We start from the raw sequence: 111,008 nt of genomic DNA on the forward strand, positions 1-111,008 counted from the left end.
GGGGGTCTTTGATTATACTGTCTGTTTTTCTGATGCAGAGAGAAATATAGACAGTTTATTGAACCATGTAAAGTTCTTTAGGTGCTTCACAGTGTAGGTGGGGAGTTGTTGTTTTCCCAGCTGGAGTATGTAAGGGTCAAACTGAAAATAAAGCACTGGCCGTTCAGCACTGAGGTGAGATGATAATTCTTTGTCCTGCTGGGATTTTCTTCCCCCAGGTGTGCTAGAGGTTCAGCTGCTGCATATATTAACAAAACAGATGAACAGATTTTCTGATGTTAAGGAAGGGTTAGTGCAGGATTTGGTGCTGAATTAACCATTAGCCGCGCTGACAGATGTTCACTTGGCTCAACTGAGGCCTACTGCTGAATCAGGACCAGGGGCTGCTGATTAGTTCCCTCCATGTTCCAGGGGTAGGGACTGTAGGGGACCATCCAACAACATGCACGGTCTGCCTGGGATCACAGAGTGGTTGTGTAATCTCAACAAACACCTTCCACAAGCAACACACCTGAGGCCAGAGCTTATGTTGTAACCCTGTGATATAGATTATTCAAGTGGAAGTTTTGCTGATAACTGACTGTGCTGACACGGATATACATAGATTTCGTTAGAATTGTCTTCTGAGTAGTGAACAGGGTGGGTGTGGGGTGAGGATGAATGGGGAGGGGTGAATGGGAGGAGGGGTTGAGGGTGAAGGAGGAGATTTTGTGTTACCTGAAAGTAACAGGCAGCAGGTGAGAATTTCTTTGGCAGATGGAGGAGGGGCAGGTAGTGTTGAGGAAACAGGTAGGATGCAGAGGGAGACAGATTAGGAGAATGGGAAAGAAAATGGCAAATGAAATACAATGTTGAAAAATGCATGGTCATGCATTTTGGCAGTAGAAATAAATGTGTGGACTATTTTCTAAATGGGGAGAAAATACAGGAGTCTGCAATGCAGAGGGACTTGGGAGTCCTCATGCAGAACACCCTGAAGGTTAATTTGCAGGTGGAGTCGGTGGTGAGGAAGGCAAATGCCATGTTAGCATTCATTTCAAGAGGTCTAGAATACAAGGGCAAGGATGTGATGCTGAGGCTTCATAAGACACTGGTGAGGCCTCACCTTGAGTATTGTGAACAGCTTTGGGCTCCTCATCTTAGAAAAGATGTGCTGGCATTGGAGAGGGTCCAGAGAAGCTTCACAAGGATGATTCCAGGAATGAAAGGGTTATCATAGGGGAAATGTTTGATGGCTCTGGATCTGTACTCTCTGGAGTTCAGAGGGATGAGGGGGAATCTCCCCAAAACCTTTCGAATGTTGAAAGGCTTAGACAGAGTAGATGTGGAAAGGATGTTTCCCATGGTGGGGGAATCCAGGACAAGGTGGCACCACCTCAGGATAGAGGGGCGCCCTTTCAAAACAGAGATGCACAGAAATTTCTTTAGCCAAAGGGTGGTGAATTTGTGGAATTTGTTGCCATGTGCAGCTGTGGAGGCCAGGTTGTTGGGTGTATTTAAGGCTGAGATTAATAGGTTCTTTATTGGATATGGCATCAAAGGTTATGAGGAGAAGGCCGGGAACTGGGGTTGAGGAGGAGATTAAAAAAAGGATCAGCCATGATTGAATGGCAGAGCAGACTCGATGGGCCAGATGGCCTAATTCTGCTCCTATGTCTTATGTGGGGGAGATCTGGTGAAAATCTAGTTGGTCAGAAACCAACTATCCAACAGAAACACAATGAAGCCAATGTGAATTAATATGCAGCAAATTAATATAGTGCGTAATAGCCAGTGAAGTATTGATTTTCCTTCGATTGTCCAGACTCCTGGCAGTTACACCAGCTCTCAAAACCCTGCAGCTCTTTCAAGTGATGAAGGAAATTGTGGCCAATTAATTTCCTCAAAGTTTCAGCTATTAGTAACACAGGCCAAGAGTAAAACATAGTCCGGTCCACCTCATCACCATCCAACTGCCCTCTAAACACAATCCACAAGCATTTGACCGGAGTAACAACTGTAGAACTCAGACCAGGATTTTGCTCACTTTCTCAGATTTACTGAGTTAAGGAAGATAGATAAAGTATTTATGAGGAACATGAGTGAGAACTTCTTCACTCAGAGAGTGGTGAGAGTTTGGACAAGCAGCCAATGGAAATGGTTGATGTAAGGTCGATTTCAACATTTAAGAGAAGTTTGGATAGGAACATGGATGTGAGGGCTATGTTCCGGGTGCAGGTTGATGGGACTAGGCAGATTAATAGTTTAGCAAGAACTAAATGGGCCAAAGAGCCTGTTTCTGTGTTGTAGTGCTCTATAACTCTAAATGAACAACATTTGCTGAAGCTTTTCGATGATCATATCTGCACAACATGTGGTCTACTTCCTTTCTGGAGAAATCCATGTAGTGGAGATGTCCCTACCAGCTCCACATGGAACAGGGACTTCCCCTCGGCAACTGGGAGCCCACCCCACCAATTAATGTGGTTTGGCCGAGGCTGTGGTGATGGTTTATTGAATGACTGTCACTGGAACCTGATCAGGTCTAACAAAGACAATAACGTTTGTACTGAATAAAAACTTAGTATTAAGTTTAACCCCTTCCTGCACATTTCCCACCTTTCAGTCAGCAGTCTAACTCTGGACAAGGTGAGACATATCAAGGAGAGGTTTATACGGACATTGACAACAGCTTGAAACACTGACCATGTCTCTGATGAGCATAAATCCCTATTGAATTGGTCCTTTGGTTCCAGTTCCCAGGGGAGAAGAAGAGATGGTAGGATCCCCATCTCAAGCCTCACTTGGCTTCCTCTATATCCCTGAAGCACAATGATAGACATGGTACCTGAATGAGCTTGAGTCACTGAGTTCATCTCTCCGGCCTTTCTCAGTATTATCTACATCTGGGAAGCACGATGATAGGCATGCTACCTGACTCAGCTCTGGTCAGTGTGCTCACCTATTCAGCCCATCTTGGCATCTTCTATATCCATGAACCACAATGATAGGCACTGTATCTGAATCAGCTCAGGTCACTGAGTCAGATTAAACCTCAGCTCCGACACAGTGGTAGGTCTGAATGAGGTCATCTGTCCGAAACCCATGCCGAGGATGAGAGTTCATGCCCCAGGCGGGCACCTGGCACTGAGTTCTGATTGTCAGAGCATTACTTTCCTTTCTGGTGGGTGTAAAAATACCCATTTGTGGTCTGAAAAACCCTCAAAACAACTTTAGCTTATCACTCTGTGTGAGATCTTGCTGTGTACAAATGAGGCATTGTGTCACTTGCCTCCTGATGGCAACAGGGCCCTTAGGAAGCCCAGAGGTCAGGGTAGGGGTCCAGGTGAAGTAAACTGTAGTCTTTCCAGCTTGTTGAGAAGCTGCAGCTGAATCTGGAAGTGGGTGGGGCTTGGGGGCAGGAAAGGGGAGAGGGGGTTGTTCACTGAACTTAAGTCACAGTCTACTTATTAGAAACCTACAAACTACTTTAGAAACACAGACTCCTTGACGGGAAACAAAAGAGAATATGACCAGGCATCAAAGGAATATGACCAACCTCAACAGGATATGACCATGTCGGGTAGTGTAATTGGTGGAAATGTACATAATTCACAGCCACTGACATTGAGTTGGGCTTCATTTTAAGAGGCTGTTCTGAAGTGATGATGTAATTATGTAAAGTACTTTTACCACACTTTGCGCTCAGTGTTCAAAGTACAATAAATTATTTGTTACAGCTTTTCTTAAACATAAAACACCTCCATTGTTTTTATTTGTGAAAACCTACATTAGCGACCCCATGCTCTAGGATGATTCCAGAGCTATTGAACATGCTGGCCAACACAGTTGCTGTGAAACGGCCAGAGTTTGGGGAGCAAAATGCTGTCGATTGGTTTATACAGGCCTATACCCAAATCACGCTGCAAGAAATCCCCGTCAACAACACCAAGTATTTCTACGTAGTAGTGCTGCTCAGAAACTCTGCGGCTGCAAGACTGGTGATTCTGCTTATCACCCACCTGAACATGATAAATACCTATTGCTGTAAACTCATCTTTTACAGACTTCTAGACTATTGGAGTCTGAGCACGCCAAACAGTTGCTCTCTTTGCCCGGCTTCAGAAATGCTAGGCTGTCAGAACTAATGGACCACATGCTACCTGGGAAATAACCATCTTTGTCTTATTTTTAAAGAACTCTTCATGCTGCAAATATCTGATCAAGTTCACATAGCCCTCACTAATGCACCCATGATGGACTATAGGAAGCTTGCTAAAATGGCTGATAGTCTACACTCAGCCAGGTAGTGGTGCATCATTCCTCGTCCTTTCTCTACCTCAATAAACCCGGCCAGCAAGGCCCCCAACATAAGGATGACCACGGCTGTGAAACAGATGACTCCAGGCCTATATTTTTACTATTCATTTTGGTACGAACACTAGAAGATGCCAACCACCTTACAGCTTCGACAATGCCAGTATATCGGGCCATCAGAGATCTGTGAAAACTGTGGGTTCCAGCTGCCAGAGTCATTTACTATTCATTACTGACACTTTTTCTGGGTACTTCTTCCTGTGTGACATGGGTGTCCAAGAGAGTGTGCTGCCACCAACACCTATTGATGAGAAGGCAAAGAGCTATGAAACCTCACTGGAAGCCAACAACGGTAGCAGGATCCAGACTTACGGAACATGATAGGTGATGCTCTGCTTCAGTGGGCGATGTTACACATGGGACTTTGTCCTGGCTTAAGTGGCTAGACCTCTATTCGGTGCAGACTTCCTGCATGTTATGTACCCCTAGGGTTCATATTCTCTGTGGACAACCACTTTAAAATGTCGGGAGAATGAGTCTGGCTTTTGGACACTGTTTGTGCTGCTAATGAGAGAGAAGAAGAGGTGGGGGGGCAGCACCCAGAGCAGATGAGAGAGAGAGAGACACATAATTTAGTATTATGGCTTCTTCCCTGATTATTTACCTTTTCTACAAGGACACCCTTCTTTGCTTGTTAACATTCTTGCTGAAACAGCAAGGAGTGGCCCAGTTTGATGGACATGGACATGGTCAGTTGATGGAGGGCTGGTACCCCAGCAGGGGAGATAAAAGGCAGGTCTGCTGAGACACAGGTAGACATGCCACGAGACACTGAAGGAGCATTGTGCACCCACAGGAAGGTGGGGGTTCGGAGGATCGATTCAGGGGAATCGGTCAGAGGCTCACAGTGTGTGAAGGCAGACCGGTGGGGGCTTGTGTGTGTGTCCACCCTCGCCTGGGTGACAGGCTCACCACTGAAGAACGGTCTGGCCGGGAACGGAGGGGTCACAGTCGGTGATCACAAAGGCACAACAGAACAAGAAGACAACGGAAGGTTTGCCTGCTGCAACTGCTCAGCTCTCTCTCTCTCTCTCTCTCTCTCTCTCTCTCTCTCTCTCTCTCTCTCTCTCTCTCTCTCTCTCTCTCTCCCTCTCTCTCCCTCTCTCTCCTCTCTCTCTCTCTCTCTCTCTCTCTCTCTCTCTCTCTCTCTCTCTCTCTCTCTCTCTCTCTCTCTCTCTCCAACAGTACCACAGCAACTACCTCGACTTAAACTGAACTGAACTCTGCATCATCTTAAGACTATTCATTTACCCCTAGACTTTGATAGAGCTTGGTTTTGATTTATATTTCCACACTTCTGTATATATCATTGCTAACTTGTTTTATATGTATATTTGCATTTTATTGTATTGTATTACTTAGTTTACTAATAAACACTATTAGTTACAGTACCACCAGACTCCAACGTATCATTCCATTACTGCTGGTTTGGTAACGGTCATGGGGTATGTGACACTGCATGCCCAAGGACTATTAGTCAATCTTAAGAACTGTAGGCTTGTTGGTGTCAAGGACTTTGGAGCATTACCCAGTTCTACCAGTAAGTTCCCCACAACAACTTCATATCTCTCTAAACCTTTTCTGTCCATGTATCTGGTACAATTAGTCTTACAAACTAATTGTTTCCACCTCTACCTCTGTCCACTCATTGCACACTCCCACCATCCTCCGGGTGAAAAAAAACACTAATTCTTTCCCCTCTCTCCTTAAACCAATGCCCTCTGGATTTAGACCCCTTGCTATGGGAAGAGAACTGTGACCATTCACCTTAGCTACACTGCTCATGATTTTATGCACCTCTACAAGGTTACCCAGAGGAAACCTGCGCAGTCACAGAGAGAACATGCAAACTCCACATAGACAGCGCCAAAGGTGGGGATTAAACACTAGTCTCTGGCACTCTTAACATAAGACGCAAGATGGTGGCACGACGCAGTTTGCAGCGGCCTCTCTGGAGTTGATATCTGTTATTTGTCAAGCGGGGTGCCGTGTACAATCCTAATCTGATGAACAACGGATGTGGGAACATGGAGGAACATTTGGAAATCTCCAGGAAGGCCTTCTTCGTTGCTGCTGCTGTGAGGTCCGGGTCTCTGCTGGGAAGAACATGCCCCCAGTCCTCGGGGTCGCGTTACCAGTGGCCGGTGGCGGGGGCATCGTAATGCGCTTGGCAGAGGATGGTGCTCGGAGAGGCTGTGCCGGAGGGGATGGTTGGAGGCTCAGAGGTTCAACGGACTCGGAGTCCGCTGCGGTCGGGGCACTTTCACTGTGTGCTGTGTCTGCAAGGCTGGGTTCGACAGAGCTTTCATTGTATGCTGCGTCTGCGAGGCTGAGTCCGGCGGCGCCTTGGGGGTATTCCCTTCTGCTGCCTGCGTGGGATGATGAGGCTATCGAGACCCTGAGGACTTGTGGAAACTGCGTGATGGTTTCTTTTGAACTTATAGTCTTTTAACATCTTTGGACTATTTTTACTGTGCCCATGATCTGTTTTTTATCAATTATGGTATTGTTTGCACTGTTGTAACTACAAACGTATATGTTATCTCTAACTATATGTAACTATGTGGTTTTGCATAAGTCTTGTTGCTTTAGTTTTTGGTTTGTTGGGTGGTAGAGTTGGTCTCCTGACTTGGTGTGTCTGGGTAGTCTTGTTTTGTCTGGTGGATTTGGAGGTCCTTTCCGGGAAAAGCGCTAAGATGGTAGCGCGATATTAATAAGCAGCAGCCTCTCTGGACTCTAGATTTGGGGATTGCCAAATGTTATGTGGATTTTCTGGTGTAGTCTGTTTTGTCGTGTGCTTTTGTGATATCATTCTGGAGGAATGTTGTTTCATTTTTTAACTGCATTGCAGTTGTGGCTTCTAAATGACAATAAACCGAAATTCAATTCAAATTCAATTCTTGACAGAAGCATTCCCTGGACAATTGCCCAGGACAATATGGTGGGTATGTCAGTAGATCATAAACACAAGAGGTGCTGGAAACCCTATAGAGTTGAATAAACAGTTGACACTTCAGACTGTTACCCTTCATTCTGACTAGGTATATCGGAAATGATATGTCCACAGAGGCTGACCCCTTAAGAAGATGGGTAGACCACGAATAAGACGTTCTGACCTGACTACACCCAATCCTACAAACACTGTGCGTGTATGGCCTTTGTTTGCTGCAAAGATCTCTTCAAATCGGATGAAGTTACTCTTATTCTCATTGAAGAGTTTTATTCACAACAACCATATTGTCCTGTGAGACCTAAAATTCAAACCTTAACCCCACGTTCCTGGTTTCGTTACTGCCACATGTTGACCTATAGCAGCCCCGTCTGTATGGTACTTGTGTAGTTAGTCTTTAGCTACAGTCAACAGATACGAGAATATTAGCCTGGTTATTCCCACCTCTACACCTTTTAACAGGAAGGGCTGTGTGTGCTGTGAGTACAAGAAGAAATCAGCCTATTTACTGACGGCAGCTCAGGATAGATTCCTTCACCTTGGAAAGACCATACAACACCGTACCTATTCAGAACATGACAAAGCAATTTGGTTTCTTCTCAAAAGATCCAAGGAAATTCAATTCTGAGGCCTTAACTTCTGAAATGTAGTGCAGTGGTTAGCACGACACTATTACTGATCAAGATGTGAGGATCCTGCTGTTCCTGCAAGGAGTACCTCCCAGTGGAATGCGTGTGGCTTCCCCGGGTGCTCCAGTCTCCTCCCTCAGTCCAGAGACCTACCAGGTAGGTTAATTGGTCATTGCAAATTGTTCCGTGATTAGGGTTAAATTGGGATTGCTGGGGGTTATTCTGTGGTACCGCTCGAATGGCCAGAAGAGACTATTCTGTACTATATCACTAAATAACATTCTGAACCTTTAGCCATCCAAAGGTGTCCAATCATTTGGGGAAGTTGGTGACTTATTAATAACTCGAATCCCCTCCGTTAGACATGTGTTTGTCACAAATACACGAATGCCCTCCATTAGGTGTTCCTCAGGGATCAGTATTGGGACAGCTACTTTTCACATAGCCTGCCAGTGATCTGGATAATGAAACTGATGGCTTTGTGGCAAAGTTTGCGGATGATACAAATATAGATAGAGGGGTAGGAAGAAATCTGATTGCAGCAGGACTTGGGCAAATTGGAAGAATGGACAAAAAAGTGGCAGATGGAATACAGTGTTGGAACATGATTGATAATGCATTTTAGTAAAAGCAACAATAGTGTGGACTAGTATCTAAATAGTGAGAAAATTCAAAAACATCAGAGGTGCAGAGGGAGTTAGGAGTCCTCGTGCAAGACTCCCAGAAGGTTCATTTACAGGTTGCGTCTTTGGTAAAGAAGGCAAATGCAAATACATTTATTTCAAGGGGAATAGAATATAAAAGCAAAGAGATAATGCTGAGCCTTTATTAGACACTAAGTCAGGCTGCACTTGGAGTACTGTCAACCGTTTTGGGCCCCATATCTCAGAAAGGATGTGCTGTCATTGGAGAGAGTCCAGTGAAGGTTCATGAGGATTCTGGGAATGAAGGGGTTATCATATGAATAGCATTTGGCATCTTTGGGCCTGTACTCACCGGAATTCAGAAGAATTGGGGGGGGGGGGGGTTGATGGAGATCTCATTGAAACCTATCCAATGTTGAAAGGACTAGATAGGGTGAATGTGGAAGGGATGTTTCCTATGGTGGGAGTATCCAGAACTAGAGGACACAGCCTCAAAATTGAAGGGCGGCCATTTGGAACAGAGGTAAGGAGGATTTTTTTTTAGCCAGAGAGTAGTGAATCTGTGGAATGCTTTGCCACAGGCTGTGGTGGAGGCCAAAGTCCATGGGTATATTTAAGGCAGAAATTGATAGTTTCCAGATCGGTCAGGTCATCAATGTATATGGTAAGAAGGCATGTCTATGGGATTGAGTGGGATCCGGGATCAGCCATGATAGAATAGTGGAGCAGACTCGATGGGCTGAATGGCCTAATTCTGCTCCTATGTCTTATGGTCTTATGGTTAGACACAGGTTTGTTAAATGCATACGAATTCCCTCTGTTAGACACGGGTTTGTCACAAATGCACGAATCCGCTCTGGTAGACACAAATTTGCTCAGGCATTGAGTAATCGGTTGGATTAACCAGTATTAGATACACATTGGAATGGGATGAGATAAATACAATAACCCTATCAACACGGGTTAGGTTCTGGAAAGTATGTCTGATCAACATAGATCACTGTTCCAATGTTAATGTTCATTAAACAAACTCTGAGGATTTAAGAGGGATTTCATCAGAAAAGGAACAAAGGGACTATTTTTCTATCATCCATGTGCCGATCTAGGAGTTTTTTTTAATGGCCCTAATGTATCTGCCTTTACCTCTATCCCCAGCAGCACGTTCCACATATCTACGACTTTCTGTGTAAAACAAAATTCCCCTTTTTTCCCTCCAATCACCTTAAAATTATGCCCCCACATTTCTGCCTGCGAAAAAGTCACTGTCTGTCCACTGTATCAATGCCTATCACCTTGTACACCTCCCATCAAGTCACCTCTCATCAAGTCACCTCTCATCAAGTCACCTCCCATCAAGTCACTTCTCATCAAGTCACCTCCCATCAAGTCACCTCCCATCAAGTCACCTCTCATCCTCCTGTAAAGTCACTGTCTGTGTACTGTATCAATGCCTATCATCTTGTATACCTCCATCGTCACCTCTCATCCTCCTAAATTCAGATAAATCTGAAGCAGTCCTTGGTGTGTAGTCAGTTAATGCACGCAGAATCTTTTCTTTTACCTAAGATTGACTGAGCTCCCAGACCTATCTCTGTTCACAATGACCTTGGCGAGCCAGAGCAGTGAACAGAAAGCAACTCTCACTGATTCTCCTTCTGCAGCCTCTGTACAGCCTGTTTGAAAATCAAGGGTATCTTTAGGTCAGATCATCCCCAGTTTAAATTGAGCAATTTGAATCTAATTTTACTTTCACATGTATATCCGAAAATATCTTTAAAAGGAATTATTCTTTGCTGAGATGATACCTTTAATATAGATACATTGATATAAATATTCCACTTACGTCACTGTTGGGTGGATGATGGCTATGGGGAGTTTGTTTGCAGCAGAATACTAATGTGATAGAAACAACAAAAAAAAGCCACAGATCCGGCAAAGTAATTCATAACTGCAGACTTCTACGCCTCTGGTGGCTAAAGTTGTTTCATCTCCATGTGCCCTGTTGATTCTGAATCTCAGTCGATGTTTATAAAGCTTTTTTTTTGCAAATGTCTCTAAATTTAAAATGTGAAAAATAATGATGATAGAACCTCCCCTCAGACTGAGATCCTCAATCTACCATTGTGGCTGTTCCTAAAATAAAGATAATTATATTGCACATAATTAATTCATTAATCTGCATCATCACCTTCAGACTGGTCTAGTTTAAGAAAAGAATTAAAAATTGAATTCTGTTCATGTAAGATGCTAATCTTAACTAACTCATTAATCTTAACGAACCTACTTTCATGGACTCTTCATCTCATGTTCTTGATTTTTTTTGTACTTGCACAGTTTGCTGTCTTTTGCAGATGAATTGTTTGTCCATCCTGTTGCAGGAGGACCTTCACTGATTCTATTGTGTTTCATCATGAATGCCTGCAAGAAAATGAATCCCAGGGTTGTATATGGTACTTCAATAATAAATTGACTCTGGGCTTTTATAGGCCACAGCTGAATAATGGTTGCCAGGTACTGGGGTGGAGGCATCAAACACACATCACTTCTGCTCCTGCACCTTCTGCCAACGCCTCAGTCCCTGGATGTAGATCGAGAGATTTTTCCTAAGGACAAAGTGCTGGTTCTTAGTGAATTCACGGTGAGAGGGTACATGGAAGCAAGAATGGGCTCAGGTGACCTGAAGGGTAAAAGATTGTCTCTTCATCTGCTGCTTGGTCATAGATTGGCACTGTGCGCTCTGAGCCAATGTAAGGCTTCACCCTGTAAAACAGCAACGGAGCTAGAAGATGGGTGGGTGGGGAGGGTAGTGGATTGTAGAGGAGTGACTCAGGGACCAGACACCCTTCCCCACCTTCCAAAATTCAGAGAGGGATCAATAACTATCCCCCCCAATACAAATTTCACAGTAGGGGACCATGGCCAGCTGCAGATTGACTCTGGGCTGTAGAACATCCTAATGTCTCCAAAGTGGGAAAGAGGGAGACCCTGGGAATTACCCCTGGGAGGAACAATTTTTGGAACGCACTATAAACTTCATATTGACTGCATTAACTGTTTCAGATGGATTAGGTGGACAGGTAATCGTTTGCAGATAAACTAGCATGGGATGCTACTGCAACTCAGGGCAATGGAGTTAGGAGTTCAATTCCAACATCGTCTGTAAGAAAGTTTTTACATTCTTCCTGTGAGCTCGTGTTTCATATGGGAATTTTGTGTCAAAAGACACAAAAGACACCTATTAACCTATTAAGTAGGTTAATAGGTCATTGTAAATTGCCCTGTGATTAGGTTAGGGTTCAATCGGTGGCTACTGCAGCGCGGCTCAAGGGCCTGTTTCACGCTGTACAGTATTTCTAAATAAATAAAAAACAAATAACAAATATTAAAAACAATCTTTCATTTCCTATTTTCAATTACAAAACATGACAGTACTTCAGCATATTGAATGTTGGTATCTGATTGCAAGCAGAAACACACAGAATCAACATTCACACACACACATAATTACACTCTCTCACACACACACACACAATTACACTCTCTCTCACACACACACACAATTACACACTCTCTCTCTCACACACACACACATGCACACTCACACAAACTCGGTCATTGGTTATGCTGGCTTGAAGCAAGGATTAACTGAACTGCAGACCCATCAAGTCTCAGGGTGGATATGGCATTCAGTATAACAGAACTGTTATGGTTAAATTACTGAAAATGAATTGTGTTTTAATCAGAATTTTAACAAGGTTATTATAATATTTCTCATAGTATAAAACTAAATGCAATTATGGTAAATATTGAGCAACTAAACTGTGAAAATGATACATAGATGGAAAGAGAAGGGGGATTGTAAATGAAAGACGGTTACTGAGGGATGGGATATTGTAAATGAAAGAGGGTTACAGGGAAGGGGGATTGTAAATGAAAGGGGATTACTGAGGGAAGGGGATTGTAAATGAAAGACGGTTACTGAGGGATGGGATATTGTAAATGAAAGAGGGTTACTGGGGAGGGGGATTGTAAATGAAAGGGGATTACTGAGCGAGGTGGGCTTACTGAGGAGGGGGATTGTAAATGAAAGGGGAGGGTACAGACGGGGTTGTAAATGAACGAGGGTTACTGAGGGAGGGTTGTAAATGAAGGGGGGTGCTGAGGGAAGGGAGATTGTAAATGAAAGGGGGTTACTGAGGAAGGGGATTATGAATGAAAGGGGATGTTACTGGGGGGTTGTAAATGAAGGAGTGGGGTTTGCTGAGGGAGGGGAGATTGTAAGTGAAAGGGGGAAGGTGTACGCGAGAGATCGAAGGGAAAGCGTCTGAGGAGAAATGGTGAGATAGAATGAATGAGAAAAGGAGGGAAGTGTGAGAGAGAAAGGCGGAGCTGAGAGAGAAGGGAGTGAGGTGCTGAGGGTGGGACTGGTGATGACAGGTGGAGGGGCGAGATATCCAAGGCCGTGGACCAGCCTCCCCCCACCCCCCGCTGCTCCTCTGGTCCGGGCCAGTGCGGCTCCGCATTTTATCCGCAGTGAATCAACAGTTGGTGCAGTGCTCGCCAAATCCCACCTCCGCAACGAGGATTATTAACTCCTAAGGTGCCGACAGTTTCTCCGAAAACAGAGCCAGAGTCCCGGGCAACAACATCACGCATGGAAGAAGTCCCGTCACAAAGTCTAGCGATTCCCTTCAGTCGCAGTCACGCCCTGTTGCGGGATCACACCCTGAGAGCATATTTAAACTGTAACTCACTCTACGCATACTTCCCCCAGCCCCTGAACCGTCCCACTGCATCTCGTTCCCCACTGTCTCCCACCGGCACCCCATTGTCCACTACATCCTACTGTACACCACATCCCACTCCTCACGAAATCCCACTCCCCACTGTCTCCCACTGTCCACGACATCCCACTCCCCATTGTCTCCCACTGTCCACTGCATCCCACCCTCTCCCCATGGTCTCCCACTGTCCACGACATCCCACTCCTCACGGCATCCCACTCCCCATTGTCTCCCACTGTCCACTGCATCCCACCCTCTCCCCATGGTCTCCCACTGTCCACTGCATCCCACCCTCTCCCCATGGTCTCCCACTGTCCACGACATCCCACTGCCCACAACATCCTACTGTACACCACATCCCACTCCCCACTGTCTCCCACTGTCCACGTCATCCCACCCTCTCCCCATGGTCTCCCACTGTCCATGGCCTCACTCTGCCCACCACAATATCCCACTGCCAATGTCCAGAATATCCCACACCCCATGACACCCAACTCCACAAGGCCTCATATTTAATGCTAATCTCACATTATTCCCTCTAGTTGCTCTAACCTTTTCACTTCCATCATCGAATATTGCCACCACCATCCTCGGTCCTCTTCCCTCCCTCTCCCTCCTCTCTGCATTAGCTTCCATCCTCCCTTTTCACCATCTCCCTTGTTATCCTTCAGTACTGGTTGTAGTTGATGCCCAGGGGGCATCAGGGTTGGGTACAAAAATCCATCCAGCTGCTTCCTCGACTGATTGTCATGAAATGATGAAGGGAGAGAAGGAGAGAGGGGTTATCAGAGAGAGGGGGAGAAAGAGAGTGCTGGAGAGGGGGGCAGGGAGAGAGAGAGGGAGGAGGAGAGAGGGGAGCGAGAGTGGGGCAGAGAGAGAGATGGGAGAGAGGGGGCCGAGAGGGAGAGAGGGAGTGAGAGAGAGAGCAAGAGAGGCACAAAGAAAGGGAAGGAGGGAGAGAGAGCGAGGGATAGATAGAGAAAAAGAGAGGAGAGAGACAGAGCAAGGGTAGTACAAAGAGAAGGAAGCAGAATTTCGGGTAGGTGTCGAAAGGAATGGAGCCATCATTAATCACAGAAGAAAGTGAAGAAATGGCAGAAGCAGCAAAGCAAACTCACAGAGATGGGGAATGAGGGAGAGAAGACAGGCATTGAAGGGAAAGAGGAAAGAAACTTGCAAGTAGTGGGTAGAGAGGAGAGAGGAGAGATGGGGAGGAATAGAGATAAGGTGTAAGGACAACTTAGGGTGCAATCACAGCCTGGGCTGATCGATTGGACGGAACCATTTGTACCTCATCCCAGGCAGTGATGTTATCGCAAATCTGATAGGAAACAGCCCATTTATCTGCTGACTCACAGCCTGACCCCCTCCTCCTGCAGATGAAATCCTGTACTATTGCATCAGAACTCCACAGGACCACTTCAGTGTTACACTGAAGAGCCTTCAAAAGCTTGCTTCAAAAGTGTCATAACAAGCCTGGGTGAGAAAGTCCAATTCTGCACTGGAATCATCTCTACAAAACCAGCAAAGTGCAGCACAGGTCTTTAATTCATTCCAAAATAATGTTCCAGACAGGATCAAATAAAGCTCATCTGCCCTTCACAGAGTCTGTCAAACGGGTTTGACAGCAACACCACAGTAGCTGTGATGATATTGCAGCTCAGGCCATTTCGGAGTCAGAGTTCAATTCTGGCACCATTCTGTAAGGAGCCCCCGTGGAATGTGTGGGTTTCTTTGGGTGCTTCCATATTGTCCTACAGTCCAAAGGTGAACTCAATAGGTTAACTAGTCATTGTAAATTGTCCTGTAATTAAGTTAGTGTTGCTGGGCCAGTGCAGCTCAGACAGAGGGAAAGGACCACTTCATGTTGTATAGTGAAATGAAACAACACCATAGGCAGTGTGGGCCCCAGTACAACACCACAGTCAGGGTGGGCCCCAGCACAACACCACAGGCAGGATGGGCCCCAGCACAATACCACAGTCAGGGTGGGCCCCAGCACAACACCACAGGCAGGATGGGCCCCAGCACAATACCACAGTCAGGGTGGGCCCCAGCACAACACCACAGGCAGGATGGGCCCCAGCACAACACCACAGGGAAAGTGGGATTCAGGCTCTTGTATCTTGACATCTGCTCACACTACAGTGTTTTGAATTGGTTCATAGAAACATATAAATATACAGCACATTACAGGCCCTTCGGCCCACAATGTTGTGCCAACCATGTAACCTACACTAGAAGATGCCTAGAATTTCCTTACCGCATAACCCTCTATTTTTCCAAGTACAATGTACCTATGTAAGGGGTTTCTTCTTTTATGTTACTGCTAAGGCTAATAAAATGGCTTCTTTGTTATGTTAAAAGTAAAAATGCTTCTTTGTTATGTTAACTAGTGAGAAAGTGCTTTCTCTCGCAGCTTGTTTGGGTTATAATTACTGATAACGAGAATTGTATTCATTTGTTAACCAATTGGGATAGATATTATTCTTTCTTGTGGGTCTGTAAGCTAATGTTGCGTGGGCTTTTGGGGAGACGGCGCAAGGGTGTTAGAGAGAGAAGGTGCGATGCTGTAAGCTGGGCGACGGAATGGACCCGGAGCGAGGATCTGAGGCCAGGGTTTTCAGCGAGGAGAGGAGACGAGGACTGATTCGTGTGGAGCTTCTGGTCGACCACCATTGTTGGTCCCAGGCGGCGGGTCTAGGAGGTTGGAGGGGATCAAATGGTGGCAAGAAGACTTCGTTAACTGAGCTCTAACGGTTGTGCACGATGTGATTGAACTTTGATAAGTTTGGTGCCTTTTACTTTTCCTTTTATATTGTATCTCTATTAAATACATAGTTCCAGTAAGATCCAAAAAGTGTAATCATTTAATCGCATATGGTGTACTGTCTGTTATTTGGTGTGGTGGGGACATCACACAGTATGTACAGAAGCTGATTACCCAGTTTGGCGGGGCCAAAGGCTGCTCCCCCTAGGCAGAAGCGAGCTGAGCGAGCCTGAGGCTTACCAGGGGGCTACACCTATATAAGATTCTCTTTAAAGACCCTATTGTATCCCCCTCTACCACCGTCACTGGCAGTGCATTCCACACACCCACCACTCTCTGTGTGAACATCTTACCCCTGACATCCCCCCGTTCCTACTTCCAAGCACTTTAAAACTATGCCACCTTGTGTTAGTCATTTCAATCCTGGGAAAAAGCATCTGACTATCCACACAATCAATGCCTCTCATCATCTTATACACTTCTATCATGTCACCTCTCATCCTCCGTTGCTCCAAGGAAAAAAGGCCAAGATCATTCACCCTATTCTCAAAAGGCATGCTCCATAATACAGGCAACATCCTTGTAAATCTCCTCTGCACCCTTTCTGTAGTTTCCACATCCTCCCTGTAGTGAGGTGACCAGAACTGAGCACAGTACTCCAAGAGGGGTCTGACCAGAGTCCTATGTAGCTGCAACATTACCTCTCGGCTCTTAAACTCAATCCCACGGTTGATGAATGTTAACACACCATACGCTTTCTTAACAAAACTGTCAACCTGTGCAGCAACTTCGAGCGTCATATGTATATGGACCCCAAGATCTTGCTGATCCTCCACACTGCCAGGAGTCTTATCATTAATACTATATTCTGCCAACATATTTGACCTACTAAAATGAACCACTTCACACTTACCTGGGTTGAACTCCATCTGCTACTTCTCAGCCCAGTTTTGCATCCTTCGATGTCCCGCTGTAACCTCTGACAGCCCTCCACACTATCCACAACATCTCCAACTTTTGTGTCATCAGCAGACTTACTCACCCACCCTTCTACTTCCTCATCCAGGTCATTAATAAAAATCACAAAGAGAAGAGATCCCTGCAGAACACCACTGGTCACTGACCTCCATGCAGAATATGAGCCATCTTCAACCACCTTTTGCCTTCTGTTGGCAAGCCAGTTCTGGATCCACAAAGCAAGGTCTCCTTGGATCCCATGCCTCCTTACTTTCTGAATGAGACTTGCATGGGGAACTTTACCAAATGCCTTTCTGAAACCCATATACAATACATCCACTGTTCTACCATCATCAATGTGTTTTTTTACAACCTCAAAGAATTCAATAAGATTCATAAGACACAACCTGCCCTTGAAAAAGCTATGCTGACTGTCCCCAGTCAGATATTTCTCTCCAAATGCTCAGAAATCCTGCCTCTCAAAATCTCCAACTACTTGCCCACCACTGGTCAGACTCACAAGTCTATAATTTTCTGGGTTTTCTCTACTCCCTTTCTCGAACAAGGCAACCTTCCAATCCTCTGATACTTCTCCCATCCCTATTGTTGATGCAAAGATCATTGCCAGTGGTTCAGCAATCTCCACCTTCACTTCCCACAGTTGCCTAGAGTATATCTCGTCTGGTCCTGGCAACTTATCTAACTTAATACCTTTCAAAAGCTCCAGCACATCCTCTTTCTTACTGTCTATACACTCAAGTGTTTCAGTCCGCTGTAACTCATCCCCACAATTGCCAAGGTCCTATTCACTGGTGAATGCTGAAGCCAAGTATTCACTAAGAACCTCCGCTACCTCCTCCAGCTCCATGAACTTGTTTCTACTATCACACCTGATTGGTCCTATTCGCACACGGCTCTTCCTCTTGCTCTTCACATACTTGTAGAATGACTTGGAGTTTTCCTTAATCCTGCTCTCCAAGGCCTGCTCATGGCCCCTTCTAGCTCTCCTAATTTCATTCTTGAGCTCCTCTCTGGCACCCTTGTAATTTTCTAGAGCACTAACAGTACCTAGAATCTAAAACTTCTTGTAAGCTTTTCTTTTCTTTTTAACTAGATTTTCTACATCCTTTGTACATCCTTTGTATGATTCTTTTACCCTACCATCCTTTTCCTGCGTCAATGGAACAGACCTATGCAGAACACCTCTCAAATGCTCTCTGCTGTTCAGGATTTAAAGACAGAGAACAGTTACATGCAGTGGGGCGTGAGAATTAAGCAGAGAATTCATCAACATACTCATCTTTCTCCCATTTTTTGTATTTCACAAAGAGCTTCATCTCTTCAGGCAACGTTTGCATGATGAACTTGGTTTAAACTAATTGGGATTTTTATGTAGGTTTGTAAGGAAAGATTTAGTATAAAACTTGCATTGAAATCACACATTTTGTCATCTCAAGACTCCCCACACAAATCTACAAGGTGCTCAACAGTCAATGACTAATGTTTTCCCAATATGGCCATTCTTCGGGAGCAGGAATCAAAATGCCAGATACACCTGATGTTATCTTTCATTTAACGTGGCAGATGTGCAGATCAGCCTATTAGACCAATAAGATCCCACTGGCTGTGAGATATGAAGCCATAAGGACAGTAAACTATGTTGAGAAATGTCTTTGAATTAACATGCAAGTGTAGAAAAATGAGGCACTTGTTGGGAGTTCTGTCATGAAGAGCCTTACACAGGATGACAGGGTTGTTGGTGCTATGGGAAAAGCAGAGACCATAGGAGCAGGGTTAGGCCATTCTGCCCATTGGGCCTGCTCCACTATTCCATCATGGTGGATTTATTTTCCTTCTCAACCCCATTCTCTTGTCTTCTCTCCGTAACCTATGAAGCCTTGAATAATCAAGAACCTATCAACCTCTGCTTTAAATATACCCAATGACTTGGCCTCCACAGCCATCTGTGGCAACAAATACCACAGATTCACCACCATCTGACTAAATAAATTCATCTTTATCTCTGTCATTGTATTCTGAGGCTGTACCTTCTGGTCTAAGACTTCTCCCACTATAGGAAACATTCTCTCCACATCCACTCTATGTAGCCTTTCAATATTTGATAGGTTTCTGTGCCCTTCTTAAACAAAAGAACAGCACTGTCACTCTCCACCCTTCTGGGACCTTGCCTGGGGATAAAAGACGATATAGAAATGGAAATATTCCCTTCTTTCATGCAACCCTTATTTGTGCCTACAACAACATAGTCAGAATCAAAATTAGCTTTAATATCACCGGCATATACCACGTGATGTGTTGTTTTGCAGCAGCAGTACACTACAATACATAATAAAAACTTAAATTACAATAAGACGTATATTAAAAAAAGAAAATTAAATTAAGTCTTCATTCATTCATGATCTGCAACGATGTATGATGTGGACAATCATGTATTTTATCTGCCTTTAATCTGTAAACCTCTGATAAGCTCTTCAAAACTTTTGCTTGTCTATCCCTTGATATAACTCATGAATGTCATGTGCTTTTGACTGCTACTATTTCTTCCATCAGTTTTTCCCATCACTGCAAGATGTTTGAATTTCTCTTTTCTCAGTACGTCCTAGAAATTCCAGATGATGTCAGCTCTCTTCTTTTCTGGCTTTTCTCAATACATTCAGACTCAGATTCAGTTTATTGTCATTTAGAAACCACAAATGCAATGCAGTTAAAAAATGAGACAATGTTCCTCCAGAATATCACAAAAGCATATGACAAAACAGACTACACCAGAAAATCCACATAACGTTTGGCAATCCCCAATCCAGAGTCCGGAGAGGCTGCTGCATATTAATATCGCGCTACCGTCTTAGCGCGTTCCCCGGAAAGGAGCTCCAAATCCACCAGACAAAAACAAGACCAAAAACTAAAGCTACAAGACCTGCACAAAACTACATAGTTACAATATATAGTTACAACAGTGCAAACAATAGCATAATTGATTTTAAAAAACAGACCATAGGCACAGTAAAAATAGTCCAAAGATGTTAAAGGACTATAAGTTCAAAAGAAATCACCACACAGTTTCCACAAGTCCCCAGGGTCCCGACAGACTCACCATCCCACGCCGGCAGCAGAAGGGAATACCCCTGCTATGGACTTCCACGGCGCCGCCCGACTCAGCCTCGCAGATGCAGCACACACCGAAAGCGACCTGACCGCAGCGGACTCCAAGTCCGTCGAACCTCCAAGCTGACGACCATCCCCTCCGGCACAGCTTCTCCGAGCACCATCCTCTGCCGAGCGTTTTAAGACGGCCCTGCCAATGACCATCGGCAACGGCCATCGGCAACCCGAGGACTGAGGGCCTGATCTTCCCAGCAGAGTCCCAGACCTCACAGCAGCAGCAGCAACGAAGAAGGTCTTCCTGGAGATTTCCCAATGTTCCTCCGTGCTCCCACATCCATTTTCAATCGATTATGATTGCGCACAGCACCCCACTTCACAAATAACAGATAATCAGCTCTGGAGTGGCCGCTGCAAGCTGCGTCGCGCCACCATCTTGGAATTCAGGGGAATACATCCTCATTTGTTACTCTATCCTTCCATGATATTTTCGTCATTCTTCTCAAAAGCCACATTTCTGCAGCTTTGAGTCTTCCCTCATTTTATTTGATATTGTCCAACATTCACTTCTGTATGTTAGTGTGGAATGAACACACACTGCAATATCCATAGAAATTATGTTATTCTTAGGTATGTGGCTCAAACTCTCAGACGTGCATTTAGCAATCCCAGTCGTCCTCCTAATTTCAACATCAGCCTTACTGTCAGATATTATCGTGCTCCCTAAGTAATTGAACTTCCATGTTTGTTTCATTGTTTCCTTGCCCACTTTCAGCTCACACTTCTGCAGTTCTTTTTGTTTTGTGATGACTATAAATTCAGTCTTCTTGGAGTCGTGGTCCATCCTCTCTTTGCACTTTCTGCGACAACTCTCTCTAGTATTTCTTGGAGCTTCTCTTTAGAAGTAGTTATCAACACTGTGTCATTTGTGTACTATAGGTTGTTCAAATTGTATCCACCAATTATCAAGCCTGGATTATTGCTACTTTCGCTTAGAATTCTCCCGTTATAAAGGTTGCATATGTTCGGAGAGAGAACTCAACCCTGTGACTACCCTCTTAATCTGGATAAAATCACTTGTCTCATTTTCAACTAAATTAAGCAAGCGGTGCAAAAAGTGAGGATTCATGGGTTCATCGTCCATTCATAAACCTGATGGTGGAGGGGAAGAAGCTGTTCTTGAAATATTGAATGTGTCTTCAGCCCCCTGCACCTCCACCTTGATGGTAGCAATGAGAACAGGGCATGTCCTGCATGATGGGGGGGGGAGGCCTTTGTCACATTGTTCTTCCCCGATCAAGTCCTTCTTCAAGCCTTTGGCTCTGTCCTGATATCCTGCTGCTGACTCAATGCCAGCTGCAATGTAATGTTGTGATCACAGTGAGGGTGAGGGATTGTGTACCTGGAAAATTATGTTCTCCCTCTCGAATGTCTAGACCTGGTGCTCAGTTTTTTTTTGACTAAATGGGAGGTATCATAGACCAATAAACTAGGACCTCTGACAGCTGATGTTGTTACATTCTGTTTTTTGTCCCTGTTGTCAATTCTACCATTTCCCATCCCCCAAAGAGCTCCAAGTCTCCAGGAAGACAGATTGTCAACTGATATTAATGCTGGAGTCAGCACTGACTTTCATCTGAAACAACATGAGGAATTATCTCCAGTGATCTAGGATCATCCTTGCTGAACAATGTCATAGCATCTTCGAGACCTTCAGCCTAAATAGACAATGTCAACCTGATATTCTGCCTAGTACCATTGACATACACCTGGATCACAGCCCTCTGCACCCCTCTCATCCATGTATTTATCCAAACTTCTCTTGCTTAAATGCTTATATCAACTTAAATCACACCTGCATCCACCACTTCTGTTGGAAGCTCGTTCCACATTCTCACCTGTGAATGACAACTTACAATGACAAACTAACCTACTACCCAGTACAACTTTGGAAACCGGACAGTCGGAGGAAACCCATGCACACACAGAAAGAATGTACGAACTTTCGCCAGAACTGATCTCTGAACTCCAATGACCCAAGCTGCAATGGCATTGCACTAGCCGCTATGCTACCCTCTCTTCTCCTCTATCTGATCTCCCCTCATTCTCCTACACTCCAGTAGTTGGAAGCAGATCAAGCTGACAGGTCCACCCACCATATGCAAAAGAGAGAAAATAAAACTGTGAACATCTATTAATGAATGCTTACTGTAACAATATCAGTTTGACAAATAGTGATCACAGTCCACACCAACCTGTTCCTGGTAGAGCAAAGCAAATTAGGTTGAGCTATGTAGGCCACAATTCCTCTGCTGTCAGTGAAGGAATTGTAAACTCTCACAGCACTTATTCATTCAAACTTTGTGAGGAAGAGTTTTCAAACTAGTTCTTGCTAATTTTATGTGAAGAAAATAGTTTTGTTTCCACAGTAGATTTTACAGAGAGCATCAGCTGGGAACTGATTTGTGTATTCTCACTGGGAGAAACACAACTCAGCAACTTATATACAGACACGCATAGAAACATAGAAAATCTACAGCACAATACAGGCCTTTCGGCTCACAAAGTTATGCCCAACATGTCCGTACCTTAGATATTACTAGGCTTACCTATAGCCTTCTATTTTTCTAAGCTCTATGTACCTATCAAAAAGTCTCTTAAAAGACCCTATCGAATCCGCCTCCACCACCGTTGCCGGCAGCCCATTCCACGCACTCACCACTTTCTGCATAAAAAACTTACCCCGACATCTCCTCTGTACCTACTCCCAAGCACCTTAAACCTGTGTCCTCTTGCGGCAACCATCTCAGCCCTGGAAAAGGCCTCTGACTATCCACACGATCAATGCCCCTCATCATCTTATACACCTCCATCAGGTCACCTCTCATCCTCCGTCACTCCAAGGAGAAAAGGCCGAGTTCACTCAACCTATTCTCATAAGGCATGCTCCCCAATCCAGGCAACATCCTTGTAAATCTCCTCTGCACCCTTTCTATGGTTTCCACATCCTTCTTGTAGTGAGGCGACCAGAACTGAGCACAGTACTCCAAGTGGGGTCTGACCAGGGTCCTGTATTATCTCTCGACTCCTAAATTCAATTCCACAACTGATGAAGGCCAATATACCATACATCTTCTTAACCACTGAGTCAACCTGCGCAGCTGCTTTGAGTGTCCTATGGACTCGGACCACAAGATCCCTCTGATCCTCCAAACTGCCAAGAGCATTACCATTAATACTATATTCTGCCATCATATTTGACCTACCAAAATGAACCACTTCAAACTTATCTGGGTTGAATGCATAAAGGTTCTTTTTTATGTACTGGTTTTGCAAACTGTCCCAAGTGTTTCTCTGTAAGATATTAAAGGAAATTACATGCTCAGCAAGAAATAGAGGAGGCAGAACTGTTCACTGAAAGAGCCTGGGGAGCAGAGAAGTTTTTCATATGAAAGGATTCCTAGCACAAGGCAGATTAAATTGGAGCAGCAGATTTGTGGGGAGAGACCTTGGAGCAGCTTTAGAGATCTGCAGGGCTGGAGAAGTCACAGACCTGTACAGCACAGGAACAGGCTCTTCGACTCACCACTAATCCCATTTACCCTAATTAGGACCCTATCCTTCTATGCCTTACCAAACTGTGTCTGTCTAATTGCCTCTAAAACATAGTGACTGTAGCCGATTCCTCCACTCATCTGACAACGCATTTCCAATATCATCCTCCCTCTGTGTAAAAACATATCCTTCAGGTCCCCTTTAAATCTCATTCCTCCTACCTTCAGCCTACAGAAGGGTGAGAACAGATATATTACTCATCAGGAGAAGATTTGGATCAGTGATGGTTGGTCACCACCTGATGGTCTTAGATAATGGAAGGAGCTTGGTCTGACCTTGGGTACACTGAGGATGGAGTCCTTGTTCCATGTAGGAAGAGATGAACCTGTGGTCACCATGTGTGACACCATGTGTGGCTCGGGGCAGGCAGAGTTTGGGAGACAGAAGGGGTCTATGAAGAACCATGACAGGGTCCAAAGACAGTCATGTGGGCATCCTGGTTGGCAGGAGGAAGGTTCTGCTCACCCATCACTGGGAAGTAAGCGGCTGGCAGCTTCAAGAGAGGAGTTTGTAAAAGGATGCTGAGTGCCCCCTACACGAAGAATGAGATGGAGAGAAAGGGATGTGGAGTTCCCTCTCCTCAAACTGCAAATGAAATATAGCAGCTGGTATGCCTTCTTTATAACTGCTTCAATATGTTGGACTCAGGAAGATCTTCAGAGATGTCAATGGCTGGGAACTTGAAGCTGCTCACCTTTTCCACTGCTGGCCTCTCAATGAGGATTGATGTGTGTTCTCCCAACTTTCCCTTTGCTGAAATCCACATTCAATTTGCTAGTCTTCCTCTCACTGAGTGCACGGCTGTTGTTGCAACTCCACTCAGCCAACCGATCTATCTCACCCCCATCCTGTATACCTGTACAACTGAACACATGAAATGGACATGCACCCGGGGATTTGTTCCTTTTCCGATCAAGGCTGATGGTTTGCCTCAGCTCCACTTCCTCACCCTATTCCCATTTCCCTTGTTTCCATAAGACCATTTGACACAGGAGCAGAACTGGGCCATTCAGCCCATCGAGTCTTCCACCATTCCATCATGACTGATTTTTCATCCCTCTCAACCCCATTCTCCTACCTTCTCCCAAAATCTTTAATGCCCTGATTAATCAAGATCCTGTCAACCTCCTCTTTAAATATACTCAATGATTGGCCCTCTATGTGATTCCCTACATATCCAGAAATATCAGCCTCGGTTTGCAGCTGGTCAGTGGAGCCCTGTGCAAACGTTGTTGGTTTCAGTGAGAACACATCTCATCTCTGTAAACTTTAGAGAGCACAGATCTCATTTACTCAGCCTTTGGACACACAGCAAATTTCCACCCCAGGCACACCCACTATGGCTGGTATATCATAAAGCCACAAGACCATAAGACTTGGGAGCAGAATTAGGCCATTCAGCCCATAAAATCTGCTCCACCATTCCATCATGGCTAATTTATTCTCCCTCTCAACTCTATTTTCCTATTTTCTCTCTATAACTTTTGATGCCCTTACTAATCAAGAATCTATCAACTTCTGCTTTAAATATACCCAATAACTTGGCTTCCACAGCCATCTTTGGTAATGAATTCTACAGAATCACCACCTTCTAACTAAAGAGATGTCTCCTAATTTCTCTTCTAAAGGGACATCCCTCTATTCTGAAGCTGTGCCCTCTAGTCCTTTCTGAGGTAAGGAGATAACAGTCATGCATCTGTGATCTCAGCACAGAACTGTATAATTCCAATTAGGCACCCTAACCCTGTATCCACAACCTCTCTGAAGATCAATGTACATATATCTTCCTATCTGTTTGCTGCTCCTACCCCACAGGCCCCACAAAACATACACATTCACCAGAATCTTATCTTTGCATAATCACAGGCTGCAGGAACTCAGCAGGTCAGGCAGCATCTGTGAATGGGATTAGACAGTCAACATTTTGGACTGATACCCTTCATTAGGATTCCCCTCCATAGACACTGCCTGACCTGCCCTGTTCCTCCAGCATTTTCTGTGCGTTATTCTGGATTTCCAGCTTCTGCAGAATTGCTTGTGTTTAAAAATGTACTCTGCTGTCTGCTTCATGCACTGAAAGAGCCCTCACTTTCTTCCACATCTGCCATGTCTGCACTCACTGGCGATGCTGGCCCAAGCCTCCCTGACATCTTCTCCTACTCACCATCCCATCCCTGAAGTTTGGAAATGTGAAACTTGATCCTCTCAGGGAAAAGTTGATACAGATGGTAAACAGGACAGTGCAGCCAACCCTGTGGTACCCAAATTACAGCAAGTCTATCCTTGGAACTAAGGATATACAAGGAACTAAGTTACAACTCAGTCTCACACAGCCCAGACTTCACAAAGGTCCAGAGGGAAGTCAGAGAAAGAAAGAGGCTGGATCCAGATTTAATTGGGTGCAGAAGGAGGAATGAAAGTTTTAAAAAGGAACAGTGAATAATTATATTTTGAAGATTTGGCAGATGCTGGAAATCTTGAGCAACACATAGAAAATGCTGGAGGGACTCAGCAGGTTAGACGGCGTCTATGGAGGGGAATATTTTGGGCTGAGACCCTTCATCAAGAATGGAAAGAAAGAGGGCAGAAGCCAGGGCAGAAGGTGGGGGAAAGTGAGTGGGAGGGACACAAACTGGCCGACAATAAGTTAGTATCACAGTGAGATAGCAGCCAGTCTGATGGAACTCACATCAAAGGGAGGAGGAAAGCTTCACCAGGGTAGGTATACCTCAAAGGAACCCCACAACAGATCAGCAAAATTGAGTCATAAGAGATCTTGCAGATGCTGGAAATCAAAATAATTACTTTTGAATGTCTATTTCAACTCCCACTGAATATAATTTATTCATTGAAGGGTGAGCCCCCACAGCTCACTCCACCTGCTCTCAGGGCTGCAACATTCGAGTGAATTCACAAAATAATGTAAATGTTAGAGTCCCAGTGTGATTAACAACCTACCCAATCTTCTGTGGTGATTCGGCAATGTGGAGGACCAGAGGGATCTTGGGGTCTGAGTCCATAGGACACTCAAAGCTGCTGCACAGGTTGACTCTGTGGTTAAGAAGGCATACAGTGCATTGGCCTTCATCAATCAGTTCAGCACTGGAGTTAAACAACCCGCACTCAAGGATTGAGTTTAAGAGCCGAGAGGTGTTGTTACAGCTATATAGGGCCCTGGTCAGACCCCACTTGGAGTATTGTGTTCAGTTCTGGTCGCCTCACTACAGGAAGGATGTGGAAACCATAGAAAGGGTGCAGAGGAGATTGACAAGGATGTTTTCTGGATTGGGGAGCATGCCTTATGAGAATAGGTTGAGTGAACTCGGCCTTTTCTCCTTGGAGCAACAGCAAATGAGAGGTGACTTGACAGAGGTGTATAAGATGATGAGAGGCATTGATCATGTGGATAGTCAGAGGCTTTTTCCCAGGGTTGAAATGGCTAACACGAGAGGGAACAGTTTAAAGGTGCTTGGCAGTAGGTACAGTGGAGATGTCAGGGGTAAGTATTGTTACACAGAGAGTGGTGAGTGCATGGAATGGGCTGCCAGCAATGGTGATGGAGGCAGATATGACAGAGTCTTTTAAGAGACTCCTGGATAGGTACATGGAGCTTAGAAAAATAGAGGGCTATGGGTAAGCCTAGGTAATTTCTGAAGTACGTACATGTTCGGCACAGCTTTGTGGGCGGAAGGGCCTGTATTGTGCTGTAGGTTTTCTATGTTTCTATGTTTCTAATGGACTTCACAGAGCAACCTCGAACTGAGGACCGACACAGTCTCCCAGCACTGGAGTTAAACACCCGGCACCAGCTCTCTGCAGCTCTGAATATCCTTGTCATCTGCTCACCATAACAAGGGCCTTGAGCACTGTTCAGGGATCCAGGCTCTCTTATGTTCTTTTACCAGAGACGCCATCGCCAGCCTGTTCATTTGCATTCAACACTAAGGCAGCGGAACCTCTGTCTACAAATGCCAACCTGTAATGTTGACAGAAGAACGCTTAAGCCGCACATTCTCCTCTCTCCGCTCCACTCTCTCGGTTCTACCGATCCCTTCTTCGTCCCTCACGCTCCCTCGGCCCTCGCACTCCCTCAGTGTCGCTCCCTCGGCCCTCGCACTCTCTCAGTGCCTCTCCCTCAGTCCTCGTGGAGCAGACTGTGGCGGTGAATGGGTTAAAGGATTAACAAGAGAGCCGAAATTTACCCATGGATCTGCTCCGGAGAAGGCAAAGGGTTTGATGCTGCCCCCTGTATGAGCTACACTGGTGCAAGATGATAAAAAAAAGTTTCGCACCGCAAAACAGACTATTCGGCCCGTCTCGTCCATGCCGACTCTCCTGTGGTTCCGCACGAACTCCAGTTCCCATGCCTGGCCATTTCAGTGTTAGTCCAGATGTGTCTTAAACTTTGAGAGGGTTTCTGTCTCCCATTCCCACCCCTCGGGTTAACACGCCCAAAAGGAAAGCCTCAGCCCACACTCCTGCGGAAGGTTATTTTAAAATCATAGAATACATTGCATTTAATAAAGATGATCTAAGCGAGAACTGCTTAAAACTGTGCCGTTCAATGTCCGCGTTAAGATACAGTATTACGAGAAATTATTGCAGACCGGGAATAATTCACGCAAGGCATTCTACTTGTAGTGGTTTGTAAAGTAATCTATTATAAGTGATCATAACGATTTTTAAAAATTGACCTTGTTACGGACCGGCTCCACTCCACTGCAGATTTGTCTCAGCCTCAGCGGGCCTTCGAAACTCTCGCTGACCCAGTCACTAAAACACCGGCAGACCCTGTGCTTACTGTCCGCTGGGTTTAATCTGGGTCTCTCTCTCACACACACACACACACACACACACACACACACACACACACACACACACACACACACACACACACACACGCATATTCACACACACAAACACATGCACATACACGCGCACGCACTCACACACATACACACACACACATAAACACACTCACATACACTTATTCACACACACATATACACACACTCACTAGTCACTCTCTCAAACACTCGCGCGCACATTCACACATACACCCTTACAGACATACATACTCTCTCACACTCACACAGACACACATACGCATAGATGCACATACACTCGCACTCAGACACACACATACACACTTACACACACATATGCACATACACTCACACACACTCTTTCTCACAGACACACATTTACACACACTTACACACAAATGCTAACACACGCTCACACACACACAAAATTGTAGACACACTCGCACACTTGCACGCACACACTTCACACACGTGCACTTGCACAGGTGCACGCATACACACAGACACACACAGAGACACACTAAGGGTCAGGGCGATCATCCCGAGGAACAAGCGCACCAAGATTCACCAATTTCTCCATCAACAGAAAGTTGACCCTAGTGGGACTGGCCAACGGGTGTGACGGCGGATAAACTCCCACAGCTGGACGGGGATATTTCCGTATTTCCGGGTAAACTCCCCTAGCGGGGCAGGGATATTTCACTGACAATGTTCACGTTCAGACATTCACCGAATGTCAGCGGTTGGAGATCCCCTGCCATCCTGAATTGAACGGAGAAAACTCGTGCTATGGGAAGAACGGCTCTCCACCTGTGACGGCCCGGGGAGCTGTCCCGCGTTCTGAAGCTATCGGACTTTATTTGACAGTAAATCTGGCATATCAAAGTCGAAAACATCTGGAATTCCCCGCGGTCAGGCAGCGTCGGCGAAGAGAGAAACTGAGCCAGCAATCTATGTTCCGAAAAGTTAACTCTCTCTGCACAGACGCTGCCCGACCTGGTGAGAATTACCAGCTCCGGTTTTGCGCTCCCAGCATCAACAGTTTTGATATGTTTTGTGCTGAATATTCCCTTTTGGAGATCTCCCTCCACGATCGACCCGAACACTGGGGGCTTCAGTCATCTCTGGACCTGTACGACAATGGTCAGTATTACATAAGGAAACTAGTCTGGACAGCAAGCGCTGAGAGCAGCCGAAGGCTGAATGAACGTTGTGGAATTTTGCGATCATTGGGAGTCCTGCTTTTCACAAAGTTTTTTTTTGCTGTTTTCATCGAGATAACTATATTAAAGTTACAGCCCTCACGTAATACTAAAGGGTTGAGTGCGTCACGCCCTTTTCAATCCCCCTCCAGAACAGCAAGCAACCGCTGGGACAGCTCACTTTGCGCAAACCCCACCCCACCCCCACTCATGTCTCTATATAAGCCGAGGAACACGCCAGCTCTGCACTCGCGTGGACAGCCCGGGACAGAAACATGAGCTACAGCTGGCAGTCGCATTCCTACCGCACGGAGTCCGCCCGCAACATGGCTCGGCACCTGGGCTCCTCGCTGCCGGTGCCTCTGCCCCACAGCTGGGCCAGGGAAAGCGCTGTCTCTTTGTCCAAGCGCAGCGGCCGCGGCCTCAAGTCCTCGGCCATCCTGGAGCTCACCATGCCGGGTTCCTTCGGCGAGGGTAACAGGGCGGTCGGTTTGAACGAGAAGCAGCAGATGCAGGGTCTCAACGACCGTTTTGCCGGCTACATCGAGAAGGTGCGCCAGCTGGAACTGCAGAACCGGGGGCTGGAGGCGGAGATTGCGCAACTGAGACAGCGGCAGTTGTCGCCGTCGCGGCTGGCCGTTGCCTTCGAGCCCGAGCTCGGCGAGCTCCGCCGGCTGCTGCGGGACGTGGAGCGGCAGAAGGCTCAGCTCCAGCTGGAGAGGGAGCGGCTGGCAGAGGACCTCCACCTACTCAAGGGCAAGTGCGAGGACGAGGCGAGGCTCAGGGAGCAACTGGATGTAGGTGCCCAACTCCTCAGGAAGGAGGGCGAGGACGGTGAACGGCTGAAACTGCAGCTGGAAAAGAAGGAGCGGGCTCTAGCCGAAGAGATTACCCTCCGAAAGGCCACCCACCAGAACGATGTGGCTGAGCTCCTCTCGCAACTTCACGCGTCCCAGGTCACCGTGGAGCCCAAGGAGTTCGCCAAGGCCGACCTGACGGCGGCTCTGAGAGAGATCCGGGCGCAGATGGAGGGTTACACTAGCGCCAATCTTCAGCATACTGAGGAGTGGTTCCGCTGCCGGTTTGCGGAGCTTAGTGAAGCCGCCGAGATCAACAACGAAGCCCTGCAGAGCCGTCGGCAGGAGATCAGCGAATACCGCCGGCTGCTGCAGTCCAAGAGCATCGAGCTGGAGACTGTGCGCGGAACCAAGGAGTCCCTGGAGAAACAGCTGAGCGATATCGAGGAGAGACACGATGCCGAATTGATGCAGTACCAGGTGAGAGCGTCGGCCGCCTGCGCAATCTACACCCAGCCCTTCTCCGGCATTGAGCTAGTAACTTTTCCAATTACGTCTTTTGTCTTCCAGGACACTATCCATCAGTTGGAGAACGAGCTCAAAAGCGCAAAGTGGGAAATGTCCCATCATCTGAGGGAATATCAGGATCTGTTGAATGTCAAAATGGCCTTAGACGTGGAAATCGCCTCCTACAGGTGGGTATGACTGTAATCTACGGGTAGGTGTGACTAACCTACAGTTAAGTGAGGCTGTAACCTTTGGGTAGGTGTGACTATGACTTCCGGGTGGGGATACAGATAGGTGTGACTGTAGCCGCCGGCTGGACAACTGTATCAGGTAGGCTTGGTCTGTACCAGCTCAGGAGCGACGACGGGCAGATCGTACACCAACACCAAACGGTGAGAAAGGCGGCGCGCTTTCTGAAAAGGTCGAAGCGTACAGGGTGACCTATTACTCCGCCGATTTCTGCCTTATTTCTTAAGGTGATCTTCAAACCTGAAAAATTAATAAAAACCCGAGGGATTTATTTCTGTCCCTGGTTTAATCTGCTGTTCTCCGTCGGGATTCATTACAGGAGCAGTCTCCTCTACCTCTCACCTACAGCTGACCGAACTTCCAAACTCAACAGTCGGGTGCCCAGTTTCCAGTACAGCCGAACTGGCCCGAATACAGTCCCACGAGGAAAGGTGGATTTACGAAAGGGTTAAAGCTGTAGCAACGGAGATGTAGAGACAGCAGAGAACATTCTCCCCACAGGCGGTGCCCTTCTCTGGGATACACAGAGTCCCGTTACATTGCAATGTTTAACTGACCCGGAATCTGCGGTATACAGAACTCCCCGGCCCCGTGTAAATCGGGTAAATACAGATCCTCGCTCTCACCCCTCCAACGACCACGGTGGGGAGGGGGATCGCCTCGCGATGCAATAACCATTCTCACTAAGCGGACTCTCGGATCATAAAGATTAGCCGGTGCTCAAGTGATTAAAATTGCCAGAAACTGCGTTCACTGTCGCCAGTAATTTCACGCTGCCGTGGAGGTGGGGGTGGGGGGTCGATGATAAGGTGAGTGATGGGGTCGAGCCCGTGGGTCGGTGCCGGGGTAAACGAGTTTGATGGAGCAGCGGTTATCTGTAGAAGATGCTATCTGATCAGATTCTCCAGCAAAAAAAAGGCACCGGCTTCAGGACCCTGGACAGATAACAAACGGACCTTCCCCGGTGTATTGAGTTACCGAGTAGTGTGAGAGCTGGTGGAGCGACCTGGGATCCGGAAGACCCGCTTCCCCTTCTATTTGTACGAGTTTCCACAAAAACCTCCCGGGTTCCGAGTGAAATCATCCCCACCACCTCCTCTCTGGGAACAAACACGCAGACCCCTCCCCCCAGACCCCATCCGCAAGGAATGGAAGGATTTACAGAAATAATTCACATTCTCCAACTTCTCAAAGTTCAAAGTAAATTTATTATCAAAGTACATGTCACATATACAACCCTGAGATGAATTTTCTTGCAGGCATACTCAATAAAACCAATAACCATAATAGAATCAATGAAAGACCACACCAACAGTGTGGTCCAACAGTGTGACCAACACCAGTGTGCAAAAGGCTCTAATAAAATTAAACTCGCACCGAACTTTCTCAACACCCAGGGTCACACTGTTAGCGTGAGGATTTGGAAAAAGTAGCAGAATTCTGCCCTCTCCCCAGCACACTCCACACATCTACACCCAATAAGCCACCATATCTACACCCCATACCCCACACAACTGCACTCCACATACATCTACACTCCCACAAATCTACATCCCCCACACACATCTACACCCCACAACCCCACACATCTTCACCCCAAACACTTCTACACACCCCACACATCTACACCAAACTCATCTAAACTCCACACACATCTACACTAAACTCATCTAAACTCCACACACATCTACACCCTACAAATCCACCACAAATCTATGCTCCACACACCACTACACATCTACATCCACACCTCTACACCCCACTCATCTACAGCTCCATAAACCTACACACCACCCCACACAACCACACCCACACACATCTACACCCCACACATTTACATCTCTACACATCTACACCCCCACACCAACACATCTACACTCCCACGACCCCACACATCTACACCCCACACATCTACACCCCACTCATCTACACCCCACACATCTACACCCCACTCATCTACACCTCCACACATCTACACACCACCCCACCCATCTACACCTAAACACATTTACACCTCCACACATCTACAATTCACCCCACACACCCTCACAAAGCTACCCCCATACACCCTCATAAATCTTCAACCCTTACCCACACACTTCTACACCCCACACCCACACACATCTACACTCCACATCCTACTCATCTACACACACATCTACACTCCACATCCCACTTATTCACATCCCACACACACCCATAGAACTACAACCCCACACATCTACACCCCACAGCCCTATACTCTACATCCCACACTCCCACACATCTACACGTCCCTACACATTTACACTGCTACACAATCTACATGGGAACGCTGGTGTACTGGGGCTCTGAGCACTTTCTGGGAACACGAACAGTGAATGTGAGGTGGAGGAGGGGATGGTGGTAATTCCTACCCATGGTGGCAGGTTTAGGGCTTAAGGAGTGACTCACTGGCTCTGTAATGAAGGGGACAGGAAGGCAGAAGTTCCCAATAACAAGGTGACTATGTTGGCTTTGGAATCACAAACTGGTTCACCACATCATAACAGTAACAAACGATCTCTCTCTCTCTCCTCTCTCTCTCTGTTTCTCTCTCTCTCTCTCTCTCTCTCTCTCTGTTGGTCTGTCTCTCTCTTTCTTATGTTAAGGAAACTGCTTGAAGGGGAAGAAACACGTTTTGGGTCCATTGCAGGGACCTTCACTCCTCCTTCCTACACCTACAGGCAAACCCAGTCCCTGACCCATACCGTGTACACCCCAACCAAAGCCAAGTGCACCCCCAGCAAGGCTGCTCCTCAATACAAATTTGTGGAAGAGATTATCAGTGAAACAACAAAGGAAGTTAACATGTCGGACCTAGAAGATTCAGTTCTCAGAGTGATCTCTGAGAGCTCAGGAGGAAAACCTGATGAAGAAGGGGATGAAGACAAGGACGAGATGACCACAGTTGAAGCCTCTGATGAAGAGGAGGCCGAAAGGAGGAGTGAGCCTAACAAAGAAAGCGTGGGAGAAGGAGGCACAGAGAGTAAAGAAGGAAGGGTGGAGGGGAAAGAGTCTGAGAAAGAGGAAGCTCCAACTAAAGAAGAAAATAGTGCAGCCACAATGTCGGATGAAGAGCCTGGCTGTGGAAAGGATAGTGAAGAGCATGGCACTGCAGAAAGAGAAGCCACCAAAGAAGAAGCTGCAGAAAGTGAAGAGACAAGACAGAAAGAGAGCACCAAGATGGAACAGTCTGGAACAAGCAAAACCATAGGTTCGGCTGAACAACAAAGCCAAATAGAGAGAGAAAGCAGTGATGAGAAGATGTCAGTGGACAGAAAAACAGATAAGGAAGATGTGATGGTAAAAATAGAGTCTGAGCAGCAAAAAAGAGCCAAAGCTGAAGAGATGAATGAGAGTGTGTCACAAACAGTGGCCCAGCAAGCCCAGACTGAGCATGGAGATGCTGAAGAGGAAAGGAATGGTAAGGAACAGGGTAAAGAGGACGGACCTCAACAGAAAGACGAGCTCAAAGGACCGAGCCATAAAGAGGCATGTCCTGTTGAAGCTGAAGACCAAAAGCAAGAGGATAAACTAGAGCAGGAACCGCAGAAACCCAAAGAGGAGACAAAAGGAGATGAGAAAGGACAGATGCAAAAGCCAGGAAAAGAAAGCGAAATGCAAGAAGTGAAATTTCAAAGCAATGAAGCAGAGAAGACAGAAAATTCTGAGTGGAGAGAAACCCCCAATGGACTGACAAAGGAAGAGATAACAGCAGATGTCCCGAAGGAGCAGGAGGGCAAAGGAGACAAGAAAGAGAAGGAAATATCAACACGGGAAGAGAGTGAGAAAGGTAAGAGAGGAAGTGAGGAACGAGGAGATAAAAGCATTGGGAAAGTGGAAGGGAAAGTCCCAGGCAATGCTCCTGAAAGCAAGAGCACCCAGTCAGGAGAGAGAAGCCTAGAAGCTGTCATAAATGGGTTGGATATCAAGTTGGAGAAAGATGAAATGGAAGGCGAAACCGACAAGAAAGTGACAAAAACCTTGACAGAGATTATTGAGAAATGTGCAGAGAAAACCACTGAGAGCAATGAGGGCAAACTCTCAATTACCAGTGCAGTGAAGAAAACAGTGAATGAAGTAGATGGAAGAGAAGAGAAGACCAGCAGCTCGGATTGAAATGGTGACAGTAAAGAAAATAAATGAACAGAGAGGAACCATTCATTCCTGAGTCGTCAAAAAATGCAAGTTACGTGGTAGAGGATGGCACTTCACAACATAGATATGTAATACTTGCTTGTCTACAGGAGGTATGAGAACTTCTCAGGGGAACCATTTCAGACTTAATTTATTGCATGAAGTAAACATTTGCCATGGGGTGCTTTGACTTTGAGGAATAGTTTTAATAACAGGAAAAATCCATAATTTTTCTGTGGAATTTAAGATATTGAAATACATGCAGATTGTGAAATTGGATTCAGACATTTTTGCATTCTTGATAAGCTACTACACTAATAGTTGCTCCAAGCACATTCAGCAAAGAGCTACCAGCTTGTCATTCACAAATAAATGTACTTTGTCCAAGAAAGTAGATCTGTTTAATGTGATTTATTTATGTAAAACAATTGAAAATTACTGACCAACAGTACCCTTGTCCAAATCAGACTTTTCACACCCCTGGCAACCATGCTTCATCTCTGAGGTTCCTCCCCAAACCTCTCTCCTTCTCCTTCCTGCTCTACAACTTTTCCCTTCTGACCAAGTGTTAATCACTTCCTCTCATACCCTTCCATAAGACCATAATATATAGGAGCAGAATTAGGCCAACTCTGTGATGCACCATCAATAACTCACGCTGAGACTTAGGAAGTGAGATATCGGCTTTTATTGACTGAAGAACAACACTACATCCTGGGAAAATGAGGGAGAGCAGCAGACCACAGTCGCCTTTATACAGGGGTCTGTGGGAGGAGCCACAGGAGCAGTCAGCAGGGTCTGTGGGAGGAGCCACAGGAGCAGTCAGACAGGTATATCTAGTTCACCACACTCTGCTCAGCTATTTCATCATGGCTGATTCATTTTTCCTCTCAGCCCCAATCTCCTGCCTTCTCCCATATCCCTTCATGCCCTGACCAATCAAGAATCTATCAACCTCTTCCTTAAATATACATAAAGACTTCGTCTCCACAGCCGAATATGACAACAAACTTCACAGATTCACCACTCTCTGGCTAAAGAAATTCCACCTCTTCTCTGTTCTAAAAGGATGCCCCTCTACTCTGAGGCTGTGTCCTCTGGTTCTAGACTCTCCTACTACAGGAAACATCCTTTGAAACGTCCACTTTATCAAGGCCTTTTACCATTCAATGTGTTTCAATTAGGTCACCCTTCATTCCTCTGAATACTCATGAATACAGTCCCAGAGTCATCAAATGCTCTTCATATGACAAGCCATTTAATCCTGGAATCATTTTCATGAACCTCTTCAGTGTCAGTACATCCTTCCTAAGAAAATGGACCCAAAACTGCTCACCATGCTACAAGTGAGGCCTCACCAGTGCTTTACAAAGCCTCAATATACATATGAATGGGTGACAATTTTGTTTGCCAACAATCCTTGAGAAGGTAGCTACACCAAAAGGACAATGTAAATGCAATTTGGTGCCATCTATATTATTCTCATTGGAAATCGTAGGGCCTGAGCTCGGACTGTAATCCAACCTGCCTGGTTATGAACAGACATGAACGTAGTTAATGTCCTTGGTATTCCCCACATTTACACTGTGGGGTTGAGACAGTTCACACATACACCTGTGGAAAAAACAGAGTTCGGGGTCGCTGATTTACCGATAAATTTCTCTCCCTCAGGTGGACAGACAGCAGGAGAAGAGCCAGGACAAGCCATGGTTCTGTCTGAGAATGGCTGGTTACAGATGGTCTTTGGCTGGCCTCTAGAGTGGGATAGAGACCCCAGTGATCAGTATAACACATTCACTCAGACCCTTCTGTTCTACCAAAGTAGTTGCAACATTAAGAGAAGCAGGTCTCCTTCCTCTTCAAGACCAGGAATCTTGAAAGTACAAGTTGATCCCATCCTCAGGATGACACTCAGAAGACAAGGGAGATCCAGTGGATGTAGTGTACCTCGATTTTCAGAAGGCATTTGATAAGGTCCCACATAGAAGATTGGTGGGTAAAATCAAAGCTCATGGCATTGGGGGGAAGACAATGACATGGATAGAAAACTGGTTGGTAGATAGAAAGCAAAGGGTAGCGGTGAATGGGTGTTTCTTGGAATGGCAGGTGGTGACTAGTGGGGTGCCACAGGACTTGGTATTGGGACCACAGCTGTTTACAATTTACATCAATGATTTAGATGAAGGCATTGAGAATAACATCAGCAAGTTTGCTGATAATACTAAGCTGGGTGGCAGTGTGACATGTGGTGAGGATGTTAGGAGAATTCAGGGTGACTTGGATAGGCTGGGTGAGTGGGCAGATACTTGGCAGATGACGTTTAATGTGAATAAGTGTGAGGTTATCCACTTTGGGAGTAAGAACAGGAAGGCAGATTATTATCTGAACGGTGTAAAGTTAGGTAAGGGAGAAATACAAAGAGATCTAGGAGTCCTTGTTCATCATTCAGTGAATGAGCAAGTGCAGCAGGCAGTGAAGAAGGCTAATGGAATGTTGGCCTTTATTACAAAGGGAATTGAGTACAAGAGCAAGGAAATCCTCTTGCATTTGTACAGGGCCCTGGTGAGACCACACCTGGAGTATTGTGTACAGTTTTCGTCTCCAGGGTTAAGGAAGGACATCCTGGCTGTAGAGGAAGTGCAGCGTAGATTCACAAGGTTAATTCCTGGGATGTCAGGACTGTCTTACACAGAGAGGTTAGAGAGACTGGGCTTGTACACGCTGGAATTAAGGAGATTGAGAGGGGATCTGATTGAAACATATAAGATTATTAAAGGATTGGACAAGATAGAGGCAGGAAATATGTTCCAGATGCTGGGAGAGTCCAGTACCAGAGGGCATGGTTTGAGAATAAGGGGTAGGTCATTTGGGACAGAGTTAAAGAAAAACTTCCTCTCCCAGAGAGCTGTGGGGGTCTGGAATGCACTGCCTCAGAAGGCAGTGGAGGCCAATTCTCTGGATGCTTTCAAGAAGGAGCTAGATAGGTATCTTATGGATAAGGGAATCAAGGGATATGGGGACAAGGCAGGAACCGGGTTTTGATAGTAGATGATCAGCCATGATCTCAAAATGGCAGTGCAGGCTCGAAGGGCCGAATGGTCTACTTCTGCACCTATTGTCTATTGTCTATTGTCTATTGATACTTCTTTCCAAGCTGGTCTTCTGTAATGACACAACAGATTGAAGCCTCAGCTCACACCAAGCCTCGGACAAACAAACCTCACATTCCGCTCATGAAAACACTATCAGGAGCTGATGTAATGCTAATTCTCAGCTATGGATGTTCCATATCTCTCAGTGTGGTGGTTCAATCAACCAGCAGATAGCTCATTAGATCCTAAACTGCAAGATTTCCACAGCATCACTGTTGAGGAAAGGTGACCAGAATATTAAAGACCATAAGACATAGGAGCAGAATTAGGACATTCAAATGCATCAAGTCTGCTCCACCATTCCATCATGGCTGATTTATTATCCCTCTCAACCTCACTCTCCTACCTTCTCTTCATAACCTTTGATCCCTGAATAATCAAGAATCTATCAACCTCCACTTTAAATATATCCAATGACTTAGCCTTCACAGTGGTCAATAACAATGAACTCCACAGATTTATCACCATCTGGCTAAAGGAATCCTTCCTCATCTCTATTCAATAGGGATAACCAACTATTCTGATGCTGTGCCTTCTAGCCCTGGACTGCCCCACTATAGGAAACATCCTCTCCAAATCCATTCTGTCCAGGCTTTTCAATATTTGATAGGTTTCAGCAATATTCCCCTCATTCTTCTTAACTCCAGTGAGTAAATACACAGAGCCATCAAAGTTCTCACACTTAACCCTTTCCTTTCCAGGATCACTCTCATGAAATTCCTCTGGACCTTCTTCAATCCCAGCACATCTTTTCTTAGATAAGGAGCCCAAAGCTGCTCATGATACTCCAAGTGCACTCTAACCAATGCCTTATAAAGCCTCAGCATTACATCCTTGTTCTTATATTCCAGTCCTCTCAAAATTCAATTCAATTCAAGTTTAATTGTCATTTAACCATACATGAATACTCATGAATACAGCCAAATGAGACAGCTTTACTACGGGGTCAAGGAGCATAAACACATTAGCAACAATCGCAGACACGTGATCATAATCACATAATGAGAGTCCTGATGCCCACAGTAAAACACAACGAAGCAGAATATACAGTTCAGACCCCTTAGTCCACGACATCATCTGTCGATTGGCCCCGACACCCGCTAGGCGACATTGTGGCCTTGAGGCCCAGCCCTTACCCCGACACACAACACCCGCTAGGCGACACTGTGGCCTTGAGGTCCAGTTCTCACCCCGACACACAACACCCGCTAGGCGACACCGTGGCCTTGAGGCCCAGTTCTCACCCCGACACACAACACCAGCTAAGTGACTCCGTGGCCTTGAGGCCCAGTTCTCACCCCGACACACAACACCCGCTAGGCGACACCGTGGCCTTGAGGCCCAGTTCTCACCCCGACACACAACACCCGCTAGGTGACACCGTGGCCTTGAGGCCCAGCCCTCGCAAATAAACACTAACAATGTATTTGCCTTGCTCACCACTGACTCAACCTGCAAGTTAAACTTTAGGGAGTTCTCAATGAGGATTTCCAAGTCCATTTTCACCTCTGATTTTTGAATTTTCTCCCCCTTTAGAAAATAGTCTATGCCTTTATTCTTTCTACCAAAGTGTATGCATGACCATACATGTCCCTCCACTATATTCCATCTGCCACTTCTTTGTCCATTCCCCCAATCAATTGAAGTCCTTCTGCATACTCCCTACTTCTTCAACACTACTTGCCCCTCCACCTGGAGAGGATTACAAGGGGCAAGCACAGATTAGAAGTAGAAGAGGTGATGGGGGATAAAAGGGTTACAGATAGTTTCAGAGGGACTGGAAGGCGTCTTATCCGGCTGATCATATGTGGAGACTCTGGCCTGGGAAATGTTCCCACCCACTCTAGTAAATGCACTCAGAGCTGTGTGTCATTCTGCGTTTGACTTCTCTTTACAAATGTTTAATTTGTTTGCACATCCCTTGCAAGTCATTTAGGAAACTGTCAAACTGCAGCCCCCTCTGCTGGTCAGAAGCTCCTGGAATTACTGAGGCAAGATGCCCTGTTAGCTATAGAGTTACCTCCTTCTTGATGTGCAATAAGTTTGGATATGAACCAGGGGAATCTCTGGTGTGATGTCTGGGCCTAGTCCAACAGAATAAAATACTGGAACACTGCCAAGCTTTCAAAAGAGCTCCACAGTGGAAAACTTGAATTAGTTTGATAGCAGTCTTCTTTGCTAAACAGTTATTAACAGCTTCCCTTCTGGTGGTTCTGGTTTACAGATTAATAAACAGGCAGTGACTCTCTCTCTGATTAAACAACTACACACATTCATGGGAAAGGCTCCTTCCCCTCACATTGAAACACAAACCTTGCTGTCATCAGACAACCTGTTCTGCATCTCCGGCCTTGTGCATCATTTCCACAACCTGTTTGGGCCTACTCCAGCTGCTCCAGGAAGCACATCTCGCAACTCATTCTGATTTGGAATGCTGTCACTTGCTCTATTGTTTGCTTAATTGTTTTTTTTTTCCTTTCTCTTTCTCTGTGCGGTGGTTTTTGTCTTTCTTTTTAAAAATTGGGTTCTTCCAGTTTCTTGTGGCTGCCTGTAAGCAGACAAATTGCACAGTTTATAATTTAAACATTCTGTGATAATAAATGTACTTTGAATCTTTTGAATCTTTGAATCACTACATGCAAATTCAGACATGGATGTAAACACACTTACATACTCACACAAAGGGACATACAGACACACATGCATACACACTCACACACAGATGCAGACACACACCTGAACACACTCACACACCCACATAAACATTCTGTGAGATGTGAGGTTTCAAGGTACCTAACAGTCTCCCTGATGACTATATCTGCAGGAAGTACACCCAACGTCAGCTCCTGACTGACAAGGCCAAGGAACTGGAGTTAGAGCTGGATACACTCATGACTATTGAGGAGGCTGAAGACCTCATAGATGAATCTTTTACTTAGAAGAAAGGAAATTATAGACCAGTTTGCTTCATTTCAGTGGTTGGAAAGATGTTGAAATCCATTATTAAGGATGATACATCCATTATTGGAGGCACGTGATAAAGTAGGCCAAAGTCAGTGTGGTTTCCTTTTAGGGAAACAGTGCCTGACAAATCTGTTGGAATTCTTGAAGGAAATAACATGCAGATACACAAAGGAGTGTTGGTTGATGTTATTTACTTGAATAACATCAGAATGCCTTTGACAAGGGGCTGTACATGATGATGTTTAACAAGATAAGAACCCATGGTATTACAGGAAAGATACTAGCATGGATAGGAGACTGGCTGACTAGCAGAAGGCCTATTTTGATTGGCTGCCGGTGGCGAGTGTTGTTCCACAGGGTTCAGTATCGGGACCACTTCTTTTCACATTATATGTCAATGATTTGGATGACAGAATTGATAGTTTTGTGGCCAAGTTTGCAAATGATACAAAGAGTGGCAGGTAGTGTTGAGGAAGCAGAGAGTCTGCAGAAGGACTTGGACAGATTAGGAGAATGGGCAAAGAAGTGGCAGATGGAATATAGTGTCAGGAAGTGTACAGTCATGCACTTTGGTAGAAGGAATAAAGATATAGGCTAGTTTCTAATAATGGAGAAAATTCAAAATTCAAAAATCAGAGGTGCGAAGGGACTTGGGAGTCCTTGTGCAGGATTCCTTAAAGGTTAATTTTCAGGCTGAGTTGGTTGTAAGGAAGGTGAATGTAAAGTTAGCATTCATTTTGAGAGGATTGGAATATAAAAACTGAGGCTTTATAAGGAACTGGTCAGACCACACTTGAAGTATTGTGAGCAGTTTTGAGTCCCTTATCTGAAAAAAGATACGCTGGCATTGGAGAGGTCCAGAGAAGCTTCATGAGGATTATTCCACAAATGAAAGAGTTAACAAATGAAGTGCGATTGATAGCTCTGGGCCTATACTCATTGGAGTTTAGAAGAATGAGGAAATTTCATTGAAACCCATCCACCATTGTCCCTGTACCTAAAAAGACCAAAGTAACATGTTTGAACGACTGCATCCTGTCACACTCACATCAATAATAAGCAAATGCTTTGAGAGTCTGGTCAAGGACTACATCTGCAGCATGCCACCACCCACACTGGACCCCCTACAATTCACCTACTGACACAACTGATCAACAGATGATGCAATAGCCACAGCTCTACACACCATCCTTACACATCTGGAGAAGAAGGATGATATGTGAGAATGCTGTTCTTGGACTACAGTTCAGCATTCAACACCATAGTTCCATCCAGGCTCGACAAGAAGCTCAGAGACCTCAGCCTTCACCCTGCCTTGTGTAGCTGGATCCTGGACTTCCTGTCAGATCACCAGCAGGTGGTAAGAGTGAGCTCCCTCACCTCTGACCCTCAACACAGGTGTGCCCCTCAGGTTTCTGTCCAAAGCTCCCTCCTTTACTCGCTGTGTATCCATGACTGTGTCACCACACACATCTCCATTTCTTAGTGATGGGTTAGTAGAAACAGATAACCTAAAGGTGCCAAATCAGTAAGTTTATCGGTTTGTGCACATAATATTTTAATACGTTGGAGTTCACACCTCCAGTTCTATCCACATCAACCTTCCGAGCCTTCGGCCACCGTCCGAACCGCCGACGTCCAGTATCCGCCACCCTGGAACCGCTGTCCGCTCCTCACACATCCGTCCTCCTCGCTCACTTCCCAAAAAAGCCCACGAACTCCCGCTCAGCTCACATGTACAAGATAGCATAACAATTCTCCATTGGTTAGTTCCCCCCTTATCTGAAGTTATAACCCAACCATTCCAGCTACAGAATTCCATTACAGTATTAAGTAACATTACAGAGAGAAGCCATTTCATTATAACAACACAGAGAAGCCATTTTGTTAGCCTGAACAGTTAACACCACAGTTAATGGTACTGAGAGCCCTACGTATACTTAAGGCAGAGGTCGACAGAATCTTGATTGGTCAGGGCATGAAGGGATACAGGCAGGAGGCAAGAGACTGGGGCTGAGAGGGAAATTGGATCAATCATGATGAAATGGCAGAGCAAACTTGATGGGACAAATAGCCTATTCTGCTCCTATATCTTATGGTCTTTAACACATGACTTCTAGTTCTAGTCTCACCCAACTTCAACGGGAAAAACCTACTTGAAATTACCCTGTCTATACCCCTCATAATTCTGTATACTGTACCTCTATCAAATCTCCCCTCATTCTCCTTTGCTGAAGGGAATAAAATCCTAATTTATTAAACCTTTCCCTGTAATTCAGGTCCTCAAGTCCTGGCAATGTCCTTGTAAATTTTCTCTGCATTCTTCCAATCTTATTGATATCTTTCAAGAAATTATGCATCTTTATTCCCAGAGAGGAATAGAGAAAGAGAAAAAACATACACAGAACAGAGGGACAGGAATACACAAACACTCATAGACATGCATGGAGAGACAAAAGCTGATAGAAATAGAGAGAGGGACAGATAAGGGGAGAGAGAGAAAAAGGAGAGGGAGAAAGAGAGAGAGAGAGAGCGGGGGAGAGAGGCATATATACAGAGGGGAGAGGAAAAAAAGGGTGGGAGAGAGACAGATAGAGAGAGGGAAAGAGAAAGAGGGGGGAGAGGGAGAGAGAGTGAGAGAGACAGAGTGAAATAGACAGACAGAAACAAAGAAGGAGAAGAGGGGATGTAACAGACAGGAACCAAGCAGTGACTGTGAGATGTCCCCAGTTCCTTTGGTATGATAGCTGATCTGCGCCCTTCCTGTCTGATGTCCACTTGATGTCTCTGACATTACGGATCCATCAATGGGAGCCTGCAGCAGACTGTGTGACTCAGCATCCTCACACTAGGAGCTGATAAATTCCAGGGATTCACAGTCAGCCGGGAGTAAAAATTCCTCTGCACTGTTCAGGGTGACCTCTACCCTGAGACCACAGCCCATGTCTGGCCACACAAACACACTGATTGGAGAAAAAGTGATAAAAACTCAAGAGTTTATAGAAATGCAAAATAATAAAATAGGACAAAATAAAAATAATCAAAGAGAGATGGTGGGAGTAGTGATTAATAACTGTACATCCAATTACATCCAACTTCAGAAACTGAAGTAAATCCGTTGAATCAGTAAACCTGAAGTGGGGTTTAATTGTCAAACTTTTACCTTCATGCCCCATGTTGTAGGAGTTCTATAGTGGATAAAGCTAATTAACAGACTAAATGCAAGAAATGATATGTGATCTATCGGACTACCAACATACATAATGCCCATCTTGTCAGAAACCAACTGCTTGCCATAAAGCCCCAAAGAACTCTTTGATGCCACACTGAAGCTTTGTTCCTTGGAGTGTAGAGGAATAAGAGGTGACCTCACAGAAACATTAGGTTATGGATAATGTGGCAGTCATCATCTTTTCCCCAGGGATGGGGAGTCCAAAACCAAAGGGCATAAATATAAGAGGGGAGAGATTTAAAAGACACCAGAGAGGTAACTTCTTTTCATAGAAGGAAGTGAGTACCTGGAATGAACTGCCAGAGGACATGGCTGGGGCCATTTATGAAGCATTTGGAGAGGGATATGGAGGGGAGAGACTTGGAGGATTATAGGCCAAATTCAAGTAACTGTGACGAGTAGAAAGGATAGAGTGGTTGGCATGGATTAGTTGGGCTGAATGGCCTACTTCTGTGCTGCATTACTTTAATCCTAGAGACTGGCTCACTTACAGGTTCCTTCTGCCCCACGTCCTTTTCTGATACAAATTTTATTTGCTGATTTAGTTGTTCAACATTATAGCTTTTCTCTCTGTCATCAGAAATAAATACTGCAAGGGAATAAATTATTTCTACCTCTGACAGTCTGGGCAATTAACACATATTGATAATTTAAATTTTGTTTCAGTTCCACTCTCAGCAATAAGCTGGACAGTAAAGAGAAGCATTAGGGCGAGCTTTAACAGAAAACTTAACCCATGATGTGAATATATTTCACAGTAAATTGTTCAATCTTGTAATAACAAATTACTATTGATGTCAATAAACAAATGTTTCTTATCATTCCAATGTATCATTGAATACCCTTCCAATCAAGTGAACAGAATCTGAATCAGGTTTATTATCACTGACATACCTCATGAAGTATAAACACAAGAGATTCTGCAGATGCTGGAAATCCAAAGCAACACACATAAAATGTCGGAGGAACTCAGCAAGACAGGCAGCATCTATGGAAAAATAAACTTACTTCTCATGAACTATGTTGTTTTGTGGCAGCAGTACAGTACAAAACATAAAAAATTACTATAAGTTACAAAAATAGTGCAAAAGAGGGATAGTGAGGTGGTGTTCAAGGGTTCATGAAATCTGATGTCAGAGGGGAGGAAGCTATTTTCAAATCATTGAGTATATGTCTTCAGGCTTCTGTACCTCCTCCCTAATGGCAGCAATGACACGAGGGCATGTCCCAGATGGTGAGGGTCCTTAATATTGGATGCCGCCTTCTTGAGGCATCACCTCTTGAAGATGTCCATGATGGGGGGGGAGCTGTGCCCGTAATGGAGCTGGTCGAGTCTACAACCTAATGCAGCCTCTTGTAATCCTGTGCATTGGCCCCTCCATACCGGATGGTGTTACAGTCAGAATGCTGTGGTCCATGATGTGGTCCAGATGTTGTGGCCCATGTAGGGACCAACGACGTGGGTAGGATGAGTGAGGGGGTCCTGCATAGTGAGTTCAGGGAGTTAGGTGCGAAGCTGAAGAGCAGGACCTCCAGGGTAACAATCTCAGGATTGCTACCTGTGCCATGTGCGAGTGAGGCAAGGAACAGAAGGATTATACAGATTAATACATGGCTGAGAGGATGGTGCAGGAGGGAGGGCTTCTGGTTTTTAGATAATTGGGCTTTGTTCCAGGGAAGGTGGGATCTGTTCCGACGGGACGGTTTACACCTGAATTGGAGCGGTACTAACATTCTTGCAGTAAAGTTTGCTAGTGCTGCTTGGGAGGGTTTAAACTAAATTTGCAGGGGGCAGGGATCCAGAATGTGAGAGAGGATAGCGAGATGAAGAATAAAGGACAGGTGGGGACTACACGGTTCTGGAATATTAAGTGTGTAGTAGAGAAAGGTGAGGTGGAACAAGTGATAAGGAGGACACATTTACAGAGGAATGGTCTGACGGAACATGGAGATAAATGTGCAGAAAGAATAAGTAAATTTAGGAAGGACAACAAAATTCAAGGGGCGTATAGCCCGATGGGAGTTCAGGGAGCTGGGTTAAGCACAATAGGCAGCAATTTAAACAGAGAGAGGAGAAATGGGCTAAAAATTCTATATCTGAATGCACGAAGTGTCAGAAATAAGGTGGATGAGCTTGAAGCTCAGGTGCGAATGGGTAACTATGATGTTGTTGGGATAACGGAGACATGGCTGCAGGGAGATCAGACCTGGGAAATGAATATACAAGGGTATACGTGCTATCGTAGGGACAGAAATGTGGGCAGAGGGGGTGGGGTGGCCCTGTTGGTGAGGAATGAGATTCAGTCCTTTGCAAGGGGGGACATAGGATCAAGAGAAGTAAAGTCTGTGTGGATAGAACTGAGGAACAGTAAGGACAAAAAGACCCTAATGGGTGTTGTCTATAGGCCACCAAACAGTAGCATGGATATTGGGTGCAAGTTGAATAGGAAGTTAACATTGGCATGTGGCAAAGGTAATGTGGCAGTAGTTATGGGGGATTTCAACATGCAGGTGAACTGGGAGAATCAGGTTGGTGCTGGACCCCAGGATAGGGAGTTTGTAGAGTGCCTACGGGATGCATTCATGGAAAAGCTTGTACGAGAGCCGACCAGGGACAAGGCTATTCTGGATTTAGTGTTATGTAATGAACAGGGTTTGATAAGTGATCTTGAAGCAAAGGAGCCATTAGGAGGTAGTGACCATAATATGATAAGTTTTTATCTGCAATTTGAGAAGGATAAGGTCAGTGTTGCAGTTGAACAAAGGAGACTATGGAGCCATGAGGGAGGAGCTGGCCAAAGTTAAATGGACGGATATCCTAGCAGAAAAGACAGTGGAACAGCAATGGCAGGTATTCTTGGGAATAATGCACAAGGTGCAAAATCAGTTCATCCCCCAGAGAAGGAAGGATTCAAAGGGGGGAAAGGGGCCACAGTGGTTGACAAAGGAAGTCAGAGATTGCATAGCATTAAAAAAAAAGAAGTATGACAGAGCTAAGGTGAGTGGGAAGACAGATGATTGGGAAATTTTTAAGGAACAACAGAACTTAACTAAAAAGGCAATACGGGGAGAAAAAAATGAGGTACGAACGCAAGCTAGCCAGGAATATAAAGGAGGATAGCAAAAGCTTTTTTAGGTATGTGAAGAGAAAGAAGATAGTTAAGAACAATGTTGGGCCCTTGAAGAATGAATTGGGTGAAATTGTTATGGGAAACAGAGAAATGGCAGAAGAATTTAATAAGTACTTTAGATCTGTCTTCACTAGGGAAGACACAAGCAATCTCCCAGATGTATGGATGGGCCAAGGACATAGGGTAACAGAGGAAATGAAACAGATTGACATTAGGAAGGAAACGGTGATGAGTAGACTGATGGGACTGAAGGCTGACAAATCCCCAGGTCCAGATGGTCTGCATCCTAGGGTACTAAAGGAGGTGGCTCTGGAAATCGTGGATGCTTTGGTAATCATTTTCCAATGTTCCTTAGATTCAGGATCAGTTCCTGAGGATTGGAGAATGGCTAATGTTATCCCACTTTTTAAGAAAGGAGGGAGGGAGAAAACAGAGAACTATCATCCTGTCAGCCTAACATCAGTAGTGGGGAAGATGCTAGAGTTCATTATTCAAGATGAAATAGTGGCATATCTAGATAGCAGTGATAGGATTAGGCCGAGCCAGCATGGATTTACCAAGGGCAAATCATGCTTGACTAATCTATTGGAGTTTTTCGAGGATGTAACCAGGAAGTTAGACAAGGGAGATCCAGTGGATGTAGTGTACCTCGATTTTCAGAAGGCATTTGATAAGGTCCCACATAGAAGATTGGTGGGTAAAATCAGAGCTCATGGCATTGGGGGGAAGATATTGACTTGGATAGAAAACTGGTTGGCAGATAGAAAGCAAAGGGTAGCGGTGAATGGGTGTTTCTCGGAATGGCAGGTGGTGACTAGTGGGGTGCCACAGGACTCGGTATTGGGACCACAGCTGTTTACCATTTACATCAACGATTTAGATGAAGGCATTGAGAATAACATCAACAAGTTTGCTGATGATACTAAGCTGGGTGGCAGTGTGACGTGATGAGGATGTTAGGAGAATTCAGGGTGACTTGGATGGGCTGAGTGAGTGGGCAGATACTTGGCAGATGACGTTTAATGTGAATAAGTGTGAGGTTATCCACTTTGGGAGTAAGAACAGGAAGGCAGATTATTATCTGAATGGTGTAGAGTTAGGTAAGGGAGAAATACAAAGAGATCTAGGAGTCCTTGTTCATCAGTCACTGAAGGTGAATGAGCAAGTGCAGCAGGCAGTGAAGAAGGTTAATGGAATGTTGGCCTTTATTACAAAGGGAATTGAGTACAAGAGCAAGGAAATCCTTTTGCATTTGTACAGGGCCCTGGTGAGACCACACCTGGAGTATTGTGTACAGTTTTGGTCTCCAGGGTTAAGGAAGGACATCCTGGCTGTAGAGGAAGTGCAGTGTAGATTCACAAGGTTAATTCCTGGGATGTCCGGACTGTCTTACGCAGAGAGGTTAGAGAGACTGGGCTTGTACATGCTGAAATTAAGGAGATTGAGAGGGGATCTGATTGCAACATATAAGATTATTAAGGGATTGGACAAGATAGAGGCAGGAAATTTGTTCCAGATGCTGGGAGTGTCCAGTACCAGAGGGCATGGTTTGAGAATAAGGGGTAGGTCATTTAGGACAGAGTTAAGGAAAAACGTCTTCTCCCAGAGAGTTGTGGGGGTGTGGAATGCACTGTCTCAGAAGGCAGTGGAGGCTAATTCTCTGGATGCTTTCAAGAAGGAGCTAGATAGGTATCTTATGGATAGGGGAATCAAGGGATATGGGGACAAGGCAGGAACCGGGTATTGATGGTAGATGATCAGCCATGATCTCAGAATGGCGGTGCAGGCTCGAAGGGCCGAATGGTCTACTTCTGCACCTATTGTCTATTGCTTCCATCATACATCTGTAAAAACCTGAAGAGCCGCTGGTGACATACCAAATCGCTTCAAACTTCTGAATGAACTAGGCTGTTGGTATGACTTCTTCCAACTACTTTAACCCTTTTCTGATGTGCTGCTGTTTTAGCAGCTTGTGGCATAACAGTGTTCATCAACAGATGCATATTTGTTTTCGCTTTGATAGTGCTGAAGGTGAGTAAAGAACAAAACTGTTTCCAATTTCAGCCTTTCACTATGTTGGCCAAAATCGGAATATTATTTCATCTCATCAGCAAGGTGCAGCTGTGGAGAAGCCAGGGAAGAAGTTGTCCTCCCAGGCAGACTGTGGCCTACTGTACTCTGCTTGTCTATAACACCCATTGATCTCCCCCAGCCCACCTCCTGCCACACACTAACTCATAAAAGTTAGTTGTAGGCTTTAGGGCATCACAGTAGTGTAGTGGTTAGCACAATTTTTGACAGTACCATCAACCTGAGTTCAGTTCCTGCCACTGCCAGTAAGGAGTTTGTACATTCTCCCCGTGACTGCATGGGTTTCCACTGGGTGCTCCAGTTTCCTCTCACAGACTAAAGACGTATTGGTTGGTAGTTTAATTGGTCATTGTAGATTGTCCCATGATCAAACTAGGGTTAAATTGGGGTTGCTGGGCAGCTCAGCTGAAGGGCCAACTCCATACTGTATCTCAATAAAATAAATATCAACTGGCCCAGAGAAGCTGGAATGAAAATTCCAACCTTCCCTTACCTGAACAGTTGAACTGAGTGTCCACAAGACTTGGACAATGCTGAGACATACCCCACTTTAGCCAGAGCTAGAACAAACTATCCTGGTTCCTTACTCCAGAGGAAGGACATCATCTACACCAGCAGCCCCCATTGCCTTCACCTTCCTCTCCCTGGTACCTCCTGTAGGCTTGGCAAATATGTACATCTGCAGTACAGTGCCCAGACATGCTGCTCTTTACACTGGCCTATTTGATTCCAACCCTTACATGTTTTACAGGGATTATGAGTGAGTGAGGTTTGGGGATCACAGTGGCAATTGACTCATTAAGGTGGAGATCAGACTCAGCTGCCAGTGGTTAAGATGACGGAGGCCCTGGTCCAAAGGGGTTGCCTGTTAACAGTGCCGATGACAATGAGGGAAGAACACAGAACAGCTAGGGCAGAGGTGAGACTGCACTGTAGTGAGGTGTCACCCAGAGTGTAGGTCATGTCTGTACTCTCAAGGCAAATCACATTGAGGTGTCACTTACACTATTGAGGCCGTCAATGCCCTAATCAATTCTCCCCACCCTGCCATCTGTTGGCCCAGGGTTTAGGTTACGTTTGTATTCCCAGGGCAAGTCACATCTTTTTGAGAAAATGCAGAAACGTTACCAGTGGCCTCAAAGCCCTGAATATATTCCGTTTCAGTAGATTCCTACACACAAGGGGTTAAAAAAGGATTTAGGATGTAGTATTTGTAGATTTTTTATAGGTAAGAAAACAAAAGGAATAGAAGCCCCACTAGTATTGGAAACAATGTTTTGAGTGATTATTTTGTGGAACGTTTATGGATGCACTGAACAAATTAAATGAACTACTGTTAAAATGGAGTTACTGTAATTTGTTATCAATACTTCTGTTAGTGGCAGTCTGAAAGTGAGATATGAGCCATACGTTTTATTGATGGGTTAATGGTCTTCCACAGGTGAAATTAAGTGCTCCCCAGCTCTCTAACTCCTTCTGTACCCATTGCTCTCACCTCCCCAACCCAGCCCACCCAGCTGCATTTAAACACCCCCCATCACTATATCTGCCATTGTGTCAGGGATAACAAATTATACATTACCCTCCAATACCATCCACTGAAGATGACTGTGTTCACACTGCAAGGAGCATTAGGTTTGCTGAAAGGCCATTATTGAACACTGGTTTAAAACAAAAACCTGTACTCACCAGTTAGCAGGCAATTCTTACAGTGTGGAATTGTCACGTTATTCATTGTCCTGCAAGGTAGCCTCCGCTGCATTCACAATTCCGCAGTGTCAATGCCATTCGCTGGGACAAAGTCAATCACACTGGATTCTGTGCCAAACCTTTCCTGGGTCTGGTACATCAATACAAGAAACATTTCTAGCTAGCCTCTTTCTGAAATGATGCTAAGTACTTTATGTTTTAATAATTTAAACTGTTTGAAAAGAATTAATTGTCTAACAGCTTTGTGTCCTCAATAACAGTTTCCAGAGTCATGAAATGATAACAACCAGACATAATAATGACTGCGGGAGCAAGAAAGAGACCTCAGGGAGGTCCAAGGGGAAGCGTTAGAGAGAGATTCCAGAGTGCACAGCTGTACAGCAATGGTGAGCTTGAAGATGTGAAAACAAGGTTTGAAGGTGTAGGGGTGGGATGTTACAGAGATTGTAGTTGCTGGCCAGCACGAGTGAAACCCTAACCAGTTCCTAGAGCTGTGAACAGCCACTGAGAATGGACTCAGTAAGGCTGTGCAGAGCCTCTGGGGAAGCTGATGTTGAAGTGACTTGCACAATCTCCTTCCAGAGATCACTCCTGGTTATTAGTACAAGTGGAATTAGAAGCTGATATCACATCAGCGTAAAGCAGTTCTAATTATAAAAACCTTCAAACAGGACTGTAGTTGAATAGAAATATCAAAGTTCAGAGTTCAAAGAAAGTTTATTATCACAGTACATATATTTCGCCATATACAACCCTGAGATCATTTTCTTGTGGGTATTTACTATAACCAAAGAAATACAATGGAATCAATCAAAAAATACACATAGACAAAGACTGACAAATAACCAATGTGCAAAAGAAGATAAATTGCACAAATACAATAAATGTGTAAATATTGAGAACGTTAAGTTAGTCATCCATTCTTCACTCACTCCTTGCTACTGACACACATGAAACAATTTTGATTTTAAGCTTTCTGTACCTCTGAAGAATTTCATTCATGGGGTCACCTCCATGATCAGTTCTACTTCAGTATTAATAGCTTCGTGAACATACTTTCCTCAGCAAATGATTGATGTCTTCGTCCCTGGCTATTCCTCTGCAATATGAAGGGAAAGCCAAATTTTCAGCAAGTTGTGATGGTCCAGATGAGTGTGCAGAAAGGATTTAGCAGTAGAGGGAATACCATGGTCTGTGTTGAGCCCAAGAGTCGAGGAATCATGTTGCAGTTGCATAAAACTTTGAGCAGGTAGCAGCTGGGGTACTGTGTGCAGTGCTGGTCACCCGAGTACAGGAACGATGTGGGTGCTTTGCAGAGGGTGCAGGCGATGTTTACCAGGATGTTGCCTGCTTGGAGAGTATTAGCTATAAGGAGCAGTTGGAGAAACTTGTATTGTTTTCTCTGGCCTTGTGGAGGGTGAGAGGAGATATGATGGAAGTTTATAAAATTCTGAGAGGCAGAGATGGATGGTCAGAATCTTTCTCCCAGGATAAAAATGTCAAAAACTAAAGGGCAGAGGTGAGAGGGAGAACCATAAGGGAGATGTGTGGGGCAGTTTTTTTACACAAGTAGTGTTGAGTGACTAAAACAGGTTTTCGCAAGAGGGGTTTGAAACAGACACAATAGTTTTGCGATAGACACACAAATATGGAGAGAATGGAGGAATATGAATCCATGCAGGCTGAAAAGATTCAGTTTAATTTGGCATCATGTTCAGCACAGACATAATGTGCCAAAGGCCCTGTTCCCGTGTTGTACATTTGTATTACCTATGTATCTTTATGCTCTCCCGCACCCCACTAGTCAGAGGTTACACCACTGTACAAAACACATATACATGTGAAAGCATCTTCATTTTCTTACTGACCAGCTCTCTATATGCTGTGACCTTCCCCGCACTGCCCAGCTCTCTATACTCTGTGACCAACCCCACAGACACTGCCCAGCTCTCTGTACTCTGTGACCAACCCCACAGACACTGCCCAGCTCTCTGTACCCCGTGACCTTCCCCGCACTGCCCAGCTCTCTGTACTCTGTGACCTTCCCCGCACTGCCCAGCTCCCTGTACTCTGTGACCTTCCCCGCAGACACTGCCCAGCTCTCTGTACTCTGTGACCTTCCCCGCACTGCCCAGCTCTCTGTACTCTGTGACCAACCCCACAGACACTGCCCAGCTCTCTGTACTCTGTGACCAACCCCACAGACACTGCCCAGCTCCCTGTACTCTGTGACCTTCCCCGCACTGCCCAGCTCTCTGTACTCTGTGACCAACCCCACAGACACTGCCCAGCTCTCTGTACTCTGTGACCAACCCCACAGACACTGCCCAGCTCTCTGTACTCTGTGACCTTCCCCGCACTGCCCAGCTCTCTGTACTCTGTGACCAACCCCACAGACACTGCCCAGCTCTCTGTACTCTGTGACCAACCCCACAGACACTGCCCAGCTCTCTGTACTCTGTGACCAACCCCACAGACACTGCCCAGCTCTCTGTACTCTGTGACCTTCCCCGCAGACACTGCCCAGCTCTCTGTACTCTGTGACCAACCCCACAGACACTGCCCAGCTCTCTGTACTCTGTGACCAACCCCACAGACACTGCCCAGCTCTCTGTACTCTGTGACCAACCCCACAGACACTGCCCAGCTCTCTGTACTCTGTGACCAACCCCACAGACACTGCCCAGCTCTCTATACGCTGTGACCTTCCCCGCACTGCCCAGCTCTCTGTACTCTGTGACTAACCCCACAGACACTGCCCAGCTCTCTGTACTCTGTGACCAACCCCACAGACACTGCCCAGCTCCCTGTACTCTGTGACCTTCCCCGCACTGCCCAGCTCTCTGTACTCTGTGACCAACCCCACAGACACTGCCCAGCTCTCTGTACTCTGTGACCAACCCCACAGACACTGCCCAGCTCTCTGTACCCCGTGACCTTCCCCGCACTGCCCAGCTCTCTGTACTCTGTGACCTTCCCCGCACTGCCCAGCTCCCTGTACTCTGTGACCTTCCCCGCAGACACTGCCCAGCTCTCTGTACTCTGTGACCAACCCCACAGACACTGCCCAGCTCCCTGTACTCTGTGACCTTCCCCACAGACACTGCCCAGCTCCCTGTACTCTGTGACCTTCCCCACAGACACTGCCCAGCTCTCTGTACTCTGTGACCTTCCCCGCACTGCCCAGCTCTCTGTACTCTGTGACCAACCCCACAGACACTGCCCAGCTCCCTGTACTCTGTGACCTTCCCCACAGACACTGCCCAGCTCTCTGTACTCTGTGACCTTCCCCGCACTGCCCAGCTCTCTGTACTCTGTGACCAACCCCACAGACACTGCCCAGCTCTCTGTACTCTGTGACCTTCCCCGCACTGCCCAGCTCTCTGTACTCTGTGACCAACCCCACAGACACTGCCCAGCTCTCTGTACTCTGTGACCAACCCCACAGACACTGCACAGCTCTCTGTACTCTGTGACCTTCCCCGCAGACACTGCCCAGCTCTCTGTACTCTGTGACCTTCCCCGCAGACACTGCCCAGCTCCCTGTACTCTGTGACCAACCCCACAGACACTGCCCAGCTCTCTGTACCCCGTGACCTTCCCCGCACTGCCCAGCTCTCTGTACTCTGTGACCTTCCCCGCAGACACTGCCCAGCTCTCTGTACTCTGTGACCAACCCCACAGACACTGCCCAGCTCTCTGTACTCTGTGACCAACCCCGCAGACACTGCCCAGCTCTCTGTACTCTGTGACCAACCCCACAGACACTGCCCAGCTCTCTGTACTCTGTGACCAACCCCGCAGACACTGCCCAGCTCTCTGTACCCCGTGACCTTCCCCGCACTGCCCAGCTCTCTGTACCCCGTGACCAACCCCACAGACACTGCCCAGCTCTCTGTACTCTGTGACCAACCCCACAGACACTGCCCAGCTCTCTGTACTCTGTGACCAACCCCGCAGACACTGCCCAGCTCTCTGTACTCTGTGACCAACCCCACAGACACTGCCCAGCTCTCTGTACTCTGTGACCAACCCCGCAGACACTGCCCAGCTCTCTGTACCCCGTGACCTTCCCCGCACTGCCCAGCTCTCTGTACTCTGTGACCTTCCCCGCACTGCCCAGCTCCCTGTACTCTGTGACCTTCCCCGCACTGCCCAGCTCCCTGTACTCTGTGACCAACCCCACAGACACTGCCCAGCTCTCTGTACTCTGTGACCAACCCCACAGACACTGCCCAGCTCTCTGTACTCTGTGACCTTCCCCGCAGACACTGCCCAGCTCTCTGTACTCTGTGACCAACCCCACAGACACTGCCCAGCTCTCTGTACTCTGTGACCAACCCCACAGACACTGCCCAGCTCTCTGTACTCTGTGACCAACCCCACAGACACTGCCCAGCTCTCTGTACTCTGTGACCTTCCCCACAGACACTGCCCAGCTCTCTGTACTCTGTGACCTTCCCCGCAGACACTGCCCAGCTCTCTGTTCTCTGTGACCTTCCCCACAGACACTGCCCAGCTCTCTGTACTCTCTGACCAACCCCACAGACACTGCCCAGCTCTCTGTACCCCGTGACCTTCCCCGCACTGCCCAGCTCTCTGTACTCTGTGACCTTCCCCACAGACACTGCCCAGCTCTCTGTACCCCATGACCTTCCCCGCACTGCCCAGCTCTCTGTACTCTGTGACCTTCCCCGCACTGCCCAGCTCTCTGTACTCTGTGACCTTCCCCGCAGACACTGCCCAGCTCTCTGTACTCTCTGACCAACCCCACAGACACTGCCCAGCTCTCTGTACCCCGTGACCTTCCCCGCACTGCCCAGCTCTCTGTACTCTGTGACCTTCCCCACAGACACTGCCCAGCTCTCTGTACTCTGTGACCTTCCCCGCACTGCCCAGCTCTCTGTACTCTGTGACCAACCCCACAGACACTGCCCAGCTCCCTGTACTCTGTGACCTTCCCCACAGACACTGCCCAGCTCTCTGTACTCTGTGACCAACCCCACAGACACTGCCCAGCTCTCTGTACTCTGTGACCAACCCCACAGACACTGCCCAGCTCTCTGTACTCTGTGACCAACCCCACAGACACTGCCCAGCTCTCTGTACTCTGTGACCTTCCCCACACTGCCCAGCTCTCTGTACTCTGTGACCAACCCCACAGACACTGCCCAGCTCTCTATACGCTGTGACCTTCCCCGCACTGCCCAGCTCTCTGTACTCTGTGACTAACCCCACAGACACTGCCCAGCTCTCTATACGCTGTGATCTTCCCCGCACTGCCCAGCTCCCTGTACTCTGTGACCTTTCCCGCACTGCCCAGCTCTCTGTACTCTGTGACTAACCCCACAGACACTGCCCAGCTCTCTATACGCTGTGATCTTCCCCGCACTGCCCAGCTCCCTGTACTCTGTGACCTTCCCCGCAGACACTGCCCAGCTCTCTGTACTCTCTGACCAACCCCACAGACACTGCCCAGCTCTCTATACCCCGTGACCTTCCCCGCACTGCCCAGCTCTCTGTACTCTGTGACCTTCCCCACAGACACTGCCCAGCTCTCTGTACTCTGTGACCTTCCCCGCACTGCCCAGCTCTCTGTACTCTGTGACCAACCCCACAGACACTGCCCAGCTCCCTGTACTCTGTGACCTTCCCCACAGACACTGCACAGCTCTCTGTACTCTGTGACCAACCCCACAGACACTGCCCAGCTCTCTGTACTCTGTGACCAACCCCACAGACACTGCCCAGCTCTCTGTACTCTGTGACCAACCCCACAGACACTGCCCAGCTCTCTGTACTCTGTGACCTTCCCCACACTGCCCAGCTCTCTGTACTCTGTGACCAACCCCACAGACACTGCCCAGCTCTCTGTACTCTGTGACCAACCCCACAGACACTGCCCAGCTCTCTATACGCTGTGACCTTCCCCGCACTGCCCAGCTCTCTGTACTCTGTGACTAACCCCACAGACACTGCCCAGCTCTCTATACGCTGTGATCTTCCCAGCACTGCCCAGCTCCCTGTACTCTGTGACCTTTCCCGCACTGCCCAGCTCTCTGTACTCTGTGACTAACCCCACAGACACTGCCCAGCTCTCTATACGCTGTGATCTTCCCCGCACTGCCCAGCTCCCTTTACTCTGTGACCTTTCCCGCACTGCCCAGCTCTCTGTACTCTGTGACCAACCCCACAGACACTGCCCAGCTCTCTGTACTCTGTGACCAACCCCACAGACACTGCCCAGCTCTCTGTACTCTGTGACCAACCCCACAGACACTGCCCAGCTCTCTGTACTCTGTGACCAACCCCACAGACACTGCCCAGCTCCCTGTACTCTGTGACCTTCCCCACAGACACTGCCCAGCTCCCTGTACTCTGTGACCTTCCCCACAGACACTGCCCAGCTCTCTGTACTCTGTGACCTTCCCCGCACTGCCCAGCTCTCTGTACTCTGTGACCAACCCCACAGACACTGCCCAGCTCCCTGTACTCTGTGACCTTCCCCACAGACACTGCCCAGCTCTCTGTACTCTGTGACCTTCCCCGCACTGCCCAGCTCTCTGTACTCTGTGACCAACCCCACAGACACTGCCCAGCTCTCTGTACTCTGTGACCTTCCCCGCACTGCCCAGCTCTCTGTACTCTGTGACCAACCCCACAGACACTGCCCAGCTCTCTGTACTCTGTGACCAACCCCACAGACACTGCACAGCTCTCTGTACTCTGTGACCTTCCCCGCAGACACTGCCCAGCTCTCTGTACTCTGTGACCTTCCCCGCAGACACTGCCCAGCTCCCTGTACTCTGTGACCAACCCCACAGACACTGCCCAGCTCTCTGTACCCCGTGACCTTCCCCGCACTGCCCAGCTCCCTGTACTCTGTGACCTTCCCCGCAGACACTGCCCAGCTCTCTGTACTCTGTGACCAACCCCACAGACACTGCCCAGCTCTCTGTACTCTGTGACCAACCCCGCAGACACTGCCCAGCTCTCTGTACTCTGTGACCAACCCCACAGACACTGCCCAGCTCTCTGTACTCTGTGACCAACCCCGCAGACACTGCCCAGCTCTCTGTACCCCGTGACCTTCCCCGCACTGCCCAGCTCTCTGTACCCCGTGACCAACCCCACAGACACTGCCCAGCTCTCTGTACTCTGTGACCAACCCCACAGACACTGCCCAGCTCTCTGTACTCTGTGACCAACCCCGCAGACACTGCCCAGCTCTCTGTACTCTGTGACCAACCCCACAGACACTGCCCAGCTCTCTGTACTCTGTGACCAACCCCGCAGACACTGCCCAGCTCTCTGTACCCCGTGACCTTCCCCGCACTGCCCAGCTCTCTGTACTCTGTGACCTTCCCCGCACTGCCCAGCTCCCTGTACTCTGTGACCTTCCCCGCACTGCCCAGCTCCCTGTACTCTGTGACCAACCCCACAGACACTGCCCAGCTCTCTGTACTCTGTGACCAACCCCACAGACACTGCCCAGCTCTCTGTACTCTGTGACCTTCCCCGCAGACACTGCCCAGCTCTCTGTACTCTGTGACCAACCCCACAGACACTGCCCAGCTCTCTGTACTCTGTGACCAACCCCACAGACACTGCCCAGCTCTCTGTACTCTGTGACCAACCCCACAGACACTGCCCAGCTCTCTGTACTCTGTGACCTTCCCCACAGACACTGCCCAGCTCTCTGTACTCTGTGACCTTCCCCGCAGACACTGCCCAGCTCTCTGTTCTCTGTGACCTTCCCCACAGACACTGCCCAGCTCTCTGTACTCTCTGACCAACCCCACAGACACTGCCCAGCTCTCTGTACCCCGTGACCTTCCCCGCACTGCCCAGCTCTCTGTACTCTGTGACCTTCCCCACAGACACTGCCCAGCTCTCTGTACCCCATGACCTTCCCCGCACTGCCCAGCTCTCTGTACTCTGTGACCTTCCCCGCACTGCCCAGCTCTCTGTACTCTGTGACCTTCCCCGCAGACACTGCCCAGCTCTCTGTACTCTCTGACCAACCCCACAGACACTGCCCAGCTCTCTGTACCCCGTGACCTTCCCCGCACTGCCCAGCTCTCTGTACTCTGTGACCTTCCCCACAGACACTGCCCAGCTCTCTGTACTCTGTGACCTTCCCCGCACTGCCCAGCTCTCTGTACTCTGTGACCAACCCCACAGACACTGCCCAGCTCCCTGTACTCTGTGACCTTCCCCACAGACACTGCCCAGCTCTCTGTACTCTGTGACCAACCCCACAGACACTGCCCAGCTCTCTGTACTCTGTGACCAACCCCACAGACACTGCCCAGCTCTCTGTACTCTGTGACCAACCCCACAGACACTGCCCAGCTCTCTGTACTCTGTGACCTTCCCCACACTGCCCAGCTCTCTGTACTCTGTGACCAACCCCACAGACACTGCCCAGCTCTCTATACGCTGTGACCTTCCCCGCACTGCCCAGCTCTCTGTACTCTGTGACTAACCCCACAGACACTGCCCAGCTCTCTATACGCTGTGATCTTCCCCGCACTGCCCAGCTCCCTGTACTCTGTGACCTTTCCCGCACTGCCCAGCTCTCTGTACTCTGTGACTAACCCCACAGACACTGCCCAGCTCTCTATACGCTGTGATCTTCCCCGCACTGCCCAGCTCCCTGTACTCTGTGACCTTCCCCGCAGACACTGCCCAGCTCTCTGTACTCTCTGACCAACCCCACAGACACTGCCCAGCTCTCTATACCCCGTGACCTTCCCCGCACTGCCCAGCTCTCTGTACTCTGTGACCTTCCCCACAGACACTGCCCAGCTCTCTGTACTCTGTGACCTTCCCCGCACTGCCCAGCTCTCTGTACTCTGTGACCAACCCCACAGACACTGCCCAGCTCCCTGTACTCTGTGACCTTCCCCACAGACACTGCACAGCTCTCTGTACTCTGTGACCAACCCCACAGACACTGCCCAGCTCTCTGTACTCTGTGACCAACCCCACAGACACTGCCCAGCTCTCTGTACTCTGTGACCAACCCCACAGACACTGCCCAGCTCTCTGTACTCTGTGACCTTCCCCACACTGCCCAGCTCTCTGTACTCTGTGACCAACCCCACAGACACTGCCCAGCTCTCTGTACTCTGTGACCAACCCCACAGACACTGCCCAGCTCTCTATACGCTGTGACCTTCCCCGCACTGCCCAGCTCTCTGTACTCTGTGACTAACCCCACAGACACTGCCCAGCTCTCTATACGCTGTGATCTTCCCAGCACTGCCCAGCTCCCTGTACTCTGTGACCTTTCCCGCACTGCCCAGCTCTCTGTACTCTGTGACTAACCCCACAGACACTGCCCAGCTCTCTATACGCTGTGATCTTCCCCGCACTGCCCAGCTCCCTTTACTCTGTGACCTTTCCCGCACTGCCCAGCTCTCTGTACTCTGTGACCTTCCCCACAGACACTGCCCAGCTCTCTGTACTCTGTGACCTTCCCCACAGACACTGCCCACCTCTCTGTACTCTGTGACCAACCCCACAGACACTGCCCAGCTCTCTGTACTCTGTGACCAACCCCACAGACACTGCCCAGCTCTGTGTACTCTGTGACCAACCCCACAGACACTGCCCAGCTCCCTGTACTCTGTGACCTTCCCCGCACTGCCCAGCTCTCTGTACTCTGTGACCAACCCCACAGACACTGCCCAGCTCTCTGTACGCTGTGACCAACCCCACAGACACTGCCCAGCTCTCTGTACTCTGTGACCTTCCCCACAGACACTGCCCAGCTCCCTGTACTCTGTGACCTTCCCCGCACTGCCCAGCTCTCTGTACTCTGTGACCAACCCCACAGACACTGCCCAGCTCCCTGTACTCTGTGACCAACCCCACAGACACTGCCCAGCTCTCTGTACTCTGTGACCTTCCCCGCACTGCCCAGCTCTCTGTACTCTGTGACCTTCCCCGCAGACACTGCCCAGCTCCCTGTACTCTGTGACCAACCCCACAGACACTGCCCAGCTCTCTGTACTCTGTGACCAACCCCACAGACACTGCCCAGCTCTCTGTACTCTGTGACCTTCCCCGCAGACACTGCCCAGCTCCCTGTACTCTGTGACCAACCCCACAGACACTGCCCAGCTCTCTGTACCCCGTGACCTTCCCCGCACTGCCCAGCTCTTTTACTCTGTGACCTTCCCCGCAGACACTGCCCAGCTCTCTGTACTCTCTGACCAACCCCACAGACACTGCCCAGCTCTCTGTACCCCGTGACCTTCCCCGCACTGCCCAGCTCTCTGTACTCTGTGACCTTCCCCACAGACACTGCCCAGCTCCCTGTACTCTGTGACCTTCCCCGCACTGCCCAGCTCTCTGTACTCTGTGACCAACCCCACAGACACTGCCCAGCTCTCTGTACTCTGTGACCAACCCCACAGACACTGCCCAGCTCTCTGTACTCTGTGACCTTCCCCGCAGACACTGCCCAGCTCCCTGTACTCTGTGACCAACCCCACAGACACTGCCCAGCTCTCTGTACTCTGTGACCAACCCCACAGACACTGCCCAGCTCTCTGTACTCTGTGACCTTCCCCGCAGACACTGCCCAGCTCCCTGTACTCTGTGACCAACCCCACAGACACTGCCCAGCTCTCTGTACCCCGTGACCTTCCCCGCACTGCCCAGCTCTCTGTACTCTGTGACCTTCCCCACACCGCCCAGCTCTCTGTACTCTGTGACCTTCCCCGCAGACACTGCCCAGCTCTCTGTACTCTGTGACCAACCCCACAGACACTGCCCAGCTCTCTGTACTCTGTGACCAACCCCGCAGACACTGCCCAGCTCTCTGTACCCCGTGACCTTCCCCGCACTGCCCAGCTCTCTGTACTCTGTGACCTTCCCCACACTGCCCAGCTCTCTGTACTCTGTGACCTTCCCCGCAGACACTGCCCAGCTCTCTGTACTCTGTGACCAACCCCACAGACACTGCCCAGCTCTCTGTACTCTGTGACCAACCCCACAGACACTGCCCAGCTCTCTGTACTCTGTGACCAACCCCACAGACACTGCCCAGCTCTCTCTACTCTGTGACCAACCCCACAGACACTGCCCAGCTCTCTGTACTCTGTGACCTTCCCCACAGACACTGCCCAGCTCCCTGTACTCTGTGACCAACCCCACAGACACTGCCCAGCTCTCTGTACCCCGTGACCTTCCCCGCACTGCCCAGCTCTTTTACTCTGTGACCTTCCCCGCAGACACTGCCCAGCTCTCTGTACTCTCTGACCAACCCCACAGACACTGCCCAGCTCTCTGTACCCCGTGACCTTCCCCGCACTGCCCAGCTCTCTGTACTCTGTGACCTTCCCCACAGACACTGCCCAGCTCTCTGTACTCTGTGACCTTCCCCGCACTGCCCAGCTCTCTGTACTCTGTGACCAACCCCACAGACACTGCCCAGCTCTCTGTACTCTGTGACCAACCCCACAGACACTGCCCAGCTCTCTGTACTCTGTGACCAACCCCACAGACACTGCCCAGCTCTCTGTACTCTGTGACCAACCCCACAGACACTGCCCAGCTCTCTGTACTCTGTGACCTTCCCCACACTGCCCAGCTCTCTGTACTCTGTGACCAACCCCACAGACACTGCCCAGCTCTCTGTACTCTGTGACCAACCCCACAGACACTGCCCAGCTCTCTATACGCTGTGACCTTCCCCGCACTGCCCAGCTCTCTGTACTCTGTGACTAACCCCACAGACACTGCCCAGCTCTCTATACGCTGTGATCTTCCCCGCACTGCCCAGCTCACTGTACTCTGTGACCTTTCCCGCACTGCCCAGCTCTCTGTACTCTGTGACTAACCCCACAGACACTGCCCAGCTCTCTATACGCTGTGATATTCCCCGCACTGCCCAGCTCCCTGTACTCTGTGACCTTTCCCGCACTGCCCAGCTCTCTGTACTCTGTGACCTTCCCCACAGACACTGCCCAGCTCTCTGTACTCTGTGACCTTCCCCACAGACACTGCCCAGCTCTCTGTACTCTGTGACCAACCCCACAGACACTGCCCAGCTCTCTGTACTCTGTGACCTTCCCCACAGACACTGCCCAGCTCTCTGTACTCCGTGACCTTCCCCACAGACACTGCCCAGCTCCCTGTACTCTGTGACCTTCCCCACACTGCCCAGCTCCCTGTACTCTGTGACCAACCCCACAGACACTGCCCAGCTCTCTGTACTCTGTGACCAACCCCACAGACACTGCCCAGCTCTCTGTACCCCGTGACCTTCCCCGCACTGCCCAGCTCTCTGTACTCTGTGACCAACCCCACAGACACTGCCCAGCTCTCTGTACTCTGTGACCAACCCCTCAGACACTGCCCAGCTCTCTGTACTCTGTGACCAACCCCACAGACACTGCCCAGCTCTCTGTACTCTGTGACCAACCCCACAGACACTGCCCAGCTCTCTGTACTCTGTGACCAACCCCACAGACACTGCCCAGCTCTCTGTACTCTGTGACCAACCCCACAGACACTGCCCAGCTCTCTGTACTCTGTGACCAACCCCACAGACACTGCCCAGCTCTCTGTACTCTGTGACCTTCCCCACACTGCCCAGCTCTCTGTACTCTGTGACCAACCCCACAGACACTGCCCAGCTCTCTGTACTCCGTGACCTTCCCCGTACTGCCCAGCTCTCTGTACTCTGTGACCAACCCCACAGACACTGCCCAGCTCTCTGTACTCTGTGACCAACCCCACAGACACTGCCCAGCTCTCTGTACTCTGTGACCAACCCCGCAGACACTGCCCAGCTCTCTGTACCCCGTGACCTTCCCCGCACTGCCCAGCTCTCTGTACTCTGTGACCTTCCCCACACTGCCCAGCTCTCTGTACTCTGTGACCTTCCCCGCAGACACTGCCCAGCTCTCTGTACTCTGTGACCAACCCCACAGACACTGCCCAGCTCTCTGTACTCTGTGACCAACCCCACAGACACTGCCCAGCTCTCTGTACTCTGTGACCAACCCCACAGACACTGCCCAGCTCTCTCTACTCTGTGACCAACCCCACAGACACTGCCCAGCTCTCTGTACTCTGTGACCTTCCCCACAGAGACTGCCCAGCTCCCTGTACTCTGTGACCAACCCCACAGACACTGCCCAGCTCTCTGTACCCCGTGACCTTCCCCGCACTGCCCAGCTCTTTTACTCTGTGACCTTCCCCGCAGACACTGCCCAGCTCTCTGTACTCTCTGACCAACCCCACAGACACTGCCCAGCTCTCTGTACCCCGTGACCTTCCCCGCACTGCCCAGCTCTCTGTACTCTGTGACCTTCCCCACAGACACTGCCCAGCTCTCTGTACTCTGTGACCAACCCCACAGACACTGCCCAGCTCCCTGTACTCTGTGACCTTCCCCACAGACACTGCCCAGCTCTCTGTACTCTGTGACCTTCCCCTCAGACACTGCCCAGCTCTCTGTACTCTGTGACCTTCCCCACAGACACTGCCCAGCTCTCTGTACTCTGTGACCTTCCCCACAGACACTGCCCAGCTCTCTGTACTCTGTGACCTTCCCCTCAGACACTGCCCAGCTCTCTGTACTCTGTGACCTTCCCCACAGACACTGCCCAGCTCTCTGTACTCTGTGACCTTCCCCACAGACACTGCCCAGCTCTCTGTACTCTGTGACCTTCCCCGCACTGCCCAGCTCTCTGTACTCTGTGACCAACCCCACAGACACTGCCCAGCTCCCTGTACTCTGTGACCTTCCCCACAGACACTGCCCAGCTCTCTGTACTCTGTGACCTTCCCCTCAGACACTGCCCAGCTCTCTGTACTCTGTGACCAACCCCACAGACACTGCCCAGCTCTCTGTACTCTGTGACCAACCCCACAGACACTGCCCAGCTCTCTGTACTCTGTGACCTTCCCCACACTGCCCAGCTCTCTGTACTCTGTGACCAACCCCACAGACACTGCCCAGCTCTCTGTACTCTGTGACCAACCCCACAGACACTGCCCAGCTCTCTATACGCTGTGACCTTCCCCGCACTGCCCAGCTCTCTGTACTCTGTGACTAACCCCACAGACACTGCCCAGCTCTCTATACGCTGTGATCTTCCCCGCACTGCCCAGCTCACTGTACTCTGTGACCTTTCCCGCACTGCCCAGCTCTCTGTACTCTGTGACTAACCCCACAGACACTGCCCAGCTCTCTATACGCTGTGATATTCCCCGCACTGCCCAGCTCCCTGTACTCTGTGACCTTTCCCGCACTGCCCAGCTCTCTGTACTCTGTGACCTTCCCCACAGACACTGCCCAGCTCTCTGTACTCTGTGACCTTCCCCACAGACACTGCCCAGCTCTCTGTACTCTGTGACCAACCCCACAGACACTGCCCAGCTCTCTGTACTCTGTGACCTTCCCCACAGACACTGCCCAGCTCTCTGTACTCCGTGACCTTCCCCACAGACACTGCCCAGCTCCCTGTACTCTGTGACCTTCCCCACACTGCCCAGCTCCCTGTACTCTGTGACCAACCCCACAGACACTGCCCAGCTCTCTGTACTCTGTGACCAACCCCACAGACACTGCCCAGCTCTCTGTACCCCGTGACCTTCCCCGCACTGCCCAGCTCTCTGTACTCTGTGACCAACCCCACAGACACTGCCCAGCTCTCTGTACTCTGTGACCAACCCCTCAGACACTGCCCAGCTCTCTGTACTCTGTGACCAACCCCACAGACACTGCCCAGCTCTCTGTACTCTGTGACCAACCCCACAGACACTGCCCAGCTCTCTGTACTCTGTGACCAACCCCACAGACACTGCCCAGCTCTCTGTACTCTGTGACCAACCCCACAGACACTGCCCAGCTCTCTGTACTCTGTGACCTTCCCCACACTGCCCAGCTCTCTGTACTCTGTGACCAACCCCACAGACACTGCCCAGCTCTCTGTACTCTGTGACCAACCCCACAGACACTGCCCAGCTCTCTGTACTCTGTGACCAACCCCACAGACACTGCCCAGCTCTCTGTACTCCGTGACCTTCCCCGTACTGCCCAGCTCTCTGTACTCTGTGACCAACCCCACAGACACTGCCCAGCTCTCTGTACTCTGTGACCAACCCCACAGACACTGCCCAGCTCCCTGTACTCTGTGACCAACCCCACAGACACTGCCCAGCTCTCTGTACTCTGTGACCTTCCCCACACTGCCCAGCTCTCTGTACTCTGTGACCAACCCCACAGACACTGCCCAGCTCCCTGTACTCTGTGACCAACCCCACAGACACTGCCCAGCTCTCTGTACTCCGTCACCTTCCCCGCACTACCCAGCTCTCTGTACTCTGTGACCAACCCCACAGACACTGCCCAGCTCTCTGTACCCCGTGACCTTCCCCGCACTGCCCAGCTCTCTGTACTCTGTGACCAACCCCTCAGACACTGCCCAGCTCTCTGTACTCTGTGACCAACCCCACAGACACTGCCCAGCTCTCTGTACTCTGTGACCAACCCCACAGACACTGCCCTGCTCTCTGTACTCTGTGACCAACCCCACAGACACTGCCCAGCTGTCTGTACTCAGTGACCAACCCCACAGACACTGCCCAGCTCTCTGTACTCTGTGACCAACCCCACAGACACTGCCCAGCTCTCTGTACTCTGTGACCAACCCCACAGACACTGCCCAGCTCTCTGTACCCCGTGACCTTCCCCACACTGCCCAGCTCTCTGTACTCTGTGACCAACCCCACAGACACTGCCCAGCTCTCTGTACTCTGTGACCAACCCCACAGACACTGCCCAGCTCTCTGTACTCTGTGACCAACCCCACAGACACTGCCCAGCTCTCTGTACTCTGTGACCAACCCCACAGACACTGCCCAGCTCTCTGTACTCCGTGACCTTCCCCGCACTGCCCAGCTCTCTGTACTCTGTGACCAACCCCACAGACACTGCCCAGCTCCCTGTACTCTGTGACCAACCCCACAGACACTGCCCAGTTCTCTGTACTCCGTGACCAACCCCACAGACACTGCCCAGCTCTCTGTACTCCGTGACCTTCCCCGCACTGCCCAGCTCTCTGTACTCTGTGACCTTCCCCGCAGACACTGCCCAGCTCTCTGTACTCTGTGACCTTCCCCGCAGACACTGCCCAGCTCCCTGTACTCTGTGACCAACCCCACAGACACTGCCCAGGTCTCTGTACTCTGTGACCAACCCCGCAGACACTGCCCAGCTCTCTGTACTCTGTGACCAACCCCACAGACACTGCCCAGCTCTCTGTACTCTGTGACCAACCCCTCAGACACTGCCCAGCTCTCTGTACTCTGTGACCAACCCCACAGACACTGCCCAGCTGTCTGTACTCAGTGACCAACCCCACAGACACTGCCCAGCTCTCTGTACTCTGTGACCAACCCCACAGACACTGCCCAGCTCCCTGTACTCTGTGACCTTCCCCACAGACACTGCCCAGCTCCCTGTACTCTGTGACCTTCCCCACACTGCCCAGCTCTCTGTACTCCGTGACCAACCCCACAGACACTGCCCAGCTCTCTGTACTCTGTGACCTTCCCCACACTGCCCAGCTCTCTGTACTCTGTGACCAACCCCACAGACACTGCCCAGCTCTCTGTACTCTGTGACCAACCCCACAGACACTGCCCAGCTCTCTATACGCTGTGACCTTCCCCGCACTGCCCAGCTCTCTGTACTCTGTGACTAACCCCACAGACACTGCCCAGCTCTCTGTACTCTGTGACCAACCCCACAGACACTGCCCAGCTCCCTGTACTCTGTGACCTTCCCCGCACTGCCCAGCTCTCTGTACTCTGTGACCAACCCCACAGACACTGCCCAGCTCTCTGTACTCTGTGACCAACCCCACAGACACTGCCCAGCTCTCTGTACCCCGTGACCTTCCCCGCACTGCCCAGCTCTCTGTACTCTGTGACCTTCCCCGCACTGCCCAGCTCCCTGTACTCTGTGACCTTCCCCGCAGACACTGCCCAGCTCTCTGTACTCTGTGACCAACCCCACAGACACTGCCCAGCTCCCTGTACTCTGTGACCTTCCCCACAGACACTGCCCAGCTCTCTGTACTCTGTGACCTTCCCCGCACTGCCCAGCTCTCTGTACTCTGTGACCAACCCCACAGACACTGCCCAGCTCCCTGTACTCTGTGACCTTCCCCACAGACACTGCCCAGCTCTCTGTACTCTGTGACCTTCCCCGCACTGCCCAGCTCTCTGTACTCTGTGACCAACCACACACCGCCCAGCTCTCTGTACTCTGTGACCAACCCCACAGACACTGCCCAGCTCTCTGTACTCTGTGACCAACCCCACAGACACTGCCCAGCTCTCTGTACCCCGTGACCTTCCCCGCACTGCCCAGCTCTCTGTACTCTGTGACCTTCCCCGCAGACACTGCCCAGCTCTCTGTACTCTGTGACCAACCCCACAGACACTGCCCAGCTCTCTGTACTCTGTGACCAACCCCACAGACACTGCCCAGCTCTCTGTACTCTGTGACCAACCCCACAGACACTGCACAGCTCTCTGTACTCTGTGACCTTCCCCGCAGACACTGCCCAGCTCTCTGTACTCTGTGAACAACCCCACAGACACTGCCCAGCTCTCTGTACCCCGTGACCTTCCCCGCACTGCCCAGCTCTCTGTACTCTGTGACCTTCCCCGCAGACACTGCCCAGCTCTCTGTACTCTGTGACCAACCCCACAGACACTGCCCAGCTCTCTGTACTCTGTGACCAACCCCACAGACACTGCCCAGCTCTCTGTACTCTGTGACCAACCCCGCAGACACTGCCCAGCTCTCTGTACCCCGTGACCTTCCCCGCACTGCCCAGCTCTCTGTACTCTGTGACCTTCCCCGCACTGCCCAGCTCCCTGTACTCTGTGACCTTCCCCGCACTGCCCAGCTCCCTGTACTCTGTGACCAACCCCACAGACACTGCCCAGCTCTCTGTACTCTGTGACCTTCCCCACACTGCCCAGCTCTCTGTACTCTGTGACCTTCCCCGCAGACACTGCCCAGCTCTCTGTACTCTGTGACCAACCCCGCAGACACTGCCCAGCTCTCTGTACTCTGTGACCAACCCCGCAGACACTGCCCAGCTCTCTGTACTCTGTGACCAACCCCACAGACACTGCCCAGCTCTCTGTACTCCGTGACCTTCCCCACACTGCCCAGCTCTCTGTACTCTGTGACCAACCCCACAGACACTGCCCAGCTCTCTGTACTCTGTGACCAACCCCACAGACACTGCCCAGCTCTCTGTACTCTGTGACCAACCCCACAGACACTGCCCAGCTCTCTGTACTCTGTGACCTTCCCCACAGACACTGCCCAGCTCTCTGTACTCTGTGACCTTCCCCGCAGACACTGCCCAGCTCTCTGTACTCTGTGACCTTCCCCGCAGACACTGCCCAGCTCTCTGTACCCCGTGACCTTCCCCGCACTGCCCAGCTCTCTGTACTCTGTGACCTTCCCCGCACTGCCCAGCTCTCTGTACTCTCTGACCAACCCCACAGACACTGCCCAGCTCTCTGTACCCCGTGACCTTCCCCGCACTGCCCAGCTCTCTGTACTCTGTGACCTTCCCCACAGACACTGCCCAGCTCTCTGTACTCTGTGACCAACCCCACAGACACTGCCCAGCTCTCTGTACTCTGTGACTAACCCCACAGACACTGCCCAGCTCTCTGTACTCTGTGACCAACCCCACAGACACTGCCCAGCTCTCTGTACTCTGTGACCTTCCCCACACTGCCCAGCTCTCTGTACTCTGTGACCAACCCCACAGACACTGCCCAGCTCTCTATACGCTGTGACCTTCCCCGCACTGCCCAGCTCTCTGTACTCTGTGACTAACCCCACAGACACTGCCCAGCTCTCTATACGCTGTGATCTTCCCCGCACTGCCCAGCTCCCTGTACTCTGTGACCTTTCCCGCACTGCCCAGCTCTCTGTACTCTGTGACTAACCCCACAGACACTGCCCAGCTCTCTATACGCTGTGATCTTCCCCGCACTGCCCAGCTCCCTGTACTCTGTGACCTTCCCCGCAGACACTGCCCAGCTCTCTGTACTCTCTGACCAACCCCACAGACACTGCCCAGCTCTCTATACCCCGTGACCTTCCCCGCACTGCCCAGCTCTCTGTACTCTGTGACCTTCCCCACAGACACTGCCCAGCTCTCTGTACTCTGTGACCTTCCCCGCACTGCCCAGCTCTCTGTACTCTGTGACCAACCCCACAGACACTGCCCAGCTCCCTGTACTCTGTGACCTTCCCCACAGACACTGCACAGCTCTCTGTACTCTGTGACCAACCCCACAGACACTGCCCAGCTCTCTGTACTCTGTGACCAACCCCACAGACACTGCCCAGCTCTCTGTACTCTGTGACCAACCCCACAGACACTGCCCAGCTCTCTGTACTCTGTGACCTTCCCCACACTGCCCAGCTCTCTGTACTCTGTGACCAACCCCACAGACACTGCCCAGCTCTCTGTACTCTGTGACCAACCCCACAGACACTGCCCAGCTCTCTATACGCTGTGACCTTCCCCGCACTGCCCAGCTCTCTGTACTCTGTGACTAACCCCACAGACACTGCCCAGCTCTCTATACGCTGTGATCTTCCCAGCACTGCCCAGCTCCCTGTACTCTGTGACCTTTCCCGCACTGCCCAGCTCTCTGTACTCTGTGACTAACCCCACAGACACTGCCCAGCTCTCTATACGCTGTGATCTTCCCCGCACTGCCCAGCTCCCTGTACTCTGTGACCTTTCCCGCACTGCCCAGCTCTCTGTACTCTGTGACCTTCCCCACAGACACTGCCCAGCTCTCTGTACTCTGTGACCTTCCCCACAGACACTGCCCACCTCTCTGTACTCTGTGACCAACCCCACAGACACTGCCCAGCTCTCTGTACTCTGTGACCTTCCCCGCAGACACTGCCCAGCTCTCTGTACTCTGTGACCAACCCCACAGACACTGCCCAGCTCTCTGTACTCTGTGACTAACCCCACAGACACTGCCCAGCTCTCTATACGCTGTGATCTTCCCCGCACTGCCCAGCTCCCTGTACTCTGTGACCTTTCCCGCACTGCCCAGCTCTCTGTACTCTGTGACTAACCCCACAGACACTGCCCAGCTCTCTATACGCTGTGATCTTCCCCGCACTGCCCAGCTCCCTGTACTCTGTGACCTTCCCCGCAGACACTGCCCAGCTCTCTGTACTCTCTGACCAACCCCACAGACACTGCCCAGCTCTCTATACCCCGTGACCTTCCCCGCACTGCCCAGCTCTCTGTACTCTGTGACCTTCCCCACAGACACTGCCCAGCTCTCTGTACTCTGTGACCTTCCCCGCACTGCCCAGCTCTCTGTACTCTGTGACCAACCCCACAGACACTGCCCAGCTCCCTGTACTCTGTGACCTTCCCCACAGACACTGCACAGCTCTCTGTACTCTGTGACCAACCCCACAGACACTGCCCTGCTCTCTGTACTCTGTGACCAACCCCACAGACACTGCCCTGCTCTCTGTACTCTGTGACCAACCCCACAGACACTGCCCAGCTCTCTGTACTCTGTGACCTTCCCCACACTGCCCAGCTCTCTGTACTCTGTGACCAACCCCACAGACACTGCCCAGCTCTCTGTACTCTGTGACCAACCCCACAGACACTGCCCAGCTCTCTATACGCTGTGACCTTCCCCGCACTGCCCAGCTCTCTGTACTCTGTGACTAACCCCACAGACACTGCCCAGCTCTCTATACGCTGTGATCTTCCCAGCACTGCCCAGCTCCCTGTACTCTGTGACCTTTCCCGCACTGCCCAGCTCTCTGTACTCTGTGACTAACCCCACAGACACTGCCCAGCTCTCTATACGCTGTGATCTTCCCCGCACTGCCCAGCTCCCTGTACTCTGTGACCTTTCCCGCACTGCCCAGCTCTCTGTACTCTGTGACCTTCCCCACAGACACTGCCCAGCTCTCTGTACTCTGTGACCTTCCCCACAGACACTGCCCACCTCTCTGTACTCTGTGACCAACCCCACAGACACTGCCCAGCTCTCTGTACTCTGTGACCTTCCCCGCAGACACTGCCCAGCTCTCTGTACTCTGTGACCAACCCCACAGACACTGCCCAGCTCTCTGTACTCTGTGACCAACCCCACAGACACTGCCCAGCTCCCTGTACTCTGTGACCTTCCCCGCACTGCCCAGCTCTCTGTACTCTGTGACCAACCCCACAGACACTGCCCAGCTCTCTGTACTCTGTGACCAACCCCACAGACACTGCCCAGCTCTCTGTACTCTGTGACCTTCCCCGCAGACACTGCCCAGCTCCCTGTACTCTGTGACCAACCCCACAGACACTGCCCAGCTCTCTGTACTCTGTGACCAACCCCACAGACACTGCCCAGCTCTCTGTACTCTGTGACCTTCCCCGCAGACACTGCCCAGCTCCCTGTACTCTGTGACCAACCGCACAGACACTGCCCAGCTCTCTGTACCCCGTGACCTTCCCCGCACTGCCCAGCTCTCTGTACTCTGTGACCTTCCCCACACCGCCCAGCTCTCTGTACTCTGTGACCAACCCCACAGACACTGCCCAGCTCTCTGTACTCTGTGACCAACCCCGCAGACACTGCCCAGCTCTCTGTACTCTGTGACCAACCCCACAGACACTGCCCAGCTCTCTGTACTCTGTGACCAACCCCGCAGACACTGCCCAGCTCTCTGTACCCCGTGACCTTCCCCGCACTGCCCAGCTCTCTGTACTCTGTGACCTTCCCCACACTGCCCAGCTCTCTGTACTCTGTGACCTTCCCCGCAGACACTGCCCAGCTCTCTGTACTCTGTGACCAACCCCACAGACACTGCCCAGCTCTCTGTACTCTGTGACCAACCCCACAGACACTGCCCAGCTCTCTGTACTCTGTGACCAACCCCACAGACACTGCCCAGCTCTCTGTACTCTGTGACCAACCCCACAGACACTGCCCAGCTCTCTGTACTCTGTGACCTTCCCCACAGACACTGCCCAGCTCCCTGTACTCTGTGACCAACCCCACAGACACTGACCAGCTCTCTGTACCCCGTGACCTTCCCCGCACTGCCCAGCTCTTTTACTCTGTGACCTTCCCCGCACTGCCCAGCTCTCTGTACTCTGTGACCTTCCCCGCAGACACTGCCCAGCTCTCTGTACTCTCTGACCAACCCCACAGACACTGCCCAGCTCTCTGTACCCCGTGACCTTCCCCGCACTGCCCAGCTCTCTGTACTCTGTGACCTTCCCCACAGACACTGCCCAGCTCTCTGTACTCTGTGACCTTCCCCGCACTGCCCAGCTCTCTGTACTCTGTGACCAACCCCACAGACACTGCCCAGCTCCCTGTACTCTGTGACCTTCCCCACAGACACTGCCCAGCTCTCTGTACTCTGTGACCAACCCCACAGACACTGCCCAGCTCTCTGTACTCTGTGACCTTCCCCACACTGCCCAGCTCTCTGTACTCTGTGACCAACCCCACAGACACTGCCCAGCTCTCTGTACTCTGTGACCAACCCCACAGACACTGCCCAGCTCTCTATACGCTGTGACCTTCCCAGCACTGCCCAGCTCTCTGTACTCTGTGACTAACCCCACAGACACTGCCCCGCTCTCTATACGCTGTGATCTTCCCCGCACTGCCCAGCTCACTGTACTCTGTGACCTTTCCCGCACTGCCCAGCTCTCTGTACTCTGTGACTAACCCCACAGACACTGCCCAGCTCTCTATACGCTGTGATATTCCCCGCACTGCCCAGCTCCCTGTACTCTGTGACCTTTCCCGCACTGCCCAGCTCTCTGTACTCTGTGACCTTCCCCACAGACACTGCCCAGCTCTCTGTACTCTGTGACCTTCCCCACAGACACTGCCCAGCTCTCTGTACTCTGTGACCAACCCCACAGACACTGCCCAGCTCTCTGTACTCTGTGACCTTCCCCACAGACACTGCCCAGCTCTCTGTACTCCGTGACCTTCCCCACAGACACTGCCCAGCTCCCTGTACTCTGTGACCTTCCCCACACTGCCCAGCTCCCTGTACTCTGTGACCAACCCCACAGACACTGCCCAGCTCTCTGTACTCTGTGACCTTCCCCGCAGACACTGCCCAGCTCTCTGTACTCTGTGACCAACCCCACAGACACTGCCCAGCTCTCTGTACTCTGTGACCAACCCCGCAGACACTGCCCAGCTCTCTGTACCCCGTGACCTTCCCCGCACTGCCCAGCTCTCTGTACTCTGTGACCTTCCCCGCACTGCCCAGCTCCCTGTACTCTGTGACCTTCCCCGCACTGCCCAGCTCCCTGTACTCTGTGACCAACCCCACAGACACTGCCCAGCTCTCTGTACTCTGTGACCTTCCCCGCACTGCCCAGCTCTCTGTACTCTGTGACCAACCCCACAGACACTGCCCAGCTCCCTGTACTCTGTGACCTTCCCCACAGACACTGCCCAGCTCTCTGTACTCTGTGACCAACCCCACAGACACTGCCCAGCTCTCTGTACTCTGTGACCAACCCCACAGACACTGCCCAGCTCTCTGTACTCTGTGACCAACCCCACAGACACTGCCCAGCTCTCTGTACTCTGTGACCTTCCCCACACTGCCCAGCTCTCTGTACTCTGTGACCAACCCCACAGACACTGCCCAGCTCTCTGTACTCTGTGACCAACCCCACAGACACTGCCCAGCTCTCTATACGCTGTGACCTTCCCCGCACTGCCCAGCTCTCTGTACTCTGTGACTAACCCCACAGACACTGCCCAGCTCTCTATACGCTGTGATCTTCCCCGCACTGCCCAGCTCACTGTACTCTGTGACCTTTCCCGCACTGCCCAGCTCTCTGTACTCTGTGACTAACCCCACAGACACTGCCCAGCTCTCTATACGCTGTGATATTCCCCGCACTGCCCAGCTCCCTGTACTCTGTGACCTTTCCCGCACTGCCCAGCTCTCTGTACTCTGTGACCTTCCCCACAGACACTGCCCAGCTCTCTGTACTCTGTGACCTTCCCCACAGACACTGCCCAGCTCTCTGTACTCTGTGACCAACCCCACAGACACTGCCCAGCTCTCTGTACTCTGTGACCTTCCCCACAGACACTGCCCAGCTCTCTGTACTCCGTGACCTTCCCCACAGACACTGCCCAGCTCCCTGTACTCTGTGACCTTCCCCACACTGCCCAGCTCCCTGTACTCTGTGACCAACCCCACAGACACTGCCCAGCTCTCTGTACTCTGTGACCTTCCCCGCAGACACTGCCCAGCTCTCTGTACTCTGTGACCAACCCCACAGACACTGCCCAGCTCTCTGTACTCTGTGACCAACCCCGCAGACACTGCCCAGCTCTCTGTACTCTGTGACCAACCCCACAGACACTGCCCAGCTCTCTGTACCCCGTGACCTTCCCCGCACTGCCCAGCTCTCTGTACTCTGTGACCTTCCCCGCACTGCCCAGCTCCCTGTACTCTGTGACCTTCCCCGCACTGCCCAGCTCCCTGTACTCTGTGACCAACCCCACAGACACTGCCCAGCTCTCTGTACTCTGTGACCTTCCCCACACTGCCCAGCTCTCTGTACTCTGTGACCTTCCCCGCAGACACTGCCCAGCTCTCTGTACTCTGTGACCAACCCCACAGACACTGCCCAGCTCTCTGTACTCTGTGACCAACCCCACAGACACTGCCCAGCTCTCTGTACTCTGTGACCTTCCCCACAGACACTGCCCAGCTCTCTGTACTCTGTGACCTTCCCCGCAGACACTGCCCAGCTCTCTGTACTCTGTGACCTTCCCCACAGACACTGCCCAGCTCTCTGTACCCCGTGACCTTCCCCGCACTGCCCAGCTCTCTGTACTCTGTGACCTTCCCCGCACTGCCCAGCTCTCTGTACTCTGTGACCTTCCCCGCAGACACTGCCCAGCTCTCTGTACTCTGTGACCAACCCCACAGACACTGCCCAGCTCTCTGTACTCTGTGACCAACCCCACAGACACTGCCCAGCTCTCTGTACTCTGTGACCAACCCCACAGACACTGCCCAGCTCTCTGTACTCTGTGACCTTCCCCACACTGCCCAGCTCTCTGTACTCTGTGACCAACCCCACAGACACTGCCCAGCTCTCTGTACTCTGTGACCAACCCCACAGACACTGCCCAGCTCTCTATACGCTGTGACCTTCCCCGCACTGCCCAGCTCTCTGTACTCTGTGACTAACCCCACAGACACTGCCCAGCTCTCTATACGCTGTGATCTTCCCCGCACTGCCCAGCTCACTGTACTCTGTGACCTTTCCCGCACTGCCCAGCTCTCTGTACTCTGTGACTAACCCCACAGACACTGCCCAGCTCTCTATACGCTGTGATATTCCCCGCACTGCCCAGCTCCCTGTACTCTGTGACCTTTCCCGCACTGCCCAGCTCTCTGTACTCTGTGACCTTCCCCACAGACACTGCCCAGCTCTCTGTACTCTGTGACCTTCCCCACAGACACTGCCCAGCTCTCTGTACTCTGTGACCAACCCCACAGACACTGCCCAGCTCTCTGTACTCTGTGACCTTCCCCACAGACACTGCCCAGCTCTCTGTACTCCGTGACCTTCCCCACAGACACTGCCCAGCTCCCTGTACTCTGTGACCTTCCCCACACTGCCCAGCTCCCTGTACTCTGTGACCAACCCCACAGACACTGCCCAGCTCTCTGTACTCTGTGACCTTCCCCGCAGACACTGCCCAGCTCTCTGTACTCTGTGACCAACCCCGCAGACACTGCCCAGCTCTCTGTACTCTGTGACCAACCCCACAGACACTGCCCAGCTCTCTGTACTCTGTGACCAACCCCGCAGACACTGCCCAGCTCTCTGTACCCCGTGACCTTCCCCGCACTGCCCAGCTCTCTGTACTCTGTGACCTTCCCCGCACTGCCCAGCTCCCTGTACTCTGTGACCTTCCCCGCACTGCCCAGCTCCCTGTACTCTGTGACCAACCCCACAGACACTGCCCAGCTCTCTGTACTCTGTGACCTTCCCCACACTGCCCAGCTCTCTGTACTCTGTGACCTTCCCCGCAGACACTGCCCAGCTCTCTGTACTCTGTGACCAACCCCGCAGACACTGCCCAGCTCTCTGTACTCTGTGACCAACCCCACAGACACTGCCCAGCTCTCTGTACTCTGTGACCAACCCCACAGACACTGCCCAGCTCTCTGTACTCTGTGACCAACCCCACAGACACTGCCCAGCTCTCTGTACTCTGTGACCTTCCCCACAGACACTGCCCAGCTCTCTGTACTCTGTGACCTTCCCCGCAGACACTGCCCAGCTCTCTGTACTCTGTGACCTTCCCCACAGACACTGCCCAGCTCTCTGTACCCCGTGACCTTCCCCGCACTGCCCAGCTCTCTGTACTCTGTGACCTTCCCCGCACTGCCCAGCTCTCTGTACTCTGTGACCTTCCCCGCAGACACTGCCCAGCTCTCTGTACTCTCTGACCAACCCCACAGACACTGCCCAGCTCTCTGTACCCCGTGACCTTCCCCGCACTGCCCAGCTCTCTGTACTCTGTGACCTTCCCCACAGACACTGCCCAGCTCTCTGTACTCTGTGACCTTCCCCGCACTGCCCAGCTCTCTGTACTCTGTGACCAACCCCACAGACACTGCCCAGCTCTCTGTACTCTGTGACCTTCCCCACAGACACTGCCCAGCTCTCTGTACTCTGTGACCAACCCCACAGACACTGCCCAGCTCTCTGTACTCTGTGACCTTCCCCACACTGCCCAGCTCTCTGTACTCTGTGACCAACCCCACAGACACTGCCCAGCTCTCTATACGCTGTGACCTTCCCCGCACTGCCCAGCTCTCTGTACTCTGTGACTAACCCCACAGACACTGCCCAGCTCTCTATACGCTGTGATCTTCCCCGCACTGCCCAGCTCCCTGTACTCTGTGACCTTTCCCGCACTGCCCAGCTCTCTGTACTCTGTGACTAACCCCACAGACACTGCCCAGCTCTCTATACGCTGTGATCTTCCCCGCACTGCCCAGCTCCCTGTACTCTGTGACTTCCCCGCAGACACTGCCCAGCTCTCTGTACTCTCTGACCAACCCCACAGACACTGCCCAGCTCTCTATACCCCGTGACCTTCCCCGCACTGCCCAGCTCTCTGTACTCTGTGACCTTCCCCACAGACACTGCCCAGCTCTCTGTACTCTGTGACCTTCCCCGCACTGCCCAGCTCTCTGTACTCTGTGACCAACCCCACAGACACTGCCCAGCTCCCTGTACTCTGTGACCTTCCCCACAGACACTGCACAGCTCTCTGTACTCTGTGACCAACCCCACAGACACTGCCCAGCTCTCTGTACTCTGTGACCAACCCCACAGACACTGCCCAGCTCTCTGTACTCTGTGACCAACCCCACAGACACTGCCCAGCTCTCTGTACTCTGTGACCTTCCCCACACTGCCCAGCTCTCTGTACTCTGTGACCAACCCCACAGACACTGCCCAGCTCTCTGTACTCTGTGACCAACCCCACAGACACTGCCCAGCTCTCTATACGCTGTGACCTTCCCCGCACTGCCCAGCTCTCTGTACTCTGTGACTAACCCCACAGACACTGCCCAGCTCTCTATACGCTGTGATCTTCCCAGCACTGCCCAGCTCCCTGTACTCTGTGACCTTTCCCGCACTGCCCAGCTCTCTGTACTCTGTGACTAACCCCACAGACACTGCCCAGCTCTCTATACGCTGTGATCTTCCCCGCACTGCCCAGCTCCCTGTACTCTGTGACCTTTCCCGCACTGCCCAGCTCTCTGTACTCTGTGACCTTCCCCACAGACACTGCCCAGCTCTCTGTACTCTGTGACCTTCCGCACAGACACTGCCCACCTCTCTGTACTCTGTGACCAACCCCACAGACACTGCCCAGCTCTCTGTACTCTGTGACCTTCCCCGCAGACACTGCCCAGCTCTCTGTACTCTGTGACCAACCCCACAGACACTGCCCAGCTCTCTGTACTCTGTGACCAACCCCACAGACACTGCCCAGCTCCCTGTACTCTGTGACCTTCCCCGCACTGCCCAGCTCTCTGTACTCTGTGACCAACCCCACAGACACTGCCCAGCTCTCTGTACTCTGTGACCAACCCCACAGACACTGCCCAGCTCTCTGTACTCTGTGACCAACCCCACAGACACTGCCCAGCTCTCTGTACTCTGTGACCAACCCCACAGACACTGCCCAGCTCTCTGTACTCTGCGACCTTCCCCACAGACACTGCCCAGCTCCCTGTACTCTGTGACCAACCCCACAGACACTGCCCAGCTCTCTGTACTCTGTGACCAACCCCACAGACACTGCCCAGCTCTCTGTACTCTGTGACCTTCCCCGCAGACACTGCCCAGCTCCCTGTACTCTGTGACCAACCCCACAGACACTGCCCAGCTCTCTGTACCCCGTGACCTTCCCCGCACTGCCCAGCTCTCTGTACTCTGTGACCTTCCCCACACCGCCCAGCTCTCTGTACTCTGTGACCTTCCCCGCAGACACTGCCCAGCTCTCTGTACTCTGTGACCAACCCCACAGACACTGCCCAGCTCTCTGTACTCTGTGACCAACCCCGCAGACACTGCCCAGCTCTCTGTACTCTGTGACCAACCCCACAGACACTGCCCAGCTCTCTGTACTCTGTGACCAACCCCGCAGACACTGCCCAGCTCTCTGTACCCCGTGACCTTCCCCGCACTGCCCAGCTCTCTGTACTCTGTGACCTTCCCCACACTGCCCAGCTCTCTGTACTCTGTGACCTTCCCCGCAGACACTGCCCAGCTCTCTGTACTCTGTGACCAACCCCACAGACACTGCCCAGCTCTCTGTACTCTGTGACCAACCCCACAGACACTGCCCAGCTCTCTGTACTCTGTGACCAACCCCACAGACACTGCCCAGCTCTCTGTACTCTGTGACCTTCCCCACAGACACTGCCCAGCTCCCTGTACTCTGTGACCGACCCCACAGACACTGCCCAGCTCTCTGTACCCCGTGACCTTCCCCGCACTGCCCAGCTCTTTTACTCTGTGACCTTCCCCGCACTGCCCAGCTCTCTGTACTCTGTGACCTTCCCCGCAGACACTGCCCAGCTCTCTGTACTCTCTGACCAACCCCACAGACACTGCCCAGCTCTCTGTACCCCGTGACCTTCCCCGCACTGCCCAGCTCTCTGTACTCTGTGACCTTCCCCACAGACACTGCCCAGCTCTCTGTACTCTGTGACCTTCCCCGCACTGCCCAGCTCTCTGTACTCTGTGACCAACCCCACAGACACTGCCCAGCTCCCTGTACTCTGTGACCTTCCCCACAGACACTGCCCAGCTCTCTGTACTCTGTGACCAACCCCACAGACACTGCCCAGCTCTCTGTACTCTGTGACCAACCCCACAGACACTGCCCAGCTCTCTGTACTCTGTGACCAACCCCACAGACACTGCCCAGCTCTCTGTACTCTGTGACCTTCCCCACACTGCCCAGCTCTCTGTACTCTGTGACCAACCCCACAGACACTGCCCAGCTCTCTGTACTCTGTGACCAACCCCACAGACACTGCCCAGCTCTCTATACGCTGTGACCTTCCCCGCACTGCCCAGCTCTCTGTACTCTGTGACTAACCCCACAGACACTGCCCAGCTCTCTATACGCTGTGATCTTCCCCGCACTGCCCAGCTCACTGTACTCTGTGACCTTTCCCGCACTGCCCAGCTCTCTGTACTCTGTGACTAACCCCACAGACACTGCCCAGCTCTCTATACGCTGTGATATTCCCCGCACTGCCCAGCTCCCTGTACTCTGTGACCTTTCCCGCACTGCCCAGCTCTCTGTACTCTGTGACCTTCCCCACAGACCCTGCCCAGCTCTCTGTACTCTGTGACCTTCCCCACAGACACTGCCCAGCTCTCTGTACTCTGTGACCAACCCCACAGACACTGCCCAGCTCTCTGTACTCTGTGACCTTCCCCACAGACACTGCCCAGCTCTCTGTACTCCGTGACCTTCCCCACAGACACTGCCCAGCTCCCTGTACTCTGTGACCTTCCCCACACTGCCCAGCTCCCTGTACTCTGTGACCAACCCCACAGACACTGCCCAGCTCTCTGTACTCTGTGACCAACCCCACAGACACTGCCCAGCTCTCTGTACCCCGTGACCTTCCCCGCACTGCCCAGCTCTCTGTACTCTGTGACCAACCCCACAGACACTGCCCAGCTCTCTGTACTCTGTGACCAACCCCTCAGACACTGCCCAGCTCTCTGTACTCTGTGACCAACCCCACAGACACTGCCCAGCTCTCTGTACTCTGTGACCAACCCCACAGACACTGCCCAGCTCTCTGTACTCTGTGACCAACCCCACAGACACTGCCCAGCTCTCTGTACTCTGTGACCAACCCCACAGACACTGCCCAGCTCTCTGTACTCTGTGACCAACCCCACAGACACTGCCCAGCTCTCTGTACTCTGTGACCTTCCCCACACTGCCCAGCTCTCTGTACTCTGTGACCAACCCCACAGACACTGCCCAGCTCTCTGTACTCTGTGACCAACCCCACAGACACTGCCCAGCTCTCTGTACTCCGTGACCTTCCCCGTACTGCCCAGCTCTCTGTACTCTGTGACCAACCCCACAGACACTGCCCAGCTCTCTGTACTCTGTGACCAACCCCACAGACACTGCCCAGCTCCCTGTACTCTGTGACCAACCCCACAGACACTGCCCAGCTCTCTGTACTCTGTGACCTTCCCCACACTGCCCAGCTCTCTGTACTCTGTGACCAACCCCACAGACACTGCCCAGCTCTCTGTACTCCGTGACCTTCCCCACACTGCCCAGCTCTCTGTACTCTGTGACCAACCCCACAGACACTGCCCAGCTCTCTGTACTCTGTGACCTTCCCCACACTGCCCAGCTCTCTGTACTCTGTGACCAACCCCACAGACACTGCCCAGCTCTCTGTACTCTGTGACCTTCCCCACACTGCCCAGCTCTCTGTACTCTGTGACCAACCCCACAGACACTGCCCAGCTCTCTGTACTCCGTGACCTTCCCCGCACTGCCCAGCTCTCTGTACTCTGTGACCAACCCCACAGACACTGCCCAGCTCCCTGTACTCTGTGACCTTCCCCACAGACACTGCCCAGCTCTCTGTACTCTGTGACCAACCCCTCAGACACTGCCCAGCTCTCTGTACTCTGTGACCAACCCCACAGACACTGCCCAGCTCTCTGTACTCTGTGACCAACCCCACAGACACTGCCCAGCTGTCTGTACTCAGTGACCAACCCCACAGACACTGCCCAGCTCTCTGTACTCTGTGACCAACCCCACAGACACTGCCCAGCTCTCTGTACCCCGTGACCTTCCCCACACTGCCCAGCTCTCTGTACTCTGTGACCAACCCCACAGACACTGCCCAGCTCTCTGTACTCTGTGACCAACCCCACAGACACTGCCCAGCTCTCTGTACTCTGTGACCAACCCCACAGACACTGCCCAGCTGTCTGTACTCAGTGACCAACCCCACAGACACTGCCCAGCTCTCTGTACTCTGTGACCAACCCCACAGACACTGCCCAGCTCTCTGTACTCTGTGACCAACCCCACAGACACTGCCCAGCTCTCTGTACCCCGTGACCTTCCCCACACTGCCCAGCTCTCTGTACTCTGTGACCAACCCCACAGACACTGCCCAGCTCTCTGTACTCTGTGACCAACCCCACAGACACTGCCCAGCTCTCTGTACTCTGTGACCAACCCCACAGACACTGCCCAGCTCTCTGTACTCTGTGACCAACCCCACAGACACTGCCCAGCTCCCTGTACTCTGTGACCTTCCCCACAGACACTGCCCAGCTCTCTGTACTCTGTGACCTTCCCCGCACTGCCCAGCTCCCTGTACTCTGTGACCAACCCCACAGACACTGCCCAGCTCCCTGTACTCTGTGACCAACCCCACAGACACTGCCCAGCTCTCTGTACTCTGTGACCTTCCCCACACTGCCCAGCTCTCTGTACTCTGTGACCAACCCCACAGACACTGCCCAGCTCTCTGTACTCTGTGACCTTCCCCACAGACACTGCCCAGCTCTCTGTACTCCGTGACCTTCCCCGCACTGCCCAGCTCTCTGTACTCTGTGACCAACCCCACAGACACTGCCCAGCTCTCTGTACGCTGTGACCTTCCCTGCACTGCCCAGCTCTCTGTACTCTGTGACCAACCCCACAGACACTGCCCAGCTCCCTGTACTCTGGAGAATGAGTGATTTTTCTTCCACATTGAGAAACTCTTCATAATCTCCATTTTCATCTGTCTTTCTAATCTGGAAACTGAGAAGGTCAAGATATAATGCAAGGGGATGGTGAGAGCAGAGAGATTTACTAGGAATCAAGGGGCAACTTTTTCACCCAGAGGGTGGTGAGCATATGGAACAAGCAGTCAAAGAAAGTGTTTGAGGCCATACATTAACAACATTTAAAAGGTACTTATACAGGTACATGGACAGGCAAGGATTAGAGGGCTATGGGCCAAACAGGGGCAAATGCAGGGACTTAGCTGAGCATCTGGGTAGTGATGGACTGGTTGGGCTGAAAGGTCTGTGTCCCTGCTTTATGTCCAGCTGTTTACCAAGAAATGTTGAGGGTTGAGCTCAGGTTCTAAAGTACTTTGGTTGCACCCACTGTTCCGGAGTAGGGTGTGTGTGTGTGTGTATACAGACTCTGGCTCGGGTTGGGGTCTCCCTTCCCACCGTCTGGCAGATCGAGCCCCCCCCCCCCCCCCATCTCCCAGAGTCCCTGGTCATCCCGAGGTATCCAACCACAGGATGGGAGTTCTACTGCCAGACAGTCAGTAATGCCCCAGACTCATAGAATCATAGAAAACAGGCCCTTTGGTCCATCTAGTCCATGCTGAGTCATTTAAACTGCCTTTTCCCAGCATCCTGCACCAGTACCAAAGCCTTCCATTCATGTAACTATCCAAATTTGTGTTCAACGTTTAAAATAAGCTCACACACACCACTTGTGCCTGCAGCCTGTGCCACATTCTCACAGCCCTCTGAGTGAAAGGTCCCCTTCATGTTCCCCTTAAACTTTTCACCATTAACCCATGACCTCTGGTTGTAGTCACAACCAACCTTAGTGGAAAAAGCCTGCTTGCATTTACCCTATCTATACCCCCTCATAATTTTGTATACCTCTATCAAATCTCCTCTCAATCTTCTACGTTCTAAGGAATATAGTCCTAACCTATTCAATCTTTCCTTATAACTCAGGTCCTCCAGGCCAGGCAACATCCTTGTAAATTATCTCTGCAGTCTTTCAGTCTTATTTACATCTTGCCAGTAGGTAGGTGATCAAAACTGCACACAATACTCCAAATTAGGCCTCACCAATGTCTTATACAACTTCAACATAACATCCCATTTCCTGTATTCATTACATTGTTTTATGAAGGCCAATATGACAGAAGCTTTCTTTATGACCCTATCAACCTGTAACATCACTTTCAACGAATTATGTACCTGCATTCCCAGATCTCTTTGATCTACCACACACCTCACTGCTCTACTGTTCACTGTGTAGGACCTACCTTGGTTGGTCCACCAAAGTGCAACACCTCATGATTGTCTGCATTAAATTGCATCTGCCATTTTTCCAACTGGTCTGCAAGCCATGGTAGCCTTTCTGACTGTCTACTGCATCCCCAATTTTGTTGTCAACAGCAAATATTCTGATCCAGTTCCACATTATAGGTGATGAACAACAATGGACCGAAGCCCTCTAGTAACAGTCCTCCAGTCAGAAAGCCAACCATCTACTACCACTCTCTGGCTTCTCCCACAAAGCCGATGTCTAGTCGAAATTACTATCTCACCTTGAATGCCAAGCAACTGAACCTTCATGACCAGCCTCCCATGTGCTACCTTGTCAAATGCCTTGCTAAAGTCCATATGGACAACATCAACTGACAAGCCTTCATCAGCTTCCTTGGTAACTTCCTCAAAAAATGCTATAAGATTGTTTAGACAGATGAAGCCGTGCTGAGTATTCTTAATCAGTCTACATCTATCCAAATACTCATATATCCAGTCACTTAGAAAACCTCCCATAACTTTCCCACTACTGATGTCAGAGTCACCAGCCTATAATTTCCTGGTTTATTTCTTAAACAACAGAACAATATTGGCTATCCTCCAATCCTCCAGGACCTCACTTGTCATTAAGGATGATCTAAATATCTCTGCTCGGCCCCCAGTAAATTCTGCCCTTGCCTTCTGTCTGAGGGAACACCCTGGGGATAAATCCTAATGTGCTTCAAACACTTCCTCCTCTGCAATCTGTAGGGTCCAAGAAGTTGATGCCACTTTGCTTCACTTCTTTAGACTCCTGAGTAAATACAGATGTTAAATATGCATTTAAGATCTTCCCTCTTCTCTTTTGGCTCCACACATGGATTACCATTCTGATCTTCCAGAGATCCTTTGCAATCTTTTTGCTCTGAACATATCTGTAGAATTGCTTACGATTCTCCTTCACCTTGTCGGCTAAATCAACTTCATGCCTTCCTTTAGCCCTCCTGATTTCTTTCTTAAGTGTTCTCTTGCATTTCTTATACTCCATAAGCAGCTCTTTTGTTCCTACCTGCCTGTACCTGCAATGCAACATCTTTTGTCTTCTTATCCATGGCTTCAATATCTTTTGAAAACCAAGGTTCCCTACACCTGTTTTCTTTACCTTTTATTCTGACAGGTACATACAAGCTTTGTACTCTCGTAATTTCACTTTTGAAAGCTTCCCACTTACCTTTGTCAGAAAACAGCCTGTTCCAATCCACACTCACCAGATCCTTTCTGATATAATCAAAATTGGCATTTCTCCAATTTATAAACTCATCTAGCCGACCTGACCTAACTTTTGGCATATTTATTTTTAAATTAATGCCATTGTGGATGTAAAGTGTTCCTCTAAACAAATTTCAAATTCCCTAATAGCAGATCAAGAATTGCACACTCTCTCCTTGGAACTTATATGTACTGATTGAGAACTCTTTTTTGAACACATTTAACAAACTCTACCTTATTTAATCATTTTACAATATGAGAGCCCCAGTAATCATGTGGAAAGTTAGAATCACCTACTTTAACAACAGTGTTTCTTGCAAAAGTCAGCGATCTCTCGACAAATTTATTCCTCTAAATCCCTCGGTGGTTGGGTGGTCGGTAATATAGCCCCATTAACGTGATCACACCTTTCTTATTATTCAGTTCTACCCATAACGCCTCACTAGACGAATTCTCCAGTCTGTCCAGACTGAGCAATGCCGTGATATTTTCCCGAACTAGTAACGCCACCCCTTAATCCCTCCCGCTCTGTGATGTCTAAAGCAACGGATACTGAGATACCAGTCCTGCTCCTCTTGCAACCAAGTCTCACTAATAGCTGCATTATAATAATTACAGCTGTCGATCCATGCCGAGTTCTTCCGCCTTCTTGCATTGACATACACAGCTGAGGCTAGTTGCGCCATGCTCAACATTTTGGTTCCTCACTTTCTCTGAGGTCTTACCAACATCTTTTATTCACAGTCTCTCCGGTAACTGTTCTGGCACTCTGGTTCCCATCCCACTGGAACTCTACTTGCCTTCCGCCACACCCTTGTCCTTCCCTTGCTCGGGTCTCTGTCCCGGCACCTATTCCGCCCCCGGCTGGGGTGGGAGGTCCCGGCTAAAATCCGCAGGACAAGCCCACTGTCAGTCGATGCGGGACGGGTGCAGTTTGACTGCGGGTGTCGGCCGCGGGATACCGGCTCCTGCAGCGGCCACGGCCGGAGCCAACATATGACTCAGCAAGGCGGAGACATGCGGCAGAGGAGTGGCCCCACCGCCTCTTAAACGGGCAACGCTCCGTGCTTCCTTCTCGTTAAACCATGAACCTCAGGGCAGAATGCATCCGGCAGCTGAAACGGGATGTGGTGGATTTCTTTGGGGCGTTTTTCTGTCTATTTTAGGAATGTCTAACTCCCCTCTGTCCATCTGCGGTTATAGAAGCTTGGGCACCTTTCACAAGATGGGCCAAACAGCCAGCACTGCCTTGAGAAGCCCACCTACTATCACCATCAACCACAACTCCGCTGTCAGGCAAGGTTAGATAGAGTAGTAGAACCCAGAACTTGGCCCTTCAGGCCAACGATTCGCTGCTGTCCATCGAACACCCATTTACACCGATCTTACATTAATTGCAATTCATACCCTCCTCCCCTTCCCACCCTTTGGGACAGTTGGATCTCTGCTTTTACCTTGGAGCCCAACACATAAACTGTCTTCCACTGAGAATGATGTCCAGGCAACGGCGTAAAAGAACAGTTAAACAACTACCACCAACCCCCATCTCCACTGCCACCCACCCACTACCACCTTTAAGAAGTGTTTGTGATTTTGAAGTTAAGATTGACAGAATTTTTTCAGAATTTATTCCTTCAATAAATGAGTTTATAGCTATAGTCCCGGGCTAAAATGTTTCACTCGTCCCTCGCTGTCTCCCAAAGAGGCCACGTAACTATGAAAATGAACAAGAGAGAGCCAGTGGATGTAGTGTACCTGGACTTCCAGAAAGCTTTTGATAAAGTCCCACATAGGAGATTAGTGGGAAAAATTAGGGCACATGGTATTGGGGGCAGAGTACTGACATGGATTGAAAATTGGCTGGTTGACAGGAAACAAAGAGTAGCGATTAACGGGTCCCTTTCAGAATGGCAGGTTGTGATCAGTGGGGTACCGCAAGGTTCGGTGCTAGGACCACAGCTGTTTACAATATACATTAATGATTTAGATGAAGGGATTAAAAGTAACATTGGCAAATTTGCCGATGACACAAAGCTGGGTGGCAGTGTGAAATGTCAGGAGGATGTTATGAGAATGCAGGGTGACTTGGACAGGTTGGGTGAATGGGCAAATGTATGGAAGATGCAGTTTAATGTGGATAAATGTGAGGTTATCCACTTTGGTGGCAAGAACAGGAAGGCAGATTACTATCTAAATGGAGTCAAGTTAGGAAAAGGGGAAATACAACGTGATCTAAGTGTTCTTGTACGTCAGTCAATGAAAGCAAGCATGCAGGTACAGCAGGCAGTGAAGAAAGCTAATGGCATGCTGGCCTTTATAACAAGAGGAATTGAGTATAGGAGTAAAGAGGTCCTTCTGCAGCTGTACAAGGCCCTGGTGAGACCCCACTTGGAGTATTGTGTGCAGTTTTGGTCTCCAAGTTTGAGGAAGGACATACTTGCTATTGAGGGAGTGCAGCGTAGGCTCACGAGGTTAATTCCCGGATGGCAGGACTGTCATATGTTGAAAGATTGGAGCGACTGGGCTTGTATACACTGGAATTTAGAAGGATGAGAGGGGATCTGATTGAAACATATAAGATTATTAAGGGATTGGACACACTGGAGGCAGGAAGCATGTTCCCGCTGATGGGTGAGTTCAAAACTAGAGGCCACAGTTTAAGAATAAGGGGTAGGCCATTTAGAACAGAGATGCGGAAAAACTTTTTCACCCAGAGAGTGGTGGATATGTGGAATGCTCTGCCCCAGAAGGCAGTGGAGGCCAAGTCTCTGGATGCATTCAAGAGAGAGTTAGATAGAGCTCTTATAGATAGCAGGGACAAGGGATATGGGGAGAGGGCAGGAACGGGGTACTGATTGTGTATGATCAGCCATGATCACAGTGAATGGCGGTGCTGGCTAGAAGGGCCGAATGGCCTACTCCTGCACCTACTGTCTATTGTCTGTTGTCCCTCATTACCACAACCCCCCCCTCCATTCGCAGGAGGACATCCTCAATTCTGGGAGGCCATACTCAGTTACTTCACTGGACCATTTGAACCTTTTTCTTCATTTATTTGTTTTTATTTGTTCTAAGGATCATGTCATGACTGGTAAAGCTAACGTTTATTGCTAAACCTTGAGAAGGTAGTGGTGATCTGCCTTCTTGGACCACTGTAGTCGTTCTGGTGAAGTTCAGCACCATGGTGTGGGAAGGGATTTTGAGAGCTTGGACCCAGTGATAAAACACTGGTGATATATTTCCACGTATTGGTGGTATTGACTTGACGGAAATCTGCCAGTGGTGGCTATCCCCTGCACTAAGACAGAGGAGCAGAATTAGGCCATTCGGCCCAATGAGTCAAGGGTAATTTATGCCTGCCTGTGTCCCTTTATGTGATGCAGTCCAGGGTTCAGAAGATGCAGTTGAAGTGACAGGGTAACGTCACTGATCACTTGTGGGTGGAAACTGCACAAAGCTGAAGGGAATCAGTGTCAGGACTGGTTGATTGAATCTTAGTAGTAGAGTCATAGATTAGTATAGCATGCAACCCTGCCCTTTGGCCCAACCAGACTATGCTGACCACGTTGCCCACCTGTCTGTTCCCAATTCCTAGGTTCAGACCACATTCCTCTAAGCCCCATCCCTCTGTGCACTTACCCAAGTGCTTTGAACATAGAACAGTGCAGGCTCTTCAGCCCACAATTTCTTCTTAAGTGATGTGGGCTGCTTTGTCCAGGATGGCATTAGCAAGTAGGGAGCTATCCATCACTCCTGACATATGCTTCGTACATAGATGGTGGAAGGCCTCGAGATGTCAAGAGAAGAGTCAATCATAGCTTTTGTAGTCAGAATATTCACTTGGCAGATCAAGTTGAGTTTCTGGTTAACAAATGGCCACAATGTTAATGGGGGGGGGGGGAGGCTGGGACATAATAATGCCCCTGGTAGATAGCCACACTCTCTCTGTTGGATGATGAGTAAATGTTCCTTGTCACTTCTCAGCCCATGCTTGAATACTGTCCATATCATGATGTCTGCTGGTGAAGATGGGGTTAGTGGGGAGTTCCAGGGTTTAGACCCAGTGACAATATATTTCTAATGAAACTGGGTGGCCAGGAGGAAACCTGTCGGCAGTGTCCTGTCTATGGGCTCCGCTGCTCTTGCTGAGACAGGGGTGGAAGATACGGCCAGAGTAACCAGGGCAAACTGCTTCCTATCAATGCCTGATTCACATACAAACTATCCATCAGCCCATATGTTCAGAAGTGGTGGAAGAAAAATCCTTTTGGTACAATAATCTGTTTTTGTTTGCTGAATTAAGTCTTTGGACTTTTAAACATTAGAGGAAGCAGTTGTGCAGGTTGGCCACTCGAAGACGCATTGCCAGTTTAAATGCAAAACAGAGAGAGACCGCAAGCCTCACAAATTTCCTTCAAGTGGTCGGACAAACAAATGAGCAGCGTCAGCATCAGATTTCTCAATAAAAGGTTCGGTGCACGAGAGGACCGCATTGTTCTGGACAGCCCTGCAGCAGAATGACGAGCTACGGCTGGGATTTATTGGATGCCCTTCCGACAAGGAGGCTGCACTCGGACTCCTCCAGGATCATGCATCGAGACGTGGGTTTTCGCACTCAGACCTGGTCCAGAGGAACCGCTTCATCCCTCAAGCACAGTCCGCTATCTGCCACCCTGCTTCAGAGGCCCTCGGACAGCATGCAGCTCTATCAGTCAGGAGCCTTCTCTGAGGATCACATCGCGGTTAGCCTGAATGAGAAGCTCCTGCTGCAGGGGCTGAACGACCGCTTCGCCGGATTCATTGACAAGGTCCGGCAGCTGGAACAGCAGAACCAGGGGCTGGAGTCGGAGATCGCTGCTCTGAGAGAGAGTCAGAGCAACCGATCTGGCCTCGCCAGCATCTACGAACCTGAAATGTTAGAGTTACGAAGCCTCCTCCTGGAAACTGAAAACCAGAAGACACAGTTTCTCCTGGAGAGCGACCACCTGAAGGAGAAGGTCCAGCGGCTAAAGGAGAAGTTCGAGGCCGAGGTACAAGCTCGTCTGGACACGGAGGCGAGCTTGCAAGCCTGTAAGAAAGACCAGGGCAACAGTAACCTGGTGAGGCTGGAGCTAGAAAGGAAGGTGCAGTCTCTGACGGACGAAATCCTCTTTCTCAAGCAGAACCACGAGGAAGAAGTGTCTGACCTGTTCTCTCAGGTCCAAGCTTCGCAGGTCAGTGTGGAAATGAAGGATTTTACCAAGCCCGATTTGGCCGGAGCCCTGAAAGCGATTCGATCGCAGATGGAAGGGTGCACCAGCGTTAACATGCAACAGGCGGAGGAGTGGTTCGCCTCCAGGGTAGCCAAACTCAACGATGCAGCAGCTCTCAACAAGGAGGCTCTACAGAGAAACAGGCAGGAGATCAGCGAGTACAATCGGCAGCTCCAGTGCAAGAACATCGAATTAGAAACATTGAGAGGCAGGAAGGAGTGTCTGGAGAAGCAGTTGAATGATGCCGAGGCCAGGCACGACGGAGAATTGATCCAGTATCAGGTGAGAAACCCTTCAACTGTACACCTCCTCACCAGAGTAGCACACGCAAATGCTGGAGGAACTCAGCAGGTCAGGCAGCATCTATGGAGAGGATTAAACAGTCGACGTTTCGGGCCGGGACCCTTCATCAGGACTTCATTCCGCCCCTGCCTCACCTGCTGATTTTGTGTGGGTTATTCTGGATTTCCAGCATTTACATAATCTCTCGTGTTTAGGATTTGCGTACATTCTCACTCCTACTTGCTTAATCTATTCCAATTTGCTTGGTTTTACAGGATGCCATCCAACAACTAGAAAATGAGCTTAAAAGTACAAAGCAGGAAATGAGTCGCCACCTGAGGGAATATCAAGACCTGTTGAACGTCAAAATGGCCTTGGACGTGGAGATCGCCTCCTACAGGTAGGGTTTGTAATAGTTCTGTGTACGGAATCGTTTGCAGTGAAATAAATTCTCGGAATGTAAATTAAAGTAATTATAGTGAAAGGGGGAGACACTAAAACAGAGAGACAGTAAGAAGAGTAGTGAAATGTTGTCCCTGCAGTTATATGATGCTTTTGATACCATCACCAAGTCACTGTCCCCTGAGCCTTTCCTCTGAATTGGTTTGATGTTTAAAAGGGTTTGTTACAAACAAAACAATTCTTCCTGCGAGACAAAAAAAAAACGGCAGATACTGGGACCTGGATGAACAATCTGCTAGAGGAACTGAGCGGATCGAGCAGCGTCTGTGGGTGGCAGGGATAATGCAGAAAACGTTTTTTGTGACATTTTCCTACTTTGAAGGATATACCTACCTCACGCCTTTGAAATTTGCAACTGCATTCACTTTAGAGCAGAGCAGGTTGACACCAGAATTCCTCTGTCCAAGGTAGTCGTCATCAGAGTTGGTGGGGGCTGGTGGGTTTCAGAGTTTGTGTGGACCACATCACCATTCTGTCAGATAATGTGACACAGCATGCTCACCACCTCCCGCTAAATGTCTTTACCCTCTTGGTAAAAGTACCAGTTGGTCAGAAAAAGAAACTCTAGGAGGAGACAGCAGCTTTCTGCTGGAAAGTAATACCGGACCCTTGCCACCAAGTCCTCATGAGTGAAGGCACAGGAACCATGGAGTCCAGTCTCTGCTTTGCACGTTGTGTGGAAAGATGATGGCTTTCCAATTAGAATGTAGTCCTTCCGTCAAAACTGCAGCTGACACTCTTCCCCTCTCTCTTCCCCCTACATCCCAACATAATCTGCGAGGAATTAACCCTGACGAGGAGCACGAGGAAGGAAAGGGTTAAAACTGCGGCTTTCCCATTCACTATCTTACTCTGGATTTGGACCACACACACCGATAACCATGAAGTGAAATCAATACATTAATTCTGCAGATGCTAGAACCTCTGGAAGAACAATTTATTTACTCAGGAAAAGGCAGCCAGATTGAAACGTCAGTGAAACGGGTTTATTCCACAGAATAAAATGGCTAAGGTGACAGCTGCCCAATCTAAAGCAGTTTTCTGAGCGAGGAATCCAGCCAGACCACCCTCACTCCCACCCACCCCCCCCCCATCGCATTTCCACTCTCTCTTCAAAGCTGCACTTTCAACGTGATTCCAACCCTGACTGCTCACTGCGTCAAGAACCTTCACTTTTTTCCCGCCAACCTTTTCGTCTGTTCTCGACTTTCCATTGGTTACGTTTGTCTGGGCCATCGGCGGCTTTAACTTCCTCTATTAAATCTTCCCACAATTTCCTCTGTTCCAAGGGAAGCAACTTCAGTTTCCCCGTTCTCTCCTCTTAACCAAAGGCCCTCATTCCGGGGAGGTACTACCCCCTCATCCTCTCTGAAGCCTTCACAGTTTTCCTGCAGCTGGCGCCAGCAAAGAATGCAAAGTAGTGATGCACCATCAATAACTCACGCTGAGACTTAGGAAGCGAGATATCGGCACTACATCCTGGGGAAAATGAGGGAGAGCAGCAGCCCACAGTCGCCTTTATACAGGGGTCTGTGGGAGGAGCCACAGGAGCAGTCAGCAGGATCTGTGGGAGGAGCCACAGGAGCAGTCAGACGGGTATATCTAGTTCACCACAAGTAGTGACGGACAATGATCAGGACTAATGGCTCAAATTGGATGATTTCTTACTCATATTTAAATTTTTTAAATTTCAAACCTGTAAGTTTGCAAACAAAGCAATGTGAGACGATTATTTTGTTGCACTGAGAGGGAAGAGGGAAGCTAAAATTAGATGTATTGGGATTATAGTTGAGTAAAGGTGACTACAAGGTCATGAGAGAGGAGCTGGCCAATGTTGATTGGAAGGGGACACTAAGCAGGGATGACGACAGAGCAGCAATGGCTGGAGTTTCTGGCAGTAATTCAGAAAACGCAGCATGGGTTCGTCTTAAAAAGACTTGTTGACAAGGAAACAGACAGACAGCGTATAAGCAGAAGAGGGGATATATACAGTATTATTGCAAAAATTAGTAGGAAGCTAGGGGATTGGGAAACTTTTCACTTCTGGTTGGTCGCCTATGACTTAGTCGTGTTCTGCAGGGGTTGGCGTTAAGTCCGCTACTTTTCATATTATATGTTAATAATCTGAATGATGGAATTGATGGTTTGTGGCCAAGTTTGCAGATAAGTGGAGGGTCAGATAGAGGAAGCAGGGAATCTGCAGGACTTAAATTAGGAGAATGGGGAAGGAAGTGGCAGATGGAATATAGTGTAGAGAAGTATATCATCATGCACTTTGGTAGAAGGAATAAAGGCATAAACTATTTTCTAAACAGGGAGTAAATTAAAAAATCAGAGATGCTAAGGGATTTTGGAGTCCTTGTGCAGGATTTCCTAAAGGTTAGCAATAGTGCCAACACCTCTGAAGTTTGGCCATGTCCCAGGGCAGTGAAATCCCTACATGAATAAGGATGATCTTTCTTCTTTTACGTAGACATTGCTATCCCATCCTATCTGAATTGCAGGGTTTCAACCCAAAATGTCAATGGTCCCTTTCTCCCTCCACAGATGCTGTGTGGACCCACTGAACTAATCCTGTAGATAGCTGTTTTGTGTTCCATATCTGCAGTACTTTGTGTCTAACATTAGGATGTTGTCTGGAATAGAGAGTCCAGGATAAACTGAACTGTTTTCTCTAAAAAATCGGAGGCTGAGAGGCAAAAAGTATGTAAAATTCTGGGAATTCTACAGAGTAGATTATCAGAATTTGTCTTTCCAGTGTAGGAGGCATTTTTAAAATTTAGTTGTAGATGCCTGGAACATGGCATCAGAGGAGGTGGTGGAGGCAGATACAATAGAAGTGTTTGGGTGATGTGGACAGATACATGAGATGGGGACCACATGCAGGCAGATGGGATTGGGATTGTGGTCGGCACAAACATTATAGGCCAAAGGGCCTGTTCGACGTTCCATCAATTCATCTCCCCAGATGATGCTGTGGTCACGTCCTCCCAGGGACTCCGTTCCTTTGCTGCGCTACAGTAGACCTCACCATCTGCCTCAAGATTTCTTTCTCGGCAACTTTCCATACTACCTTCTTTGTTGCTGGTTTCTCAAATGCTACCAGTCTCCTGTGTACACCAATCTTCATAACACCTCATGCCTTTTCTATCAATTTGATACTGTTCTTAGCTTTCTATCTCTTACTATCTTTCCTTTCAGTTAGTCCTGACGAAGGGTCTTGGCCCAAAACATCGACAGTGCTTCTCCCTATAGATGCTGCCTGGTCTGCTGTGTTCCACCAGCATTTTGTGTGTGTTGCTTGAATTTCCAGCATCTGCGGATTTCCTCATGTTTGCAGTTCTTAGCTTCCTTAATTGGTAGTGTTATCACAGGTGCCAAGATACAGTGAAGAACTTGACTTGTAGAACATAAGAAATTTTACAGCACTTTACAGGCCTTACAGCTCACGATGTTGCGCCAACCATGTAACCTACTCTAGAAACTGCCAAGAATTTCCCTACCTCATAGCCCTCTATTATTCTAAGCTCCATGTACCTATCTAAGGGCTCTTAAAAGACCCATTGTATCCACCTCTACCACCTCCACTGGCAGTGCATTCCATGCACCCACCACTCTCTGTGTGGAAAACTTACCTCTGACATGCCCTTGTACCTACATCCAAGCACCTTAAAACTATGCTACCTCATGTTAACCATTTCAGCTCTGGAGAAAACGCTCTGGCTATCCGATAACACAATCAATGTCTCTCACCATTTTATGCACCTCTATCAGGTCACCTCTCATCCTCTATTGCTCCAAGAAGAAAAGGCCAAGTTCACTCAACCTATGCCCTCCAATCCAGGCAACATCCTTGTAAATCTCCTCTACACTCTCTCTATAGTATCCACATCCTTCCTGTAATGAGGTGACTAAAACTGAATACAGTACTCCTAGTGGAGTCTAACCAAGATCTTATTTAGCTGCAGCTGCAGAAACATTTCCTCATGGCTCTTGAACTCAACCCCACAGCTGATGAAGGCCAACACACCATATGCCTTGTTAACAACACCGTCAACATGCACAGCAGCTTTGAGTGTCCTATAAACGTGGACCCCAAGATCTCACTCACACTTACCTGCGTTGAACTCCATTTGCCACTTCTCAGTCCAGTTCTGCATGCTATCAATGTCCTGCTGTAACCTCTGGCAACCCTCCAGACTATCCACAACACCCCCAACTTTTCTATCATCAGCAAACTTACTAGCCCACCCTTCTACTTTCTCATCCAGGTCATTTATAAAAATCACGAAGAGAACAGATCCCTGCAGAACACCACTGGTCACCGTCCTCGATGCAGAATATGAACTATTTACAACCACCCTTTGCCTTCTATGGGAAAGCCAATTCTGGATCCACAAAGCAAGGTCTCCTTGGACCCCATGACTCATTACTTTCTGAATGAGCCTTGCATGGGGAACCTTATCAAATGCCTTACTGAAATCCATATACATTACATCCACTGTTCTACCTTCATCAACGTGGTTTGTTACATCCTCAAAGAATCCAATCAGATTCGTAAAGCATGACCTATCTTTGACAAAGCCATTCTGACTGTCCCTAATCAGATTATGTCTCTCCAAATGCTCATAAATCTTGCCTCTCAGGATCTTCTCCAACAACTTGTCCACCACTGAAGTAAAAGTCACAGGTCTATAATTTCCTGGGTTATCTCTATTCTTGAAGGGAACGACGTTTGTAACCTTCCAATCCTCTGGTACTTCACCCATCCCTATTTATGATATAAAGATCATTGCCAGAGTCTCAACAGTCTTTGCTTCCCACAGTAACCTGGGGTATATCTCATCTGGTTCCGTTGACTTATCTAACTTAATACCTTTCAAAAGCTCCAGCACAACTTCTTTCTTAATGTTCATACACTCAAGCATTTCAGTCCACTGTAAGTCATCCCGACAATTGCCGAGGTCCATTTCACTGGTGAATACTGAAGCCAAGTATTCATTAAGTACCACTACTACCTCCACCGACTCCATGAACATTTCCACTCTCACATGGCTCATCCTCTTGCTCTTCTCATACTTGTTTCAAGAATGCCTTGGGGTTTCCTTGATCGCCAAGGATCATGGCCTCTTCTAGCTCTAATTTCATTTTTGTGTTCCTTCCTGGCACACTTGTAAATTTCTACAGTTTCTAACAGTACCTAGTTTCTTGAACCTTTCATAAGCTTTTTTTTTCTTCTTAACTAGATTTTCTACATCCTTTTTACACCATAGTTCTTTTACTCTACCATCCTTTTCCTGCCTCAATGAAACACCTATGCAGAACACCATCTTGTATACGGATTATGCAGGACAGGTCACTACAGTGTATTGAGGCAGAATAAGGTAAAACAATAACAATACAGAATAAAGTGTAAAAGCTACCAAAAAAGCCACCTATGCTCAGTCTGCCAGAGAAAGCAGGATCTCCCAGTGGCCACACATTTTAATTCCACGTCCCATTCCCATTCTGATATGTCTATCCATGGCCTCCTCTAATGTCAAAATGAAGCCACACTCAGGTTGGAGGAACACCACCTTATATACCGGCTGGGTAGCCTCCAACCTGATGGCATGAACATTGACTTCTCTAACTTCCATTAATGCCCCTTCTTACCCCATCCCTGACATACTTAGTTGTTTGTTTTTTTCTCTCTCTTTGCCCATCACTCTGCCTGTTGTCCATCTCCCTCTGGTGCTCCCCCCCCCCCCCCCACTTTCTTTCTTCCGAGGCCTCCCGTCCCATGAACCCTTCCCTTCTCCAGCTCTGTATCACTTTTGCCAATCACCTTTCCAGCTCTTAGCTTCATCCCACCCCCTCTGGTCTTCTCCTATCATTTTGCATTTCCCCCTCCCCATACTACTTTTAAATCTCTTAGTATCTTTCTCTTCAGTTAGTCCTGACGAAGGGTCTCGGCCCAAAACATCAACAGTGCTTCTCCTTATAGATGTTGCCTGACCTGGTGTGTTCCACCAGCATTTTGTGTGTGTTGTTCAAAAAAGTGCAGTGCAGGTAAGCAATCATAATGAAGCAGATTGTAAAGACGAGTCCATCTTATTCTACAAGAGGTTCGCTCAATAGTCTGATAACAGTGATATAGAAGCTGTCCTTGAGCCTAATGACAGCTACTTTCAGGCTTTATTATCTTCTTCCCAATGGGCGATGGGAGAAGAGAGAATGTCTGGGTTTGGAGGGTTCTTTGATTATGCAGCCTGCTTTATTGAGACAACGAGAAGTGTAAATGGAGTCCATGGAAAGGAGGCTGATTTCCATGACATGCCCACAACTCTTTGCAGTTTCTTGCAGTCACAAACACGGCAACTGTCCTACCAAGCTGTGATGTGTTGCAACTAGTGCACTAATTGACAGAGACACGCCAAATTTCTTTAGTCTCTCGAGAATGTAGAAGTGTTGGTGAGCTTCTTCGGCCATGACAGCAATGTAGCTGAACCAGAACAGGCTATTGATGATGTTCAGACCTAGGAATGCATAATCCTTTTATTTAGGATTGTGAAAAAAAACTTCTTTAAATGTTCTTATACTATCTGCAGCCTACTTCTTAAAATTTAAGATAATAGACTTAGTCTATAGTTTAATTGTTAAGCTGAATATGAAATTCCAACCTCCCCCTCCCACCCCAACAAGAGGATCCTTTGGAGATGATCAATGGATCCTCTTTTATTACACATGACTGGGCCCAATGTAAACAACTGTCCCAAATATATTTTATTTTTTATAGTTTTTAAAGGATCCTCATGCTTATCAATCCAATTTATCCAATCTACATGGAGATTCAAGTTATCCTGATTATTACAGCATGTTTTACAGGATCCCATCAGCGTCCCTCAGTGTAGAAAACTGAACATGACAAATACAGGCCCTTTGGCCCACAATGTCTGTGCTGAATGTGATCCCAAATTTAACTAATTCTCTTCTGCTTGTACATGATTCAGAATCAGGTTTATTAACACTGATATATGTCATGAAATTTGATTTTCTGCAGCAGCAATACAGCACAATACATAAATTTTACAATAAGTTACAAAAGTGAAATTGTGCAAAATAGAAATAAAGAAGTAGTTTTTATGGAGATCCATATTCCTTCATTTTCATGAGGATATCAGGCCTCTTAATGCCACTATTGTATCTTCTTCCACACTTTACCTACATTTCAATCTAAGATCATTTCTCAGGCTGTACAAATGTTTCTTTACTAAAGAGTATCCTTTTCTTTGAAGCCACTTATCTGAAGGTTGCTCTTTTGCTATGTGAATTTTCTGCAGAATTGTAGATGTGGGCCCAGAATGCAGACTAGCATTTCCATAGTGTCTTTCACAGCTTGGGACACCATAAAGCAGTGCAGTCAACTAGTTAGTTTACTGATGAAGGCAATTTCTCTAAAGCCACATAAAAAAAAACCCTCTGAATGGGAACTGAGGGACACTTATTCTGTGTCTGGTCTTGTGTGGTCAGTGCCAGCACTGCAGCACATGCTCCATTCTCCAACATTCAATCTTTACCTCAGTGAACCCAAAATATCATCACCTAAATATAATCCTTCAGATCACCATCTAAAAAATAAATTCCAGTTAACGGGATCACTGGAGCAATTTCTGCCCAAACTTATTGCAAACAGAAGACTAAACCCATCTGTGGGGCATGTGGAATTTTCCCTCAGAGATGGGGCAGCACACCCTGAACCCTGTCAACATCACACCACACTGATTTGGAATCCACTTTTTAAAGGATAGGAGCAGAATTAGACCATTCAGCCCATTAAGCCTGTTCTGCCATTCCATCATGGCTGATTTATTATTCCTCTCAACCCCATTCTCCTGCCTACCCTCCCCCCCATAACCTTTGACATCTTTACAAATTAAGAATCTATCAACCTCCGCTTTAAATGTACCAAGTGACTTGGCCTCCACAGCCATCTGCAGCAATGAATTCCACTCACTACCCTCTGGCTAAAGAAATTCCTTCACATCTCTGTTCTAAATGGACGTATGTCCTAGTATTCTGAGGCCCTGCCCTTTTGGGCTAGACTTCCCCACTGTAGGAAACATCTTCTCTGGTATAAATCACTTCACCTTCTTCATTACAAAACTAACTGTGCTTATCATAATGCCAGGCTTCATTAACATATAAGAATTTAATATTTTGCTGACGATCTAACATTATTTGTTTTTTATTTTAAAGAAAACTCCTTGAAGGGGAAGAGACAAGATTTGGTGACTTCACTCCCTCAACATATACATATAAGCTACAGCCTATAGCACACACAGCTTACGTAACAACCAAGACAAAAGCCACCTCCACAAAGGTTATGCCTCAATACAGGTTTGTAGAGGAAATCATTAGTGCAACAACAAAGGAAATTAATATGGCAGAATTGGAAGCTGTTGACTACAAGCCAGTGGATGATCAGGAAGTTAAACCAGAAGGTGAAGCAGCAGAGAAAGAGGAAGATGGCAAACCAATAGCATCAACTGAAGAGAAGGAGGAGGAGGAGGAAAAGGAAGCCGATGAGGCAGAAGATAAAGGTGAGGGTGAACAGGAACCAGCAAAGGAGGCTACTGATGAAGAAAAAGCTGATGAAGATAAGGGTGAAGAGAAGGTTGAAAAGGCTGAAGAGGACAAGGATGAAGAGAAGGTTGAAAAGGCTGAAGAAGATAAGGATGAAGAGAAGGTTGAAAAGGCTGAAGAGGATAAGGCCGAAGAGAAGGTTGAAAAGGCTGAAGAGGATAAGGATGAAGAGAAAGTTGAAAAGGCTGCAGAGGATAAGGATGAAGAGAAGGTTGAAAAGACTGAAGAGGATAAGGCTGAAGAGAAGGTTGAGAAGACGGAAGAGGATAAGGCTGAAGAGCTGGTTGAAAAGACGGAAGAGGATAAGGGTGAAGAGAAGATTGAAAAGGCTGAAGAGAAGGTTGAAAAAGAAGAGGAGGAAAAGGTTGAAAGAAAGGCTGAAGAGAAAGCTGAAGAGAAGGCAGTCGAGGAAAAAGCCAAAGTAAAGAATGGAGAGAAGGTTGAAAAGACAGAAGAGAAGGCTAAAGAAGAAAAAGCTGAAGATAGGAAGGCAGCAGAAGTAGCAAAGGTTGAAGAGGCTGTAGAGCAGGCAGAGGAAAAAGTTAAAGAAAAGGACAGAGAGAAGGCAGAAGAGAAGGAAGATGGCGAGAAGGCAGAAAAAGCAAAGGATGAAGAAAAAATTTCTAAAGAAAAATCTGAAGAGAAAGAGGTTTCTAAAATGAAAGCAGCTGAAGGGGTGAGTGAAGACTCACAGACTGGTGTCGAGCACGTTGAGGGTAAACCAAAAGAAAAGGCTGAAGAGACAAAAGATTCAGAAACCAAAGCAGTGACGGAGCAAGGAGCCAGTGAAACAACAGAGATCACAGCTGAGGGAGACAAGACCCAGGTGGCTGAGGATACAGAAACCGGGCCCATGGAACATGCAGAGACAAAGTTAACGGAAAGTGGAGCTAAGGATGGAGCAGCCACCACAGGAAAAGGCCAGTAAACAGGATAAAGGGCATATAGCTCCAGAAATTAATGGCAAGCAGAACACGGAACTGAAAGAACGAGAAATGCATGTTGATGGAGACACGTTTAAAGACATGAAAAATCTGAACAAAGTGTATACGGAAATAAATATGAGATAATCTCAGGGCAATAAGCAGCTAAGCTAACATTGCATGAACATTTGCACTGTTAAACACTGGAGGCATCACAGGCACTAGCAATGGGGATATGTGGGGTAAATCTGTACAAACATGAGTGAATAAAGATTTCAATCCAAATTCCCAGTTCTTCAGAATGACATTAATATGTTCAGGGAAAAAAATAACTTCATCAAAGATTATATTTACAAAGTGTAGGACAGTCTTAAACTGCCTCATAAATGCCAAGTCTAGGAGAAATTACAGGAGGAGGTGGATCCTAAACAGGGTCTGGAAGCAGACTTGGTGAGATGAGCAAACTTAAGGAGTAGAGATCCAGGTGAAGCAGATGTAATGCCGGTCTTCCCATATCTCTATTGTTGTTTATCATCAATATTAACAATTTAGATGATAATGTAAAATATATGAGCAAATTTGCGGGTTACGCTAAGATTGCAGTAGTAGACAGTGAAGAAGCTTACTGAAGCTTCAGCAGGATCTCAACCAGTTGGGAAAATGGGCTGAAAAATAGCAGATAAATTTTATGCAGACAAGTGTGACCTGTTTGAGAGGAGAAACCAGGAAAGCACTTAAACAGAGACCTGGGAATAGAGGTATGTAATTCCTTGGAAATAGCTTCACAGATAGATAGGGTTGTCAAGAGAACTTTTGGCACATTGGCCTTCATAAATCAGAAGATTGAGTACAGGAGTTTGGATGTATGTTGAAATTGTAGAGGTTGGTGGGGCTTAATTTGGAGTATTGTATGTAGTTCCAGTCACTGAAGTAATTGAAAGATGAGGAGAAAAATTAAGTGAATGGAAAAGAACAAATAAATTGTTCAGTGGGATGTTGGCTCCAGAAAAGAATTAATCATTAAGTACATCAAAATTAATGTTGGCCGAGCCAGTAATGGGAGGCAGTATAAGATCCAGAGTTATCAAAGGCACACACAAGGCAGACTGAAGCCCAATGCCAAGACTGATCAAGGAAATAACAGAAAAAAACCCACAAATTCCTCATGGAAGCAGCTGGCTGGGAAGGTGGGGGGATGAAGAGATATGAATGCAGCAAATAAGTCACTGGAGGATACATGTTGTCTAACATTTCAGTCAGTGCACAGAAATGGGACAGCCAGTCCACCATGTCCATGATCATCACTTGCACTAATCTCATGTACCAGAGTACCACGTCCTTGGTGATACATCTCAACTGATATGATTCAAGCAGCGTGTTCCAAATCCCAACCCACCTCTAGTTGAAAAAATTCCCCAGATCCCTTATAAAATCTTCTTCTCACTTCCTACGTCCTCTATAATTTTATACTCTCTACCAAAGAGATACTTCCCATTATATACACCTGTTATATCTTTGTACCCGTTACCCAGGATTACAGTGTCGCAGCCAGTAAGAACACATGCTTGAGTCTGGGGGTCAGAAGTATATTCAGAAGATTCAACAGATGCAATTCTGCCAATGTGGATATGGACATCTTCAAGTCTCATTAGACAGAAATGTATGGCAAGGCAAAGAGAATCAGTTACACAAATATACCATCTCTGCTGTGCAAATTTCTTTATTGGTCACTGTCAAGCTAAAGGCACATGACATGGACGAAGATAATAATACAAGGTTAATGATATATTCTAATCATTCATTTTATTTTAATTCCCACAAACCCCTTGTTATTTGTACTAGAATAATGTTCCAACCTAATCATAAGATGCAGTGGGTGTGTCCTAAACCAGATCTTCATTGGCATCAATATCGCAGCACAGAAATCCCACGCCAGGGTACTTAAGCACAAGCCTTAAACAATAATCTTTATTGTTTACACACATCTTCCCTTAAATTATAAGTCGGATTCAGGCAAACCTGGATTTCCACAGATCCTTTCCAAGAAGACCCAAGCAAATTATTCGGAGTGTGTGGTTCAGAACATTTCACATCATGTTATTCCTCATTCAGACACACACAACAGTAACACTGAGTATTGAAAATAAAATTTAACTTCAGGCCCTGCAGTATCCTCACTCCCAGAAAGAGCAGCAACTAGTAGCAGTGTACGATTACACAGTACAGTATGTTAACTTAAATGAATGTAAATAATCGACAGTGAAATTGCAACGACAGAAAGTGGAATGCATTTACCAATTTACATTTGTTCTGCTGTGCTGTTGCTCACTGCAGCTAATTATTAGAGCTGTTAAAATAGTTGCTTACGAGGACCACAGAGCTCCTCCCATACCTCGCAAAGATCAGCCCTCTCCTGCCACTGAAATTCTCAGGGCAATGAAAGCTGCAACACAACTCTAATCAAATGCACATCTCTTCAGTAATGAAAAGAATGGTGAGTTTCCTTTCTATTCTGTAATTCCTCAACCCATTCAGTTCTCATGTACTGACAGGTTTCAAGGTTTTATTTTTATTGAAATACAGCACAGACCCTCAGGGGTCTTTGAACAGTGCCAACCAGCAACCCCCAATTGAACCCTAGCCTAATCACTGGACAACTTACAATGACCAAATTAACCAACCAACTGGTACATCTTTGGACTGTGGGAGGAAACTGGCGTGCCTAGAGGAAATCCACATGGTCACAGGGAGACGTAAAACTCCTTACAGACAGCAGCAGGGGTTGAACTCAGATCGCTGGTACTGTAAAGCATTGTGCTAATCACTACACTACTGTGCCATGCAATGCAATATGTCCAAAACACTAGACTTTAAAATATTGAATTTTAGCTTCCAGGATTTTATTATTGGTATTCAATTTACAAAATAGTTACAAGTAGATTAATTATGATGTTAGACTCATCCCCAGATTTAAATTTTGCTTGTGGGTCATTTCTGCTGCCACTGCAAAGAGCCACGGGAAAAATATCAAAGTTTCACGGCAATAGACCTCGACCTGGCATCAGAAGGCAGTCATCCTTGCACTATTCTCAAAACCAATAAAAACGTAGAGAATGAATCTTCAGTAAATGTTAAATGGGGATGTGCCTGCTTTAGCTGCTGTACAGTGCTTTCTTCTTTTCACAACCACAAACCACCCTGAAAGGTGGACAAGAAGTAGGGTACAGACATTAAAACTGGGGGAAACTGTCTGAAAATAGTGCCCTCCACTATGAAGCTGGTCTCACTTGAGCTGTGCTACAGACTTATTCCTGACAATCTCCTCCACAATGATGGGTTTTATGTTATTCTCTGTAGTGACCTGACACATTTAGGTGACAAACTCGTCAAGGATGTGTAAAAAGAGCTACCTTTTAATCAAGAAGGCAATCAAGATTTTAAAAGCAGAGTTTCACGGCAGCTTCTCTCAAGTTGAGGTGCAACCAGTCAGCAAGAGGCAGTGTATAAAAAGAGTTACCTTTCAGTTCAAGATTTAAAAAGCCAAATTTTGCGGCAGCATTCTCAGAGTTGGGTAACCAACATTAGGGCACACAAAAGGAGCTACCTTTTAATCACAATAGCTATTGAGATTTTAAAAGCAGAGTTTCATTGAAGTTTTTCCAAGTTGTAGAGTGTCTAACTTAGGGAGTAAGAGGGATTCATTAGAAAGGACCAATAAAAATAACAACTGCAAGCAGAGCAGCAATTCTTTGTGACTGTGCCAGCCTTTCGAATAGTTTAGGCTCATCAGGCTTGTAAATTACTGTCTTCTTATTTGTTCATTCTTCATCTGTTAGGGCATAGTAATTTGGTCACCCCTAGATAGCAAGAGACAGGTAACTGACTGACATTTTAATCAAATTAGCAGAGGTGACATAAGAGTCGTAAGGTGTTGAAATATTGTAAATAGAACTAAGGAACTGCAAGGGTAAAAAGACCTTGATGAGAGTTATATATAGGCCCCCAAACAGCAGTAAGGATGTGGTCAACAGATGACAACCGGAGATGGAGAATGGATGCCAAAAGGGCAATATTACAATAGTGACGGGGGATTTCAATATGCAGGTAGACTGGGAAAGTCAGGTTGGTGCAGAATCCCAGAAATTTCTAGAATGCCTAGGCTTGTTAGAGTAGCTTGTGGTTGAGCCCACTAGGGGATCAACTAGACTGGATTGTGTGTTGAGCATCGAACCAGAATTGATTTCAGAGCTCAAGGGAAAATAACTTAGGACCAAGAAATAATAATATAACCAAATTCACTCTGAAATTTCAGAAGCTAAAGCCAGATGTATCAATATCAGATATATCAATATCAATTTACAGTGGAGTAAAAGGAATTACAGAGGCAGGAGAGAGGAGTTAGCCAGAATTGACTGGAAAAGAACACTGGCAGGGATAACAGCAAAGAAGAAATGGCTGTAATTTCTGGAAGCAATTTGGAAAGCACAGGATATATACATCCCAAAGAGGAAGAAGCATTCTAAAGGCAAGTTGACACAACTGTGGCTAACTAAAAAAGTCTAATGTAAAGGTGGAACACGTAAACTAGCCAAAAATATTAAAGAGAATACCAAACATTTCTTCAGAAATGAAGTGTGAAAGAGAGGCAAGAATGGTCATCAGACTGCTGGAAAATGATGTTGGAGAGGTAATGGGGGACAAGGAAACAATGGGCAAACTGAATAAGTATTTTGCATCAGTCTTCCATGTGTAAGACACTAGAAGTATGGTGGAAGTTCCAGGTGTCAGGGTCATTAAGTGTGTGCAGTTAACATTACTACGGAGGAGGTTTGTAGAAAACAGAAAAGTTCCATGCACTTATCCAAGTCTCTTAAAAGACCCTATTGTATCCGCATCCACCACAATCACTGAAGTTGACTGATAAGGATGAGCTCTCAGGGTACTTGCAGGCACATGATAAAATAGGTTGTAGTCAGCATGATTTCCTCAAGGGAAAGCCTTGCCTGACAAATCTGTAATTCCATAAGCAGGATAGACAAAGGAGAATCTGTTGATGTACTGTACTTGGATTTTCGAAAGGCCTTAACAAGGTGTCACACGAGGCTGATCAACAAGCTACGAGCCCATGGTATTACAGGAAAAACTCTAGCATGGATAAAGCAGTGGCTGATTGTCAGGAGGCAAAGAGTGAAAATAAAGGGAGCCTTTTCTGGTCAGCTGCCGGACACTCGTGGTGTTGTGGCCTGTATTGGGACCGATGCTTTTTACATCTTATATCAATGATTTGGATGATTGAATTGATGGGCTTGTTGCAAAGTTTGCAAACGATACAAAGATAGGTGGAGGGGCAGGTGGTTTGTGGAAGTAGAGAAGCAATCGGACTTAAGACAGATTAGGAGAATGGGCAAAGAAATGGCAGATGGAATACCATGTCAAGAAATGTAGTCATGCAAACACGAGGAAATCTGCAGATGCTGGAAATTCAAACAACAACACACACAAAATGCTGGTAGAACACAGCAGGCTAGGCAGCATCTATAGGGAGAAGCGATGTCGACGTTTCAGGCCGAGACCCTTCGTCAGGACTAACTGAAAGGAAAGATAGTAAGAGATTTGAAAGTAGAGGGGGGAGGGGGAAATGCGAAATGATAGGAGTAGACCGGAGGGGGTGGGATGAAGCTAAGAGCTGGAAAGGTGATTGGCGAAAGTGATACAGAGCTGGAGAAGGGAAAGGATCATGGGACGGGAGGCCTCAGGAGAAAGAAGGGGGGTGGGAAGCACCAGAGGGAGATGGAGAACAGGCAAACAACTAAATATGTCAAGGATGGGGTAAGAAGGGGAGGAGGGGCATTAACGGAAGTTAGAGAAGTCAATGTTCATGCCATCAGATTGGAGGCTATCCAGCCGGTATATAAGGTGTTGTTCCTCCAACCTGAGTTTGGATTCATTTTGACAATAGAGGAGGCCATGGATAGACATATCAGAATGGGAATGGGATGTGGAATTAAAATGTGTGGCCACTGGGAGATCCTGCTTTTTCTAGCGGACCGAGCGTAGGTGTTCCACGAAACGGTCTCCCAGTCTGCGTTGGGTCTCGCCAATATATAAAAGGCCACACCGGGAGCACCGGACGCAGTATACCACACCAGCCGACTCACAGGTGAAGTGTCACCTCACCTGAAAGGACTGTTTGGGGCCCTGAATGGTGGTGAGGGAGAAAGTGTAAGGGCAGGTGTAGCACTTGTTCCGTTTACAAGGATAAGTGCCAGGAGGGAGATCGGTGGGAAGGGATGGGGGGGACGAGTGGACAAGGGAGTCACGTAGGGAGTGATCCCTGCGAAAAGCAGAAAGGAGGAGGGGAGGGAAAAATGTGTTTGGTAGTGGGATCCCGTTGGAGGTGGCGGAAGTTACGGAGAATTATATGTTGGTCCTGGAGGCTGGTGGAGTGGTAGGTAAGGACAAGGGGAACCCTATCCCGAGTGGGGTGGCGGGTGGATGGGGTGAGGGCAGATGTGTGGGAAATGGGAGAGATGCGTTTGAGAGCAGAGTTGATGGTGGACGAAGGGAAGCCCCTTTGCTTAAAAAAGGAAGACATCTCCTTCGTCCCAGAAAGAAAAGCCTCATCCTGAGAGCAGATGTGGCGGAGACGCATGCACTCTAGTAAAAGAAATGAAAGAGTTGATTATTTTCTAAACGGAGAGAAAATACAGAAATCTGAAGTGCAACAGACTTGGGAGTCCTTGTGCAGGATTCCCTAAAGGTTAATTTGCAGGTTGAGTCTGTGAGCTAGGCAAATGCGATGTTAGCATTCATTGCAAAAGAAATAGAATACAAAAGCAAGGAGAGAATGTTAAGACTTTATACAGCACTGGTTAAGGCCCCACTTTGGGTATTGCAGAAGTTTTAGAAAGAATGCGCTGAAACTGGAGAAGGTTCAAAGGAGGCTCACAAAAATGATTCCAGGATTGAACAGCTTGTCATATGAGGACAGTTTGAAGGTTCTGGGCCTGTATTCACTGGAATTCATAAGAAAAAGGGATGACCTCTCATTGAAACCTATTGAATAGTGTAAGGCCTTGATAGAGTGGATGTGCAAAGGATGTTTCCTATGGTGAGAGAGTCCAAGACACAGCCTCAGAATAGAGGGGCCTTTAAGAACTGAGATAAGGAGGCATTGTTTTAGCCAGAGTAGTGAATCTGCAGAATATGTTGCCACAGGCAACTATGGAGGCCAAGTCTGTGTGTACATTTGAGGCAGAGGTTGATAAATTCTTGATTGGTCAGGGCATGAAGGAATAAAGGGGGAAGGCAGGAGATTGGGGCCGAGAGGAAAAATACCATGATGAAATGGCAGAGTACACTCGATGGGCTAAATGGCTTTATTCTGCTCCTATATCTTATGATCTTATTAATACAGCAACATATTCACCATTCACCACCTTACCTGCATATTATCCACATTAACCGATCACAGCTTGATGATTTATTAAAAGGTCTTTGAAAATGGACTGAAAGGGCAAAGGCAGATCTTTGAAAAAGGAATAGACGACGATTCCACAAAGCTGAAGCTTCACTACTATAAAAAACAGAAAATGCAGGATAGAAAAAGCAGTCCCAGCTGACCCGCTCAGAAAATGCATGATATTAAAGGCAATCCCAGATGACCAGTCAGAAAATGCAGGATAAAAGGCAGTCCTGGCTGACCTGCTCAGTACTTCCAGCACCTTTCGCTTTTATTTGGAATTTCCAGCACCGGCAGGATGGATTTTATGAAGCCTTAGCACTACCCCAAAACAGCAGCATTCCTGTAACATATGCCTGCTACATCTGGCTTCTGATGAAGCTAGAACAACTTCAGCCCAGGCAAAAGCAAGTGAGAGGGCCCAACTTCTATCAATAGCTGATATGAAATAACAAAATCTTTGTGTAATTCCAGAAAAAGATCAATGGCCAAGTAATAATGAAAATCTTAGTAAAATGTTAATTGACATTGAAAGCACTCATATACCACCCAGCATCCTCCCTCAGTGATGCAGTGTCTGGGTGAGCCTGCACCCATTTTCACAACAAAGCTCAAACATTCACCAACCTCTGGAATTAAATGAAGTAACAAACTATTTGGCACCTTCATTAATTTGTGGTTACAAGCATCCTGGCTATATTTTATTTGAAATATAATTTCTAGTATTTTATCAATTAATGCAAACCCTTCACATTAAATGATGATGTTGCATGTAAACTTTGACTCTGCAGTGAGTAACATTTTAAACAGAATAGTGGAAAGTAAAATGTAAACCTTACTTTAAAGGCAATTTTAGAGCTTGGGTACTATTCTGCTGTTCCCCAAATGCCAACACAAGCCTGGGCTCACTCAGTCACACAATGTTGCTGCAGCTAGCATCAATTTATGAGTTTGTTCCACGGTTTTATTTTTACAAACATTTCCCTTGGGACAAGGATTTGCAAAATTTTGCAGTTTCTTCATCCACATAGAAGAGCAAAAGCTGAAGACGTGACAACACACACAAAATGCTGGTGGAACACAGCAGGCCAGGCTGCATCTATAAGGAGAAGCACTGTCGACGTTTCGGGCCGAGACCCTTCGTCAGGACTGGTGGAACACAGCAGC

General features: G+C 48.6%; 2 protein-coding genes and 1 long non-coding RNA gene across 4 annotated transcripts; 2 read left to right on the forward strand and 1 right to left on the reverse strand.

Annotated features, from left to right (window-relative positions):
* The first annotated feature begins 30,097 nt into the window (after positions 1 to 30,097).
* On the forward strand, positions 30,098 to 35,846 carry LOC140714424 (uncharacterized). Its single transcript, XM_073025717.1, has 3 exons — positions 30,098 to 31,133; positions 31,224 to 31,348; positions 34,040 to 35,846. The coding sequence occupies exons 1-3, from the start codon at positions 30,132 to 30,134 to the stop codon at positions 35,547 to 35,549; spliced, it is 2,637 nt and encodes an 878-aa protein (XP_072881818.1). The 5' UTR covers positions 30,098 to 30,131; the 3' UTR covers positions 35,550 to 35,846.
* A 94-nt stretch (positions 35,847 to 35,940) lies between these two features.
* On the reverse strand, positions 35,941 to 87,801 carry LOC140714431 (uncharacterized). Of its 2 annotated transcripts, XR_012095873.1 has the most exons (4): positions 87,636 to 87,801; positions 52,830 to 52,946; positions 41,033 to 41,267; positions 35,941 to 36,365 (listed from the first exon to the last, which is right to left on the reverse strand). It is a non-coding gene; the product is annotated as an uncharacterized lncRNA (long non-coding RNA). The 2 variants fall into 2 exon arrangements; XR_012095872.1 differs by lacking the exon at positions 35,941 to 36,365 and having other exon boundaries at positions 38,571 to 41,267.
* A 3,493-nt stretch (positions 87,802 to 91,294) lies between these two features.
* Positions 91,295 to 102,650, forward strand: LOC140714425 (alpha-internexin-like). The gene is made up of 3 exons (XM_073025718.1): positions 91,295 to 92,369; positions 92,645 to 92,769; positions 101,070 to 102,650. The coding sequence occupies exons 1-3, from the start codon at positions 91,353 to 91,355 to the stop codon at positions 102,382 to 102,384; spliced, it is 2,457 nt and encodes an 818-aa protein (XP_072881819.1). The 5' UTR covers positions 91,295 to 91,352; the 3' UTR covers positions 102,385 to 102,650.
* The last annotated feature ends 8,358 nt before the right edge of the window (positions 102,651 to 111,008 follow it).

Source organism: Hemitrygon akajei, chromosome 21, assembly GCF_048418815.1.
Source record: "Hemitrygon akajei chromosome 21, sHemAka1.3, whole genome shotgun sequence".
Classification (NCBI taxonomy): domain Eukaryota; kingdom Metazoa; phylum Chordata; class Chondrichthyes; order Myliobatiformes; family Dasyatidae; genus Hemitrygon; species Hemitrygon akajei.

Bases quoted from the DNA above. Each gene is read 5' to 3' on its own strand.
- LOC140714424 (XM_073025717.1), top strand. From the start codon at position 30,132: ATGAGCTACAGCTGGCAGTCGCATTCCTACCGCACGGAGTCCGCCCGC. The intron at 31,134-31,223 runs GTGAGAGCGTCG...TTTGTCTTCCAG, and splicing joins CCGAATTGATGCAGTACCAG to GACACTATCCATCAGTTGGA. The intron at 31,349-34,039 runs GTGGGTATGACT...TCTTATGTTAAG, and splicing joins GTGGAAATCGCCTCCTACAG to GAAACTGCTTGAAGGGGAAG.
- LOC140714425 (XM_073025718.1), top strand. From the start codon at position 91,353: ATGACGAGCTACGGCTGGGATTTATTGGATGCCCTTCCGACAAGGAGG. The intron at 92,370-92,644 runs GTGAGAAACCCT...TTGGTTTTACAG, and splicing joins GAGAATTGATCCAGTATCAG to GATGCCATCCAACAACTAGA. The intron at 92,770-101,069 runs GTAGGGTTTGTA...TTTATTTTAAAG, and splicing joins GTGGAGATCGCCTCCTACAG to AAAACTCCTTGAAGGGGAAG.